Source organism: Amblyomma maculatum, chromosome 1 (genome assembly GCF_055883805.1).
Source record: "Amblyomma maculatum isolate TAMU_Amacu chromosome 1, ASM5588380v1, whole genome shotgun sequence".
NCBI lineage: Eukaryota > Metazoa > Arthropoda > Arachnida > Ixodida > Ixodidae > Amblyomma > Amblyomma maculatum.
The window spans coordinates 3,052,005-3,175,946 of record NC_139344.1 but is presented as its reverse complement, the minus strand read 5'-3'; the positions used below and the strand labels follow the sequence as shown (position 1 = coordinate 3,175,946).

Genomic DNA, 123,942 nt, shown 5'->3' with positions numbered 1-123,942 from the left:
AGGCTGGTTGGTGCCTAAGCATTCTGTTATTTTGCACAAAATACACGACACAAAAGAAACGAGGTAGACAGGACAAGCGCTTATAACTTGCGAGTACGCTTTTGCAGGCTAGTTGGTGCCTAAGCATTCTGTTATTTTGCGCAAAAAACACGACACAAAAGAAACGAGGTAGCCAGGACAAGCGCTTATAACTTGCGAGTACGCTTTTGCAGGCTGGTTGGTGCCTAAGCATTCTGTTATTTTGCGCAAAAAACACGACACAAAAGAAACGAGGTAGACAGGACAAGCGCTTATAACTTGCGAGTACGCTTTTGCAGGCTGGTTGGTGCCTAAGTATTCTGTTATTTTGCGCAAAAAACACGACACAAAAGAAACCAGGTAGACAGGACAAGCGCTTATAACTTGCGAGTACGCTTTTGCAGGCTGGTTGGTGCCTAAGCATTCTGTTATTTTGCGCAAAAAACACGACACAAAAGAAACGAGGTAGACAGGACAAGCGCTTATAACTTGCGAGTACGCTTTTGCAGGCTAGTTGGTGCCTAAGCATTCTGTTATTTTGCGCAAAAAACACGACACAAAAGAAACGAGGTAGACAGGACAAGCGCTTATAACTTGCGAGTACGCTTTTGCAGGCTAGTTGGTGCCTAAGCATTCTGTTATTTTGCGCAAAAAACACGACACAAAAGAAACGAGGTAGACAGGACAAGCGCTTATAACTTGCGAGTACGCTTTTGCAGGCTAGTTGGTGCCTAAGCATTCTGTTATTTTGCGCAAAAAACACGACACAAAAGAAACGAGGTAGACAGGACAAGCGCTTATAACTTGCGAGTACGCTTTTGCAGGCTAGTTGGTGCCTAAGCATTCTGTTATTTTGCGCAAAAAACACGACACAAAAGAAACGAGGTAGACAGGACAAGCGCTTATAACTTGCGAGTACGCTTTTGCAGGCTAGTTGGTGCCTAAGCATTCTGTTATTTTGCGCAAAAAACACGACACAAAAGAAACGAGGTAGACAGGACAAGCGCTTATAACTTGCGAGTACGCTTTTGCAGGCTAGTTGGTGCCTAAGCATTCTGTTATTTTGCGCAAAAAAACACGACACAAAAGAAACGAGGTAGACAGGACAAGCGCTTATAACTTGCGAGTACGCTTTTGCAGGCTGGTTGGTGCCTAAGCATTCTGTTATTTTGCGCAAAAAACACGACACAAAAGAAACGAGGTAGACAGGACAAGCGCTTATAACTTGCGAGTAAGCTTTTGCAGGCTAGTTGGTGCCTAAGCATTCTGTTATTTTGCGCAAAAAACACGACACAAAAGAAACGAGGTAGACAGGACAAGCGCTTATAACTTGCGAGTACGCTTTTGCAGGCTGGTTGGTGCCTAAGCATTCTGTTATTTTGCGCAAAAAACACGACACAAAAGAAACGAGGTAGACAGGACAAGCGCTTATAACTTGCGAGTACGCTTTTGCAGGCTAGTTGGTGCCTAAGCATTCTGTTATTTTGCGCAAAAAACACGACACAAAAGAAACGAGGTAGACAGGACAAGCGCTTATAACTTGCGAGTACGCTTTTGCAGGCTAGTTGGTGCCTAAGCATTCTGTTATTTTGGGCAAAAAACACGACACTAAAGAAACGAGGTAGACAGGACAAGCGCTTATAACTTGCGAGTACGCTTTTGCAGGCTAGTTGGTGCCTAAGCATTCTGTTATTTTGCGCAAAAAACACGACACAAAAGAAACGAGGTAGACAGGACAAGCGCTTGTAACTTGCGAGTACGCTTTTGCAGGCTAGTTGGTGCCTAAGCATTCTGTTATTTTGCGCAAAAAACACGACACAAAAGAAACGAGGTAGACAGGACAAGTGCTTATAACTTGCGAGTACGCTTTTGCAGGCTGGTTGGTGCCTAAACATTCTGTTATTTTGCGCAAAAAACACGACACAAAAGAAACGAGGTAGACAGGACAAGCGCTTATAACTTGCGAGTACGCTTTTGCAGGCTAGTTGGTGCCTAAGCATTCTGTTATTTTGCGCAAAAAACACGACACAAAAGAAACGAGGTAGACAGGACAAGCGCTTATAACTTGCGAGTACGCTTTTGCGGGCTAGTTGGTGCCTAAGCATTCTGTTATATTGCGCAAAAAACACGACACAAAAGAAACGAGGTAGACAGGACAAGCGCTTAAAACTTGCGAGTACGCTTTTGCAGGCTAGTTGGTGCCTAAGCATTCTGTTATTTTGCGCAAAAAACACGACACAAAAGAAACGAGGTAGACAGGACAAGCGCTTATAACTTGCGAGTACACTTTTGCAGGCTAGTTGGTGCCTAAGCATTCTGTTATTTTGCGCAAAAAACACGACACAAAAGAAACGAGGTAGACAGGACAAGCGCTTATAACTTGCGAGTACGCTTTTGCAGGCTAGTTGGTGCCTAAGCATTCTGTTATTTTGCGCAAAAAACACGACACAAAAGAAACGAGGTAGACAGGACAAGCGCTTATAGCTTGCGAGTACGCTTTTGCAGGCTAGTTGTTGCCTAAGCATTCTGTTATTTTGCGCAAAAAAACACGACACAAAAGAAACGAGGTAGACAGGACAAGCGCTTATAACTTGCGAGTACGCTTTTGCAGGCTAGTTGGTGCCTAAGCATTCTGTTATTTTGCGCAAAAAACACGACACAAAAGAAACGAGGTAGACAGGACAAGCGCTTATAACTTGCGAGTACGCTTTTGCAGGCTGGTTGGTGCCTAAGTATTCTGTTATTTTGCGCAAAAAACACGACACAAAAGAAACCAGGTAGACAGGACAAGCGCTTATAACTTGCGAGTACGCTTTTGCAGGCTGGTTGGTGCCTAAGCATTCTGTTATTTTGCGCAAAAAACACGACACAAAAGAAACGAGGTAGACAGGACAAGCGCTTATAACTTGCGAGTACGCTTTTGCAGGCTAGTTGGTGCCTAAGCATTCTGTTATTTTGCGCAAAAAACACGACACAAAAGAAACGAGGTAGACAGGACAAGCGCTTATAACTTGCGAGTACGCTTTTGCAGGCTAGTTGGTGCCTAAGCATTCTGTTATTTTGCGCAAAAAACACGACACAAAAGAAACGAGGTAGACAGGACAAGCGCTTATAACTTGCGAGTACGCTTTTGCAGGCTAGTTGGTGCCTAAGCATTCTGTTATTTTGCGCAAAAAACACGACACAAAAGAAACGAGGTAGACAGGACAAGCGCTTATAACTTGCGAGTACGCTTTTGCAGGCTAGTTGGTGCCTAAGCATTCTGTTATTTTGCGCAAAAAACACGACACAAAAGAAACGAGGTAGACAGGACAAGCGCTTATAACTTGCGAGTACGCTTTTGCAGGCTAGTTGGTGCCTAAGCATTCTGTTATTTTGCGCAAAAAACACGACACAAAAGAAACGAGGTAGACAGGACAAGCGCTTATAACTTGCGAGTACGCTTTTGCAGGCTAGTTGGTGCCTAAGCATTCTGTTATTTTGCGCAAAAAAACACGACACAAAAGAAACGAGGTAGACAGGACAAGCGCTTATAACTTGCGAGTACGCTTTTGCAGGCTGGTTGGTGCCTAAGCATTCTGTTATTTTGCGCAAAAAACACGACACAAAAGAAACGAGGTAGACAGGACAAGCGCTTATAACTTGCGAGTAAGCTTTTGCAGGCTAGTTGGTGCCTAAGCATTCTGTTATTTTGCGCAAAAAACACGACACAAAAGAAACGAGGTAGACAGGACAAGCGCTTATAACTTGCGAGTACGCTTTTGCAGGCTGGTTGGTGCCTAAGCATTCTGTTATTTTGCGCAAAAAACACGACACAAAAGAAACGAGGTAGACAGGACAAGCGCTTATAACTTGCGAGTACGCTTTTGCAGGCTAGTTGGTGCCTAAGCATTCTGTTATTTTGCGCAAAAAACACGACACAAAAGAAACGAGGTAGACAGGACAAGCGCTTATAACTTGCGAGTACGCTTTTGCAGGCTAGTTGGTGCCTAAGCATTCTGTTATTTTGCGCAAAAAACACGACACAAAAGAAACGAGGTAGACAGGACAAGCGCTTGTAACTTGCGAGTACGCTTTTGCAGGCTAGTTGGTGCCTAAGCATTCTGTTATTTTGCGCAAAAAACACGACACAAAAGAAACGAGGTAGACAGGACAAGTGCTTATAACTTGCGAGTACGCTTTTGCAGGCTGGTTGGTGCCTAAACATTCTGTTATTTTGCGCAAAAAAACACGACACAAAAGAAACGAGGTAGACAGGACAAGCGCTTATAACTTGCGAGTACGCTTTTGCAGGCTAGTTGGTGCCTAAGCATTCTGTTATTTTGCGCAAAAAACACGACACAAAAGAAACGAGGTAGACAGGACAAGCGCTTATAACTTGCGAGTACGCTTTTGCGGGCTAGTTGGTGCCTAAGCATTCTGTTATATTGCGCAAAAAACACGACACAAAAGAAACGAGGTAGACAGGACAAGCGCTTAAAACTTGCGAGTACGCTTTTGCAGGCTAGTTGGTGCCTAAGCATTCTGTTATTTTGCGCAAAAAACACGACACAAAAGAAACGAGGTAGACAGGACAAGCGCTTATAACTTGCGAGTACGCTTTTGCAGGCTAGTTGGTGCCTAAGCATTCTGTTATTTTGCGCAAAAAACACGACACAAAAGAAACGAGGTAGACAGGACAAGCGCTTATAACTTGCGAGTACGCTTTTGCAGGCTAGTTGGTGCCTAAGCATTCTGTTATTTTGCGCAAAAAACACGACACAAAAGAAACGAGGTAGACAGGACAAGCGCTTATAGCTTGCGAGTACGCTTTTGCAGGCTAGTTGTTGCCTAAGCATTCTGTTATTTTGCGCAAAAAAACACGACACAAAAGAAACGAGGTAGACAGGACAAGCGCTTATAACTTGCGAGTACGCTTTTGCAGGCTAGTTGGTGCCTAAGCATTCTGTTATTTTGCGCAAAAAACACGACACAAAAGAAACGAGGTAGACAGGACAAGCGCTTATAACTTGCGAGTACGCTTTTGCTGGCTAGTTGGTGCCTAAGCATTCTGTTATTTTGCGCAAAAAACACGACACAAAAGAAACGAGGTAGACAGGACAAGCGCTTATAACTTGCGAGTACGCTCTTGCAGGCTAGTTGGTGCCCAAGCATTCTGTTATTTTGCGCAAAAAACACGACAGAAAAGAAACGAGGTAGGCAGGACAAGCGCTTATAACTTGCGAGTACGCTTTTGCAGGCTAGTTGGTGCCTAAGCATTCTGTTATTTTGCGCAAAAAACACGACACAAAAGAAACGAGGTAGACAGGACAAGCGCTTATAACTTGCGAGTACGCTTTTGCAGGCTAGTTGGTGCCTAAGCATTCTGTTATTTTGCGCAAAAAACACGACACAAAAGAAACGAGGTAGACAGGACAAGCGCTTATAACTTGCGAGTACGCTTTTGCGGGCTAGTTGGTGCCTAAGCATTCTGTTATTTTGCGCAAAAAACACGACACAAAAGAAACGAGGTAGACAGGACAAGCGCTTATAACTTGCGAGTACGCTTTTTCAGGCTAGTTGGTGCCTAAGCATTCTGTTATTTTGCGCAAAAAACACGACACAAAAGAAACGAGGTAGACAGGACAAGCGCTTATAACTTGCGAGTACGCTTTTGCAGGCTGGTTGGTGCCTAAACATTCTGTTATTTTGCGCAAAAAACACGACACAAAAGAAACGAGGTAGACAGGACAAGCGCTTTTAACTTGCGAGTACGCTTTTGCAGGCTAGTTGGTGCCTAAGCATTCTGTTATTTTGCGCAAAAAACACGACACAAAAGAAACGAGGTAGACAGGACAAGCGCTTATAACTTGCGAGTACGCTTTTGCAGGCTAGTTGGTGCCTAAGCATTCTGTTATTTTGCGCAAAAAACACGACACAAAAGAAACGAGGTAGACAGGACAAGCGCTTATAACTTGCGAGTACGCTTTTGCAGGCTAGTTGGTGCCTAAGCATTCTGTTATTTTGCGCAAAAAACACGACACAAAAAAAACGAGGTAGACAGGACAAGCGCTTATAACTTGCGAGTACGCTTTTGCAGGCTAGTTGGTGCCTAAGCATTCTGTTATTTTGCGCAAAAAACACGACACAAAAGAAACGAGGTAGACAGGACAAGCGCTTATAACTTGCGAGTACGCTTTTGCAGGCTGGTTGGTGCCTTAGCATTCTGTTATTTTGCGCAAAAAACACGACACAAAAGAAACGAGGTAGACAGGACAAGCGCTTATAACTTGCGAGTACGCTTTTGCAGGCTAGTTGGTGCCTAAGCATTCTGTTATTTTGCGCAAAAAACACGACACAAAAGAAACGAGGTAGACAGGACAAGCGCTTATAACTTGCGAGTACGCTTTTGCAGGCTGGTTGGTGCCTAAGCATTCTGTTATTTTGCGCAAAAAACACGACACAAAAGAAACGAGGTAGACAGGACAAGCGCTTATAACTTGCGAGTACGCTTTTGCAGGCTAGTTGGTGCCTAAGCATTCTGTTATTTTGCGCAAAAAACACGACACAAAAGAAACGAGGTAAACAGGACAAGCGCTTATAACTTGCGAGTACGCTTTTGCAGGCTGGTTGGTGCCTAAGCATTCTGTTATTTTGCGCAAAAAACACGACACAAAAGAAACGAGGTAGACAGGACAAGCGCTTATAACTTGCGAGTACGCTTTTGCAGGCTAGTTGGTGCCTAAGCATTCTGTTATTTTGCGCAAAAAACACGACACAAAAGAAACGAGGTAGACAGGACAAGCGCTTATAACTTGCGAGTACGCTTTTGCAGGCTGGTTGGTGCCTAAGCATTCTGTTATTTTGCGCAAAAAACACGACACAAAAGAAACGAGGTAGACAGGACAAGCGCTTATAACTTGCGAGTACGCTTTTGCAGGCTGGTTGGTGCCTAAGCATTCTGTTATTTTGCGCAAAAAACACGACACAAAAGAAACGAGGTAGACAGGACAAGCGCTCATAACTTGCGAGTACGCTTTTGCAGGCTGGTTGGTGCCTAAGCATTCTGTTATTTTGCGCAAAAAACACGACACAAAAGAAACGAGGTAGACAGGACAAGCGCTTATAACTTGCGAGTACGCTTTTGCAGGCTAGTTGGTGCCTAAGCATTCTGTTATTTTGCTCAAAAAACACGACACAAAAGAAACGAGGTAGACAGGACAAGCGCTTATAACTTGCGAGTACGCTTTTGCAGGCTAGTTGGTGCCTAAGCATTCTGTTATTTTGCTCAAAAAACACGACACAAAAGAAACGAGGTAGACAGGACAAGCGCTTATAACTTGCGAGTACGCTTTTGCAGGCTAGTTGGTGCCTAAGCATTCTGTTATTTTGCGCAAAAAACACGACACAAAAGAAACGAGGTAGACAGGACAAGCGCTTATAACTTGCGAGTACGCTTTTGCAGGCTGGTTGGTGCCTAAGCATTCTGTTATTTTGCGCAAAAAACACGACACAAAAGAAACGAGGTAGACAGGACAAGCGCTTATAACTTGCGAGTACGCTTTTGCAGGCTGGTTGGTGCCTAAGCATTCTGTTATTTTGCGCAAAAAACACGACACAAAAGAAACGAGGTAGACAGGACAAGCGCTTATAACTTGCGAGTACGCTTTTGCAGGCTAGTTGGTGCCTAAGCATTCTGTTATTTTGCGCAAAAAACACGACACAAAAGAAACGAGGTAGACAGGACAAGCGCTTATAACTTGCGAGTACGCTTTTGCAGGCTGGTTGGTGCCTAAGCATTCTGTTATTTTGCGCAAAAAACACGACACAAAAGAAACGAGGTAGACAGGACAAGCGCTTATAACTTGCGAGTACGCTTTTGCAGGCTAGTTGGTGCCTAAGCATTCTGTTATTTTGCGCAAAAAACACGACACAAAAGAAACGAGGTAGACAGGACAAGCGCTTATAACTTGCGAGTACGCTTTTGCAGGCTGGTTGGTGCCTAAGCATTCTGTTATTTTGCGCAAAAAACACGACACAAAAGAAACGAGGTAGACAGGACAAGCGCTTATAACTTGCGAGTACGCTTTTGCAGGCTGGTTGGTGCCTAAGCATTCTGTTATTTTGCGCAAAAAACACGACACAAAAGAAACGAGGTAGACAGGACAAGCGCTCATAACTTGCGAGTACGCTTTTGCAGGCTGGTTGGTGCCTAAGCATTCTGTTATTTTGCGCAAAAAACACGACACAAAAGAAACGAGGTAGACAGGACAAGCGCTTATAACTTGCGAGTACGCTTTTGCAGGCTAGTTGGTGCCTAAGCATTCTGTTATTTTGCTCAAAAAACACGACACAAAAGAAACGAGGTAGACAGGACAAGCGCTTATAACTTGCGAGTACGCTTTTGCAGGCTAGTTGGTGCCTAAGCATTCTGTTATTTTGCTCAAAAAACACGACACAAAAGAAACGAGGTAGACAGGACAAGCGCTTATAACTTGCGAGTACGCTTTTGCAGGCTAGTTGGTGCCTAAGCATTCTGTTATTTTGCGCAAAAAACACGACACAAAAGAAACGAGGTAGACAGGACAAGCGCTTATAACTTGCGAGTACGCTTTTGCAGGCTGGTTGGTGCCTAAGCATTCTGTTATTTTGCGCAAAAAACACGACACAAAAGAAACGAGGTAGACAGGACAAGCGCTTATAACTTGCGAGTACGCTTTTGCAGGCTAGTTGGTGCCTAAGCATTCTGTTATTTTGCGCAAAAAACACGACACAAAAGAAACGAGGTAGACAGGACAAGCGCTTATAACTTGCGAGTACGCTTTTGCAGGCTAGTTGGTGCCTAAGCATTCTGTTATTTTGCGCAAAAAACACGACTCAAAAGAAACGAGGTAGACAGGACAAGCGCTTATAACTTGCGAGTACGCTTTTGCAGGCTAGTTGGTGCCTAAGCATTCTGTTATTTTGCGCAAAAAACACGACACAAAAGAAACGAGGTAGACAGGACAAGCGCTTATAACTTGCGAGTACGCTTTTGCAGGCTGGTTGGTGCCTAAACATTCTGTTATTTTGCGCAAAAAACACGACACAAAAGAAACGAGGTAGACAGGACAAGCGCTTATAACTTGCGAGTACGCTTTTGCAGGCTAGTGTGTGCCTAAGCATTCTGTTATTTTGCGCAAAAAACACGACACAAAAGAAACGAGGTAGACAGGACAAGCGCTTATAACTTGCGAGTGCGCTTTTGCAGGCTAGTTGGTGCCCAAGCATTCTGTTATTTTGCGCAAAAAACACGACACAAAAGAAACGAGGTAGACAGGACAAGCGCTTATAACTTGCGAGTACGCTTTTGCAGGCTGGTTGGTGCCTAAGCATTCTGTTATTTTGCGCAAAAAACACGACACAAAAGAAACGAGGTAGACAGGACAAGCGCTTATAACTTGCGAGTACGCTTTTGCAGGCTAGTTGGTGCCTAAGCATTCTGTTATTTTGCGCAAAAAACACGACACAAAAGAAACGAGGTAGACAGGACAAGCGCCTATAACTTGCGAGTACGCTTTTGCAGGCTGGTTGGTGCCTAAACATTCTGTTATTTTGCGCAAAAAACACGACACAAAAGAAACGAGGTAGACAGGACAAGCGCTTATAACTTGCGAGTACGCTTTTGCAGGCTAGTTGGTGCCTAAGCATTCTGTTATTTTGCGCAAAAAACACGACACAAAAGAAACGAGGTAGACAGGACAAGCGCTTATAACTTGCGAGTACGCTTTTGCGGGCTAGTTGGTGCCTAAGCATTCTGTTATTTTGCGCAAAAAACACGACACAAAAGAAACGAGGTAGACAGGACAAGCGCTTATAACTTGCGAGTACGCTTTTGCAGGCTAGTTGGTGCCTAAGCATTCTGTTATTTTGCGCAAAAAACACGACACAAAAGAAACGAGGTAGACAGGACAAGCGCTTATAACTTGCGAGTACGCTTTTGCAGGCTAGTTGGTGCCTAAGCATTCTGTTATTTTGCGCAAAAAACACGACACAAAAGAAACGAGGTAGACAGGACAAGCGCTTATAACTTGCGAGTACGCTTTTGCAGGCTAGTTGGTGCCTAAGCATTCTGTTATTTTGCGCAAAAAACACGACACAAAAGAAACGAGGTAGACAGGACAAGCGCTTATAACTTGCGAGTACGCTTTTGCAGGCTAGTTGGTGCCTAAGCATTCTGTTATTTTGCGCAAAAAACACGACACAAAAGAAACGAGGTAGACAGGACAAGCGCTTATAACTTGCGAGTACGCTTTTGCAGGCTAGTTGGTGCCTAAGCATTCTGTTATTTTGCGCAAAAAAACACGACACAAAAGAAACGAGGTAGACAGGACAAGCGCTTATAACTTGCGAGTACGCTTTTGCAGGCTAGTTGGTGCCTAAGCATTCTGTTATTTTGCGCAAAAAACACGACACAAAAGAAACGAGGTAGACAGGACAAGCGCTTATAACTTGCGAGTACGCTTTTGCAGGCTAGTTGGTGCCTAAGCATTCTGTTATTTTGCGCAAAAAACACGACACAAAAGAAACGAGGTAGACAGGACAAGCGCTTATAACTTGCGAGTACGCTTTTGCAGGCTAGTTGGTGCCTAAGCATTCTGGTATTTTGCGCAAAAAACACGACACAAAAGAAACGAGGTAGGCAGGACAAGCGCTTATAACTTGCGAGTACGCTTTTGCAGGCTAGTTGGCGCCTAAGCATTCTGTTATTTTGCGCAAAAAACACGACACAAAAAAACGAGGTAGACAGGACAAGCGCTTATAACTTGCGAGTACGCTTTTGCAGGCTGGTTGGTGCCTAAGCATTCTGTTATTTTGCGCAAAAAACACGACACAAAAGAAACGAGGTAGACAGGACAAGCGCTTATAACTTGCGAGTACGCTTTTGCAGGCTAGTTGGTGCCTAAGCATTCTGTTATTTTGCGCAAAAAAACACGACACAAAAGAAACGAGGTAGGCAGGACAAGCGCTTATAACTTGCGAGTACGCTTTTGCAGGCTAGTTGGTGCCTAAGCATTCTGTTATTTTGCGCAAAAAACACGACACAAAAGAAACGAGGTAGACAGGACAAGCGCTTATAACTTGCGAGTACGCTTTTGCAGGCTAGTTGGTGCCTAAGCATTCTGTTATTTTGCGCAAAAAACACGACACAAAAGAAACGAGGTAGACAGGACAAGCGCTTATAACTTGCGAGTACGCTTTTGCAGGCTGGTTGGTGCCTAAGCATTCTGTTATTTTGCGCAAAAAACACGACACAAAAGAAACGAGGTAGACAGGACAAGCGCTTATAACTTGCGAGTACGCTTTTGCAGGCTAGTTGGTGCCTAAGCATTCTGTTATTTTGCGCAAAAAACACGACACAAAAGAAACGAGGTAGACAGGACAAGCGCTTATAACTTGCGAGTACGCTTTTGCAGGCTGGTTGGTGCCTAAGCATTCTGTTATTTTGCGCAAAAAACACGACACAAAAGAAACGAGGTAGACAGGACAAGCGCTTATAACTTGCGAGTACGCTTTTGCAGGCTAGTTGGTGCCTAAGCATTCTGTTATTTTGCGCAAAAAACACGACACAAAAGAAACGAGGTAGACAGGACAAGCGCTTATAACTTGCGAGTACGCTTTTGCAGGCTGGTTGGTGCCTAAGCATTCTGTTATTTTGCGCAAAAAACACGACACAAAAGAAACGAGGTAGACAGGACAAGCGCTTATAACTTGCGAGTACGCTTTTGCAGGCTAGTTGGTGCCTAAGCATTCTGTTATTTTGCGCAAAAAACACGACACAAAAGAAACGAGGTAGACAGGACAAGCGCTTATAACTTGCGAGTACGCTTTTGCAGGCTGGTTGGTGCCTAAGCATTCTGTTATTTGGCGCAAAAAACACGACACAAAAGAAACGAGGTAGACAGTACAAGCGCTTATAACTTGCGAGTACGCTTTTGCAGGCTGGTTGGTGCCTAAGCATTCTGTTATTTTGCGCAAAAAACACGACACAAAAGAAACGAGGTAGACAGGACAAGCGCTTATAACTTGCGAGTACGCTTTTGCAGGCTGGTTGGTGCCTAAGCATTCTGTTATTTTGCGCAAAAAACACGACACAAAAGAAACGAGGTAGACAGGACAAGCGCTTATAACTTGCGAGTACGCTTTTGCAGGCTAGTTGGTGCCTAAGCATTCTGTTATTTTGCGCAAAAAACACGACACAAAAGAAACGAGGTAGACAGGACAAGCGCTTATAACTTGCGAGTACGCTTTTGCAGGCTAGTTGGTGCCTAAGCATTCTGTTATTTTGCTCAAAAAACACGACACAAAAGAAACGAGGTAGACAGGACAAGCGCTTATAACTTGCGAGTACGCTTTTGCAGGCTAGTTGGTGCCTAAGCATTCTGTTATTTTGCGCAAAAAACACGACACAAAAGAAACGAGGTAGACAGGACAAGCGCTTATAACTTGCGAGTACGCTTTTGCAGGCTGGTTGGTGCCTAAGCATTCTGTTATTTTGCGCAAAAAACACGACACAAAAGAAACGAGGTAGACAGGACAAGCGCTTATAACTTGCGAGTACGCTTTTGCAGGCTAGTTGGTGCCTAAGCATTCTGTTATTTTGCGCAAAAAACACGACACAAAAGAAACGAGGTAGACAGGACAAGCGCTTATAACTTGCGAGTACGCTTTTGCAGGCTAGTTGGTGCCTAAGCTTTCTGTTATTTTGCGCAAAAAACACGACACAAAAGAAACGAGGTAGACAGGACAAGCGCTTATAACTTGCGAGTACGCTTTTGCAGGCTAGTTGGTGCCTAAGCATTCTGTTATTTTGCGCAAAAAAACACGACACAAAAGAAACGAGGTAGACAGGACAAGCGCTTATAACTTGCGAGTACGCTTTTGCAGGCTAGTTGGTGCCTAAGCATTCTGTTATTTTGCGCAAAAAACACGACACAAAAGAAACGAGGTAGACAGGACAAGCGCTTATAACTTGCGAGTACGCTTTTGCAGGCTGGTTGGTGCCTAAGCATTCTGTTATTTTGCGCAAAAAACACGACACAAAAGAAACGAGGTAGACAGGACAAGCGCTTATAACTTGCGAGTACGCTTTTGCAGGCTAGTTGGTGCCTAAGCATTCTGTTATTTTGCGCAAAAAACACGACACAAAAGAAACGAGGTAGACAGGACAAGCGCTTATAACGTGCGAGTACGCTTTTGCAGGCTAGTTGGTGCCTAAGCATTCTGTTATTTTGCGCAAAAAACACGACACAAAAGAAACGAGGTAGACAGGACAAGCGCTTATAACTTGCGAGTACGCTTTTGCAGGCTAGTTGGTGCCTAAGCTTTCTGTTATTTTGCGCAAAAAACACGACACAAAAGAAACGAGGTAGACAGGACAAGCGCTTATAACTTGCGAGTACGCTTTTGCAGGCTAGTTGGTGCCTAAGCATTCTGTTATTTTGCGCAAAAAAACACGACACAAAAGAAACGAGGTAGACAGGACAAGCGCTTATAACTTGCGAGTACGCTTTTGCAGGCTAGTTGGTGCCTAAGCATTCTGTTATTTTGCGCAAAAAACACGACACAAAAGAAACGAGGTAGACAGGACAAGCGCTTATAACTTGCGAGTACGCTTTTGCAGGCTGGTTGGTGCCTAAGCATTCTGTTATTTTGCGCAAAAAACACGACACAAAAGAAACGAGGTAGACAGGACAAGCGCTTATAACTTGCGAGTACGCTTTTGCAGGCTAGTTGGTGCCTAAGCATTCTGTTATTTTGCGCAAAAAACACGACACAAAAGAAACGAGGTAGACAGGACAAGCGCTTATAACGTGCGAGTACGCTTTTGCAGGCTAGTTGGTGCCTAAGCATTCTGTTATTTTGCGCAAAAAACACGACACAAAAGAAACGAGGTAGACAGGACAAGCGCTTGTCCTCTCTACCCCGTTTCTTTTGTGTCGTGTTTTTTGCGCAAAATAACAGAAGGCGGACTTATGGTTGTCCGATGGCGGAACGGATCACTGTCCTATCGGCGCAACCATTTGGGCCATATGACCCCTTTCCCAAGCGTTTCACCTCATGAGAGTTGAGTACAAGGCCGGGGGAACGCTTGTACCCATTGAAAAGCCGGTGGGTACCCGGTGGTGCCAGGGATAGAACCCAGTACCTCCCAAATACGAGGCGGATGCTCTACCACAATGCCACGCTTCGGCCAAGGAGAGTTACAGCTCGCCTAACAGTATCCCCCGGGCTTACATGGAGTCGCCCAGGCCGAGCCCCTTCCCAGGAGCTAAGTTCCACAAATGGCGGATACCCACGCCGGGACCGCTCCTGTACCAATTTACGTTTGGTCATTGTCGAGCTGTCAAAACGAATCCTGTCAGCTCTCACACCGCGCAATGCGGAGCTATCCACTACTACCACCGCGTTGGTCGTGTTGTGGGTCGCATCGAAGTTCTCGGACAGGCGGGGTCGCGACACCCGTGGTGCACTTCCATGACGTGCACCCCTGCCAGACGCCTTCGCGTCCCCGACTTCGGTTACTTTCTTCGTGCCGTACTCCAAGCGAGAGCCCGATTCTACCAAGTTTTGGTAAGCGTCTTGGTTTTGCTAGAACTCTGCTAGAACTCTGCAGGACTTACCGCCTACATACCGGAAGCGCGAATGGAAGCTTCATCCTCCACCCCTCTGGTCTCACAGCGGTACTAATCACAGACTTTCAAATAGTGTTTGCACCAGATCTGCTTTCGCTTCGTCTTCACTCCCTTAGCGTACTGAGACGCCCGAAGGCTTCAGCGTTTCCCAGGGCGTTCCTGCATGGTTTCCCGGAGGGGGAGTGAAGACAGTCTCTAACAGCGCCCGTCCCCATGGATCCTCGCGGGCTGGGTTACGCAGGGTTGCCCCTACCCCTGATGACTTTAGTCAGCGGGGGTTCTCCTGCGGCGTCCTTACATAGAGACTTCACCGGCACAGCCCATCTCTGGATTGCACCGGCTGGCGAACCCACTGTTATTTTCCGCTACTTTGGAGTGGTCATCTCCAACTATAGTGGCTCCCTTCCTTGGATGATAGGGAGTCGGGAGCTCCCCAGCCTTATCTCTAGTCCCGTTTCTTGATAGGGACATCTTGTACTGAGTGGAAACCGGTGGGTAACCGGCGGCACAGGGGATCGGTGTGACCATTTTTGAACCAGCATTTTTGGTCAATGGCCCCTTTTTCCAAGCATTTCACCCCAGAAGAGCTGAGCATCAGGCCGGAGGAAATGTTGTGCCCATTGGAAACCGGTGTGTAACGGGCGGTACCGGGGATCGAACCTGGTACAGCGCTTGTGTCGTGCTCTCTTCTCTTCTGTGTTTGTCCTTTTTCACTCGTTTACCGTGAATACCTACCAAGTTGCCCGACTTCTCACGTTAACACAGGTTATCGGGTTGCTAAAATCAAGGCAAGAAGAAGTGCAATATATATTAGTAATCACGGACTGGTGGCTTGCGCCATGATTGGTGGTATATGCCTATGCAACACCGCTTTCGCGGGATATTACAATTTGTGCCAAAACTACGCCTTTTTTAAATATCGCGCGAGCGTTACTGCTTCCCGTTTGCCGGCCTTCTTGCGGATCCTCGTTCGCGTCCAATAACTTTGGTATCGCTTAATCAGTAACCTTTCATTCGTACCTCCATCATTCCAAACGTAATCAATAGCGTGAGATATCATATCATGTGAAGGACCACATGACATAGGCATAAATCCCCGCTTCAACCTAGCCGTGCGGAAGTGCTTGTGTGCCCTAGGGGCAGCGTGTTATAGTATACGACATCCAACGGTCTGATCACGGTCACGCTCCCATAATTCAGAGGCGAAGCCCAAGTGGGCAGCGCCTGTCAACTCGGCCATGCCATGTGGATGCGTGACGTCACACAACGCTGCGACCAGTCAATACTTGACCATGCATATGTCACCTGCAAAATTACTACATTCCAGAGCCGTGCAGGTCCGTGATTTTTGTACATCGACGCCGGATTTTCCGGAGAACGGAGCCTTAAACGCGACAGCTTTAAAATGACAGCAGATTTTAGCGTCCTTAGGCCAAATGCGAATTAGGTACTCCGGCACTTCGGTTTCGGGTCGCACATGCTCATTAGAATACAGTCGAAATGTGTCACATTATGTACACCTAACATGAATATAAATGTACGTGCCTGCACGGCATAGAGATCGCGCGTCTGCCTCGGCATCCAAGGATACCGGTGGTGGGTTCAATTCCCATCTCAGAAGTGCTTTCCAAGTTGGCAGTTTCTGCCAGTTAATCCATGACTGGTGGTCTCGTGACGTAACACAAACCATCACCAAAGAGACGAGCACATATCGCACGAGTGGTGCTGCTGCACGAGCCTGGTAGTTTCAGGTATCATCACACAATGGCTAAATGGTGAAGCACGCATACATTGCAAACACACAAAAACAAATGCTCTCGAGACGCTGCCCGCAAAGGCAACTGGCGCCTTGCATCGGGCTTGGGAACATTGAAAGTTTGCACTAATTTGGATACACGCACTATATACAGCACTTAGCAAGCGACCTTAGAGCTCGGCCACAAAACTAAAGCATCGCGGGGTTGCTTCGCCCGAAGCAGAATAGCCAAGAAGACGATGCTCGTTTCCTCACTCAATTTCCGCCCTATTTCGCACCGGCGCCAGGCAGTCGATGCTTAGCGGCTTAGTGTATTGCCGCGAAACCTTCAAAACTGTATTTGTTGTTTTTTGACAGCCGCCGGCGTGCGGCCTTATCACTGTGATTCTGGCACGCGTATCAATTCTGTATCCCGTGTTTGTTTATGCTCGTCGCAATACGACGCGTTATCATTTTCTTTGTCGCGAAAGATGCGCCGAGATCTGCCTAGAAGATTCCGATCATTTGCGTATGTTTCCACAATGTTCCAGGGTGTACTAGTAGCAGTTTGCGACGTTATCTAGATTGTTCTGAGCAGCCTTTAAATTGAGCGTTGACGAGTGTGACGGGCATTCTTTGTTCGACGATCGACGAGCACGTTTGTTGCTATCGCGGCCGCCGAGTTGCTTAGTTCTTTTGCGGGCGCAAGTCAGCCCAATAAAAAGTTAATTTCAGTACCATCAAGCCTGTGTCTTCTTTTGGTGTCAACAGCCTTGTCACCACTACGTGGCATCTAATGGAGGTGCTGCCTTTGATCCTTCAAGCGAATACCCCAGCCTTGTTCCTGTTACCCTGGAGGAACAGCCAACACGCCACCGAACCAGTCGCCGGCTTCAAGGGCTCCAACCTGAACACGGTCTGCTGCCGGACTCCATTCGATCTCGGAAGGCATCGACGCTGACAATGGCCCAGCCTACAGTACCGGTTGTTTTCGTTCAACTCCGTGAGCTCCCCTGCTTCCATGGACGACCGGACGAAGATGCAGTAGACCGGATGGACGTTTTCGATAGTGTGGCAGAATTCAACAGCTGGAACGACGCCGCGAAACTCAGGCAAGTCTACTTTGTTCTTCAAGAACATGTCCGAGTTTGGTTCGAAAATCATTGGGAGATTTTCAAGGAAGCGTTTTTGACTGCCTTTTCAAGCGTCGTCCGAAAGGAAAGAGCCCAGGCCCGCCTTCAGTCAACACTTCAACTTCCTAACGAGCCTGTCCTGGCGTACGTTGAGGAGATGAAGCGTCTATTTCGCCGCGCCGACCCTAACATGACCGAAGGTGAGAGAGTCAAATTTTTAATGCGAGGCGTTAGAGAATCGCTTTTTGCAAGTCTTGTCAGAAATCCGCCGAAAACCGTGGCGGAATTTGAAACAGAAGCGTCTGCCATCGAGAAGACGTTGGACACCCGGATGCGCCACTACGAGCGACCACTTCAGCCGCACTACTCAAGCCACTACCCCAGCGCATCTGCAAGCGGAGAGAACCTTCGGAACCTCATTCGGGAGATCGTGCGAGAGGAGCTCCGCCAATTGATGCCATCCTCGCAACAACCCCAGGTGGCGACGTTTGCGGACGTCGTCCATGAAGTCCAGCAGACGCTGGGCGTTCCTCAAGCGACGGCTGCGACTGTTCCAGCACAAGAGGCAACATCAATGAACTACGCTGCTGTATTACGACGCCCTGCGTCCCGACGTGATGACTTTCCGAGCCCTCGCCGCTACCGTCCTGTTCCTGAAAACCGTCCCTTGGCCCCCGCCCGCCAAGCCTACCAACGACCCCCAAGCCCCAGAAAGAGCGACGCCTGGAGGGCAGCAAACAACCGACCGCTCTGCTTCCATTGTGGTGAGGCAGGACACATCCTCCGTCACTGCCCATAGAGGCGGATCGGCCTCTGTGGTTTCGCTGTCGACGCCCCACGACCCCGTCCTGGCGAGCGACCACAGGAAATCAACGACAGGAACTCGGCTCTCCAGCTGTTCTCCGTGTGACGCCACTCGCTCCTCGCGCATGCGCAATTGGGGCTCTCCGGGGCTCCGCGAAATCGCTCAGACCTAGCGTACAGTGTTGCTTTCGCAACAAAAACGTTGAGAACATGCAGCGTATCATTCCTAGCACTGTCTAAAATGAAAGCCAGATGGACGCTATTCCATTTTCAAGTCTGCAAAATCATCAGCTGCAATAAGGAACAGCTAACACGCGAAATCCTAGAAGCCAGAAAAATTAAAAAAAAAAAAGAAAAACTGAAAGATGAATGCGTAAGTGATCCATCTATTGCACTCTCGAAGAAGGAGATAGCCTTTGTAGAAAATAGGAACAGAAGTTAAGGTGCGATATGAGGTGACGTGCTTCGCGATAGAATGCTGGAATCATCTTTGTCTGTTGTTACAGTGTATAAAAACCAGTACTTTCATTGAATGAAACTGAGTTGAAAGTTGAAGCACGTGTTGTCCACTTCAATAAAACATGGTGCTGGGCTAGCTGGGGATGCATACTAGGGAAGAACACAGGCAAAAAAAGGACAACTGTGGTTGTTCTTTCGTTCCAAGTATGCTGCCCACTCTGTGTTTTGTCTTCCTCTAAAGCACCTTATTTCCATCTTGATAAACCAACTCACCCGAGCATCTACCCTGATCTTTAGTATGAAATCAGTGCACTCTTGTAAAGAAGTCAGTTCTGCCGAGAAAAGAGCTTTGATATGTCTCACATACCGTTAAAGGCAACATGATAAAGACGTCGCAGTAGACTTCCAGTAACTGCGTCCTCTCGTATCAGGTTGCCCGTCGCTTCTAGTCTTTGCAGCGCTACTCACCTGACAGAGCAAGAATCAGACTAAATCCCACGTTAAGTGCGGCTATCAAGTTGTGCAGCGGAGGCCGAGGATTTATTGATTGATTGAAAATACGTTTATTCCACCTTTTTTTTTTTTCTTCTTTTTTTTTTTGGGGGGGGGGGGGGCGCCGAAGGCGCTATGGTGGAACGGAGGCCGAGATGATCGGCGGCAGGAGGTAGCACTGGCTGTATTCTATTGGGGTGGGGTCGACAACTGCACTGCCTCGCTTTCATAAGGAATCGTTCGCAAATGACAGTAGGTGATCGAGCACTTACTGCAGGACTGCTCTCGTGTACTGCGTGATGGCGCGATTCGGGGGCGTTCAGCGCGCAGAAAACACTTAATTCCGTTGTGAAGCTACACCACTACGTAAACTGTAGCGTCCGCGGCTTTCTCTGACGCTGTACAAATCTCCAATAGAAAACATTAGTGCACCCCTAGCTGATTAATTTCTGAATAAAAAATTAAATCAATGTTTTCATCCTTATAACAACAAAGACAAAAAAAATCTGGCACTCGTTCTAAACCGAACATAAAAATTGCGTTCCAGTTTTATGTCATGTCAGCTTCGAGTATTAGTTTTCTAAACACTTGCTTGAATGTTAGATGAGGTACACTGAACACAACATCTTGCCCCATCGCAGTGCAGAACCGGTCTGCAAGCAGAAGGTGGTGGTAAGAGAAGCGGTCTCACCTGGAAGACCGTCGTGAGGCGCAGACCGTATTCCACTGGCACGAAAATGTGTGCCATTATAGGTGCCACCAGAGCCTTGGAGATAGCTCGCCACACGATGTGCAGGCAGTACACGTAGAAGTGCGCTGAGAAGTTCACCACCGATGTGGACGTTACAGCTGACGCGAACATGGACACGGCCAAGGGGATCGCGTATACAGACGGCGGCTGCCCAGAAACGCTTCTTCCTGGTCATCGTCCTGGATGGACGTTCCTTCAACCTTCGCCTGTCGCCGAAAGAAAGTGGCACCGAGACCGACCCCTATCCCCAAAGCGCTGATGAAGGCCAGGGTGAGATGGTCGGCAGCGTACAGTGGAGGAGCCGCCATTCCTTTCCAGGGAAGGCAATTCGTGCGAAGAGTTCCGAACAGCAAAAAGCTGTCGTTTGTCGCTGTGTTCTGACACGAGGAGACTCTTCCAAAGCCCCTCTTAAGAAAAAAAAGAAAAACTTAATGCAGTGAACAGCGCGACGACTAAAGGAGATAAAAATATAAGTCCGAAAAGCAACGTTTTCCTCTTTTACGGGACGATATGTATTACTCAGGTCGATTTTTCATGCTCAAAAGAAAAAAAGCTGTCATAAGTTTCAAAGTGAAGATCCAGCGTGGCTGGCATACCGAACTCACTCTCGAATTCAACTGGCGAGCATATGCGGTATTTGGGACGTTGTCGAGTGCTGCTCCCTCTCAGCAAGTGCGCCAAACACAGCAATTTAGGCTGTCGGAAATTCAACCTCCCGCGGAGCTTTTCGTAGTCCTGTCTCTTCCTTTGGGCTGCGTGTAAATTGAAGGGGATCATGTGCTGTGTGTGCGCACCTCTCTGCTGCTGTGAACAGAGGGTCCCGACGGGCGGGGATTCCCCGCAGATGGATGAGCGTGCGATTGACAGCTGCTTGTTCAGCGGAATCACCCACGATGCGCAGAGTTCGTGTCCTCCGCGTATAGGAACGTTTGTAGCACTGCAGGTGGCGTAGAGAGATCTCTCCACGCCGCCTTTAGTCACTCCTATTAATACTGCGCCTCCTTATAAAGACACAGCATTGAAACCACCACATGGTATGGAACATAAAGATTCTGTCAAAAGTAAAGTGAAGGCGCGACAGCGTGGCAAGTCGTGTCGCGATGCTCTTGTCGCTCTTGGTTAGCTCTTCTTCTAGCACGAGCATTATTTTTCTCTTGCGTCCGACACTCATTTTCGGTGGCTCGAATGGTTGCTCCCTTCATTTCAAACGTAACAACACGGACTTCTCTAGAGACATCTGCGATGCAGTTGAAGAGCGGTTCGTGCCGTTTGAAGCTGTCAGTGTGGTCAGCAGCGGGGGTGCATAGTTTAGTCATGATTTTGACACAAGCGGCGTGTGGCCGGGCACCGTCTTCTTGTGCTCAGAGTAGGTCGACATGCCATAGCTTCGCAGTTTTTTTGTAAAAACATTAACTGCGTTTCTCCTAAGTTAGGAATGCGATCATCTACTTCGTGTAAGCAGTTGCCATTTCTCGCAATGGACTGGAATTTTATGAGTTGTGAAAACGGAGGAAGAGTAACGGAACGTCCGTAGTGCCTACACTGCGTATAGTACGAACAGAAAATTTAGGTTTTCTAAAAGCCACGAGACAATAAGTTGGTTGTGAAAATATGCCTCGCGAGAGTGAATAATCTCAGCGACTGTTGAGGGCGTTGTTTGTTCCGCAGTCCCCGGGTCGTTGTGGGAAGCGTCTTCTAGCGCGACAGACGGAGCACGAGAGAAGGCCGCAGCGCAGCTTTCTTGTCCGGCCACTTTTCGATCTGAAGGTTGTCACCAGCTCCCTCATGGAAAACGTGTTCCTCTCTGTCGATAAATCGCTTCTTGTGAAAGTGTGGTTATGTTGAGTTGGTTTGGGATACTTAAGGATGCCGTCAAGGTTGGCTGTACATTTGTTTCGGCCTCTTGATGTTGATCAGCCCTTACTGGCTCTGTACAGCTCACGAGGGTTTTGGCATTAAGCCAGCATCAAATTTTGACGACTTCCATCAGCAGGTATGGGAGCTAGTCATCAAAATCGAATGGACTAGAATGGAACGGAATTCCAATGACACGAATGGACTTGGGCTCAACAAAGATCGAGGGGAGACACATGACTCGCTTTTGTAGGATAATGGAACGGTATAAAACAAGACCACCAATTTGTTCAGTCTTTACGATTCCCTGGTTTTAGGTGAGAAGCAATTCACGTTGACGGTGATTTTACGTGACCCTGAAACACAATTCGTTTCGAAACTGTTTCCGTAGTGAAACCGACTAGCAGGACTACCATGACACCTTGGGCTTCTTCCCGAAGCAAACAAAGCAGCCTCTTATGCATTGGCCATTTCGCGATATAGGAATCTCCAATATTTTGTAGCGAAAACTGCACTACGCTAAGTTTTCAAGCCGTTTGCGTGGCACCGTGTGCCGTATGCTCCGCGGCGCGTCGCGCCGTTGCCTAGCAACTATCACGTGGTATACACCGAGAGCTGGGCCAGGAGTTAGAGGAGGAAATAAGAAGAAGAAGAAGGAAAGAAGACGAAGAAGACAGATAACTCGGTAGTTGGTATAGATAACGACAACAGCGAGTTGCTAGGACAGAAGGTTTGTTCGAGCGTTGTGACTGACGGTGGCACATAAATCCAGGCGTCCGCAGAAAAATTCGCTGCAACACTCACAGCTTTCGCTCTATCGCTAGGTTAAATCCATGCTTAAACCCTCATAATTTTCGCCCACGAGGCACGGCGAGCCCAAGACAGCCCACACAAAGACACAGAGAACAGGCACGAGCTCTAGTGAGTGACCTTTTTGTTTGCACGCTTCCTTGGCGGTCGCCGTGCCGTTACATTCAACAGAAACATTAATCCAGTATCATGTTCTTTTGAGCGCTTTTTTTTTTGCGCAGTTTTTTGTCACATGCGCGACGGTGTATGTACAACTTGCAACGGATGACATGAATGTTTGAACGAAAGTTGCGAGACCTGGTTATAGCGAGACCTCATTTCCTGGGCGCACGCAGGGAGAACCCATGAGAAAACATTTTGGCATGAGTAAAACAAAGAAATTAACGCAGTACCGTGGGACACGTCGCTCTTGACAGCATCATGACTAAAATCAGAGCTTGTGCTTTTATTGCTTAGTCACGACTCCGTCGGTGCAGCAGTGATGCTGATTACGCAGGTAATCAGCATCACCGCAGAGGTTCCGTTCATGGACATGCAGAAGGTTGCTCATCAAAGTCTTTTTTTTTTTTCAGAAAAAGATGAGAGCTGCTTATGGGAGAGGAATATTACGAAGTGGAGCGATGTTATAAACTGGAACCGTGGTGTGTAAGGATTCCTTTCGTCTTTATATAATTTGCCCTGTGCCATTGGTCGTTGATCTCGAAGACATAGCCAGTTGGGGCTGTCACACCGCGCCACTTCGGGACAGAACCTTTCCCATGGTCCACGTTCTTGCACAAAACGTATCACATTCCCCTGCCACTATGGCGGGCCGGAGCTGACAAATGACAGATCATGAGGACGCGTCTTTCACACCTAACGAGCTTCATTGACTCTAATTGATTCTAGGGAAAGAAATCATGCGGTGACACCACCATGGGACGAATTGGCGGATCATGCATTTTCCTGTGGCTTGATTGCGGTTAGGGTGCCTCGATGCGCGCGCCCTCTCCGCCGCTCCGTGCAGGATGGAGCCATCCTTTGACAGGGTCAGTGCCGCCGCCGCGGAAGAGGGCAGCCATATTTGAGCCCACTCCTCGCTTCCCCACGGGCCGGTTGCACGTGCGTGGTCGCGCGTCCGCCCGGTCGCAGTTTTCTTCGGTTTCATAACTCGCAAGATGCCTGGCTGTTGCGTGCCACTGTGCTCAAACCACTCCAGAAATGGCTGGAGAATGTTTTCATTCCCAAGAGACCCTAAAAGAAGGCTCCTCTGGACGGTGAAGATAAAGCGGGACAAATGGCAGCCTGCAAACTCTTCGCGCATATGCAATGTAAGTACAGTGATTATTTGGACGGTTGCGATTTTTTGTAGTTATGTCTGTCGCTGCAGGTTTACATTTAATATGTGCGCTGGAAGTTGTGTTAGTGTTCCTGGAAAGGCTGTAACTACGCACGCTACGTGACTACATCTTTTATGAAACATATATAAGGAGGAATTATACAGCAGATGAGTGGCGGAAAATCATTTCCATAACTCGCAGGTGTGGACATGGATTTTGTATTTCTGTGCACAGGCTAATAAACACAACTAACGGTAATATTACTTATATACAGTGAAGCGTTGCAGAAGCACTCGGCATTTATGCAATAACAGACTGCTTGCTTGTAGTCGGTTAGCTTAGAGCCGACAGGTTCTTGATTAATTTTTCAAATGGCCCTAAAAGCAAACGCATCAAGAGACATGCGTCAGAAGCGTCAGAAACTTTGACAATAGTTTTGTAGAGTTTTTATTTGTTCCAAGGCTGTTTGACGAAGCCAGGAATTAGTTACTTTTGGTAAAATGCATATCTCACAAGGCTGAAGGAGTACCTCGAAAATGGCGACAACCTGCATTACCCCAGTCCTGAAGTGATGAAAGTGCTGAAGTCGTGCGAGGAGCATTTTAAGGGCATCACAGAATGGGCGGAAAGCCTTCTATGAAATCTCCAGTGCAGGCTGTGATAACATACCTAAGACAAATGGTTCCGTTTAATGTTGAAACATGCCAGGTTCACAACGAAATCATTCAGAAGTTGTTATACTCGACCTACGCTCGAACGAGGCTGCGAATTCACCTGCGACAACTGGAAGAAAAAAAAGTTAATGGACATGCAAGCTGTTACGTTTCTCCCCCGAGAAGTGGGACAGCTGACGCGGCCACCGCATAGCAACAGGCAGGACCGCGAGCGGGTCGGCCATTTCGGCGCCGTTCATCGGCCGCGCAACGCTTCCTCCCGCCGACAAGTCTCAGCGTGTTCCTGCCACGCGCCAAATGTGTGTGCGTGCGTGTGTGTGCAAAAGCTGGCCAAGCCTGGAGCTCGAGGGAAAGTGCGTCGCCCTCTCCTGTCTGCAGGAGGTGGAGGAGATGAGGTCGGAACACCTGCGATTGAGTCATTCGTCGTGAACCAACATGTTTGGCTCTCCCTTTCCTGTGAGGGTTTACCCTTTCCCCGTGAACAGGAAAACCTATAAAAAGCAGCGGCCGACTCCGCTGGGACAGAGACTACTTTGACGCGCCGTTGGCACGACGCTAGACACCAGCTGTGTGAGAGTGTCTGTAATCTCTCCGGGTCAGCTTCTCTGCCCGTATCTTCCCGATGTTGTAGTAAAGGTTGTTTCGTTAAAAGACGCCTCGTCTTTGCTGGCACCTTTGATGCCGTCCGCCGTCCACGGAGCCGCCAGGCCAACGCTACCGAGAGGCCGCGCGCCGCAGCGGTACGCTACCCCGGCACTCGCGACCCAAACGTAACAATTGGTGAACAGCGGTGGGATGACGATGACCAAGCCGTAACCGTGGTCGGAGGAGCCAGGCGATACCATCGTCCAACGTGAACAGCGGAGGTACGTGGACGACCAAGCAGTGACCGTGGTCGGTGAAACGAGCCAGGCATGACTGAGGTGCAACATCTGGTGGGAAGAGCGGAGATGTCACAGGCTTGACCCGTGAATCAAAGCAGCTCAGCGGAAAGGCGGGAGCAGTGCAACGAGCCCTGTGTGATGACTGGTTGCCTGCAGCGGAACGACTGCGTTGGATTCTTGGCTGCGAGGTTTGGTGAGTGCGGGACTTTCTTCTACTGAGTTTTGCCAGGCTTTTGTTAAGTAGAGAACAGAGCTGGTAATTGTGTTGTCGTTGTTGCTGGGTTAATTGCAGCAAGGCAATAGTGGGCAGTAGAGAAGGCAGCACTCGGAACAGCCATGGGTTTGGATTTGAAGTCGTTGCGCAAACCGAAATTGCTGGAGCTTGCGGAGGAGTTGGGTCTGGATTTGTCAGACAAACTCAGAAAACCAGAAGTGTTAAAGGCTATTCTTGCGTTGGAAGCTGAAGATGACGAGCTTTTGGAATGCCTTGAGATCATTGACGAACGTCAAGAGGAACGTGAACGTAGAAAACGTCACGAGAAAGATGAACGTGAACGTCAGGAGAAAGAGGAACGTGAACGTAACGAGAAAGAGGATCGTGAACGTAGGGAACGTTACGAGAAAGAGGATCGTGAACGTAGGGAACGTTACGAGAAAGAGGACGCCCGCGTAAGCAAACTGATACAGCTGGAGATTTCAGCACATGGAATGAGCGTGGAAAAGATTAAAGCTTTGCAATGCCATTAACAATGTCATGCGGTGTAACGGTTCAATACCGCGAGATGGTCTACCACCGTTCCTCATCGCCGAGGATATGGCAGATTATTTGGCAGACTTTGAGAATGTCTGCAGAAGTAAACGCTTCGAGCGAGATAGTTGGGCGCAGAAGTTGGTAGCTCTTCTTTCCGCTGAAGCGTCGGAAGAAATAAAGCGATTGGTTGGCGACCGCTTGAAAAATTACGATGCACTAAAAGAGTCATTGCTGATACGATATCAGATAACGCCTCAGGATCTTCGGAAAAGATATGAGAGCGAGAAACATTGTAACACGGCTTACTTTGATTTGGCCTATCAGTTGAAAGCCGCTGTAAGCGAATGGCTAGACAGTGCGGAAGTTCCGGAGCAAATCGAACTTGCACCGGAGTGTGAGAAACAGCTTGGGGAAGCGGCCGAGCAATGTGACCGCAGTAGCGAGCCGACCGAGCCTGGAACAGAAGGGTATCCTGTTACCTTGGTCGAGCCACTAGCTGAGACGGTTAGCACAGGCTTAATCGGCGAGAAGTCCGAAGTGACGCCGTTAAGCGAGGTGAACTGCATGCCGACCCAAGTAGCTGTAGGAGATACAGTTCCATCAAATGAGTGTGGGGAACTGGTAGTAACTGAACCGCCTCTCGAGTTAAAAGCAGAAGCTTATGTAGAGCGTGGCGGAGAAGCAAACCAGCTAGAAAATGACAAAATTGCTGTTTCCGAAATCAGCTGTGTCGTAGAGCAGGGCACGCAGAAAAACGAAGTGCCGATCAGGGAAACTGCGCAGCCCGCGAGTTGTGATCAGCCAGGGCAGACCGACGAGGAGTGCGCGTCCGCTGTAGAGAGCGAGACTTGCGAAGGCGACAACGAGCGACCAGAGCAGAGTCAGAATCGTTCGAGCCCCAATTCCATGCTAGGTTGTATTCGCGAAAGCAACCCCTGTGCGAACGCGGACGTGGCACACATGACCTTCGCGCAATCCGAAGCGCCCCAGCTGTCGAAAGAGCTTGATCATGCGCCGGTTAGCTCCGAGCGAGGCGACGCACTGAGTGGCGAGCCGCCAGAGCAAATGCCTAGGAGGAGGACTGATGTGACTGACGTCAGTCGTTGTTGTTCGGATTTAACTGAAAGTGAGTCATGCGCTGCTGGCCGCGATGCAGACGCGGCGCCGCACTTTGACTGCTTTGACCACTCAGACGACACCGGTGTCCTACTAGCTCCGGTTACCGCTAGAACGTTGACCGCTAGCTTGTCAGAGATGGCCCAGAAAGAAAGTAGAAGGCTAGTATTCCAGTGCGGCCGACGAAAAAAACGGAAGGGCAGGCGCGAGAAAGAATGCTGCCATCGTAAGGAGAGCAAACTCATACGGTTGCGAAAAGAAAGCAGAAGGCTAGTATTCCAGCGCTGCCGACGAAAATCGCGAAAGGGCAGGCGCGAGAAAGAATGCTGCCATCGTAAGGAGAGCAAACTCCAAAGATTGCGAAAAGAAAGCGCAAAGCATGTGTTTCAGTGCTGCCGTAGAAAAAAACGGAAAGGCAGGCGCGAGAAAGAATGGAGCAAGTGGAAGCTATCGCTGAAAAGAAAGCGACTATCCCAAAGGCAGAAATGCGCCCGTGCCCAGAAAATGCGTGACTGGTGCGCCAAGCGTAAGGAGAGGGATAGGTTGTTTAGTAAAGCTAGTGACTTATGCTCATGCATTTCTTTGCACAGAAACAGGAAGGTACGGTTGTTCCGTGAAACGGACAGCCGAAGCTTTAGTGAAAAGGGTGATCTCAACGGTAACGCCGATGGCTTAAGTCGAAGCTCCTAACGTGAGAAGAAGCCTGTATTCACTTGTTAGTGTTTTTCTTCCTGGCATAGGATTTTGAACATTTATATTGTATTATTTTTGTTTGGGAATGCTGTTTTGAAAATGCGTTTTTCAAATTTGTGGACGCGTTCCAAGTGCTGCTGAGCTGCCCTTTAATATTGATGGGAGCATAAGAGGGAAATAGTCTGGCAAAACTTAGTGAAGTTTGTGCCGTGCTTGCTGGCTGACCGGTTGAGTCTTTAGCGTGGTTGTGATGCTGTAGGTTGTCAGAAATCTCTCCTGAAGACAAGTTGCAGAGTGCCTTGGAAACCCGGACTTGCCAAGGAATTCTTCAGGCTGACTGGCTCAAGAGAAGCTGAGTCGGACGATCCCGGCTAGCAGCAACATCCCGATCCCTCCGGACAGCGGATGCAGTCCCCTGCCCTTCGGGATCTCCCTCCCCCGGCGGGGCAGTCTGTTACGTTTCTCCCCCGAGAAGTGGGACAGCTGACGCGGCCACCGCATAGCAACAGGCAGGACCGCGAGCGGGTCGGCCATTTCGGCGCCGTTCATCGGCCGCGCAACGCTTCCTCCCGCCGACAAGTCTCAGCGTGTTCCTGCCACGCGCCAAATGTGTGTGCGTGCGTGTGTGTGCAAAAGCTGGCCAAGCCTGGAGCTCGAGGGAAAGTGCGTCGCCCTCTCCTGTCTGCAGGAGGTGGAGGAGATGAGGTCGGAACACCTGCGATTGAGTCATTCGTCGTGAACCAACATGTTTGGCTCTCCCTTTCCTGTGAGGGTTTACCCTTTCCCCGTGAACAGGAAAACCTATAAAAAGCAGCGGCCGACTCCGCTGGGACAGAGACTACTTTGACGCGCCGTTGGCACGACGCTAGACACCAGCTGTGTGAGAGTGTCTGTAATCTCTCCGGGTCAGCTTCTCTGCCCGTATCTTCCCGATGTTGTAGTAAAGGTTGTTTCGTTAAAAGACGCCTCGTCTTTGCTGGCACCTTTGATGCCGTCCGCCGTCCACGGAGCCGCCAGGCCAACGCTACCGAGGGGCCGCGCGCCGCAGCGGTACGCTACTCAGGCACACGCGACCCCCAAATGCAACAAAGCAAAACGTGTGCTGGCGTCAGCTTGCCGTGAAGAGATTTGTAAATATTGTGTATAAATGTCAAATTCACCATAGTTCGCTTGTCTCCTATTTTTTGACAGTAGCTTTAATAATTTACAACATAAATAAACTGCATTATTACAACTCCTAAGTAAGTGAAATTTATGCACTTACGTTTCTCATTAACTCTTCACACTATATAAGAAAAACTTCCTCAGTCGATGAGACACGCGCATTTTCCCAACATAGGCTCTGTTGATACATGTTATTTTTTTGCCTTTTCATGAGAGTATTTTTCACAGTCAAGTTTGCGTTCACTTAATGTTTTCGGTGAAGGTATGAAGGCGCCGAAATTATCCCATGCTTTGTTAAAGTGGTTACTTTACATGAAAAAAAGCTGCACGAATTATGCAGCTGCATTGTATATTACAGCTACAGTGCAAACTCCTGTACCACAGCATTGTTTCTTTTTTTTTACCTGCACAAATTAACAAACAAAAACAAGCGATGCCAAGGATCAAACGACTACGAATGTCCAAGGGCCTACAGATTGCGTCCATTTGATTCTGAGGGGGTAAAATGTTTCATTAATAAGCCTTATCATTCTCAGCATTTAATATTGACTAATACGTTGCGGCGAACGAGATAAACTCTGTTTTTGCGAGTCAGCGCACTGAGTCCCAGACAATTTACAAAACTCCGTAAGTCAGCTTTTCTGCATAAAAAAAAAACACCTTTACGATTGCGACGCGAACTGTCCGAGGGAGAAGAGTTGGGTGCAGCGCAAACGACTTTTATTCCTTTATGTTATGGTGTGCACGGCCAGGCGAGCACCTTGGCACAGCTGCGTTTCAAATTTCCTTCAGGAATGCAGCCCGGGGAGGGTGCATTGTAACCGCAGCAATGGCTTGGGAGAGCGGCCCCTAATCTCTTTATTGTGAAAGCAACACAGGGCAGAAGCCTGTAGGAAAGGGTTCGGCAACAATAGATGTCCCCAGCGCTGCACCCTATTTCTGCCTCCAAAACCTGTTTCGCCGCGATGGTGAAGGGGCCTTCGCTGCGCAGAGAAGCTTACCTCCAGTGTTCTGAAACGAGTGGGCTCAAATATGGCGGACACTGCAGCAGACGACGCGGTTGTCCCCACCCTGCACGGAACAGCGGGAGAGGGCGCACATCGAGACACCCTAGGTGCGGCGCGACAGCAGTGCGCCTGGCGGTGGCTACCGCAACCACACCGGTCGTGCTTGTGATTCGCGTCGGAGTCTGGCGCCCTCAACCTCACCTAACCCACCCCTCTCCCCTCTAGGCCTCAGGTCATCTTTGTGAATGAAGATTTATGAATGAATGAATAAATGAATGAATAAATGAATGAATGAATGAATGAATTAATTAATTAATCGTAGTAGTCTTCTGTGTCTCATTTGCTTTTGTCGAGATTGACCTCACGGATAAAAGAAGTAAGGACTAAATGAGTTGTAACATAGCGCGGCCCCTATTGTGGTTATTTACAATAGCGTCAGGCCTGTGCAAGTAGCGGTAGCGCCGATATGAAAAGGAAGAGTCAGTATGCTCACAAGAACGAATTACATCTTTACTTCTGCAGTGTGGTTTAAAATGTCTCATGGGCGTTGTCCACCTAGAGGGAACTATACGCAATACATATTATAGATTGCAAGTGTGCTTTATATAGAAAATCATTGGTGAAATGCGGATAACGTGTTCCCTTTCACACTGGAGCAGATTGTATATAGAACTTAAGGTAAATAAAAATTAAAAAAAAATTGATGCGGTTGCGTCCGATCGACCGCTACGACATTTGCATCCAGAATGTCCATTCGACATTGAAGTGCCCATTTAATTCTCACCGATAACTAAGAGGGAAGATAAGATGTAGAGGTGTCCGTCGTTCTGGTGTTCCGTCCTGGCGTCCGTGCTGTTCACTGCCGCACTCGCGGTGGTACGTGGTGTCGCTTTACTTATTCACTGCGGTCACCTGGAACGGGAAATACCGGTCGCAGGCCTTGTCGAGTCGCTGAAGCCTCTATCACTCGCAGACGGATCTGAGTAGCATGTTTTGTCTACACCCGGCCTACTTTCGAAGCGGTCGTTGAAGAAATCTTTGCGGCAAGACTGATTCGAACTTAGTGTCAAGTAATGGGGAACATGATTGCATAATCAATCATTTTCAGATATCGTTGAGCACGCACTATCTGATTCGTTCTGTGGTTCGAATATTTTTCACTATACTATAAATTTCCGTGTATTCGTACATCCTTAAGCTAGGGTTGGTAAATGAAGGGGAAATGAGGGTGCTCGTTATAATACATGAAGGAAAAAAGCCAACAGCCAGCGAGGCCAAGGAAAGCATTGGGGACTGTACTTTGTCTTTTTTTTTATTTTTGATTCGGTAATCACATAAATTAGTAATGTAATCTGTTTTTAGGGGAATTAAAATTAAAAAAAAAAGACAAAGTACAATCCCCAATGCCTTCCTTGGCCTCGCCGACCGTTGGCTTTTTTTCCTTCATTAAGCTAGGGTTGTAGCACGTACCACTAACCTCCAAATGATGGTACTGCTTTGGCACAACCATGCCGGCAAGAAGGAAACAAAGGAATGATCAAGAAACGTTTCTTAATTAGCTGCGGGCGGAAACTTAGCACTGCATTTCCATAGTTAACTGCTCCGCTCCGTGAACAAGGAAGCGGCAGAAGAGTTCTACACTCAGGTTCATCATTGGAGAAGCGCCGCATTACCGCTGCGTTACCTCGCACTCAGAAAAAGAAAGAAAAAAAAAACGCTTTACTTCTATAATGTCGTAAGATTTGCTTTGATCGCGTAAAACAGATGATAATGTGCAATAATAAACTGCTTTAATATATCCGCTCTCTTGTGTGGCCTAGTTTTCCTCCACAGGCTCGTCAGAGTGTCGTGGACAAAGAATTACGAAACGCGGCACTTATCCACTCATGATTCTGCACGGCTGTGCTGCATGCGACTGTTGTCGGCATGATAGCAGGCCCATGCTCGTGTTGGAATCGATGCCACTCGACCGTGGCGCCCCCAGGTGCGCTGACGCACGGCGCACATGCCCCTGCGTCAGCAATGCAGTGGTGAGTCGCAGGGCGCGCACTTGACCTTCAACTCGCCGCTGCCAACTCGCATGTCCCTCAGCGTTTCCTCCGGAAAGCGTTCAGCGAGTGGGCCGGTGGTCCGTGCAAGTACGAAGCGCGCATGCCGATGCGCGGAGCCCAGACCCCCCCCCCCCCCCCGGCCCCCGCTCGGCCACGGGCCGGCTACCGCGCGGCGTGTTACGCTCCGACGACGACTTGCATGGCTGCTGCCGTTGTCGCGGCTGGTTAGGTGCACTGCAGGGTGCCGGAGTGGCGGTGCAGCTTTCAGCTGACGTGTGGCAATCGCAGGAGCACCCTCCTCCTCTTGAGAGAAATGAAAGCTTGTAATTTGAGTAAGTTAAACCATTGCAATAAAAATTGTCTTTTCGCTCCCGTAGAATCAGCAAATTCTTCAAGCTATATACCGCTTCCTTCGGAGTGGGAGATGAGATTTTAATCCCCCTGGATATTGGCCTTATTAATTTATTTCTTTAATATGGAAGCTTCCTATACCTACAGGCGAAACACGCGAGGGGTATTCATTTATTCCTGTGGTAAATTATTATTTTTCTTTAGTAATTTATTTACTTTTCAAATTAATACAAAACATTTGAAGCATTCTGCTGGGCCAATAGCCGAAGCTATAGAGGCTCATTTTACACGTTGTTATTCAAGCAACAGGATATACACAAAATTCGGTTATACATGATCAGCTCTCAAGGTCACACATAAAATATCATCAAACGTACCCCTCAATCTGCAACAAGTAGAAACATTTAACGGAGAAGACGAAGTTCCTAACCATTTTAATTTAAAGTGGTGCGTATTCCATACTTTCAGCCCATTACACTCAATTACCGCTGTCCATGGGGGTTTCGGAATACAGGGCAATTAAAATTAATATTGCTTGCATGCCTAGTATTCCTGCTAGGCAGCACGGAAATGTTATTTGAAAGAGAGTAATTATTTCTTACAATGTTATTTGTAACCATCGCGACTTTCATTTCATATAACAAATGAAACTAATTTTTTTCTGAGTATGAATACAAGCTCAACTCTCTTCACTGCTCAGAGTGCTGATAAACGAGACAATAAACGTTACTACACTTAGAGCGAAAGCTCTACTCAGGTCAAAAGTTGATCTCTTTGTGACACGCATAGAAACGCTATGCATAGCGACACTGCGGCACTTCCATCACCGCAGAGCAGCGAGGAGGACGAGGACGTAGTGCATGTGAGATGGACGATCATCGTCAAACGGAGCTTACCTAAAGATGTGGCCCAAAACAACAACAGCTGAAGAGAAAATATGAGGCAGAAGATGATACTATAACTTCTGAAGGAAACTGGAGAACAGGCTGCGAGGTTGTAGGGTGGCCACAATTGAAAGCGTGTTAAATGCGCTGTCGAACCGGAACGTCATAGCGCTTTCGCTCGGCCATTAGCCATGCTTAAACCTGCCTTACTTTTCTACCTAACTTTCCTGCCTAACCTAGCCTGTCTAACTTTCTTAATTAAAATTATAACTGAGTGATTGGCGATTCGGCACATCGCATCGGAGTGGGACAGACTGGCACGACGGACAGAAAAAATTCGAGGAGGCGCTTTGGACCACTAAAGATGTGATGAGGCGAAAGCCTTCATAGCGCGGCGTGGTTGTTGAGTCTTGCGCGATCTTTACTCAATTGTGGCTGACTGCTTACGGACTATTTAATGCCTGTTAAATGATTTGACAAAGTCTGACATTAGAGGTTTATAACGTTGATTCATGTATGTGGCACATTCTGCGGACGGACGCATGCACGGACGCACACTCACGAGCCTATAAAGGCAGAGAGAACAGGAAGGACAATGAGCGCCGTTTTTAGATGGTTCGTTACCAACTATCCCCAACTTTCTACTTTATTGCAGTGCTCACTCAAGTGTGGGATTGGCGGTACGGCGTCGCTCCTATCGCGCGGCGTTCTCATAGCCGTGTACGTGACATTCTGACACAAGCAGGAAACGCCTGAACCGGATTCGACGCGCACGAACTTTCTAGGTTTTTTTTCATCGCGCCACCGCTCTCTCTCCACGACTCATCGCGCCGCCGCCATCTCCCATGATGTCACGTTGTTGCTAGGATGCACCATGACGTCAGCGGCGGCAGTCTCCATGGCAACTGCGTTGGCATGACGCTTGACAAAGAGAACTAAGACATGTCTGTCACGTGTCCGGCATCGCTTATTCTGTTAACGCGCGCGGCTAGTGATCTGAGGGGGAGGAGTTCGATTCCCAGTGGAGGTTGAATTTTTTTGTTCTTAAGGGTTAAACAGAACCCCACCGTCATTTGATTGACAGGTTGAGTGTGACACTTTCTGTGGTCGGACGCACGCACGGACGCATAATCATGTGCCTTAATAGACAGGGATCCGGAAGTCCAGCGCCGCTCTCTCCCAGCATGGTGGGGGTGCACGTCTGTAGGATCTATGTTACTGTCCGCTTGCCTGCCTGTGCCTCCAGCGTCCTTTGCAATACAACAATATCATTCTCTTATTTTTATTGTAATACACTCTGATTTTTTTTTTTTTTTATGACGGGGCGGGGGCAAAGCCTACACCCGTTTATGAAGCAAGACCTGCAGGTAAAAAGATACAGATTATCTCTTTGTTAGACATTTAGGCACATGCGTTGCACATCGTTCTCCTTATTCAAGGGCTCGTAAAAGGCACTGATAAGCAGGAATCTCACTAATTGTGTTGTGCCATCTATATAGAGGTCCAGCTACTTTATTTTAAGGGTTTCAGTCATATCCGTTAGATGTAGCGTCTAGTGCAAAGCTTAAAACTTCGTCCTTTTATGGTGGATTTGCATATTTTGACCACAAGCGAGATGGCAGAACAGAAAATCTAGAAGCCCAGAAAGTTACTTCTTTTCTTTGTATAAAGGAAAACAACTCTATATGGTATTGAGCTCACGATTATGGGATCTAAGGCATTAAGTAATACGAGCCTAAGCAATCTTTTTTTGTTTGCCATGCTGAAAATAAGCTACCATTTCACTAAGCCTGCCTACTAATTTTGCGAGGCAACTAAAAAATCTTATATTATGGTTATAACCTTAACCTTCATCATCATCATCATCATCATCACCATCATCAGCCTGACTATACCTACTGCAGGGCGAAGGCCTCTCCCATATTTCTCCAATTAGCCCGGTTCTGTGCTAGCTGCCTCCACTTGACCCCTGCGAACTTCTTAGCCTCATCCGCCCACCTAACTTTCTGCCGCCCTCTGCTACGCTTTCCTTCCCTTGGAATTCAGTTTGTTACCCTAAACGACGTTGAGGTAATTTATATGAAGTTATGAATATAAATGGTTAAGAACGACGAAGGTAAAAAGAATGGCCAAAATGGTTGGCGTGCCCGACGCAGTTCGGTTGACTGGAAACAAACCATTGAGGATAAAGAATTGTGAATAATATTTTTTTTTATGCAAGGAATGCTCAGTACCGCTTTGGGCATATGTTTCGAACCATTTCCTGGCGCGGCTTGTGGAAAATGACCGAGTGCAAAAACCCCCGACGGTGAACGGGACATACACGTCCCACTTTCTTCTTTGCCACTTAGAGGCAATGGGACAACTACAGCCCTCATTTTTACACTAAAGTATTCCGAATAAAATTGTGAAATTTGTTTATAATCATTTCTGCGTGCCTCATTTGCAAGGACAATCAAATAATTTCAGCATTTTTGCAGAACATATAGCGTGTCTTACAAAGGGCGATTTTCCACCACGTTAGGTGCTTTCACGTGTGCCATAACTTCGTTGCGCCGTGTAAGTTATTTGCGTGCAGGAGCCGGAGCAGGCTCCTGCTCACTGTCCGTCTGCCCCTTGGAGAAATTTTCCTCCCTTGTGGCGCAGGCGTTTTGCCAATTAACTTCTTACAAAATGCGGCCATTGTGGGCTAAGAATCAAACCCCCGAGCTCGTGTTCAGCAGCAAGCGCAGTAATCGTCTATTGCCTCGAGGGTTTTTTACAGCTGCAGCTGTTAGTTTCAATGTTCCTTGCAAAGCATGTTTGTCGTCGTCGTCTTCGAGAAGCGTCCGTGCATCCGAGCACGACCGGAAGGAGAAAGGGCACCATGCATCCTTCACAGGGTGCCACGCCACGAAGGTTGCGATCACGTGATCACCGCTTGCACATAGACTTTGTCTTGCGCGAGCATTCTCAGAACAATAGAGGGAGTGTTCTAGGGAAAGACATTAATATGCTCGCAATCATTTCCCCATCCGTGCATAGGTGAGCCTGACCAAGAGAGGAGGTGTAAAAATCCCGCACGGACATCACGCAAGGGCTTGATCCTTACTTGTGTGCGTAATTATCGCATACTGCAGCTGGTGCTGATTGTCGGCATTGCCCGTAGTGTAATCATCGTTCATTATTTTTATTGTTGCGGTAATTAACGTAGATCCTACTATAAAATATTCAAAAATCAGCTTAATCCCCCCCCCCCTTTTTTTTTTTTTTTACGAAGCTATTCCACAGTGCCTCAGCCAAACATTATATCTGTAACGCCATTCTACTAGTCACACCGCCATCCATGAAGCGAGGTCTACCGTATAACCACTTGGGGATTATACAGCTGATCTCGATCGTTCCTCGTTGGCAAAGATAACCAAACAAACATGAGACTTCACCCTCACTAAAGGAAATCGGGGGCTTTATGCCTTCGCACAAAGCATGAGAGCGGCATATATGCAGTGTGCGTTCGAGCTATGCACGTATGGCGTAAGGAAGCAATGCATACCACGACGTATGCGCTTTCTTACTAATCACGGTTAACTTCTCGTGCCTTGAAAAGCTATACAAAGCCAGGAGACAGCGACATATATCACCAACTCACACCGGAGTGCTGAATCCGAGAAATGTACAACGAACTCGGCCTTCATAGGGTTTCGTTCGCTCTATCCGAAGTTCATAGTAAGTGGACTTACCCTTTTCCAGCCAGGAAAAGGCAACGTTCCAGAAATGGACTCTATTTTCTTTTTCATTAAATCGCTTGCGGATATTGTTTCTTCAAAGCAGACACTATCGAGTCGCTTTCTAAGCTCTCCAGCATGATCACATGCTCCTGGCCGAGACACTTTTCGGAGACCACTTGCTTTGGGGGCCCGTCGTTTCGAGCTTATCTTTTTTGAGGTAATTACTAGATACGCCGAGAGACGATCGGGCAACGAGGTTACATCCCCGTATTTGACATGCAGCCAATGATCGCTCGTGGATAGGAGCAGTATTGCTCATCTATGAGTGAGCGATTGTTGGATGCATGTCAATATATGTGCGATGCCGCTCGGCGATGGTCTACTAGGACCAACGCGAAGACGTGTAAAGGCTGAGAGATTATATACAGCCTTTTGTCGAATAGATTATCTACCTGTTTAGTAGAAATAAAATCTGCTCTATGCCAACCGTCAATGATTGAGGCGAGCCGTTCTTGCGAAACCTATTGCTTCGGGCTCAAGAGTCGCCGTTACGTACTTTCAAAGACTTTAGCTGCTGCTAGCAGGGGCTCACGCCGTCCCCATCCGATGTTTTCTATGATACAAAGCTCCTCTAATACCGGCACAGTCTACGGTGCTCCGCGTGAACATTGCTAGACGAGAAGCCCAGAAGACGCTTCCATGGAGCTAATGCTCAAGGCTGTTGGAGATTTAGCGCATGTAGTGCTTACGCAATTTGGGTATTGCAAATTGGCATCGCCAGATCTAAAATGATTTTAAAGTTCTTCACTGCCGCCCATTTGTATTGGCGAGGAGCCCGTCGTGTAGGTAGAATCCACACATACAGAACATTGTAAGTTTTACACCTCAAAAGTGTTCCATTGGAATCAGAGTCTACACTCGATTTCCAACAAAAAATTCCCTCCTTATATGTATTTTTCAACTAAGGAAGACGAAAAATTAATTGTGCTAAGACTAGCTGGAACCCTATAATCATGTTAGAAAGGCACGCAGAGTTAATTATTGGTCATGTAACTCCTTTTATCCTCCTTCCAACCTCCTTTAGTCCGTGTCTCTCAATGCAAAGGCTTCACTCCCGCATGGGGTCTCATAGGCCCCAGCGAAAGTTAAAGACCGCAGAAAAGCTTGTGAAATGTTTTGTGTGAAATTTGTTCGAAATTATATCTGTTGATTGTGTGCGCTGTCCTAAATTCTGTATGATTGCGCGTAATTGACGGCTATGAAGTTGAAAAACTGTTTTTGAAGGTCCTATTTAAGTTAAGCCACCAAAAAAAAGTTAGCACGAATGCAACAAACGCTATCCTTTCTTTGTCACGTCATTCTAAAGCTATTTTTATTGTGCGTGATGGCAGCTGCGGCGCTCACAAAATTGTTTGCACTTCCCCATAAAAAGCTGCACCACAGAACCGCCGCTTTCCTATACGCAACTCTAAAGCTGCCGTGTTTTTGCGAAATGACAGCTATGATACAGAAGAGTTGCCCTTTTGCAATGAGAGTGTACAAAGAGGTTCTGCAAGTCTACAACGGGAGCATAAATTCTAGAAATGTAGATGATAATAAAAGCGCAGTATGTATTGTTCCCTAAAGAGAAAGAGAGCTGAAATGGACCAGGATGATTTTGCGAAGCTTCTGAAAAACATTATGGCTTGCTGCTCTTGTATGGATGCTAATGGGTAAATATTACGTCCGTAATGTCGCTTCTGGCCCTTATAATGCTCCACGATGATGTGATGAATTTCTACTATACGGGGCAATATTTTTTAATCGTTTGCGAACTAGTAAATCAAAACATACGAGAGATACGTCTGTACGGTTTGTGCTGGTTTTTTTTTATACTAGGCGAACATCCCGTACATAGTAGAGTTTGATGATTAGACAGTTAAGTATAACTGAATACTTATAATATTTTTTTTTTTTTTTACTTTCGATTTTAAGGGCCAATATTATCTTGCAAAGTAGAACGCCGTCAAAATCAGAGGCAAAGATGTGCCCCGTTTTTAAACTTTCTGAATGGGCTGTGCGGATCGAAATATCGAATGTCGAAAAAGAAAAAGAAAGCATTGCAAAGCTTCTTGAGTTGACTTTTTGGCATTCTACATTCATAAAATCACGTCTATCGCATTTTTTTTTTGTTTTGTGCATTACCGCGCGTAACGACGTCGTTGCGCAGTTGTGCAATGCGGGAAAGCCAACTAGACAAGCTTTCAAATGCGCCTTTTAGACATTCGATATTTCGAACCCCATACTCGACTGAGTCTTGACAATCTTCACTTTCGCAATATCATATTTTGCCTAGAATCAAAAATATAAAATTGATTATATACCTTTAGCTAATTGATTGTGTAATCTTCAAGCTATATCCCGTAAATGGTGTCCGCCTTGCTGCTATATACCGACCTGCACAGAGACCGCACAGGCGTATCCCTCGTAGCTTTTAAAATACAAGCGTTAAAAAAAATAATAGGTCTTGCTTTTCAAGGGCAAGGTTTGAATGCGTTAGCAAGCAACTTAGCACACTAATGACGGCTTTGTTTTTTTGTTTTTTTTCAAACTACTGCGAACGTCCTTTTGTCGGCCACTGTAATTACCCTCATTTATTAACTCTTAAGTACTTCTCAACCACCCCTGCCACCACCGTCTTGTTCCCATAACACAACTTCATATCACATATGATAGCGCCTTTCTCTACTTCTGATCTCGGAGTAACATTGTGACACCGCTATGTGGTTGGTTGGCTGGTTGGTTGGTTGGTTCATAGGAAGGGAAAGGCGCAGTATCTGTCACACTTGCGCTGTGGACACCTGAACCGCGCCGTAAGGGAAGGGATGAAGGTGGGATTGAAAGTGGATAGAGAGAAAGGGGGGCCGTAGTGGAGGGCTACGGAGTAATTTCGACCACCTGGGGATCTTTAACGTGCGCTGACATCGCACAGCACACGGACGCCACTTCGTTTCGCCTCCATCGAAACGCAGCCGCCGAGGCCGGGATTCGATCCCGGGAACTCCGGCACAGTGATCGGGCGTCTTACCACTGCACCACCCCGGCGGGGCCCGCTATGTGGCTCCCTTATACTATCTTTTCTCAAGGAATTATCGAGTTCGAATCTGCTCCAACGAAGCTTTTTTTTTTTTTTTTTTTCCCGTGATTTTTTTTTCTCCTTCTTTAACACGCGAGGATCACAATTCTCGCCGAAATCGTTCACCGCGGCCAGTAATGTTATAGCGCATTACTTATCACCCGGTACACCTGGTAATGCGCTGCCAGTATGTTTTCAGAGTATTGAAACGGGCTGTACTGCGTGTACTCGGTACACCCACAAATGCATACAATAGAAAAACGTTCATCTGATTTCACACCGTAAAAATCGATATTTGCTAGTAGCAAGGTGTCGGCTAGATCAAAAACGCTGCTATTTGTGTTCTTCACGAAGTGCGATCTCACGGTTCGCTTTCACTGAGAAGAAGCACCGGTGACAGCGTCCGCGAGTGTCTGGAGAGGGCAGACTTCCTGCGCTAGGCCTCATTAGCTTTTCAAGCACTACCCCGCCGAGGTGGTGCAGTGGTAATGGCGCTCGACTGCTGTACCCAAGAATGCAGGATCAGATGCCGGCCGCAGCGGCGGCGGCTTTTCAATGGAGGCGAAAAATAAGGCACCCGTGTGCTTGTGCGATATCATCAGTGCACGTAAGAGAACCCCGGGTGGTGGAAATTTCCGGAGCCCTCCTCTACAGCGTCTCTCGTAGCCTGAATTGCTTTGGTACGTTAAACTCCATAGACCAAACCAAACAAACTAAACCTTTCAAGCACCATCTCACGTAATAGCGCGTATGCACTGCAGCATGCAGAAAAGGCTTACAGTAGTTTACAAAGCTCACTTCGCTGAATGCTGCACTTCGTGCGCGTATGTTTGCCTTGAATGTGGCGTCAGGTGTTCTGCGGCGTCGAGATGCACTGTTCTTTTACAAGGCTGAAGACCGGGCAACAGCCGTTTAAGTTATCTCTTGCGTCGTTTGGGCACGTGCTATTTTGTTTTTTTTTTTTTTGCCAAATTTCGATTAATTTTTCTCTGGAGTTTAGGTGAAAGTTCGAACAACTATCCTAAATCAGGTGCGGAACTGTATATAAAATACATCACACTACTCTGCACACATATATCTGCGCACGCTTAGCATTTTTTTGTTAGCAGGTTCCAGTAGTACTGGCCAAAGAAGCTCATTGTGATGCCTGAAACTACTGGTTTCAGTTTTACATAGTATGTGAAGTGTCATCTTAAGATCACTTGAACGTTTGCAAACGTAAATACAGCAAAAAAAGAAAAAAAGAACGAAATACAGCAGTAATGGTTGTCTGACCAACCACCATTCTGGCTGTTCATGTGCGAATTGCCGGACGTCCGCTCCAGATACCGTACTTCGCGGCCAGTCAGCAGGACCTCATGGCCAGCCCGATTCCTAAGCGCCAAGGGTAGGCGGATCCAAATAACAGGTAAATGATTCCCTTGTACCGGCAAGCGAAAACCACCTTTTCCCTCCCCTTTTCATTCTAGCAACTGGGACGGCGCTGTTGCACTTTTTGTGGATTTCTATGCGCCAGCGTTGACGCAGTTTTTCCATGGACTTCACGTCGGCCGCAATCGCGCCTAATCTACTCCTGGCCACGGACTCACGGTCGACTCGCGCGCGCTGCTTGGCTTGCCACGCACCCTGGGTCGATCCATTAGTGGAAATGGTACAACCAACGGACCCTGCGGCGCCTGCTTCGCGGGGACCGACTGTTAGTTTGCCGCACTCGTTGTCTCTCAGGTGGAACGGTCACCTTGGTGCCGCTGGTGTTGCTGCTACGGTGGCCGCGTGGCAGCGGCCCTTGGCTGCTTCGACCGTGTTGCGTTTCGGCGATGCGCTCGCTCTCTCGACCGCAGTCCACCCCTCGCCCCACGATGACTGGCCCCCTCCTCCCGTCCTGCCCCCCTCAACGCCCCAGCCTGGCTTCCATCCCTTGGTTCGAGTGTACACGGTGATCGTACGTGCGTCTATACACCTCATTTCACGCGCACTTAAAATGGAAAACAAAAATGTACGCGAGGCAAACGTACGCGTTACTGGACCTAAACGGAATTGTACATATTTAATTTTTTTTTCCGCGAATTTTGTGCACGTCTGATCTCTTCGTGGGAGAGGGCGCTTAATACTTTGTTTTAAGCTTGCGAGCTTGAAATATTGTTCCCAGACTTACAGCCCCGTCGCGCTTCTCCGCATAGCGCTTCACGTCCTACTAAATGAGGCGCTGCCGCCACGATCATTGCAGGGGAAACTCAACATTCTTCCCGTGAATGTTTTCCTGTTTCAGCGACAGTATCTAACAGGAGCAAGAGAATGGTTGCATCATTCTCAGTACTTCAACAGATGCCACTAAGATCATAATTCCCATCTCATTAGGCGTATTATAACGACAGAGACTAGGACGATCAAGTTGTGTACGTTTGTTGCATACTGGGGTGCACAACGCAGTGTATGGTTGCTTGTAAACACGAACGATACGGAGCTGAGAAGACTATATATATCACAAAACCTCACTAAGAAAACGAGGGCAAAGCGAGACACAAGTACTTCGTCAAAAATAAACTGCCCGGGGGATTTGCTTTCTAAACCCTGTAACGGGCTCCATGGAAGCACTGGGGGAGGACGAGATTTCTCCTCACCCGCGTGATTGCGCACGCTTGAGATGAGCAACAAACATCGTTACAGGGCTTAGAAGCGAACCCAAAGACTGCACACGCATGGTGGCGCAGTGTGATTGTGTCTCCGTTTGTCTTGGTTTTCTCAAAGCAACTTTATTATTATATAATCCGCCAAACATTTTACCTGCGAAGGCAACCTCAGTGAAGTCGTATCATCCGTGTGGAGATTAAAAAAACGAACTGACACCATACTCTGTAGAATGTCTTTCGCAAAACGTTGCTTTCTGTTATACACAACAGTGCATTTATTGCATTTATTGTCAAGTTTCACGTGCAATTTCTGCTGATACTACCGCATCTGTTCAATTTTGTTCAGTAATACCTCTTGAAAGAACTTTTATTTGAAGATTTGACATATTTCTCTCTTTTTGTTTTTAGTTTCCAACAATAAACATCTATCGAAGTATAGCGTAATGTCACTTAGTTATAGTCATCGTCGTTTCATAATTATCAGCCTGACTATACCCACTGCAGGGCGAATGCTTCTCCCATATCACTCCAAATAACCTGACCCCCGCAAACGTCTTAACCTCATCCACCCACCCATTTTTTGCGCTTGCCAAAAGAGCTCGGTACGGCACTAATAAATAAGACACAAGATATGTTGTCTCAATCTCGTACCCGTTCGACATCATGTACGCACAGTACAGCTGGTAAAAATAGCTGACAAACTTGAAATTTTCTATTATTGTAGAGAAAGCTTTGGTATAGAGCTGAAGGTACAGCCCATTTATTCCACACTGCCGAGTCGCGCTACTTTCCATGTGCGGTCTGTGATGCTCTGATGAAAATACTAAAATATCCATCGCCTAAATGGGGCGCAAATGTTCTAGGCACTGTGATAGCATTGCTCCTATATATGTCCTTCGCCCTTTCCAATGATGGTACATTACCAAGACATGAGTTGGTCGGTTTTATTTCGTACCAGAACTTACAGAAAGCAAAATGCTAAAGGGTTTTGATATTCTAAAGCATCTGTAAGATTCTGCTACTGCTTTCCATACCATTTGCTGAAGTGTGCAATACGTTTCCTTAAGGCAGACTCTATTGCATTTTGTAAAAGCTACGCACCCTCTGTTTTTTCATATTTCTCCGCACTGAAAGCACGAAGACTATACTGAAAATGACGAATGGTGTTATTTAATCACGCATAAAACAGTCATGATTTCACCATGCGTCTACACTGTCGTTAAGTGTTTCTTTATTGAAGCTAGAAAGTAGTTATGACGTGAAATATTATTCGCGTTTTCTGATAGCAGCTGTGCCGTTTCATAATTTTTCGTTAACTTATAAAATTCGGTGGAGAGAGGATTGCAATTCAGCAAGGGGAAGAAAGGCTTACAACTTGGTGATTGCAGCGCAACAGTCGACGTGGTCGGTAAGGTGGAAGACCCTCTGGCTGATCTACAGGAATCTTTATTTGCCAGAAGCAATGTTGGGGGTTTTAAAATGCGTTAAAAATTACTTCTTTCGAATCCTACATTTTACGTAATTCCCCACTGATTTTTTTTTCATGAATAAAAGCCTAAATAAAGGCAGGGTTGACGGTGCACATGAATCGACTGGAATGCAGGAATATTAAATTGCTAGACCTAAATTCATTTTGCATGGCACAACGATTATCATATGTTCTGTAGTTTTCTCGGAAAGACAACTCGCCTTTTTCAAGCAGTTTGGCGTACAAGACGTAAATAGAGCCCGCGATCATCAATACAGAATTTATTCTCGTGTCTCAGTACTATAGTATATCACTAGGTCAAAAATATTTGACACTTGAAAAAAAAAAAAAAAAAATCATCGTGGTAGTCCGTGAAATAAATGCGTTGTTTTGGCTCAATACTCCTGTTTCAACAAAGCGAACAAGAGAAGTTGAAAACAGAAGAGCGTTATTAGCGCGCGGTGTATACAGGCAACGTGCTCTGGTGCGACGCAGCATGAATTTTATACTCTCCAGTCGAAATAGTTCAATTTCTTCTTATGGAATGTATTTGCTCTTTCTGCGTAAAACCCGAAAAGTGCGAACTGCTTTTTGGAATCAGATAATAATGTGGTTTAAAGAGTTAAGTACATACTGCACCGCCAACTACAGCGCCTTCCAAACTTGACCTGGGTTGCGAAATTCGAGCCACCGACAACTGGAAATACTAGGCAGGCTGCTCTGCGCCGCTCAGGCACGCCGGAGGACGCGCCGAATGCATTCCGTTTTCAAAGCGCTCATAAAAGATGTTGCGCCTGCGTCCCTGACTGAGATTAGTACTACATGCTGACGGTGCTAGCCTTGCGTTGCAGTGCCGTAACTCGCTTTGACATTGCGACGCTTCTGGTAATTTTTTGGAGAAAAAGCGTCCACCATTCGTGGTACTATAGTTTCGTGTCCTAAAGGTACCGTATTATACAGCTATTGCAAGATACTGGAGCCGTTAATAGCAGCCACCTCTTAATGTCTCAGTTCAGTGCCGCAAGAGCGCACTGTGCTGGAACTGCGCATTCGATGAGTATCTTCCACATCGAGGCAGTTAGTTGACCCGCGCATTCTCCAAATCCTTTTCACTCCGCTCCTACGCGGCTCTCTCCATCAGCATCTGTTCCTCCGGTTTAGGTTTTAAAACAGAAGCACAGCCTTCATCACTCGCGAGCTCCTTGTAAAACCTACATATACGGCTATGGGGAACGGCCAAAGACGACTGTCGCAATCGTGATTTTTATGTAATGAACGGTACCTTGGGGAAACATTTATAGAGCTTGTATTTCCGTGCCAAAAGTCGATACTAGGGTGAGAGATCACCTTCCGTCGGTTCAGATATTCCAACACTCTTGCTTTGTTGGCATATTGTTCTGGCCTCGAGCATTTAGTAACGGTAGTAACCCCAGCATGGCTGTGGACTCCTTATGCGAACACGGCCAGCGGTAGTGGCATAGAAGATCCAGTTGCCCCTAACATTGTGTTGCTTGCCATGCACATAGCGCAGCTCGGTTCTGTCATTCGAAGGAAATATTTTGCAGTCATGTACAGAAGTGTTGAGGAGCCAAGGGCGAAGAAAATTACGAACTTCGGGCACCATGTTGGACAGTAATGTGTAGTGCGTAAATAGACGAGACAAAAAGGAGAAGTGGACAACGACAGCGCAGAACTGACAACTGATTTTATTCGAAGAACGGAAGAGTACATATAAGTACACAGACTTGTTGTACCCACATGGGCATAGTCAAAAATGTATAAAACTCTATGTGACGGCCAGGCGCCATGTGTCTGGCCGTCACACGCATGGGAAGATATATATGAGGATTCTGAGTGTACTATAACGAGCTTACATCTTCACGGGGAACGATGAAAATGAAATGCAGGAAAATAATTAAAATTTGAGTTCTGTGTTTTGTATATCAGCTCCCGCAAGTTTGCCACACAGAAGAACAAGGCAACTGAGGACTTGTGTCAGGGCTGAAAAATGCCGAGCCTTAAGAGTGATTTAAAAACAAAATCAAGGAAGACTCCAAATAATAATGGATGGCCTATATTTCTATAAAAAAGAATGCTGCAAGCAAGTGCGTGTGTGTGTGTGTGTGTGTGTGTGTGTGTGTGTGTGTGTGTGTGTGTGTGTGTGTGTGTGTGTGTGTGTGTGTGTGTGTGTGTGTGTGTGTGTGTGTGTGTGTGTGTGTGTGTGTGTGTGTGTGTGTGTGTGTGTGTGTGTGTGTGTGTTTGATATTCCCCTCCCTTTCACTCGTAGTTCACTTCAAAACGGCCTGCCACCGGTAATTGGGACTCGCAGCTGGGTGACTTGCCACTTGAAACGCTCCTGGGTCATAAAACTCTCTCATTCAAGCAAGCCTGGTCAACAGTATCTCTTGCTGGGCTAGTTGGTGTGACATTGTGTTTAACCAAAGGAAAATAAACAAATACAATAAACTTAGTTGGAGTCAGCGCCTGTCCCATTCGTCTTTCTGTGTGTTCTGTCTAACATTTAGCGCTGTTTTTCCTTTGGTTAAACTCAGGCAAGCCCGTCACAGCAATTGTGGCTGCACGCACGAAAACTATGTGGCAGTTATATTCCCGTCGTGTGCAGCTACGCTGCTTCATGAGGCAGGAAAGATTACCAGAGAGAAAGGGGAACAGTGGAAGGAAAAATGTTGTGCTTCTTGTTATTTTCTGAACAGAATAATTACGTGCTGACTTCACCCTCAGGCCGATTGGGCGAAGCCGGCATCATTGCACTTCAAATATTGGACAGCTGCGGAACACAAGTTATGCTACCTGCACTGGCTGTAATGCAGCTCGAAATTCCGCCTTTGCTGGCGACTCTGATGAAAAGATTGAATCGAGGTTGGTAGGTAGGGGTTATTTTGTTCGTTGGTAATCACTCCTAAAACAAGGAAACATGGTTCGAGGTTTAATAACTGAAATATTTTAGCATGGGACAGAATAAATGTTGCTTCGCTTTCATGTGATAGCCGTCTAATACTTTCTTTCGCGATTAAGTCCTGGCTTTTTTGTGTGCGTGGTACGTCAGCTGCTGAACGCCGAGGTGGTCATCACTGTGCACAGTGATGGTGGACGGTCAACGGTCGATGGTCAACGCTCATCACAACGCCACCACGGCGAATATTATATAGCTTTGTGCGCAAGTAACGAAAATTCCGCACCTTTATTTGTCGTTTTCTTTTTCGAGCACTAACTTGAGACTTTTGTTTTAATCATTGCAGTGAACAACTATAGCTGATAACCCTATTTGTTGGCTTAATGTTTAAGACCAATAATACGCAACAAAACTTAGAGAACACAATGATATGCTATTTCAGTTCTTCGAAGTTAACTTTTTTTTTTTTTTTACCGCATTTTTATCCGCTTTTTCTATCCACTTGCGCATGAGCTCGATGGAAAGACAGTTTCAGAATTTTCGTAAAATAGTAGACAATATTTACCCCCATAATAAGTGATTTGTCCTTCCAGCAATTTTATCGATCAACTAATTTATGCCACGGCCACTCGGTGTAAGCACGCTATAGGCCGTATTTGTGCACTTCCTGGCGGTATCGACTATAATATATGTTTTTATTACAAATTGAGGCACTAATTCCAAAAGCGACTTTTCACAATGGGCATGTGCCGTCAGTACCTCCCGCGAAAGCCTTTTCCGTCGATCACTGCTTATCATACAAACGCCGAAGCATGGCGTTCAGGAAGCTGTCAATGAGCGTCTATGTATGTTTTCCCATTCCTACAGCAGCTGGTAAAAGTTTTCCTCGGGGCTGCTGGCTGTTTCGTCCCTCGCAAGGCGCGTAAAGCTTATACGAATATTCTTGACTCAGTTAATATTAGCACTATGGCTGGGCCACTAACTACAACCCCTCTTCTTCAACCAATTTTTAACGAGCGGGAAAGTTTCTGGTCGTAGTTGTGAAACGCATATACAGGCGCAGATTCTTGTGTGAGTGCGCAAACATAATATTTCCAACAAATTTCCTGATAAAGCTGGTACGTTGAACTCGTTGATGGAGATCAACTTCACGAGCGGAGAATCAAGCGCATGCCGGTTCGTGCTTCGGTGGTTTAACGTAGACAATTGATAACGAAGTATTTAAATCACGTTATGGATAATGTATACGAAGAGTGCCATCATTCCAATACGTTAAGAACTTCTCACTATAGAACAAAATCACTGTTTTCCATCGGTAGTTATCCACACCATTTATTCGTTTGCGAGTGATTTTTTACCCGTTTACAAATTTGTGCATTAAAACCTACGAGAGATACATTTGTGCGGTCTGCGAAGGGGAGCTTTACAGTAAGGCGGACATCACGTACGTGATAGATATTGATGATTAGACGACAAACTAAATTACATTAGCTAACCAGATTTTTTTTTTTTTTACTTTCGATATTAAGGAGCAATAATATATGTTGAAATTGAAATCATGCCGCCAACATTATAGCTAGGAGAGCACCGTTTTAAAATTTCCTTAATCGACCTGCACTGCAGTCGGAAATACTGAATGTCAAAAATGCGCATTTCAAAGCTCGTTGAGCTGGATTTCCTGCATTCCATAACAATACAATGTTGTCATGGCACATGGTAATGCTACCAAAATCATTTAACTTCTCCAACATTACTCAACGCACAAACGGCGTCTGCGTTTAATGCTTAAGAAATGCTACAGATGCTATTCAATGAATGCGCAGTTCCAGAAAGCCAGCTACAGAAAGCCGGAAACATGAATGAGTCGAGATGACGAGTATTCTTGCCGACAGAGCTACCCCAGAAAAAAAGGCGGGCCAGCACGAAGCGAACCCACCGTCCTGCAGAGCGTAACCTGCAGGTTAGGAGAAGCGCAGGTTCGCTTCGTGTTGGCTTGCGTTTTCTCTGAGCTAGGTAGCGCTATCAGCAATACTCGCCATCTTGGCTCATTCATGCTGCAGCCATAAATAAATATAAAATTCCACCGAAACTATCATGCTGCAAAGCGCTTTGCTTACCATTGTACGTTTGTGCACATTGAAAACTGGTCTTCAAAAATAGAGTGCTGTTAATTTTTTTCATAACTGAGAAATGAAATAATATATTTAAGAACTAGATTGACGGGCCATTACACCTCTTATTTAAAAAAAATATACAGGATATAGTAAAAGCTCAACCATCACTTGCATTCTTCCATGAGATTGCCAGAAAGAGCGAATTTATTCTATTTTAAGCTATCTTCAACACTGCTAACAATCATAAAACAACTTTATAATCATTGAAAAGGCTTTTGATATTGCACAAGATAAAATATAGCTAAATCCAGCTAATCATATATCGAAGTTTTGACGACTACTTATGGGAAGCCATAAGGACCTGTTATATAATAAAACATGCGTCCAATTTTATATATTTTTACATTTTTAGCCTACCTAATGCAATACCTTTTAGTGCCTGATATTTATGAATTACTTAGGATTGTTTTTAGGTGATCTCAATAAAAATCGTAGTAGGAGTAGTTTTAAAATTCGAATCAATTTCGTCATTTTTTTATATTTTTGAATTTTGTCCGATTTAAAAAAAAAAATGTGGGGAAAGAATAGGCAACTTTAGAGCTTACAATTCTTCCAGAAAAAAAAAAAAAAAAACAAGGCCTGGATAATATGAACAAAACGTTTCAGTGGCAACATCTAATTGAGTCGTGCCGGAATATAGGGCTGAATTTTGGCAATCCTCAAGACAAGCTGTCAATTAATATTTATTTTTATACTTTAAAAAATATAACGCAATACTTTATAGTCCGTAATGTTTATGAGATACTGAAGGTTCTTGAGAGGGACTTAAATAAAGATCAGAGGTGATGTCTTTTTTTTTAAACTGGAATCAAAGTTGCCCCTTTGCTGTTTTTGAATTTCGGGGGAATTAGAATACACATAGCCTTCTAGGGCTCCAAAGTTTGTGTAAAATTAAGAACATAACCCGTATAATAAAGAGGAAAAGTATTAGTGCAAAAAACTTAAGGCATCATGCCAGTATGTAAGGTTGAAAATTAACGTCTTTGCAGCGTGCTGCTCTTTAAGCAAAATTTGCGATTGTTTACTAAATCAACTGCTGAAACAAAACAAGTTTCTAATAGTTTTTATAAACGTAAAGGCTGCATAAATTTAATGAGTAAAAAATAGTAGATGACAGCATCTTAGTGCAGAAGCAGCAGGTCTCCATACTTGCAACCTTTTGAAATGGAAAAAACGGCGTTTTCCGCCTCTAGGGATATGATTTTCCTGTTTTTCAGAGGAGAAAACGTCTCGCCGTACCTTGAAAAATTAAGGTTCAATACTGTCATGGGACTTCGATCACCGTTCTTATTTGAACACACACACACACACACACACACACACACACACACACACACACACACACACACACACACACACACACACACACACACACACACACACACACACACACACACACACACACACACACACACACACACACACACACACACACACACACACACACACACACACACGCGCGCGCGCGCGCGCGCGCACACACACGCACGCGCACACACACGCACGCACACACACGCACACACACACACGCACACACACGCACGCACACACACACACAGACACACACACACACACACACACACACACACACACACACACACACACACACATAGGGTGTTTAACAGACACCGATGTCTTTCACATCAACAGTTCCAGAGAGGTCCTTATAAATATTTTAATGGTGTTTATAATTTCATAAATGGTCCTTTTTATACATAAAAGGCCTTCTTGTGCATACTAAATTTCAGAATGATGACTCTGCTTGCATTAATTACAGTGTCTAGAATTTTCTGCCAGTATATTTGGGTACTATGCATTAACCACAAGGATGTTATTGTAGCCTTTAACAGAAACGAACTTCAGACAAAAGAAGACTGTGTCATGGACGGCATTAATTTTTTTTTTCGTATGTGCTTAAAGGCAGTTTCCTAGTGTACCTTAAAATAAAAACTTTTTTGCCTTTTGTTTTCTCTGCCTTGTTAGGCACAGTGCAATTTCGTTCGTGGAGATCGACGCTCGGGGTACTTTGTTTGCTCCACAGAAATCTGGTTGCTAGTGGTAGGCAGCTGATGCCAGTGTATTTTCAGCGAAACAAACTACGAAGCGCAAGTTGACCTTCCCTCTCACTCAGCCGTGGAAGCAGCAGAAACAAGCTAGAACGTGCGGCAATCCCTCGCACTCTGGCTAAATGGTCCTCGGCCGTGATCACACTCCTGACAAATGCCGTCAACCGCCCTCTCGGATGACGTCACCGTGGTCCGAGCCAATCGCTTGGCGAGGTCAGCCAACCTCGAAGACGCGGCTTTTGGATCGCTTCTACCCGCTACGCTTCGTTTTTCTGCCGCAGTACTCTGCTGCTCTTCGGACTCGACACGAGTTGCGCGCCGAGAGTTGCAGTTGCTACGTCCGAAACGCTAATCGGCTTCCATTCAACCACTGAGTATTCCAAAATTATTGGAGCACCCTCAGCTGTCAGCAGCGATTTGAACGGGGTATGAGCAATCCAGCAAGTAACTTAACTGACACATCTCGGCCGAACAGCGGACGGAGACCACGCAGCTCGGTCCGCCCTACTAGTGCTGGCCGTCCTGCCTGGAACACGGCGCAGCTTACTCGCGAAGAGTCGCGAGACCTGGAAGCCTTCGGAGCGAACGACCAGTTCGAAATCGTCGACGACAGCGAAGTCGTTACCGTTCCCGAACAGAAAGGATGCCTCGCGAGCTGCCTGAGAGGGCTTCGAGGTGAGTAAATTACGTTCCGTTCCTTTTCTGTTGGTGTCCGCATGCGCGGTCAAGAAGCAAATGATCGTTCGCTTCTTGGCCCCAGTGCGATGCTGAGAAGCTAAACACCGTGACAGCCGCGGAACGGCTGCACGGCTGTCTGTCGCACTTAGAAGAGGCGCGTCGAACGTGGGACACACCCGCAGTCGCTGATTGGCCTGAAAAAATGTCTGCGCCAATGGCGCCGCGCGATGTCATCTGCCGCGAGTTTTGAACTTCCGGAAATAGGATTCGCTGTGATAAGTCGTAAATGTACGCGTCGAAGCTCGTGTGAGGGGTTCTGATCAAGAAGAGTGCTGTGCCCGTACAACTGCGTCTAACACTACCTTGTCTATGTATGTTAGTTAGCGGGCGTTTGTGGCGTCAACGCGTTGAAATCGAACAAGAGAAGCTAAGGGGTAACATCGGAAATAATACGGTCATCTAGATTGTACTGATTGCGATCACGGGGGGGGGGGGGGGGGGGGGATCATATCTTTGTCTGTTAAGCTTGCATTTATTGGAAAAAGTTCCTTGAAAAGCAGCTCTTGTTTCGTCCCACGTGTGAGAGGAAGAAGAGATGACGTGTAAAATCGGATACAATGTGGGAGGAGAGCAATGTTTCACGTTTCTTGGCTTACGCGCTTCATAGGAGGTAGGATGCTTACACCGTAGGACGCATCGTTTTTTTGTTGTTGTTTTTTATAACTGCCTCTGTTCGTGTATGTACTAAATCAAGACGGCTGGAATCAGTAGAAAAGCAAACTGCTATACGCGGGCGCTCAGGTCAGTTGTGTTGGACATTGTCAGTTTCCCTTTAGGCCGTACGAACTATTCAGAAGTACACGATGAAAGGAGTCGCTCTTCGGTGGAAGAAAACATTATGGATTTTTGCGGGCAAAACCCGAGAGAGTGGAAACGGGAGGCACACTGTAGTGTAGGCCTCTAAATCCACCATCGACATGTGTCCACCACCGCTATATGTTTACCTTGTGGCTCTGCTACCTGCCGCGGCGGGTAGGATGAGAAGCGACTTCTTTTGATGCAAGATGCCGAAGAAAATAAAAATAAAGCTTGGTCTCTGGTGTGAGCCTGTACTAGAAATCGAGCTTTATTTTGCCTATGGCTGTGATTTAAGCGACGTGACGTTAGTGGTCGGATCATTAGATGTTGCAGTATATGTAGAGACGAAGAAAAGGAAGGAAATAGGTAATAAGTGAAGCATTTTAGAACCGGTGACTGCCACCGCTCGAGACCTCGGGAGCGAGCTGTCTTGATATCATTGACTTCCTCGGTGGACAATGTAGAGCGAGTGAGCTTTCCTCACAAATGGGGTGAACGCTTTGCTGACAGTGGGGCTTCCCTTATAAATATCGTTACTTTTACCCTGACCTTCCGTGTCATAGGTTGCTTTAGGGCTGTCCTGTGCGAGCGTCTTAACTCCACCGCACATGAAAATTATCAGCTCGTCCACTAGGCACCTTAATAGACCAACTGACGAGTTTCAAAATATCAGTGCTTGTTTCAGGGGAGAAAGTGCGATGATTTTAAACCTGGCACTTCGACACTTCGCGATATTCTCCGAAAAACGCTGTTACTTGGCCCAAGACGAAGAAAATGCAAGAACGATCCAGGCACGGCGCATAGGCCAAAATACAAAACCTGCGCATAAGACGAGATCACGCGCACACCTGCACATCTCGTTCACCTCGTCACTGTTCGTATAATTATCAACTGCGCGCCCCCGCCGCGACAACACCGTCTCAGTGTCGATTGGGACGTTGCAGGAGACGATAGAGCTTGAGTCAACAGACGTGTACCACGTCGCGGTGGGCTTGATGGGAAGTGGTTTCTTAGAAGGTCGGAGCCATTTCGTCAATGACTGCGGTGACCTGGCGCAGCATATGGTATGGGCCAAAAAATTGCGTAATTCGTGTTATTCGTTGCAATACCATGAATGAAACTATGGAATAACACTCAAAATCTCGGCTCTTTTCGTAACTACAGGCGCACTTCCTTGATTAAATTCCGGGAATTTCTCAAACGCAGTAAGTGTCTGCGCTGCCTTATGCGTCTGTTTACAAACTGTGTACAACGCCTGAAGCTGTATTCTAGGCTTCTAGAGAAGAAGCTGTATAACCGCTACCCATTTCCTAAAGAAACGTGCACACACCTTAATCGTGTTTTCTGTTATAACATTCGCTGCAGGTGGGCCGTTCCAGAACTACAAGCTAGCTTTGTCAGGGTCATATACCGCTCTTGTGTTTCGTTTCATTTTTCTTAACGGTGTTTACCTTCTAATAAAATGAAGGTGGGTACATGGGTGAAAAAGGGTTCGGAGATATAAAGAAGTCAAAAGATACCGATGATTCGATCCCAGCGTCCAAGCAGCTTAGAAACTCGCTGCAGCCAGATACCGGATTATCGTTCGTTAAAGGGTGCAGGGCAGCGCTGGGATGTACGAGTCGTGAAACCGCATGCGATAAGCTGATGTAGTCATTCTTGCCTCCTCTTTGATTCACGTTCCAGCTCGGATGTGACTACCAACCCTAAACGATCTTTCGGAAGGCACGTCGAAGACAAACTCTCTTGCAGGATTCTTTTTTTCAGCTCGCAGCCTGGCCTACAGAACCACGTCCCAGCGTTCGTCAGTGCTACTGGTAGTTACCAATACAGCGTCTGATTGAGACAAAATGGACGAAGGCTGTGCCGCACACGACGCTAGCATTAGTTGAGTGTGATGTACCGTCTGCAATGATATAATATTTAAAGTGCTTAAAGTGGTAAAAATTACATGCAGGTAAACAGGGTACAGTGTTTGTAAAAAGTATTCGAGTCACGTGGATTTCTGTTGAGCCGTGTAGAGGAAGGGCAGGCTCCCCCCATATGTGGCAGAGATGTAGAGCTTGATCTGTGCTAAATATGGGCTGAAAAATTAAACCATGCGGCCCGAGGTCGTTTGACCACCGAAATTACATTTGCATGAAAGTAAATCAAGACAAAACATTAGAGGCCGTCATTGCTCTGAGAGTATACTAAAGTGGAAATTGAATGCTCACGCATACCAAGGAATCACGAGCAAACAAGGCACCGTCCATCAGCAATTTAGCATGATGTCTGCGCTATCGTGTTTCTGTTTCCGCGCTATCTCGTGTACTGTATCGAAGGGTGGTGTAATCAAATGTAATGTTGCGATCACCTTATGTGCCACCTAGCGAAAGCCGGTGAGCTGTCCTGGTTTCGCCTGTAAAAGTGCGTGGCTCTTTGGGATCCCGCGAGAATTTGGGGACACTTCAGCTCCTCCCTTAATGATATCACGGAAAATTGAGCTAGTTGGTACATATTTTTAAGGAATAACAGCGCGGAGACGAAGGACAAGGAAGAAAACAACACCTGCGCTGACTATCAACTGCAGTTTATTAGAAAGAAACACGCAAAATATACTCTTTTCACAACCAATAACGCATGTGCGACACCAATCGCCAAACAGATACCTCAGTCTTTTGAATCAAGATAGATTAGTTCACAGTATATTTTGCGTGTTTCTTTCTAATAAACTGCAGTTGATAGTCAGCGCAGGTGTTGTCTTCTTCCTTGTCCTTCGTCTCCGCGCTGTTATTCCTTAATGATATGAGGAGACAGAATTACCGGTTTCCGTTTGCCGGTTCTCCTGGTGCATCCTCGTTCACGTACAGGTGCGGACATAAGTAAACAGAGCACGCTTTTTCAGTCAAATGAAAATAACGCCTTTCGCACCGGAGGTAACAAAACAATATCTGTCCAAGCAAAAAGGGCACTTGCGTCTACTACCGGTTCACACATACCACGACAACAGTTTCAGATATGCATGGCGGGAAAAATAGTAGAAAAAAAAAAAAGCGTGCTCCGTTTACTTTTTTCCGGTCGATGTGCGCGAAAGCAACGCATGCAGCAATATTCCAGGAATAGTTCGACACAAGAAGTTCCCATTTGAGTCTTTAAAGAGACGAGCTTCAGACGATGTTCCCAAGGAAGTGGAGTGGGAAGGATTTTCGCTCACAATTTCTTTTGTAAGAAAAAATAAGACTGGTCTAATCCAGTCTCTCCGTAATGCATCGGACGGTACACTCATTCACTCACGGCCGAAGTTTGCACGGACTTTGCACGTTATGTGAGCTGGTCAGATTACTAACTTCTGTGGATGTGTACAAATTTAGAAACTGTTTACAGGATGTCGCGAGAACAACGACGTATCTAAATGCGCCGGTTGCTCAGTGGGCCCTACTTTAGGGCACTTTGTTCGGTGGAAACGATAAATCTATCAGTGGAAGGGCCCGCCCCATTGTTTAATTTCGCTCAGAAGCGAAGCGTGGCAGCCGTTGAGATCCTTCGACGCGGTTCCATAACAAGCATAAAAGAAATAAAAAACATGTTTTCTCAATCATCAAGCGGTTCAAGTGGAGGAGGTATTTTTTATTGGTTTTCTATGCGTAAAATAAAAAAAAATTATCTAGAAATATGGAAAACGATACGCGAGACTGATCTGCTGAAGTGTAGTCAGGTGCGATCGAATATGATGCTCAGTGAAAACACGATGATACGAATTTTCTCTGCATAGTAAAAATCGATCTCATCGCCCGAAATTCATTCCATACAGTGCACGGAAACCGAAATAGAAATATGAATGCAAATAAACTTCACATCCTTGCTTACTTCGTGGTAAAAAAAAAAAAAAAAAAAAGTATGCTCACCCGTAAAACATTTTTTTCTTCTGGTCACGTCGCTTACCTTACCAGACCTGACAACACACTGCAAAAAGTCGAGGCCACGCGGTCACGCTTTGTTCTGGCGATCAATAGCAACTGCTCTCGAACTCTGCAACCATTTTTGTCTTCGATGCCGGCGTAATTCTCATGCTCGTTTAATTAATTTAAGCCACTTCAATATAAATTGAACATCATTGTCGTTTTGTAAGGAGCAAATTGTTTCCTCCACCCAACTAAAGAACGCTAAATGTTCATGGAAGAAGATGTTATCATAATTTAAAATTGTGTAGCGGAAGGTAAATGAAGGCGCCATCGTTATAAACTCCCGTGGGCGTTAGCGGGACATTGCGTCTGATTGCGTGGCCTGCGATAGAACTTCCGCTTAACCGCCGCGGTATATCCAGAAAATATATCAAGACAGTTTTCATGACTGCTAATTCTGCATGGTTTCGCGTCAGTGCGCATCCTCTCAAGCGGTCGAGTGACCTAAATAGCAACACAACGCGGGTGATGATTGTGAACAGCGCTACGTCTTCAGATATTTAGCGGGCAGTTGAGACGTTGTGCAGAAGCACCTAATAAGTAGAACAAAACACAAAACCTCAAAACATTCGACAGCGCCAGTTAACACAAGGTATCGCAGTCCCACCACGTGTCTTGCGTAGTTTGTTAATTTTCTTATCTGACTGAGAACGTTTTAGGTTAAAACTGCATGCAGTTTGAAAAGTGAATTCGACGTCCTTTTTTTTAGGCTTCTTTCTGTCCAAACCAAGAGTGAAATTTGTATGACGCCAATACCCATACTAGCTCAGTGGCATCGCTTACAATGTGACAAGTAGCGCGTGTAATGCGCCGTCGGAGAATTTCGCGGTTACAGTGCCGCCTTTTCGCATACGCTGTCGCGTGAAAGAAAGGAAAATAATAGAAGCGCAAACCCAAAAGAGAGGCAGCGAAAGTCACGCACGCAAGCGATAAGCTACGGACATGCAAGGGTGCAGGAAATAAGTGCATGTTTTCAATGCGGCGTCATAGCAGAGTTCAGTTAATTAAGAAATGGGAGAACGTGATGGCGCATCCCATTTTGGCAATTTGATGTATGCAAAGCTGTGTGCTCCATGGAGCATGCGAAGGCGCACGTACAAGTCCTAGGGCACATAGTTATATCGCGTGGATTTAGAAGATACTGTGCCTCTTTCGAGCAGGAAAAAATTGTTGGCTTGATGAAAACTGCTCGAACGTGCAAGCGGATTAGCGCATGCGGTTAATTACGGTCCTTCCGGGTAGTAGGACCTGAGGCACTGTAGAGAATTACTGCTTTTGGCATGGTGAAGTAGAGAGGTGCGCAATGTTTGGGATTAGACTTTTAGAATATATTTTGAAAACAAATGATTGGTAGTACCCAAAGGTCCTCCCGCCCCCTCCCCCTTTTTTTTTACGTAGGCTATATAGCCATAGAGGATACAATGCGAGTGGGTAATTGTCTTGAATCGCGTAATTATCTAAAATCAGTAAAAACAAACAAACAAACAAACAAACTTAGAGATCACTTCAGAAACTGCATTGGGAGAATATCGTTGGCGCGACGTTGGTGGTTCTTAGTCTAGGCTTTTCTAAATCTACTTACCCTCATGGCATGACTCAGCAATTTTTGTCTCTCCATGACGCCTGACTTGCTACTCACATGGCTCAAATTACATGACTCTGCACTTTCATGTCACGTGACTAATAACTAATGACTACATGATACAGCACTTCTTTATAACATGATGGACTTACAACTTCCGTCCGGTCATTAATTAATGATAGGGCCATTTTTTTTTTTTTACCCTTACACCAGCTATACCGGTGTAGCAAATCTCCAATACCTCCAATGGTGTTTGGCTACACTAGTGTAGCTGGTGTAGGTTAAAAGAAATGGCCCTGATGTCAGTGATGATGACGTCACAAGGAGACCAACTTCCGGGGTCAACATAGCTAATAAAAATTAAAGAGCACCGCGGAATCTACATTGGAGTAATGCGAAAGCACAGATGCTGCTATTGGTTGCTTCTAGTAGCTTAATTCACTTCTTGTTGGCCCATTTTATTCTTTGGTACTTTCAATTTGCGCACCGATCCCTTCCTACAACTTTTTTCGGCTTTACTTCCGGTTGCGTGACGTCACATCCTCTACCTCACATTAATTCACCTCTTGTTTACTCCTTTTAGTCTTTGGTACTTTCAAATTGCGCGCCAATCCCTTTCTACGCTTTTTTTTTTTTTTTTTGCTATACTTCCGGTTGCGTGACCTCAAATCCTTGACGTCTCGGCTATGGCACCCGTTTCTCTCTTTCCGCTTTCACTCCCACCTTCCTCCCTTCCCTTACGGCGCGGTTCAGGTGTCCACAGAACAAGTGTGGCAGATACTGTGCCTTTCCTGTCCTGTGAACCAGTTATTCTAATTAATTACCTAATTAACTTATTGGCCTAATTATTTTTTCTGCAGCAACATTACGTCAGTTTCTATCGATTGACAGCACTCATTAACCTCTACCACTTCTCAATTACCCGCAACTGCTGCGGACACGATTTTGCGGACACGGTCTGCGGACAGGGTCTGTGGACAGAAACTGTGAACATAGCGAAGTAACGCTTTCGCGTTAATAAACTTTTTAGTCACCGCATTTTTTGAACGTGTATGTTTGTTTGTATCTGAGACTTAGCTCAGATCCTACACAGACGTACTCGTGCGTTACGTAGAATCCTCGGAGCACACCCACGTTTCAAGATATCCGCCTTGAGGTTACCGGTTCAATATGCATGATTACGCATAGTAGGCGGGATTAGCATGCGTTTCTTTAGTTCACCCTGAAAAATAGAAGAGGAATAGTTATCAGCTACACGTGTTGCTCTGCGCCATTTACCGATCGACGTGCGCTATATGCAAATGCTGCGTATGCCAGCCGGGCGTATGCCAGGGCATGCCGCATACGCCCGGCTTACTTCACGTGTGGAGGGGAATAAATCAAGTGAAAACAAAGGGAGCTATAGAGAAGAAAAGTTCAGTCCATTGTGTCCATGTGAACTGGACATGGTCAGTAGAGTTTCGAAATTATTCCGCAGCCCTAGTGAGTGAGTGAGGAGACTTTATTGTAGGACGATCTTTTGTTCATCCACATTTGGGCAGCGGTGTTATTTATTTTTCTTCTATTTATATTTATTTGCCACTACAGAAGAATCACCATGAAAAAAAAAAAAAAGATTATGGGAGAAGGAAAAGCGCAATAACTGTCTATATATACGCGAAACCTCACCAGCGCCGTGAATCTATATTTCATTCTGGCGCCGCTTTCAAAAACTCGCGACTAGAGAAAGTCTAGGGCTGCAGATAAAGAAACTGATCCGCAGCTGAGTGAGTGAGAAGACTTTATTTACACCGACATGGACCTCGGGGCAGGGGCTCAGCCAGGGGGAGGGTCTCCTTGCCGGCTTTCCTGCGCCGTGGCAACACCTCCGTTGGCCGTGGCCGCAGAGAAGGTACTGTCTCTAGTCGCGAGTTTTTGAAAGCGGCGCCAGAATGAAATATAGGTTCACGGCGCTGGAGAGGTTTCGCATGGGTTTCGTGTATATATAGACAGTTATTGCGCTTTTCCTTCTCCCATAATTATTTTTTTTTTCATGGTGATTCTTCTGTAGTGGCAAATAAATATGAATAGCAGAAAAAATAAATAACACCCTCAGGTCTTTTACAGGCAGCCACTCAAGACTGGCTTTTGAAAATCGCAACTCTTCTCAGTTTGTCTGACTTGTAAGGTAGACACAGACGATTAAAAGCTTGTTACCTTGTCCTAGTTAATAAGGAATTATAATATCCATACAGGACCCTCTCATAATGTCCTCTCATCATGCGGCATCATGCCTCTTGGTTGCATAAATGTCAAATCTTGTAACCTATGCAAAAATGGCTTTCATGTACAGCTCTTCGTTTGTTAAATAATGAGTTTGTTTTTATAGTGAACTATAAATCTTGTATTTATGTCGACCCTGCAAGCGCATCTCCTGAGCGATCGCCGAACATCCGATTTCGGTTTTAGCTCGCATACTGACCACATCACTATCGAGAGCGCAGTGTTGTTAGGAAGCAGGAAGTCACGTGAGCAATTATGAGCGCTCGCATGGCGGAAGCGGAAGTGCTCTCGTACGAACGAATGCCCGCGTAGCCCGCGGAAGGATCGAAACGGTTTCATATCTTTGTGCGGAGATGTACTGCTTGAATTTAACCAATAAGTTAGTTATGACGTTCCGCGAAAGTCTGTGGCTATGGGAACCGGGCGGCGGAAACGAAAGCACCGAAAGCCATCGGTTGAGATTGTACACCTTGTGTTTTGAGATGATCACATACACAAGAAGTGGCCGTGAGAGAGTATCTGCTTGTTTTGGAGTTTGATGCCTTGGCGATATCCTTTGAACTGAAGATCTGGTAAGGCACTCAATCGCAGTTTTTTTTTTTTTTTTTTATTTTGCGCAAATACAGTTTTACTGAGCTAAAGCTGGCGGTGTGGGAATGAAGAAAAACGGGGCGATTAGAGCCTGCCTTGCGCCTTGCTTTTACATTCTGGTTTTCCTGTACGTCTGGTACTTTATTGTGAACAGGATGGTAACCAACCGACTATTTCTGATTGAACATGTCTCATCGATGAATATTAGGGAGCAGTTATTACATGCCTAAATGTGTTATGAGTTTTTTAAGCAAGTGTTAAGCGAGACGCAAATTTGGCAGCTAGCCCTCTGTCTGGCACTTAGTGACTGTGTGCGTGAATATGCTGCGAGGAAAATGGGGAGGCAGCAGTGTATTTTTGATGACAGGACTTCGGAACTAAGAAAACGAGAGTAGCCCTGCAATGGCACCAGATCACTACTTGCTGTAATATCTTTAGCGAATGCATAGTCCCTTTCTTAAGGCGAAATCCTTTCTAGGCTCATGGAACGAAATCCCTTGCGCAAGATCTGTCATATTCCGCGAGATGTGTTCCTGTCTAGCGTTCCTGCTATCTGCAATCCCACATTTGAATGGGCGCCAAGGAGCGCCATGCGACAGGAACGATGGTCCAAACTCACACTTGCCGGAGAAAGTGTGATAGATACTGCGCCTTTCCTCGCCTGTAAACCAATTATACTTATATGTAGCACTGCAACAAACGCTGGTAAGAGGCAATGATAGGAGAGGAAGGGTAGGCTTTCGCCATTATCCTCTTAAACGACATCTAAGAGACCCCCTAAGTTTTTTTTAGACAAACTCTTTCAACTTTTCTCAATGTGTTTTTCAGGACTGTGGTCCACCCGTCAACTGGGCGGGGCCAAAGCAGATCGAGAGTGGTATATTCGAACGACCTTGCGAGAACTCTTGATTTATGTGGTCTTCCTGGTAATACTCTGCATTCGTAAGTTGTCAAATTCCTTTGCTCTTGATCAATGTGAATGTAAGATTGAAAAACAAGAAGTGCTCAGGATCTTATCAGGCCATATATGTGACACAAACAGTCTTTCATGAAACTATTTAGAAATATGCTGGATACCTTGTGCTAGGTTAATTTAATATTATGGCACTCATTTGTATCAGTGGGAGACAGAACACCTACTAAAGATGTATTTGACAATGCAAGCTTAATATACACATTTTTAAATGCATGCTTATTTGTTTTTGCGAAAAATTGGAAAATCTTTAAGCAGTGCTTGCTCACAGAAAACAGGCGTTTTTTAATGCAGCCTTTGTTATTTTATCTGACATTTCTGTATTGTCACAGAGGCTGCTAAATGAATAAGTAATTATGTTGAGTGCTCAGGTGCTTATTTTTTGTCTGAAATATGTTGAAACATGCTTAGTGCTATTAGTTGGCAGAGACTAATAGTACTATACATGTACTTTATCCCACTGGTGCCATGTGGTTTGCTTTTTCTTCTCCTTTCTAATCACTTGTCTTCATGATTACATTATTGTCCCCTATGCTTTCCTTTGTGTCAGGGGCTGTTTGCTCCCTTAGAATGTATCTTCACAGACAAGTGTTACTCAGGTTACACTGTATAATTTTGGCTGCTTTCGAAGTATAAACCAAAAAATACAGAAGTGAGATAGAATGTAAAGTGAGAAATGCTGTTCTAAAATAGAGATGGAAGCAGGCTCTAAAGGAGCCCATTTGTTTCATCCAGCTTATGCTAAAAAAAAAACAAAAAAAAAATCAAGCCAGTTCATGATAGTTAAAATCAGGGACCACAGTATTTTATACCTAGGAGAAATTGGTTCCTATTTTATTTTTGCTTGGGTGTGGTTCTAGCATTACATCATGCTTAGGTATTAACGCTTTTTGTTCTCAAGTTGTCAGGTGCCAACATCAGAGATGTGTGTTTGAATTGTAGGGTTAGCAGTTCCAAGTAATAGTGGCTCAAATATATTGATTTTGCAAGGCCATATACATGTAGACACTGGATAGTATGCTTCATTGTAAGAGCTTGACAAAACTAAATGTGAATTGGAGCCCAGTAACAAGATTTATCTGTTGTCTAAGCATTCTGGTTTCTAGCTTTCCCTGACACAGATAGCAGCCACAACCTCTATGCTGTTGTTGAACCTCTTTTGGATCATTGTTGTGTGCAGTGACCTTTGGAATGATGAGCCCAACCATGTACTACCAAACCAAAGTTATGAGTGACCTCTTTTTGGACTCCACCTTCAAGGACAATACCAGCAACTTGAGAGGCTCTACTAGCCTTGACAATTTTTGGTCGGTATGTATACTTGCTTGCCAGTTAATTTTTATTCCTTTGTATGTAAGTCGAATTCTGGTTCCTCTCTATGCAAGTCAGCTGATTTGTAGTTCGTGCCAAAAGTAAGGACCACTGTGTGCATAACTTAATGTGGCATATCCTCGTCACGGTGGTGCAGTGGTTAGGGCGGTCGACTTCTGTGCCTAAGGATGTGGAAAATCCCGGTTGCAGCAGCCGTTTTTTGATGGAGGCAAAAAGCAAGGTGCCCGTGTGCTGTGTGATGTCAGTGCACATGAAGGAACCCCAGATGGTCAAAGTTCTGGAGCCCTCCGTAGTGGAGGGCTCCAGAAATAGGCGGAGTTGCTTTGGTATGTTAAACACACTAAACCAAGCCAACCAATCAATGTGGTATATTGTGGCTATGTTGTAGGGCTTATACAATTTTGTCTTCTAAGGCTCCAAAAATAGTGCAAATCCACCTTTTTCACAAAGTCTGGCACTCTCTGGGAGTGATTGCAAATTCTTCCACTACTGGTTGAAAACGTCCTTGGCGCCAGCGAAATGACGGTGTGTGTTCTTGACAGCTACCGCCATCTGTCGCATGCGCCTGTCACGAATATGAACTACACATGGCCTCCGAGATCAGCTCCGGCTGCGCCGATTGCTGAGGCCAAGAATTGCGCAGGTGCAGCTGGGGTTGGTGGTTTGTTTTCAACCAAGGAAAAAGCGTGCATGCGCAGAGCGGCCTTGTGAAAAAGGCGGATTGCTTTAAATCTATAGAACTTTGAAGCACCAAGGCTGCTACAAGAAAATCATTACATTACGTGATGTCTGCTCCTGTTGTGTGTACTGAGCTGTTCAGTTTTGGTTTTGATTGTATAAAAAGAATAACCAAATTTTCTCCATCACACAAAGACGAAGGAATGGGGAAAGGCTAATGTATGCGGGAGACTTCAGTGTACATAATGCTGTGGTGCCCCTCTAAGGCTTGTAATGTTGATGGAATGCATTTTGAACTCGATTGCCCAGTGCACTTGGGAAACTAGTGGTGCAGGGAGAATTTTAGTTATGAAAACAACAACACTGGCTGCAAGGGATACCATAGAAGAGGATCCAGTGATCTAGGTATAGAGCATTGTTTCTATGTGTGGCTTGAAGCCATTTACTATCAGACCCTAGCAGTTATCACATTTTCTTGTGCCTGGCTTGCTTCTTGTTTCTCCCATGAGATAAATGTTTGAAAAAGGGGCCACCTAGTTATCCAGACCAAGCTATTGGCAGGTACAAAGCACATTGTGGAACCTTTGTTGAGAATTCCTTATTGTGCACATATCATGGATACATTATCATCAAGCTTTGCATCACAGCTTGACGCTACTGACACAGGGGCTTTGTGTAACGTTAACTTTACCATTTTGAAGACACTGTCATTTTCTGTTGGCCTTCTTTTGAACGCAGTTTGTCGAGGATGTGATGCTGGGTTCCCTCTACTGGGAGAACTGGTACAACAACCAAAGCACCCTAGCAGACGATCGCAACATCCTCTACGAGAATCGCTTGCTGGGGAGTCCCCGCATTCGTCAGTTGCGTGTTCGCAACGACTCGTGCAATGTTCACTCAGACTTCAAGAAAGCCATCACCCAGTGCTTTGACAGCTACTCCCCACACTTCGAGGAGAAGGGCCCCTTTGGACTCATGAACGGCACTGCGTATGTCTTTCTGTGCTAGCTCTGCCACTCTTTTGCATTGTGCTATGCGTAGTTCTTTATCTCTTCTGTCATGTGCATGGAAGATCAGGGAGCCATGGGTGGCTGCAGCTACCTTATACAGGTTCCAGCATCCTTGGGATTACTTTTAGGTCAAAAAGCACCAAGAATGTTTTTTTTTTTTTCAATCTTTCAAACACATAATGTGAGTTATTGAAAGGTTTGTGGAAAGAAGAGCCTTATTCTTTTTGTCTGCAATTTTTTTCTTGTGATACCTATGAGCCTTCTCTGCAACCATACTGAATGGCACATAATAAAATGTATTCTCTGCAATCTGCCGTAGACTAACAGATTTAGCTCCTAGGTTATTCTACTGTACTGTGGTGACTTCCCCAAGGGGGAGGAGGTTTCAGTCAAGGCAGTGTTGCTCATTAGTTGTATGATTGTGCTCAGGGAGGTTCTAGTTGGTGTTTACTGCCCTAATTGAGGACCCTAGAATAATTTGAAACAAACAGCCTTATTACCATCTTCCAAAACTTTTGAGGTAACATTTAAGAAGTTCTGTTATTAGGAATGTTACGCACTGTCATATGAAATTTCACTGAAATACTGCACATAGTGAAAAGATGTCTTGTAGATTGCATTGACGATCTGCCTTGCATTTTTTACACGTCTTGAAGCTTACTGAAGGCTTGTTCGCAACATTATTTGATGTTAGATTTGTTGACAAATTTTTTTGATGTCTCAGGTCACGCTTATGTATTACAATGTGTGTCAAAGCATGAAATGCCTTAAAATGCTGTGTCGCCCCTTTAATGATATTTGTAACTGGACTGAGCAATTGCAGAGCCTATATAAAATAGTCATAAACAAGTGCACTCGTGTTGGCTATAAAAGTGCTTTGGAACTGTTTGTCATATAACTTGTGACGTTTGTGTGTGCTGCGACCACTTAATAGTCAGATATTGCTCCTTTATGATGCAGAGGCCGCCTTTTTGCACAAAAAGTAAAGCAGCTGCTTGCACTTTGATTGCTTGAGAAACTTGCAAAGCTCTCCTTCCAAGTTCATTGGTGGTGGAAAAATGTACAACAAAAAGAATAACTTAAGAAAGCACCCAATTCTGTAATTTTAGTTTCATCATTAGTTTTACGTTTTGTAGTAGTTGATCTGTGCCAAAGGGCAAGCACTTTCAACTAAATACCCTGTACTGCTAGTTATGTGAGCTCTGCTGTTAGGAGTATTGTACCCTTGTACATTTTCTGGATGAAAATGAGTGCAGTGGTGCTTGTTATATTGTTTCTGCCTATAGCAAGAGACCAAAAGGTGCAAATTTTCATTGTATGAAAATGTAGTAATAGTATGAAAATTTCATTTTCATACTATTACTACATTATTGCCAGCTAGTGTGATAGCCTCTGTATTGTGTTTTCTTGATCAGTATTTTGTTTTGTTACTAGTCATGTAATTTTCGCTATTGTCTTCAATCCGTGTGCATGAATCATCTATTTTAGCTTGCTTCCCTTTCTCATGTGCTTAGTCTTAGTAGCTGTCTGAATGATCGCTAATCCAGCTAGCCTGAGGTTTTTTCTCGTAATTCCTTTCTCTCTGTTGGGGATTAAAAAGGAAAGGTTATTCAGAATTGCAATTAGCAGTGCTGTAGAAGGATTAAAACAGGATGAAAAATGGCGTAAAACAGGATGAGCACTTCCTTGTGCATTGCCTCTTCACGCCATTTATATGTACCACGAACTTGCTCGTTCAGCTATTCTATACACCTAAGGCTCTACGTATGCCTGGAGCTGTAGTCTCTGCAGAACGTAACCAAGTTTGGGTGAGGCTGCCTAGTCTTTATGGCCTCTGTTTTTCTTCTCAGCTGGACTTACCACACTGAAAAGGAGCTCCATGGTGCAGACCATTGGGGCCTGCTGTCATCTTACAGTGGAGCAGGCTACTATGCTGACCTGGGCATCACAAAGGAAGCAGCGACGCAAGTTATGGCTGACCTCAAGGAAAACCTCTGGATTGGCCGTGCCACACGGGCTGTCTTTCTTGACTTTACTGTCTACAATGCAAATGTCAATCTCTTCTGTGTTATCAAGTAGGTGGCTCTGATTTTGTTTGCTGTGCATATGAAATTCTGCATTTTTTTCATGTTTGCATTTAGGGCCTTGGGCTGATTTTAGGGGATGCATTTCACTTTTGCATTGTGGATTCTCTTAAAGCTCATTGGGTTAGTAAGTATGTGCAACATACTTGTAGCCCTATAGCGATACCCCCATGGCGCTACATGGGGATGTGTTCAATTAGATGCGTAACAACAGATTAAGTGCTTTCCAAAGTGATACACAAAGAACAATTGGCAAGATATTTGTAGAATTGCCTAGGGTCAGTACAGTCACCGACCGATTTTTTTGGACCCTCAAGGGGCCGAAAAACCATCCAGAAAAACCAGGCAGTCTGAAAAAAGCTAATTCACAATAATCTCACTTCATTTACTGAGTGGCTTGAAAACTAGTCGATCTGTTTCTCTGTCAACCTCCTCATTCCCACAGCCGGTCTCCTCCGATAGCGAGGAAAATGTGCAACGGTCGGAGTGGTGCGATGTTCAAATAGAAAGAGGCGTAGGGCACTGGGCAGAGCCTCGCTGCTCCCACATGACTCAACATCGGTGCCTTTCTTTTTCTTCTGCATGGAAAAAAAAAACAAAAAAAAGCTTGTGGTAGATGTTATCTTTGCCTAAGTGGTGGAAGTTGCTTGCTGCATGCATTGGCAAAAAAAAAAAAAAAAATCGGTGCTGTCTCACGAGTTCCAGCAACCGTTGAGTTGGAGCGCGTTTCATGCAAAGCTTAGCATATTTCACGCCACAGCCAGACTTGAGTGGCGGCACTCGAGTCCGGCCTTGTTCACACAAAGCTCTCTCGGAGGTAGTGTTTAGTTAGGACACGCTGTGTATTGCAGAATAAATTAAAACCGGCATCTGTTGTCGGCTGGCAGCAGGCGCTTTTCAGGCACTAGACAGGCGCACAATTTTTTTTTTCCTCTATGCTCCTGCATTGCCACCTGCAAGTGGATTCGTGCCGCCGCGACTCTGCTTGTAGCCATCGGGGCTACCTACGCCACTGGCTCTCGCTCGCAGCGATACGCAAGCCTTGACGTGGGGTCAGGTGACAGAATAATGCTCATGCTTGCTGTCCCATCTTTCGTGGGGCGGAGCTCTGTCGGCACCGGTTGACGGAACTGTGGAGCAGGGGTGCATGGCGCAGACTGCCCGATTTCTTGGAATAACGGTGATCTAGAATATAGCGGATATGCAGGATGCATGCTGCGCTGATGCGAGGTTGCAGGAAAAAAAAATTGCAGTGATGTTGCGGCAATTTTTTGTTGTTTTTGACTTGCAGTCGAAAGTAAAAGTCTGGAAAATCAAATGAGAAAAGTTTCAAAAGTCCAAATTTTTGGTTGGTGTTATACATTGACTCTGTGGAGCATGTGACAATGCCTTGGCAGAATGCAAATAGTCAGGCAGGTTCGGAAAACTGGCCGTTCGAAAAATCGGTCGGTAACAGTATTGAATGAACAAAATGCATCTCTGTTGTCTGTGCCTTTTCCCAAATGTAAGGTAGTGGTTACTAAAGTTTGGGCGAGGACAGTTTTGTTGATGCTTAACATAAAAGGAGCACAGTAAAGACATGCATGAAGACACAAAAGTAGATGAATGCCCGTCCCCTCTACTTCTGTGTCCGTTTGCTTTTTTATTGGGCGCTGCCTGTGCTAATCACTAGTTATTGCTTGTGATGTATTGAAATCATAATTGATTGCCATATTTTCCAAACAGCTTGCTTGCCAAGTAGTATTTAGTTGCTTTCCCAGCAGTGGCAACAAGCGTGGAGCAACCTCACTCTGTGTGTGGATGAAGGTTTTTATTTGAAAGCATTTGCTGTTAACACTTGCATATATAGTAAACGGCACATCAAGATGTAAATTAGTATTATCTTTATGGTTTTTTCCAACAGTCACTACCTCAAATTTAGTTCGGATTCATTAGTCTTTGCTAATGCTGGCGTCTTATACAGGGTCCAAAAAACAGCGCGAACAAACGGGGACGAAAGGAAGAAACCGCAGAAAGTTTTTGGAGAATGTATCACCAACTCGCCCGCTTAACTATTCTGTTATACAGGGTGGTCCGTATTTATCTGTCCGAGTTGTGCGAAATTCTCTTGTGCAAACTGCTGGACTGTTCGGGCTCAAATGCTGACCACAAAGTAACTTGTGATAGTCTAAATTTTTTGATAATGCATTTAACGTCTGAACTTGCCTTTGCCTGCATTTTCCGCAATCAGCGAAAAACTGCCGTAGTCCGTGGCAGAACGTTTCGTCGTGGTAAACAGAACAGCCGATTCGACAGATCATGCCATCTAGCTACCTGCTAGGTAACAAATATCCTGCATAGGGCGTGGCGGGTCTCGCAGTTCGCCAGATGGCGTGACCTGTTGATTCAGTGGCCATTGAAACCACCCATGTAGCATCGCTCGAATGCCTTTGAGTCAATAGACTATCAGTTCGAGGGCTATTGAAATGCCCTTGTGACAGGGGTATTGTTCTATATCAGATTCTCTTAATTAAAATTATTTTTAGCATCAGTTTAAAAAGTAACACAATGCATCTGCTGTTTTGCATTAGAAAAGTGCCATTAAAAAATTTCTTACGCATCTGGCAGCACACTCAAAATGTTCAGCGCATTATAGTTGATTACAACTCAAGGATGCAGCAGCAAACACTCCTCAAAGGAAGCCCTCCAGCCAGTCCCGTTGATCACACTTGTAGCGGCTAATCTTATAGACAGCTCTCTGTGTGGCTCAGCAGCGGAAGCTAGGCAGGAAAGGGAAGGAGGCACACCTTTGTTACCGTGCTGTGGCTTGTAGTGTTTGAAGTAGGGGTGCGGCGGGTTGAATGGGGAGTTGAATGAAATAGCCCATTCTCTATGGGACAGGGGCAAAAGCCCGTCACTTTCGCTTTCTTGCCTGGCCTTCTCAGTAGAGCCACAGATTGTTGTCCATGGGTATAGCATTCACTCTGATTTCATGCTAAAGTGTTGTTAACTGCCACGTCATGAGAACCGGTCGGCGACATTGGCTGGCGGTCCTTCTTTGAGGGGTATTTGCTGCAGCATTTTTGAGCTGCGTCCGAGTGTAATTTGTCATGATAGTGACCACCTGCTTGACAGCTGGCATGAGCGCAAGAGGATTACTGCAAAGCAGTAACCATATTACAGCCGTGTTGTAGGGAAAACAGTATGTCAAAGTGTAATCTGTCGCCATATGACTTTCGCTTTGACATATTGGTTTTAATGCGACACGGTTGCAACTCAACGAAGCCAGCCCAGCTGGCACTTAACCTACCTTTGTTGTACGATTGTGGTACTGCATAGGGATGCCAACCTAACGATCGGTTTTTTGTGGCCTTTAAGATCACCGTGACTGCTTTTGGAACATAATCAAAACCCGTTGAAAGGCCTCTGTTTCTATAATAAGGATCTTCTGAGATGCCGTGCCTTTACTGACTACGGTAAATTTCGGTAAATTGTGCTGCTCTTGCTCATGTTTCTGACAAATTGTTATGTGAAGCATTTTGATATATTGAACTTTTTTTGCGATATCTTACCTGCTTGCTATGATGAAGTTTGATTGTATGTATATGTGTGCAGGTTGGTGTTTGAGTTTCCTGCCACAGGGGGCATGATTCCATCTTGGAGTTTCCGCACAGTCAAGCTGCTGCGATATGTTTCAGTTGGTGACTACTTCATCATGGCTTGCGAGTTCTTCTTCACCCTTTTCATTCTTTACTACATTGTTGAAGAAGTGCTTGAGGTGAGTATTTTAGGAATACATCTTCAAATTAGCTTTTGAAAGCAGACTTTCTTCTTTTTGGCAAAGTTTGAATTATGCCTTAGGATCTTCTGGCATTAAGAAATCTGTTACAGAAATAATAAATGCTTTGTTTGAAAGGTGTTTTTTTTTTTTTTCAACTGCCTTCATGGCTGCTCGACCGATGAAACTATAAACACTATAAAGTTGACGGGTGTTCAACCGAACGAAACTACTAGATACAAAATGAAAAGGGGAAGGTTTCCAAATGACCTCCTTGAAGCCAGTATATGATGATCTCGGTTTTAACCAAGTGCCTGTAGCAGAAACACCAAAATTCCAAAAGATGCTTTAATGGGATTATTTGGATCTATTTTAGCTTGCCCCATTCTTCTGATCATACTCTGTGATGCTGTACGTCACTTCAGTGATGAAAGGTGGCGCACAGCATCTTGAGGCAAGTTGGAGCTAAACCTGGGTACCACACCCAGTAGCTTGTGTCAACAGAGCGTCAACATGTGACGAGGGCAGAGTATCAGTTGAGAAACAAATTTAAGGAAAAGGACAGGCTGCAAGATGAGCAAAAAGCAAACTCGTAAAAGTTATGGAGGGACCCAGCTATGAGCCTAGTGCATTTTAGCCTCATATGACTTTGCAAGAGGGCCAGTAGGACATTTGTAAAACAGTTTGTTTTTCTCAAAACTTCATTTTTCACTTCTCCTTGTTTGAGAAACTTTTATGTATAGGAAAATGTTTCAATGAAAGTTGCTATGTTTTCTCTTACACATTAAACAGGAGTGGAAGTGCTGCTCCATTTGCTCCATTCTTCTCCGAACTGCTTTTCCTGTTCCATCCTGCTCCAAAACACAATATTGCTCCAAAACTGCTCCAAACTGGCTGCCTCGATGTTTACCACCAAATTTAGCAGAACATGGGAACAATGTCACAGCACCGAGGGCAAAGATATCCGCACATCTTGCACAGGGCTTAATACAATTTAAATTTTTGTAAGGGACGGAAGCATGGAGCATAATAAATATTTGTTTGCAAGTAAGTTTAGTATGGGCCACAGACAATTATAGGGAATTAACTGTGAAAAAAAAATGCACTTGGCATGTGACATAGCACCTCCTCCCAGCCTTTTAAATAGCTGGTGGAGAGAAGTGAGAGCAGCAAGCAAAGCATATAGTGCGAACTACTGTGAGCCGTTAGCAAACTTGTCCTACTGCAGAACTGCATGAGTTATTCTAATGGTTTTGCTGTGAAAACAAGGCCGTCGAGCCTCTTTGTCAATGACAAGCTTGTCAGGCCTACGGCAGACAAAATCATACTTGAAGCGTTATGGGTTGGTACGCTAAAGGTGTCAATCGCTAGGAAGCTTCTCAAGAGTGTTGGAAAGCCATACTGGGCCTATTGCCAAGATGTTAAACATGAGCCCCAGCATTGCTCAAGCAAAGAACGAACTATTTACAGGAGGCAGTGAAGTAAAAAAGCTGAAGGATGAAAAGGATACCCTTCAGCGCCATCTATCTTTTCTGAAGGCACTACTGACCAGTGCTCAGGAATTTATTAGCGCAGACATAGGATCAAAAAGGATATGCACAAGATAGAGAGTGCAAATGTCAAGCCCATTAATCTTAATTCTAAATTAGTGGCTCTGCAAATCAAAGGGGTAGACCTCAACATTTGAATCTATCAAGTCAAAATAGGCAAACGCTTTAGATGTTCAGTTATGCAGTGCGCCAGCAAGCATTCCATTTGCTGCTAATCTGTTCCAAGTTGTTGCTAAGATCAGCCTGTGTTATATTATATACCTTTACATGCTTTGGTTGCTTGTCTTGTCAGAGATGAGTGCGAAGTTGAAAGGCATTGAGCTGGCATAAAAAGGAATCAGATTGGAGATTTTGTATTTCAGAAATAGAAAACTGCAATTATCAAAGGCGTTTCACCTTAGAAACTTCCTCCAGAACATACAGTCGAACCCGGATATATCAAACCTGGATATATCGAAATTTTGCTTATATCGAACTCACGGAATATCCCCTTGAAAATCCCATGTAAAAGTATAAAAAAGCCGCGTCATATATCGAACTCAATTTCACCGGTCGTTCGATATATCGAACTCCGCACCACGCACTGGAAAGTGTGCCTTCCCCAAAGACGATCGCATCACCCTCGGCCGTTTGCCGCGTGACGTTTTCAAGCCACGCGCGGAAGGAATGAGAGGGTACAGTTCGGCTAGGGCAGCGCCGCGCCCATTCCCCAAAGGCACGTGCATCTACGGTTATCGTTTCCCGCTCGCCAGCACGTGACGTTTGCAAGCCATGTGCGTGAATGAACCAGGGAGAACCGTTGGGAACGAGAGAGGAAAAACGCGATAGAGTGAAGCGCAAGGGTGTGCTCATTCTTTTGCCGAGCTATCCTTCGTTCGCAGTAGCACGCGCTACGCATGCGCCAAGGCCCGTTTTCAGACAGAACGTTGGACGCTTTCTCCAGCGTGTGTTGTGAACCCTGTGTGCGGGGCGGCTGACGTGGCTATGGCGCTGTGGAAGTTAAGAAGCGGCAGATCTATCTATCTTTTTTTTTTTTTTTTTTTTTTTGCGAGTCATTTGTTCTTATCGTTGTGCTGTACGCGCGGCGTAGCGTAAGACGGTAAGATATGGCGTTACGAAGCAGCTTTTTTTTTTTTTTGAGGGAGTTGTTTATCGTTGCATGTATGAATCAACGAAAGCACGTGGTCAGCTGCGATTATGACACCGGCTTTTAGCATTTTTCGCTTCAAACAGCATTTGCAGCTACTTTATCACGCTTTCCAATGATTTTAAGGCAGTAGACTACGCCCGCCCCAAGCGCGGCGTGATAAATCGAACCAGGCTTGTGCAGTCAAGCCATCACGGGCAGTCTGCCAAGTTCGCTCCCCGCCGCAGCAGGAGCTATCAAAAGATAAACACGCCGTGACGTTATCGCTGCGCAGCATCTTGGCACGCTGCCAAGAAATGAGCTGTGGATGAGACAACCGAAACAGAGTGCGACATGCAAGCGATAACGCACAGAAACCTTGTTTTGAGCTGCCACGGTGGCTGGTACCGCAGAGGGAAGCAGTTCCAACAAGTTGGAAATTTCTTGCTCTGTCGCTGCCGCTCGTCGCTGAGATCGCTTAATCGCTTGCATGTGAGCGAGCTGGCCTTAACGCTTTTTTTTTTTTTCCGAATTCTCGAGTGCAAAAGTGGAGGGTGGGTTCATTATGCGAGTGAGTTGATTACGCGATAAATACTGTATCGTTGTTTCGCATCGTAAGCGCCGTCCCAAGCCGATTTCTGTATATCGAATTATCGATATATCGAACTATTTCGTGATCCCCTTCGAGTTCGATATATCCGGGTTCGACTGTAATTCAAATGCTCCAAAATTCTCGTTTCATTGCTCCAAAGCTGCTCCAAAATGACTTTATTACTACTCCCAAAGCTGCTCCAAAATGCTTGAGCCTGCTTCCGCCCCTGATTAGAGCATGCAATGAATTTGGTAATTTTTAAACCATGGATAAGTTTTGACATTATGATGGTTGTACTGAAATGCGTCCACCCTAAATTGACACAATTTTTGGTTTCTTCACTGTAGCTCTCTTTAAGCTCACATTAATGTGAAGGTCCCAGTTCATTGCACAGGCTGTTCATGCACCTATATTCCTATCAGGTCATTTTCAGTTTGCATGCTACAGGTTAGAGTTATGACTTTTGTCTTTACACACATTTTTGGGGTTATTTCATTGCTTAGCAGAACTTCTAAAATTATTTTTTCGAACAATATTTTATACGGTCCTCGAAAAGTATGAAAAAAAAGCTTGAAGCTCAAAATAATTTTTTAAAAATCTGAAAGGTGCCCACAACATACCTTAAGGGAATATTTACGAGAGTTCAATTATCTTTGTGCACTTACTTTGAAAGTTGTCTCTATACAAAGTAGTCTCAATGACAAAGTCACAAGAGAGGCCAACATGAGAAGTGAAAAGAAGGAAGGAAAACACTTAAGTGAATATATCTGACTACTGCATACATGTTGTGTCGGACGTTCTCTGTCCTAACTGTGACCTTGTAGTACTTGGCATCAGCTTGCCACTTGCGCCCTGGGGCTTGAAAAAGGTGACAACATGTAAGAACTCGTGCTGTTGTTGAGAGTAAAAGGCACATTTTGTTGAATGCAGTTAGGGCTTGTTAACAGAGCAATTCCATGTTTCTTTGTCTGCAGACAAAGCATAGTCAGAAATGAACCTTTTTGTTATGCACTGATAAGTTTTTATTGTAAGCGTCATTCAATACTTTTCTTTCTCTTTATGATTGCATTTTGCATTCTTTTTTTCATGTCCTCAGATCAAGAGCAACAGGACTAGCTACTTCAAGTCTGTGTGGAACATCCTTGACATTCTTGTCATTTTGGTGAGCATTAGCTGGATGCTTTATTTTTCCAACAGTGTTGTGTAATTTAAAGCTTGCATGTTCATTCACTAAAAGTACTTTAAGACAAAAAGGAGAATTTGTTAAAAGAATGTAATTATGCATGTCAATTGCATTGTTTTGCCATATTTTTTTTTTACTTGCCTCTCACAGTAGCCTGCATTGTGAAGCGTATATATGTATTTTGCAAAAGGTTAAGCACTTACATTTTCCTACCTCGTGTATTGTTGCCTAGAGCAAACATTGAGTGCATCACATTGAAATGAGCTTACATTGCATCATTTGCCTTGTGCACTGTCAGCAGGGGTGTAACTATGTTGTTATGTTGATTAACTATTGTGCGGTAGATTCTTTTCAGTCAGATCATGTGATTTTATTCTATTACAAACGCATTTGCTTGGTGTCATGCCAGTATGAAGAGCCTGTAAAACCCTTGTGGTATTGTTAATATTTATTGTCACAAATTGGAATGCAAGTGACTCATTTGGCACATTTATTTACGTGTCCTTTTTAGATCTCTCTAGTGTGCATTGGATTCAGCATATATCGCACCGTTATGGTAAACAAACTCTTGGCGGGCCTGCTGGACAAGCCGGATGAGTTTGCTGACTTTGGTCGCCTGGGCTTCTACCAGACACAATTCAACAATGCCGTAGCATTGGCAGTTTTCTTCGCTTGGATTAAGGTCTTCAAGTACATCAGCTTTAACAAGACCATGACGCAGCTGTCCTCCACACTCTCTAGGGTAGGTGCTTTTTCCCCTTAAGTTTCTTTTAGCAGGTATACTTCAACTTGAAGCATGCTGTGTACTGAACTGAAACTCTTGTTTCTCATCTGCTGATCATATTAAATACCTGAACTTCAACTTTCGCTTCGTAACACTGAATGCTCTTGCTAAAATACCTGTTTTCTCTGAGAAAAAAAAAATATCAGAAAAATTTAGACAAATTTAGCCAAAATAAACAAAACCTAGACTAACTTGCCAAACACGCAAAAAGTGCATGACTTGCACAGAAATGTATAAAAGGGGAAGGGGTGCGGGTAGTGGAGGGCTAGGAAGTAATTTCGACCACCTAGGGATCTTTAACACACACTGACATTGCACAGCACACGGACACCACTTCGTTTCGCTTCCACTGAAACGCACAGCACACGGATGCCACTTCGCTTCGCCTCCATTGTGTTTCGTTGGAGGCGAAACGAAGTGGCGTCCGTGGGCTGTGCGATGTCAGTGCACACTAAAGATCCCCAGGTAATCGAAATTACTCTGTAGCCCTCCACTGCGGCTCCTCTTTCTCTCTTTCCGCTTTCACTCCCACGTTCCTCCCTTCCCTTATGGCGCGGTTCAGGTGTCCACAGAAACAAGTGTGACAATACTGGGCCTTTCCTTTCCTGTGAATCAATTATTATTATTATTTAGAGAAAGTAACCGCATGCAAGCTGTAATGTGATGGCATAGAATTACCTACAAAGTGAAATCCACGCATGGCGCTTGACCGGTGACCAAAAACAAATTCACAGGGATGCCTAATTATATTGTTTTAGCAAGTGCGATGGCAGTAGAGGCTGTTGATCCCATTACATTGAGTTTTGCATTATTCTTTCGTGGTTGTGCTTGCAGACCCCCTACGTGTTTGTTCGTACACAACTAAACTTTCAGGTTATCTACCTACTGATCATATTTTTCCCAAATGTGTATAGCCAGAGAGGCCAGCACAGACACAATGAAGATACAGTGAAACTTCATTGATACGTTTTAAAGGAAAAATGGGAGAAAAAAACATATTATTCGGGAAAATGTATAATCCAAAGTGTGTTATTTTGAAAATTCTAACTGTTGACTGAGTTACGAAGGCGATTAGAATTGAGACTTTCACTGCTAAATGTGTTGATTAGCATTTATAGACATCAAGTATGAATGGCTGTTTTCTTTAGCTCTCGCAGAATTCAGTCCTTATTTGCATTGTGCTAAGCGTGTCAGAAATTTAGTAAAAAATCTGGTTCATAGAAGGCAATAATGAGCCAGGATCGCATCCTTGGGTGCTTTGCCCCCTTACACCATTGGCTTGTGGAGAAGCCATCACGATGGCTTACAGCAACCGCATTTTTGCTCATGCTGCGTCCCCTACACCCGGCCTGCTCTTAAGATAGTTTTAGCTATCACATGGCTCACCCCTATGCCCCTAAGGCACTGCAAAGAAGCCACCGCATTTCTCCTCATGAAGTCGCATTTCCACGGGAACGGGCGTCTTTTATGTTGGCTAGTTCACTTTCTTTGAACTTCGCCCCTTTGCACTTAGTACTTCAGGAAAGCTACTGTGGCGGGCGAGCACCAATTTGTTTTTCATGTTGTGAGCACTTGTTAGCACATGTCCAGTTGACCATAATTTGTCAAAATTTCGAATACAGTAACTGGGAAATTGTGCTATCCAAGGGCACATTAACTGGGAGAAAAATAGTGTAACTTGATGGGAGATTTTTTACTGCCCGTGATTTTGAGCGTATTAAACGGGAAGTCAAATAAACCGGGAACGTTTCAACGAGGTTCTACTGTATATCAAAACGTGTAGTAGTTGTCACTTCAGGTTTGCTAACCTCACTTCACTCCAGCCAATGGCAGAATTTTATCACCAACGCTACATTTTTTCCTCATGAGGCATCTAATGGTGTCACTTTAATATAACATAATGAGCAGGGAAACCTTATTAAGCTTGATTTTTGAGGGACCAGAAAAAGCATCCAGTTATCTGAAGGTTGAGTTATTACAGTGGTATGACATTTGTAGGGTTAATAGATATTGTTAGTTCAAGCCCTATTTATGGCTTGAAAACTACTGCATATTTCAGTTTGAATTTTCTGTTTTGTTTTTTAGTTTTGCTTGTGGCCTTGAAGTGATGCAATTTGTTTATTCCTGAATTATTTTCTCTTTTGGTGTTCAAGTGCCAAAAATGATGCTAAATTATGCAATTAAGTGTACCTTTCCTCAGTTATAGAAAACAGTATGCCCATTAAACTTTGCAAGCGAATTTCACATGTCAGCAGCCTTAAATGGACTTTTAAAAAAATTGGTCTTTACTGATATCATGTAGGCAAAAAATACTTGTCATCACTGTAAATGAGAACTTGAAGCCTATTAATTTTTGTAGCACCTACAACACAGTTGTTTTGCTGAAGTGTTGAGTTCAGACTATTGACAACAAACAGGAATATGATCTGGGAAAATTTCAGCATCATCAGATGAGAAGCTTCTAATGAAAGACATATTAAAAGATAAAATTTCAAAATTGTCATATTTGAGGAAATTGCAGTTTTATGTTTTCACAATTCTGCAAGGGTTCAGTGGGCGTGAAGAGTACAAAAACTTTTTCTTGCTTTCTTAGCATCTTTCCCAAACATTTCTTAAGGTTTCTCTTCTTTCTTCATTGTTATTATGTTGCCTGAGGAACTGCAGAGCTGTGCCTTCTGTGTAGGCACCCCCTAAATGTCTCAAAAAAAAAAAAAGTGCCAAAAATTTGAAAATGCAGTCGAGCCTTGTGAGGAGGCTTCATTGCATAAACATAGAGAAACTCGTGATGGGTGTGCAGTGTCGGCATGCTGGAAGAACAATGCAGACATTAAAGATATAAACACCAGTGGCGTGCCAGTCAGTGTTCAAGAGTGGGGCACAGCTAGTTGAAATGAATGCGCTGCCGATAGGCACCGTCAATCCAGGCTGGCAATGAAACTCAAAAGCCAAAACTATACAGTAAGACTATCTTTTGACCTAGCGACAGTTACCTTCCTGTCGCCATCACGCCGGCCATTAACGTCATCTCGTAGGTGCTCATGTTGCAATGCATTATGTAATAGGCGGGAGTTTTGCATTGCCAGTGATCATAGGCTTGGCCCTCTTTTGGGAGCTTTGCAAAACTCAAGTGGCCTTTCCATAATCATAGTGAACCAAAACAATATGGTGGAGCTCGCGCTGGAAGTGGCGTGAAGGTGATAGGATGAGTGCTATATGGTGTGGCCTTTAGGCGTGTAACATTTTATGGAAAGTCTTGGTCGTGGCGACCACTTTTCGATGGAGGCGAAAAGCAACGTGCCTGTGTGCTGTGCGATGTCAGTGCACATTACAGAACTCCAAGTGGTTGAAATTTTCGGAGCCCTCCTCTACGATTTCTCTCATAGCCCAAGTTGCTTTGGGACGTTGAACTCTACAAACCAAACCAAACATTATGAAAGGCATGAACGAATGAGCATAAAAAAAAACACTCACATGTTATCAATGCATGAAGGGGAGTGCATTATCTTGCAGGTTTCGATTTGGTTACCAGTGAACTAAATTCATTCATTAACATCAAGAATTGGGCTACTAGTTGGTAGCAATTTAGTAATGACAGGGACAGTTTTATTACCTTTAACATTATAAGTTTGACTATAGGAGAAGCAGCTACGAGGATGGTAGCATTCCATGCTTTGCTGCTCATTTGTGAGTCACGTATCACTGTTTGGCCAAAGATTTCAGACAATATCTGCCTGCATTGTTTAGACCCTGTGTGACAGCTAGGCTGTTTTTAACTTTGTTGACCTTGTTCAACTCACGATTTTGTAATTTATAATGTTTTTTTCTCGCTGTCACATTTTGACCAATGCAACTTTTCTTTACCATTTTCTGCTTTACAGTGTTCAAAGGATGTAGCTGGCTTCAGCATCATGTTCTTCATTGTGTTTTTTGCCTTTGCCCAATTGGGGTACCTTCTTTTTGGCACCCAAATCCAAGGCTTCAGCTCTTTCGTGAACGCTGTGTGAGTAGTTTTGCCTCTGTTTGCATTGCTTAAGTTAGTCTGCCTGGCTCTCACAATTAATTCCTTGTATTTTGCTTAGCAAGCCAGCAGAATTGTTCTGAAGAGCTGGAAACAAATTTATTTTTATGCTAATGTATGATTATATCATTTTGGAAGACAAGAACACAGTGTTTTGTGCTCAACATTGTGCTCTGCACTAAGTGTAATATTGTTCCCATTTCAGAAACAGATTTTTGAAATTTGCGTTGTAGCAAAGTTTGCCAAGGTTTCCTAATATTCCCTAATAACTTGCACGCATACTTTGTTGTTGCAGTGCACAGCCTTAATCCATAGTTCTCATGCTGCAGTGTTTATTGATACATGTAATAATGAACATAAAGTACATCTAAAGCTCAATACTTCTGGAAAACAAGACCTTTCTCCCATGTTCTTCTTAGATTTTGAAGTTTCAATCATAAAATTAAGCCCTGTGGCTTAAAGTCTTTGGAGCGACACTGTGCATACTGGGTGGAATTATTAGTTTTTAAGTTATGCAGTTGCTTTGTCACTACTATATAAAACCACACTTTGAGTTGAAGTAGCATCAGTCAGTGTAAGTTAGCCTTAGTTGTAAATTTAACAGGTTCTCACCAAGCATTTCTCTGCTTAAATGTGACACTGAATGAGGCAACATGATGATGTCTGTCACACTTTAGTGGTGTTTGCATTTAATGTTGTATTATCTCACCCCATCATTTTGTGTTATTGAACCTTTACTACACTGTGGTAATAGGTAATCTAGAGAAAGAAGACAACTTTTGTAACATCTAGTAATTAGCTTGCGTGGAACTCGGGGAGTGCTTGAAAGCTGTTCATTTAGGAAAGTAGACAACACCGGGAAAGGACTTGAATTCATATTGGTTTAGGTTATGCACACTTTCATCAGCATTTCATTGATGGCAGGTTAAAAATTGCTTTTGTTATGCAATATCTTTTCATTAACTCTTTTGAAAGCCTCTATCGAACAAATATCTTGATCTGTTTGGTGCTTTAGGTTAAGTGAAGGCCATAATTTTTTTCTCAGCATAACTTTTGTATCTCATTGAGCTTATAACTTCTGGCTCTACATGGCTGAAGTATGTGTGAACTGCAGCTTAATGAACTTGGCTGAAATTTTTGTGTTTTTGAATTGGTTGGACAGATTCACGCTGCTACGTCTTATCCTGGGTGATTTTGACTTTGAAGAGATGGAAGCTGCCAACAGGGTTTTGGGTCCCATTTATTTCCTCAGCTATGTCTTCTTTGTCTTCTTCGTGCTCTTGGTACGTATCTTCTCATTTTGGAGCTTGAATTTGTCTGCTGTGACTTCCAATAAGAGCTGCTAAGTTTTCATTTGCGTATGCTTTACTTAGTGAAGTTGAAACCTGGCAAAATAGTGAGTGCCTCTTAGGGTGGAGTTTCTCAAATTGTGCTCTGTGGAACTCTTGGATTCCTCAGAGTGCTTTGTGGGTTCCCTTAAACCCTAAATGCATACTTCAACTCCCCCTCCCTTCCTTTTCTTTCTTAGCCGCTTTCTTTTGCAACCGTTCATGCTGCATTCACTTATAACAGAGTCTTTCATTCTATTTGCAGTAACTAATTTTGTCCATTTTTGTGAAGGTCGTGCATCTGCATGCTTTTTTGCATGCATATTAGTCGGGAAGAAATGAAAACCAAAGCATGTTTGCTTCCTCAGCATCTTTTTAAAGCTGTTGGGATTCTCCTTGGGCGTAAAGATAGAGAACCACTCTCTTAGGGCTTTATTACCAAGGCCTGAGGTTAATCAAGATTTTAACTGTGTTAGCTACGAGAAAAGCTTGACAGATTGCAGAATGTCGCAAGAAGCTCCCTGAAGGGTATTTTTTTTTTCTTAGTGAGAGCTTTAGTTAAAGTGAAAAAAAGGCATTCATCTAATGGGGATGAAAATTAAAGCCCATGCCATGGACCACTGAATTTAAAGACTGCTTGCCTTGTGGGGCAGCCTTGAATTCCCTAACTGCATTGTTGGCATGCACACTTTGTGATGTACTCATGGGGAGTGGCTCTTGTGGCTCTACAGCAGAGGCTAGAACAGGACGGGGAAGGAGAAAGGCCTTTGCCTGTGGGGTTAGCACCTGCCTCTGCACTGGTGACTACACACCATTATTCCCTTCACACACTCATTACAAACAACTTACTCTCCACAGCTTGAGTATAGAGGCTCATGTCTTTCTCTTTCCTGTCTAACATTTGCTGCTGTGCCACAGATAGTTGTCCACAGGTATAGAGTGTGTATTTTTATTAGTGGTTGAAAAATCATTGTTTTAATACGGGCTGCTACAGGAAACAAAGTGATGATGTCAGCATAGAATACAGAGTCTATATGAGCATCGTTTCTTGCAGTTTCTGTGCTTGGACCAGATATTTGGATTACTTTGTTTAGTGCATTCATAATAGCCTTGTTTCTTTCTCAGTTCATAAGGCATAGTTATGCTGTTTATCTTAATTGGAGCCGGTGCATAGTAGTTGTGATTTTGTGTAAGGTTAAGTTTGTTTGCTACACACTTAGTTGTAACCTGGGTTTCTCACTGGATGCAGGATATAGATTTCTTCATTGAAAGAGCATGTCATTGCTTTAATGAGGCTAGACTATGTGTCTGTTTGTAGTGTTCAGCTTTGCTTCATTGTTTCATTGCTGCATATCTTTTTGCGTACAGAATATGTTCTTGGCCATCATTAACGACACCTATGCAGAAGTGAAATCGGAGATTTCCCAACAGAAGAATGAGTTTGAGCTTGTGGACTACTTCAAAAAGGTAAGTGCCCTAGGCTTTTTTGTTCTCTCTTTTCTTTCTTGTCGGCCATTTTAGCCTGAATCCTCTTATCCAGCCATAGTTCCTTTGTTGCCATATCTTTCTGCCACAACTGAATTGGAGTAGGCTACACGTTCAGGTTTTTGAAGATTGAGGACATATGGGCTGTTTGGCAGTTCTGAGCAAGCCATTTTCCAAGACTAAGAGCTGAAGCTTTTTCCAGTTGCTAAATGCGTTACTCGTTAACACTTTTGCCACGACTGCTTGTGAAAGCTTGTTGACAATTATGAGTCTACTCTCTGCTGCGACGGCTCAGGAGTTAGGTCGTTCAACTGCTAAACCTAAGGATGTGGGTTCTTTGCAGGCCATGACAGCTGCTTTTTTATGGAGGCGAAAACCAAGGCACCTGTGTACTGTGTGATGTTGGCGCACAGATTGCGGGGTAGTCAAAACTTTCGGAGCCCTCCACTATGGCATCACTCATAGCCAGTTCCTTTGGGATGATAAGCACGTAAACCAAACCAAACCAGTTATGAGCAAACTTTTTCTAAGTCTAAGAGCTGAAGCTTTTTCTCATTTCTATATGTGGCACTCGCTAACACTGTTACAGGTGCATGTGACTTATGCTGTTGCGTTGTATTCCGATTTCATACTTGTGTTTGTCAATGGTACCTTATACAAGGGAACCTCATAAATTTGAAGCCCATCACACCACGAACCGAAAATCTAGAGTATCTGAAATTGAGCAGAATAAAAAGAGCAAGTTCGAAATGTACTGCTTGAAGCATTTCACAGTTCATTGCTATTGCACTGAACGAAGCTGTAGTCAACGTTTATTAATTCCTTCCACATACAGCGGGTGGTTGCTGCGATGCATGGTTTGGTTTCAACATACACAGACCATGCATCTCTTGATATAACTCAATTACCAGCAAAGTTTTTCATCGTTTGTCAGCGCTTTTCAACTCTGACGTTCTTGCCGTGCCAGAGGGTGGTGGCCGGGTCACTGCTGTGAGGTGTGTGCACAGAAGGGCAGCTATCAATGGAATAGTGACAATGGGTCTGTGCCCTGGTCCAGGTGGGGTGAAGTGGCATTTTGTATTGAAGAGTCTGGCATGTTGGGGGTGTGCACCAAGTTGAAACTGTGTTGTACCTGATGTGGCTACCCATCCAAATTAGCTGGTGTGAGCCCGCCCATGTCCAAGTTAACGAACGTCTAATGCCATAGAATTACATGGCTATGACGGGGACCATGCTCCTAGTTCAAATTATTTGAATTTGCAAATTATGCTCCTAGTTCAAATGATTTGAATTTGCAAATTAATTAGAGATTTTGCTGTATAATGCTTGAAGCGTTGGGGAGTTTGATTAATCATCGCACTGCTTAACAGTTTACATTGTGTTTAACATGGAGTGTCGTCTCTGCTACTGCCATAGTCGTCTCGCTCTAATGCAGGCTGTTATAAATGCACGACACGGCTGTGCCAGTTGAACCTGGTTGTTTTCTATTTGAGGTGAACTCGAAATTTCAAAGAACTGCTAATATCGTAAGACCTTATTCATTCAAATTCTCAGCCATGGTGGCCATATTTCGGTGGAGGTCAAATACAAATATGTCTATGTGCTTAGTGACGTCAGTGCACGTAAAAAAGCTCCAGGAGGTCTAAATGAATCCAGAGCCACTTACTACGGCACCCCTCAAAGTCCATGTGCCGCTTTGTGGTGTTATACCCCAAGATTTACAATTTATTTCAAATCTTTGAGGAACTGAGCACTAGATCCCTTTGAGAAGGCATCAGTAAACTTATTGGAAGAAAGCGACATGTTCTTCCTTCGGAAATGCAAATCGATGGAGTTCTTTATAGCGGTGCCTCACTCGCTAATAAATTTAATGCCTATTTTTTAAATGTAGGAAATTCCACTTCATATACTCTTCCCTCAGCTGTAACATCTGTCGTTTCCTTTTTGTTTCCAGCGTGTCAGAGTCAATATTCTTATCTCCGACATCAGAAGATGAAATTCTCTCAATTATAAACTCAATACGCAATACATGCTCTCCTGGCCCAGAAGGCATTACTGCACTAGCCGTAAAAGCTGCTGCTACATTTATTACTTTTCCTCTCGTACATATCTGTAATCTAATGCTTCTTACAGGTGAATTCCCAGAAAAAATGAAATTCGCCCGTGTTACAGTAATTTTCAAAGGAGGCAATAAAAATGACCCCAGTAACTATTGTCCTATTTCCGTACTGCTTTTGTTTTCGAAAGTTGCAGAGCGAGTTATCTTCGTGAGGGTATACAAATTCCTTACAAATTATATTTTAATAATATAATTTGTAAGGAGCAGTATGGATTTCAGGCTGGAAAATCCACGCAGGCAGCTTTGCTCAAAATCAAAAATAGTTTGATTAATAATATTGATCATAAGCTTTTCACTGTTGGTGTATTTCTTGACTTTTCCAAAGCCTTCGATTCGGTTAAGTACGACATTCTCACAGGTCACTCACAGGTTACACCTCACAGGTTACACCTCACAGGTTACACCTCACAGGTTACACCTCACAGGTTACTGCAAAGCTACTTGCCCAATTGCACTCAGTACACACGACTAAACAATGCCGTATCTGAATCAGAAATAATAAACTTTGGTGTTCCTCAGGGATCCATACTGGGGCCCCTTCTTTTTATATTATATATCAATGACATAGTAAATATTTCAACTTAATCTAACATTGTTTTATACGCAGATGACGCGAACATTTTTTTTTTTCTGGTTTGGATCTTCGCGAACTAGAGCGTCGCTCCAACTCCTGTCTACATGAACTGATGCTTTGGCTTGCTGTGAATAAATTGAAATTGAATGTTAAAAAAACTAAATTCATATTGTTCCGTCCTAAAAATAAGCCTATAGATTATCCCATTCAACTCCAGTTTAACGATACCCTGATTGAATCTGTAACCTCCTGTAAATTCTTGGGCGTATTTTTCCGTAGTGACCTGGGCTGGAGTGACCATGTAAACCATGTTCGTCTGCAGGTAGCTCAATCAATTGGTGTGATCATTCGTATCAGACACCTGCTGCTCTTGCAAAAAATAGTTGTATTTTGCCTTAATCCTTTCTCAACTGGTATACTGTAATCTAATCTGGGGGACTTGCAACAAAACTTGTTCCGACAGACTATTTTCTTTGCAAAAAAGAGCTTTACGCGCTTGTTCCACAAACCCTTCAAACGGCGACCACTCATTTCACGTCCTACATATTCCTCCATTCCCTGTGTGCCATAAGTATTCTGTTGCCGTACTTATCTTTCATAAAATTAAGCAAGACATCACATCATTTAGAAATACATATGTGAACAGAAATACTGGGTACAGTCTGCGTGTTACCTCTCTTGTTTCCACTCGCGCCCGGACTAATTACGGCACCCAACATACAGATAACCAAATTAGTGTAGTATGTAAAGCCTATCCTTCAATAATTGATCATGCTATAAACAGTAAAACAATTTTTCAATTTAAAAAGAAAATGAAGTTCCTTTTTTTCACTTCTTAGAAATGCACCAAATCTGTGACTTTTAGTGCTTGTCTTATATTATTTTGTTTACATTTTGCGTCGCAAATTGTAGAATTACTGATGTATTGTCCTTGTTTACGATGTCATGGTTCTTATCTGATTTCTTAGAATGCCAAATATAATCTATGAGATTTTTTTCTTTTCTTTTATTGGTAATGTTTTGCTTTGTCTTGGTGAAACTGACCTTGACCTTGTCCATCCTTCTGCCATTGATGTGTGGCCCGGGGTAAGGCCTCGTCAGGAAGTATGCCACCAGCTTCTTCCTTTTGCCGCTTCCCGTGGGCATGTTCTGTGTACATGATTCATGTCCGAATATTATTATTATTATTATTAATATTATTATTATTATTATTATTATTATTATTATTATTATTACAATCTGGCCAAGTTGCAGATCACTTTATTTGAAAAGAAAAACCTACTAATTCTTAAGCAGATTGGTGTTGCTACTGCCAGTTAGAACTGTGGGGTACCTATTAGCTTGCAAGACGGCTGGTGGTCATTATCCCAGCTCAGTGAAAACAAAACATGCAGCAATACTACATAAATGCGGCTAGAGGCTTCTAAACGTTTACTGGCTTGCAAGAGCTTGTTTGGAGAAGTGTGTATGTATGGTGCTGCTTCCTTTTCAGGGTTACAACAACATTCTGGGCAAACTGGGAAAACGGGATCAGATTGTGGACATCCAGAATGCACTCAAAATGGCCGACACCAACCATGATAACAAGCTCACCTTTGATGAAGTTCGAAAGACCCTCAAAGCGTGAGTCTTGGATCACTCACTCGATAAAGTGACTGGCAGTTAATCCTTGGCTTCTCCGGTTTTCAATAGTGTATATTAGGATCTATGCGAATTGGTGGGGAAGTAAGAGGAGTTAACAAAAAAAAGTAACATTACTTGGCTTCTTCAGTTTTCAGTAGAGTATATATTAGAATCTATGCGAACTAGTAGGGAAGTAAGATGTAGTTATAAAAAAGAACATTAACAGTGCAAAGCAACAAGTGCAGTAACAGCTGCAAATTTTGCATGCTGTACATAGCGAGGAGTAAGGCTAGGCTTCTGTGAGGGCAAAAGGTGGTAGAGGCGCTCGTACAGTGCACTGTGCATGTTGTATGACAAAAAGTTGTGCTGATGCAGCGTATTGGCATTGTTGTGTTACTTGGTAAGCAACGGCTTAAATAGATGCCTCCACACTATGCAAGTGTATGAATGCGTAAAAATAGCAGAATAGGGTGACATTTCTTAGATAATGTGAACAAGCACCTCAAGGACATCTGGAAGGTCTGGCTAGAAGGTCCGGGAAGCCTGTGCAAATTAAAAAGAAAAAAAAAATATAGCACTTGTCCACTAGTTGCCATAGTGTGTACCTTTCTGAATTTCTTTGGGCTTGATAAGTAGGAAAGCCAAATAATAAGTTTCCAGTTGACTCATCGAGTATGATAAGGTGAAGAGATGGGAGCTTGCAAACATCTTTGTGAAGCAAATGGTGTGCACAAAAGAAAAGTTGCTTGAGCAAAAGTTCCGCATTTCTGTAGTGTCGTCCGGTAATTTCTCTTTTGTGCATGTGTGACAGGCTTCGCAGGTGTGTAGTAGCAAAGGGATTCTTCTCTATACTAGTGGCCTTCATTATCGCAGAATGCGGCATGCCCGATTTTACGTGACAGCTTAAGGCCCTCGTATCGCAGAAAACCTGGTGTCGTTGCCAGCAAATGCATCATTTGTGACCGAATAATCTGAGGGACCTTAAAAAGCAGTCAAAACAGTTCAGGGAAAGGTCTGAAAGAAGCCAGAGTTAGTGAGCAGGTTCCTGTAACATAGACAAACAACAATGTTGAAGAATAAATTGGGGTGGGTATTGAGGGTCAAACCCGCACCCTTTGGTTGCGAGACAAACAAGCTACTCATAGGCCACAAAGGCTCATTGGTTCAGACATTTTAGCAGGGGACCTAGTGAATATGTTTAGGTCTTTGAACTACTGGCATGTCTTGCAGACAAATACTGATGCTTATTGTAATTAGGAGTATGTTAAATGGCAGTTAGTAGCTATGTACAGAGTGGCATTGCCATCGAAAGCAAATGCTGTTGGGAATAAAAAAAAGAAAAAGGAAGGATTGTACAGGTCGAAGCAAGTCGTAGCCTGTTTCAGTTGCATGATAAGCAGGTGGTAGTGAACAACAAGCAGGAAAGGCGATCACGAGGTCAATTAATGTCATTCTGTTCCACTCTTAAAGGTACAGAACACTGGAATTTAAGTCTCAAATTTTTTCGCCACAATGGAAAGATTGATGTCTAAAATGTTCAATTCCATAGCGGTTTTGGTAGAAACGCTGCAGAAAATTTTTACCAAGACTTTTTTTAATAGTGCATGCGCCTGTTTTTATGTAGTCCGATGCTGGACTGGAAACCATGAGCAGCGACCGCGATGGCGACTGGTGATCAACAAAAAAGACGTACCGAAAACAAATGTAAATTTCACTCACCAGACAGTAATTAGACATTTTTTGCTTAGAGTGACGTCCTTTTCAGTTTCACACTCAAGGTTGTTACGGCACGATAATGCACGCCTCGTCGACGCAAGTTTTAGTGGACACTATCATCGCTTCATTTACGGAATTCCAAACACTGTGGCGCCATCTAGTGACAAAACCTGAAAGCATACCTCTCGCGGTGTGAAAGGAGGGTCAGTTTTTATTTAAGGATGCAGTGAAGAGAGTGCAAAATATTATAAATTATGACAAGCACTCCTAGAAGAAAAAAGAAAAGTGTGCACATGTGAAAATCAGCGATATTTTGCTGACATGTAATCACTTGGGGTACTACAGTGAAAGTAATAGGGTTTCTCTGCTAGATAGCGCCTCAGTTGTTTTTATGCGATTTGCAGTGGCAAATTAAAAGTGTAAAGCCTCTTTTCTTTGATATTGCAGTACTCATCCTGTACTATATGAGGTAAAATCTTTTCATCTCCACCATAATCTCATGACACATTTTGGCCAATGTTCTGTCCCTTTAAGGTGGAGCTTATGTGTCCTCTTAATTCTGAACCAGCCAATGTGAAAGGCAGCCACTCCTCATTATGCTAACCAACCTTTTTAAAACTTTGACATTTTGGAATGGGCAACCTGCTTAGTTTGTTATAACTACTTTATTTTCTTTTTTTGAAATGCACACAGGTTTGTTATGTGTGGGCGTGATTATTAAAGAGGACTAAAAACATCAAGTTCCCTTTTCTTGCTACTGTCAATGTTTTGTGTAACAGTAGTCGCTTTTTGGTATAGTAGTCCAGAATTCGGCTACTTTGGAGGGAATGACTTCCTTTTATGCATTATCAGGGAAAGAAAATGTACTAGTGCTAATAGATTTTTATTGATGTCGGTGAAAATTCTTATTAACCTGCATGTTTTACTTCATCTATGCCCCGCTTGCATACATATTATTGAGCACTTTTTACTCATCCTGCACTGGTGGGCTGATTTATTGGCCAAAGCAGATTCATTTTGATTGGAATGAAACATGAAAATTCTGCATGTAGGTAGTTTTTTAAGAACATAACATGGGGGTGGGGTACTACTTTGTATCAGAGTCGTGCACTGTGTGAAAATGCAGCATCAATCCCCACTTGCAGGCAGAACTTCAGCGACATGGAGATTGAGATGCTCTTCTCCAAGTACGATGTGGATGGCAACCGTGAGCTGAACGAGCAGGAAACGAAGGAGATGATGGCACACCTCGAGGGACAGAAGGTTTTACTCGACGAGGAGATACAACGCGAGAAGACCTCGGGCAATGACAGTGCTGGTGGTGGAGGCGGCAATGGTGGCGGTGGTGAGGGAGGTGTCTCTCCTGACGAATTCAACATGTGAGTTTTGTCGGTTTTTGTTTGCCAGCCGGCATGTCAAGCTACCTTTGTGTCTTAGCTGTTCTGACTCCATTCTTTCCTTAATGGGTCCCAAGTTTAGTCATCCCTGAAGGTCTGTTAAAGCCATGTGCTTGTCATTCCATCTTATGTTGCTTGCAAATGCATTGCTTGAGAAAGTAATCCTTGAAGAGCAAAGTATTGAGAGCCAGTGTTAAAGTGGGCTAAAATGTATGATAAGATGGTTTTATGGCAGTTCGAAGAACAAAAAGCTGGTGTGGTCAAAGGGCAGTTGAGGTAACGAGGCCATCTAGCATCACGTATGGTGCAGAAAAGTACTGCCCTTTAATGACATTTTCTTCTTTATAAACTCTGTTTCAGGCTTTATATATCTTTTTGTTTTTGAAATTTCTGAATTAATTTGGTCATTGAGTGCTGATTAGTGCTGGCAGAGATTTTTAAGTTTTTTTTGTGTGTGTGTGTGTTTATTTTTGTTTTGTAAATTATTTTTTTTCACCCAAAGTTTCAGTGCGAATTACTGACCACGAATTTGGCTTCCCTACCCCTCATCCTTTCAAATTCCTTAATGAGTTGCGCTGTTCTTAGGTGCCGATGTGGAGGCACGTTTGAAGTAGTGGCACTAACTGGAATCCCCAAGCTTTTTCCTATTCTTGACATAGGAATTGTACCGTGGTTATGTGGGACGTGCTGTGGAAGCATGGATTTAGGAATTGTACTGTGGTTATGTGGGACATGCTGTGGAAGCATGGATTTCGGCAGGTTGCTTAATTATTCACAGAATTGGGTACTTTCAGTCATATTGTTGCACGCATTTCATTGGTTTTAAAAACCAGTATTTTTCTTTCTTTTCACAACTGATATAAGTTCGCACTATTCAATTGGAGACTCTGACATCTCACAGTGATATAGTACACGTCTACAGGAACACATGTGTAAAGTAACAACCTTTTCAGGCCTTTTGAAATCAGGAAATTTTGTGTAACAGCTGATTGATAGGTTGCTTTTTGTTATGGAGGGAACATACGAAACTGTGTATTGACACCGCCGCAGTGGTGCAGTGGTAAGGGCACTCGACTACTGTGTCCAAGGATGCAGGATCGAATCCAGGCCGCAGCGGCCGTTTTTCGGTGGAGGCGAAAAGCCAGGCGCACGTGTGCCGTGCGATGTCAGTACACATTTAAGAACCCCAGGTGGTCGAAATTTCCGGAGTCCTCCACTATGGCGTCTCTCATAGTCTGAGTCGCTTTCGGACGTTAAACCCCACAAACCGACTAAACCGGGTATTGAATGCGGTCGTAGTCAAGTGGTTTACTGTATTGTTTAAGGTTAGAATATTTTGAGTTAAGCTGGTTAGGTTTCTGACCGATGTGACCCATTATTTAATGTCCTCTGCATGGCATCCTGATGTAATCACTTATCTTTCTACATGATTGAATGCTATACAGTCGAACCTCGCTATAACGAACACGGATATAGCGAATTATCGGATAAAACGAACTAAAAGCCTTTGCGGAAGCCTTTGTCAGGCTCTGTAGCCTTTAGCTTTCGCTCCGGCTTTCTGTAATAGAAAGGAACAAATAAAGAAAGAAAGAAAGAAAGAAAGAAAGAAAGAAAGAAAGAAAGAAAGAAAGAAAGAAAGAAAGAAAATCAAAGTTTGGTTGGTCTATGGGTAATTTCTATGGGAGTTCTTTCTGTATAACGAAAGAAAAATTTCAAAATTTGACGCTAGATCGGTTATAACAAAGCAGTTTTTTGCATTAAAATGGCAAAACATGCTCAAAGGAGCCGGAAAAAACATCAAGAAACACAATTTTTTAATCAGTCGAGTCGCCTGCCGAAGCGTTTTAAATCGCTCGCACGTTCGCGTGCCGCGTCATTTAGCGGTGGCAACAAAAACTACCGCCAACGGTTTATGGCCTCTGAGATCACACACCCACGTGCGGTGATCGTGGAGGTTATGAACGGCCATGGCCGGATTCGAGCGCCACCGCCGAAGTTTGTTTAAATCGCCCGCGCGTTTGCGTGCCGTGGCATCTAGCGGCGGCGGCAAACTGACGGCCCATAGTCTTCGAGATGACACCTCCGTGCGCGGTGATCTCGGGGTGAACGGCCATGGCCAGGCTCGAGCGTCGCCACCGCCTCCGCCGCTGCTCCTCGAGTTCGGCCATGCAACGGCTGGCAGGCATGTGGCTGGCATGCCATCACCATTGCCTCATCATAGCGTGAGCCCCTGCCATGCCTCTGCCACTGTGACCTACCCGTGCACGTGCGCTACACTCCCCGAGTCCGTTGGCTGTGTCACGCAAATTGTGTGCAGAGTTCACATCCCTTCTTAGTATTCATTTTTGCTCTCCAACGCAGAATGAAAGGCGAGATTTCATGCTTATACCAAGCTTTTAATTTTTAAAAAATTGTGCGTTTTCGCACCTTTGTGTTGTCCATATTAGTGCGCATTTTGTTTCGTTTTATTAGCAAATTTACAGGAATTTGGACGTGCACTTTTATATCGAGTATCGGATATAACTAACTAATTTTCGCACCTCATACTAATTTGTTATAACGAGGTTCGACTGTCGTGTGATACTCAACTTGAAGTTGGTTGGTACACTTGCAGTATACATGTGCAGTTAAACTTTGGTTGCTCAAAATAAGTTTGGATATGAAATTTTGTTGGATTTCTTGGATTTCTTGCTGGGCAAAAATTTGCAATATATTATAAATTGTAGTGGTTAATTGAGACTGTCAGGCTGCTGTTGGCTGAAGGATTTGTTAACCTTACCTTCACATCTAAACCTGGATGTGCACCTAACTCCTAACCAACCAAACCAAACCTAACCTAGCCTAACCAATATTCTGGTAATCAGCAATGATGCCATATATGAAAAACTCATGCAGGCTTCCTCTGATAGGAGAATGTTGATCAAGCAGAGTAGTAGTTGTTCACTAATAAAATGGTTAAACATTGGCCACACATTGCTGAACACTGTTGCTTAGTTGAGTGTAATGATGGAAGGTTCAAAGGGCTGCGTTCTATTGATTTAGTTACATGAAAGACATTAGGTGCTGTTAGAGTATAATATTGGAAAACGCCATGTTAATGACTGCTTAATCGTGTGGCATATAACTAAAGCTGAAGTTTATAGTGTGAGCCATGTTTTATGCCTAGTACTTATTTCTTTTCTATTCTTTTTTATAATTCATGAACCTATTTCACTTGAACATTGCTCACAGACTGAAATACTAGTGCAAAATACTAGTAAGTTTTACTATATTATCTGGGCTTTCCCACTTAGGGGCCAAAAATTAAACCAGAAATTGGCGCTCAAGTTTGAACTAGTATTTCGTTGGTAGTGTTTTTTTAGTTAGCAGTGATAGCCCTGGTTCAAAGTATTGACCTGTATATATCTCTCATTGATCCAGTGCTCACCTGTAATATGAAAACTTTGAGGCTATTATCAAAAGATTTGAAATGAGGGCAGAAAAGCAAGTAGAGGTGAGAGTTAAGAGGTTGAAAGCGAGCAGAATGGATTAGAGAGCACTCCAGCACACCTTGTTTAGACAAACACACTTAGATTGGGCTTGTAATATGGAACAGCTAGCGAATGGTCTGCTGGGATAACAGATTGGATTTCAAGGTAAGAAAACCTCTGGGAGGGGATATCTGCAGCTGGCGGAGGAAATGGATGGCTGGAGGCCAGTGGGGGAGGCCTTTGTCCAGCAGTGCATACAACCTGGCTGATGATGTCAATGGTGATGGCAACAGTGGTTCTGGCTGAGGTCATGTCAGAATGTGCCCCCTAGTAGTCCAACCACTCCTTATAAAAGCAGAGCCAGTCTCTGCCGCAGACACCATATTGCTGGAATCTGCCTTTTTTACAAGACGTGGTGCCCTCTGAGAGTGGTTGAAAATTCGTCTGCTACTGGTTGAAAACATCCTTGGGAGACGCAGTGGCCTGCGAAATGGCGATGTGGGTTCTCGATAGCTACCGCCATCTGTCGCATACGGCTGCCACGAATATGAACTGCGCATGGCCCCCGAGATCAGCTTCAGCTGCGCCGATCGCGGAGGCCAAGTACTGCGCATGCGTAGCTGGGGCTGGTGGTTCGTTTTCAACCAGAGGGAGAGACGCGCATGCGCATAGCGGCCTTGTGAAAAAGGTGGATTGCAGGGTGCCCAGAAGACTCTTGACTGGACCCAACTGAAAATATAATTTAAGAGTACGCTTTATTGGGCGAGTTGGAAGTAGTTTATATTGTGGAATACAGTGAAAGCTCGTTAATTTGAACCTCGATAATTCGAATTTTCGGATAATTTGAACTACACTGCTTGGTCCGGCCAAGTTCTATAGAGGTCTGTATAGAAAAAAGCCCGTTAATTCAAACGCGAGTCACTTCTGCTACGAATAATTTGAACTGCACGGCGCCACACCTGGGTGGCCTGGCACCCAGCACATGGGCAAATAAACGTCCCCATTATAGGGCGGCAGAGTTAAGATGTGCGCGTCCAAAACGAGGACAAACATAAAAAAAGGTAAAATATTTGAAGAGCGGGTAAAGCCTAACTCATGACCGGCGCAGCGGCCGGCGGCACCAGAGGGTAGGGGTGGCGGCTGTGGTGGCTGCTTGCTATCTGTTCCGCGTGATCTCCGAGACTTGACCCTTGTTAATTCAGAAATACGCATAAGTATTTCTGTCAGCGCGGCTCCAGCCAATGCCCGTGTAAGTGGATGAGCGCTACGGTTCTTACACCGGTTAGACTGCATCCGGTTATGATTGCGTGGTACTGTAAGCGATCATCAAAATGGCACTCCTCAAAACTTGACTGCGCACATGTGACACGTTGGCAGTTGACCGCACACCTCTGACGTGCGTGCAACGGCAAGTGTAACGAAACACAAATGGCCTCAGCCAACAGTATACCTTAATAAGCCGACTACGTTTCAGTTTTGCTTTTTTGAGGTTCGCGCCGTCCGTGCCAGCGGCACTCATTGGCCGCGCAGCACCCAGCTAACCGGTTGCAGTTGTGCTGTGTTTCGGATAGTGGGTTTTTTACGCACTTTCATCACAGTTCTGCTGCTTCTCCCAAAATGCGCGCTCGAAACACGCTCGAAATGCACATTGCGCAGTGAAGCCTCACATGCAATGCAGGCTGCTTGTGAAGGGGCACTCCCGCAACCTGGTCGCACCCTAAAGGATGAGTGCCGGCGAGGAGTCAGGGCCGCTGGAACTGTGCCAATTCCCTCTCTCCCCCTGCCCCCAATCACTAGAGCTAACCTCATAATTACACGCACCGGTTATCGCTAGGCAACAAGGAATGAGCTGTGAACTGCGACACAGGGGACGCGAAACAGAGGGAAGCACTAATGGCTTGCGCTTTTTTTTTTTAAACTTCTCAGCGGCAAAACTGGAGGTTGAGTTCACTATGCGTTTGGGTTCATTACGCGAGTGAATATGGTAAATTTACCATAATGCAAATGGTTCTTGTCAAGTTTTTTGAGGCAGTTCAATAATTCGAGCATTGGATAATTCAAACTTTTTTTCGGTCCCCTGAATTTCAAATTAACAGGCTCTTACTGTAGCACAAAAGAGACAAAAAGGCGCATCAATATCGAGCTGAAAGGGTACGAAAATTCCTTTGCTGGGAAAAAAATCCCCTTCTAACCTTGTGCTGCACTGCCGTGAATGCAAAGATCTTAATTGTGACCCTTGCCTGCCTGACTTGCATAATACAACACTCCATTGCTACAGCAACAGCTAGACAGGCAGGGAAATTTTCAAAACTTACTGCATAGCTAAGAACCCGGACACGTGTGTGGCGAAACCGTCCGTTGCGTTACAGGCAAATGAGATAGCCTTCATAGATAAGGGCCTTTCATTGCAGCATAATCTTTGATGTTTTGTCTTTGGTTTCACGCGGTTTCACCATATATAGTTCCTGTGTTTTCAAATAAACCTTCAGTTGTTGTACAGCGCCCGTGTCATCTTCTCTTTCCTCGGTCCTTTGTCTCTTTTGCGCTATTCCACAGTACCAACTGGAAATACAAGCTGGCCGTTTTTGGACCAACTGGTAGCTTTGTCTGAATTTGCTCGGCACTTGTTTCCTGAAGCTTTATAATGCTCTGTTAACCTGCACCTCGTCCTGAGTGAAATCATTTTACCTCTAACTTTTCTTCATTGGAAAGTACTAACCACTTCTGCTGCCAACTCATGTGGGTGTCGACGCCACTTGTATCCCATGATGTGATGAACTGCTTTCTAGTAGCGCTAGGTACAAACTTAACGGCTGTCTTCTGGTCATGCAGCTGGAACTTGACAGTTTCCAAATAGCATGTATTGACACCTCTTGAACTACTTCAGTTAGACATTTACCTGCGTTAGGTATGTTCAGTATGAGGTACCGTAGATTTAAGTTGTAAATTTCACTTGTTTCCTGTTGAAGCCATTTAATTTTCCAGCTGAACATTATCATCCGGGTATCATTTGACAGTGGCACTTGCTAAGTTGCATGCGCAATAGTGTTGACTTGATGTAACTGAGGATGAGGACTCATTTGGTGAATCTCTGCAGTCTGACCCGGCGTGTGGACCGTATGGAGCATTCCATTGGCAGCATTGTGTCCAAGATTGATGCGGTGCTGGTCAAAATGGAAGCCATGGAGAAAGCAAAAGCCAGTCGGCGGGACAACATGAGCAAGATCCTTGACACCATTTCAGAGGTTAGTTGGACAAATGTACTTGTATTCAGTCATCACTTGAGACATTGTTTTGTATAGAAAACAATTACATCTTGCCTTCTGATAGAGGAGAGGTTTATTGATTGGTTTTTGTACTGACATTGAGCAGAAAGGCGGAAGTCTTCAGTGCTTTATTTGTGTTGTCTTGTTTTGGGAAAAGAAATTATTTTTATTTTTGGGAACCTTCTGATAGACAATTCCTTCAGCTTTCAGAAAATATGTTACACTTTGATATTCGTGACTTCAAAATTGCTTTTTTTTTTTTACTCCTTTTTTTGTTGGAACGTTGAGTGGTAAGACTGGAGTTTTCAGAGGCTTTATCTTTATTTTTCTCAAGACAGCATTTTTTTTAGGTTAGTGCACCTTTTGTTATGGAATTATAGAGCATAAGCAAACAAATTTTTCTGCAGTTTTCAGTCAATGCATTTTACATGAGCAGGACAGAAATAAATAGTAACTGTCTGGCGACTTTATCACCTAAGAAAGAAATAAAGAAAGCATAATAAATCTATTTTTTGCCTAATATAAGTAATCCTGGTCATGGGTTTTTAACATACCTGTTTGTACTCTCATACAGAATTTCAGGACTTTGCGTTTAGTAGATTTTAAGAAAAAGTATATGAGTGGGAAAAACAAGAATTTAGGGAACACCTAATTGAATTACATGCTGAGAGTGCGCAGCTGCTGACACCAAGCCTGCTGTCGCACTCAGCTGTGTCATGTGATCAGTGCACTTGGCCATGTCACGTGGTCTCATGATGTCACACACCCCAGTGACTATTCAGCTCTCACCCACATCATTTTGACCCTGTGGCGTTGTTACATTCTTGACCAATCAGCTAACTTTATGTGTAACCATGCCAGGTTTTTTCTGTGACAACGTTTTTTTAGTGCTGACACATTTAGTGTAAACAATACCTACTCGATATTATAATCAAGTTTTGAGCTCTGATGCAAGCTGCATCTGTTGGGAACATTTTTTTGGCTTTAGCTTTTAGCACAACTGCTTTACAGCCAGTCTTTGAAAGTCAATTTCAAAGCCTCACTCCACCTGAAAGCAAGTTTTCAAAGCTCCGTCTTTTGCTGGAGCCTGATAAGGATGATTTTGTTAGTGCTTTTTACTACTGGCGCATTTTAAAAGATTGTACTGAAGCATTTGCGCACTGCCAGCCAACTAGCTTCTAGATGGACTACTTTTTGATACTTTCATTTCTGTACGGGATGATACTGTGGCCATTATATTCTGCTTGCTTTGCCTTTTACATATTTTTGGGCTTGCCACTGGTGGAAGTGCTGACCTGCTGTGTGGACTGTGGTGTCATATTGGTGACTATAGTCTATGGCTTCATTACTTGACAATGCAGAATGAAGGATTGGATGAGAAGGGAAAGCGTCAGCAGATGGAGAAACTGGTCCGCGAAGAGCTCCAGCATTGGGACTCCGATGCCTCACTGCACACCCCGCGAAGGGTGAATATTGCTTCTACTCGTCTTTTGGGAGTATGCTAATGTTACCTTAGTGGATGAGAAAGAGGATGTCAACAACTTGAAAAATCACTAGCCTTGTCGCTGCATCCTTCAGACTTTGTAAAAGGCCGAAGATGAGGATGCTGTCCTTCCATCAACTGCTGTGCACAGCTCAGACTTCCATGAAACACTCAAACTTCCATGTGCTGCATAGATACCAGTTCTAAAACCTGTCAAAATCACTTTCCATGGGGCTGTCAGTATGAAACAAGTTAAGCATATTAGGTTCACTGAACAGCTTGTCAGCGTTTTCATTGCCTTAGAATTTGTTGCAGAAGTTTGTAGTCCGGTTTTGATGATGCTGTTGACAACTTCCTGCATACCTTCTTCAGAAGCCATAGCGTGAGGCAGTATTTCGCTGCCTGTTAGGTTTGCATTGAGGTTTTGCACGTGTGCTCTCAAATCCAAGCACTGATAAGCAGCTACCGTGAGTGGCATTTGCTTGCATATCGAAGCTGATTGCACGTAGGAACTGATTGCGCTGGATTAGCATGGCAGAAATGTCGCTCGGGGTTTTGGTTCTCGTGTTCTTTATTCTTTGAGAGCCACATTAGACCTGCTGGGTTCTAACAGCTGATCTTGAAAAATAATATAGAATCCACGTCCATAGATTTGTGCAGAATTTCAGCTTTCAGACTATAGCCCAGGAATTATCGTAATAAAATCCCACTAAGGAAGGGCAGTAGGCAAGAAGACACAATCTTTACAGTGCTATTCAGCTGTTTATAGTAGGCTTTCAGAAACCTAGATTGGGAACAGTTGGGGAAAAGAGTTGATGGAAAATACCTTAGTAATCTGTCGTTTTTCGATGAAATTGCCTTGCCTTGCTGAGTAACCCGGGGGAAGAATTGCAGAGCATAATTGAAACCCAGACAAGCAAATCAGAACGGTGGGTCTAATGTGCAGAAAACTATATACCATTGTTCAAGAACCTTGGAAGGAAACAGCAATTTACGATAGGCAGTGAGGCACTGGAAGTGGTAAAGGAATCTACTTAGGGCAAATAGTGATAGGGACGACATCAGTGAAATAATGACAAGAATAAAAATGGGTGTAGCACATTAGACACATACTTTCAGATCATGAATGGCGGTTTATCTGTTTTCCTCAAGAGAAAAGTATATACTAACTGTGTCTTACCAGTGCTCCCCCATGGGCAGAAATGGGGAAGCTAACGGAAAGGGTTCTACCTAAATTGAGGACACCACAATGAGCTACGGCAAAGAAAATTGATAGGTATAATGTTAAGAGGCACGAATATAGCAGGGTGGGTCAGGACACGAAGGCTAATGATAGTCTAGCCAAAATTAACATTAAGAGCAAACATAGGCAGGACATGTATGTGAAGGCAAGATAGCTGACAGTCGTTGAGGGTAACGAACTGGATTTCGAGAGAAGGTGAGCGTAGCAGGCGATGGCTGAAAATTAGGGTGGCGGATGAAATTTAGATTAGAAATGTGTAGGGATAAGGTGGTAGCAGCTGGCACAGGACAAGGCTAATTGAAGAGATAACAGAGAGATCTTTGTCCTGCAGTGGATGTAGTCAAGCTAAAGATGATTATTATTTCTAGTAATCCTGCAATTCACTGCCTTCCATGCATTAACTTTGAGTCTCTGTAAACAAATTTTATTTCTGTGGCACTTTGAGCTGTGTGTAGGTGAGCCTGAAGGAATCTGTTTATTTGGCTCACATATTGGCTGATTTGGCTACCAGTTTTAAGGGTCATACAGGTCACATAGTGGACATGATGTTGAACAGTGGCACATAGTGTGAGCAGTGAACATAGAGCACTCTACTTGCAACTGCATGAAGGGCCATGTAGGTTAGCTGTTTAAGATGGTGATGTATCCAAAGCCTAACATTTGAGTAGTGTTTGTGGCATTCTACTTAAAACACTGTAGGTGCCTTATTTCAGTTGGTGTTTTCTTCTTTAAAATTGTGCGTTAGATATTTAGAATAACATGAATCAGTGCATGGTATTTACCTACAACTGTTGAATAATTTATAATTTAATTTCCTTCTCTGATCTTGTTTCAGTTTCATCATCTGAGAGATGACTGTGATGTGCATATGATGTTTAGGTCATATGAGGCACGAAAAAACTGTGACGTAATCGCTGATGCGTTAAACCTGCTTATAACGAAATCACAAAATGTCCGCGATATTTAATTACATCGTAGTTTTCGTTATTTACAGTTGTCGCATGAAGACTCAGAATTATAATGCACAACAAAAATCAGATTAAGAATTGATTGTAAGGAAAATTGCCTTAAAAGTGTTTTACAGTAAATCAGAATTATTCGAAGTTATAAAAGCGACAAAACATTTTGCGATCGTGCTGAGTGCGTGGCGTGACTGTGGCAGCAGCCTCTGCCTCAACTTACACGACGCGTCTACGACGGGGTGGAGGAGAAATCAGACTTATGGAGAATGCGAACGGGTTCGCGCCACCACTACAGTGGCTAGAATACTGAAGTGTGACTACCACCAAGCGGTGCCTATGGGGAGCGTTGAAGCCATCTGGTGATGCCTTCTCTAAATGGCACGCTCTCCTGCTTACACGTCAGGTTGGCGCATGAAAAGCATGCTTTAACCCTGGACTGCGTTCATGATGCAGGCGTCTTGCATTGTTTTTTTGGTACAAATTCTGCCTGAGGGTGCATGATGAGCCGGTGACGAAGTCATTGTTTTATATACACTGTTACAAAAGTGAGTACAAATCGTGCTAGGAAGAGTTGTTCCGTGTGCTGAAAATATTGAAAGGTACAACGCTGCCGTCTGCGAGCTGTTTCAGAAAAAACATAGTCCAAAGTCACCTTTGGCATATTATTTACGGCGACACTGTGAATGCTGAGAGAACAATCGAGGGCGGTCCTTCTGCATGGCGCGTTCTGGGCCATTTTTCTGATTGTGCCTTGTAATACATGTGTCAAAGGCCATTCCAAGGAAAATAATCATAAGGTGAGGCTGTGTCCATCGCGCCAGCACGGCCAGAAAAGCGACGACATATAACGATAAAGGTGCTGCGGCTGCTGCCATGTGAGGATTCTGATGACGCGACGGCCAGTTCTGAGCATTGACTTGCTTTTATCAGGCATGCATGCATGAACTTTTCCATCTCGTCATAAAGGTGGGCAATTCGTGAAATCAGTGGGATGACACTGAACATGGCATGCAGTACGTGCCTACATGCGGATCTGAATCTCCTGTACACCGATTGGGAAATGTGTTGTTCACAATCTAACAGCTTAACATGGCAAATGTTTCGCGTGGTCGAGTTAAACTATTGAAGAAACCTGGCGATGGCCTTGCATTCTGAAGTAGTTAATATATATGCACCTGTGTTCAGAGGCAGGCTTTGTTGAAGTGTTCACATGAAATCTTGCTTGACAGCATCGAACGTGAACACGAAATGAGTGCAGCTATAGAATTTCATTTAAGCATGGCCTAAAAGCTTCTCGATTCCCGGAATTTCCCTTGTTAATTATAATTGATGCTTCTGAAGAAATGAAACAAAATAAAAACAAGTGACTTTAATTTAAAAATTTGTTCTATGCTTCAGTTGATGCTAATCAATTATGGAATGAAATTTACTTCTGCAGCAGAGGTGTTTTTTTTTTTTTTCTTGGCTCACAGGAAAAAAACAGCCAAATTAAACAGCTTAGACAAAACTGACAGAGAAGCAAGACAATAATTCCACAAACAAAATTACAACTATATTCTCAAATTGTAATTCTTAAGCTGCTCACCTAGCAATTCGGAAAAAAACAAAATTCACAGTGAAAAAACAAAAATTCAGCGGCATTTTACGTCTGCTAGGCACGCATACATGCAATGCTTATAGCCCATGTTTATGAAAGTATTGCTTCCTTTAGCTTTATTCTACCATGCCTTGTCACATTTAGCTAAGTACTTAAAGGGCTCCTTGAGTTCTCATTAAGGTTAAGGAGGCCTGATTAAGGTCTTTAGCGCAGCTGTGTCGTAGAAGATGAAGCCAACAACATTGAAAGTGCAGCTTAAAAGACTGGCAGCTTAGCTCGAGAAAGAAACTGGGTATTGAGATTACGCAGTGGTCTAGCGCTGTGCCAGCAAAGCTAACCCCTTTTTTCTTCAGCCTGTGTCCACAACTTACTGGCGGCAAGTTTTTCTTGTAGTGATTACTGGAAGGAGGTTTCACAGCCACACCGACAAATTCCCGCTTATAATGTGAGTGGTAATTCTTCCTCTTAAAGAAGACCATTTTACAGAATTATAAACTTACATCGGCATGACACAGATAGTTAGCAAATAAATAATAATGCCGTGTAAAAGTGGAAGTCACAGTAAGAGCAGAAAGTATCCATCGGATCTCGAAGGGATGCCTCAAACGCAGCCGATTAACTGCTCGGTGAACAGACGACACGCAGTGAGTGGACATGTAAGCGGGTGTCAATGCCCCCTGGATCTCCCCGTTCAGCGCATCGCGCAATGGCTTCAGAGCTGGTAGCGCGGTCAACACACTTCTATTCTAGCCACTGTACCGCCACCGAGCGAGGAGGCGCCTGCGTCTTCCCACATGTTTCCGCTCGCCCATTGCCGTTTCCCCGGGAAACCGACTCTGCCTCAAGTCGCTGGCATGCCATGGTCGTGCTCTGTTGTTCCCACTACTGACGTGCAGGAGCCGCGAGCAACTGCGTGGCAGCGATGGACGCATGCTGTTTGCGGGCCTGTGTTTTTTTCTTTGTTCTGTTAATTTTTGCTGCTTTTAAGCATGAACTATTGTAGTGCTGCATTCTAAAAGCAAAACCAGCAGAGACTGCAGCTTTTGCCATGTAGATACACTGTCGGCGCTGAAGTGTGGCGCGTTAATTGTGTCAACTGCGGTCATTCGTTGCTATCGTAGACATTCCTCTCATGTTGGTTCATGTTTTATCACCCTGAAACTTGTGAGGTTCTGCCAAACTTCCAGTATCAGCACTAGCTAAGAGATAGTCGGTGCTTCAAGTTCATTATATCAAGGTCAACCGCCACAACATGTTCGCTACATGGAGTTTTCAAATGCATGCACTTCAAGAAAGGCAACTTCATAATATCGAAGAATTTGCTACATGGAGGTTCATTATATAGAGGCTTGATTTAAGGGCTGCAGTGACAATAAACACTGTACTAGCAATTGTATTACCATTTTTCGCATGCTACATTTGACCTAAACACCGACGGCTGTGCATCACAACCACCTTTTGGTTGATGAAAGTGAAATCGAAACTGCATTAAGAAGTTCAAATATAAATTATTTAGGGTCATAGGTGAATACCTCTGTGCGATCCATGCATATTAATGTTTGATGCATCATTTTAAAGAAGAAAACATGAAGGCAAAGATTTGATGTCTATGCCTTTAAGGCAAGTTTATACATTGCTATATTAGGGTTTTTCACCACTCTCTGGCTGTGTAGGCATAGAAGCACTTATGTGAGGCATGTTTACTATTTGCATTGGAATCCATATGGCCTACAGTGTGTAGTGTCCATACACCACGAATGCAAACTACTGTGTCCAGTTCTGAATTCCATCACAAAGTTTCGTTGTTTGCAGTCAACGTTCTTATACCGGTTTCCATTGGGCAAACAGGAGCACTTTTAGCTGCACTAAAAGTGCTCTCGCGAGTTTCGGCGCCTACCAGTGGTCGAACAGGAGCAATAGCGTTGTGTTCTGTTGGCAGAGGAGGCGCGCTTTTGGGGTCCCGAGAGCAGCCGGGAGCAGTCCTCAGTGCTCCGTCGCCAGCAGCAGAGTACAGGGAGAACGGAGGAAGTCACATGACCTTTTTGACATCACTTCTGGTTGTTCGCCCGGAGCCACGGTCAGGACGGTTGAGAAAAATGGCGGACGATGGCAGCGGTGGCGTTCGGCTAGTTCGGCCGGCGGATACGGGCAACGCGAGTGCGGGAAAAGTTTGATCACATGACGCCTGACGTCACGTACTCCCTCTCGCTACGCTGCTCTCCGAGCAGCGTGAATGTTCCGTTGGGGAGACGAGAACTCGCGTCCCCAGTGTTCTCGTGCGCTGCTCTGGCTGCTCGTTGCTCTTGCTCCTGTTCGCCCAATGGAAACCGGTATTAGATAGAGACAGTTGAAAAACTGCGTGATGCAGAGTGGGCCCAAACAATCGCCTATATGACGTCCGCCAATCTCAAAATGACCGTAGCAGCCCTCCACCCCCACTGCGGTGTATGATTAAAGCGGGAATTTTAAATGCTACTAACCCTCTTCTTTCAGCAACGCAACGGAAAATAAAACTGCGTTTGCATTTTTAAACACACTTTTTGAAAGCCATCGTGTTTGCAGACGTATCTCGAGTAGGCAGGCTGCAGACGACACGCTTGAACTGCGCCTGCAACCTCCTTGCTTCAGACGCGTCAGTAGATGGGGTAGCTTTCATATGCTACAAAAGTGTTTAAAAACGCAAACATAGTTTTATTTTTCATTGCGTTGCTGAAAGAAGAGGGTAAGTAGCATTTAAAATTTCCGCCATCTACCACAGCAAGGGTGGAGGGGCGCTGCGGTCGTTTTGAGATTGGCTGACGTCATATAGGCAATTATTTGGGCCCACTCAGCAGCATTAAGTGCCAGCGCAGTTTCCCAACTGTCTAAAAACGTTGGTTGCAGTTAAGCAGCAGAAAATGGTTGCTATACCCCTGTCACACGAGCAAATTTAATGTCATTCGAATCGAATGATATTAGCATCTAATGTCATTATTCACCTGCTACACGAGAAAATTTAATGTCATTAGGTTCGAATGACATTCTTCATCGAATGAGTTTGGGGAACTCATTTGCATTCGATCGCGAACCGAATGTGTACTCTTGACGCCAGATACGCAGCAGAAACAAGTAACGCAACAACATATTCTGCGCACATTGAAATTTAAAAATTATATTTCTAAAGTTTTTTTTTAAAACCTGTTAATTTAGGTGTAAAATTATTAGCACTGCAGGCTCTCGCGGAACGGCATTACTCTCGGTCACAGCAGTGGTCCAGTAATGGCAGCGACTTACGATCATTTTGGGCTCTGTGTTCCTTGGTAACCGCATCTCCCCGTATGTTTATCTCGGAAGTATTTAAAGTTTTGACTGAGCGCATCACAGTTTGGACGCCAATTGAATGCTCTACGTGTCTCCGTGCGTCTCCGCACTGTGTATCCGCGCTCCGCTGTGTTCAGCCATATTGTTTGTTTACATTTATCGAATTTGTGGGTGACTTGATACTTGTCTTGGATTTTTATGGCTAAAGTGCTACAGCACAGTCAGAAGTAATGTTTTTCACTTGAATTATCGTACAGAAATGTTTTAATCAGCTTTAAAATGCTACACAGTGATTTCAAACGCCTTTTATGCGCACTGATGTTCCTTAAGTGCAGTATTCTTTTATAGCTGATCGTAATTGTCACCATTTGCGAATGACATTATATTTTACTGTGTAGCACTGAATGCAACCGAATGACATTTGATTCGAATGACATCAAATCTGCTGGTGTGACAGAGGTAGTAGTTGTAATCAACTGTGAGCAGGGATGATTTTTTTTGTCTGGGAGCCTTCTGTTCATGCAGCATAATGCTGAAGTTTTGTGTTGTTTTTTGAAAAGCTTGCTCACCAGTAGTATTGACGGTACACCCTCTGTGTCGTTTCTTAGGAGAGGAGCAACACACCTTGAGGCTGCACTGCTGACTGTGGGCCGAGCAGCCGTGAGAGATGACTGAGGGATCTGCCTTTCGCCGGGTGATGTGCATGCACTTTACACAAAGCATCCACCTTGCAGGATTTGTTGAGACAGATTCTCATATGCTGCTGAAACAACAGCATTGCCCCCTTTCACACACAGCCAGCAACTGAAAAATTTCAATGCCTTGCTCTGTTGCTACTGCACCGCCTCAAGAGGCAACAGTGCTGTTGTTACATGCCTGCTAACCCTCCCTTTTTGTCTGAAAAACTCCTGATTTTTACTGAACTTTCCGATTGTACGACGACTGCTCTAAATCTCTCAGTAAGTGACCTCTGCTTGCGCAAGAATGGTTTTTGCAAAACCAGCATCAAGAAGTCTGCAGCTGCATCGTAATATCTGGCGGCATTATCAATGGCCACACTAGCACTGTCAGCATCATTGTCTAAGCAACTGATGAGGCCAATTCAAGCCAAAGCCAAAGTAGCTGTGGCTGGCCGCATAAAAAAAAATAGAAGTGTGCACCGTGTCCGTTCTGACCGGCGGCAGCATGGTGGCTGTTTCTAGTTGGCGGCGGTGGGGTCTGTGGCACAGTGGCGGATATTCGGTGCCGGCAGTGTGCAGTCCCCTTCCTTGGAACAAACATTTAAACCTTAAATGTAAAAAGTCTCCCGATTTTGGGTTTCGCCAGGTTAGCAGGTATGTTGTTACTATTATTTGTTGACTATTTGTTGTTTACATGCTGGTTCTGACTCGCGTTCACTTTTTTGATGGGCGTGTGCAGTGGGCTCGGTTGGCACGCTAACAAAGCTCGCAGTTTGATGCGTCGCGCAAATGGACTTTTATCTTTGTGTATCGTCTGCTAACATTATTTGCCTGCTTGTGGCTCGTCTATGTCCCATGTAACCGAGGCCTGGAAAGGTAGCACTCCTCTCTGCGTGGTTTCAGCCTGCATTGTGAATTGTCTCGACTGTAGTGCACCTGCCATGTGATGCAGGCGATTGATGAAGGTGCATCACATGGCATCTTGAGTGCCCTTTGTGCTGGAGGCTTTTGCCTTCATGTGCAGTAGATAAGTATAGTGTACTTTTTCGAGCACCATTCCATTGACAATTCTAGAATATGGTGGTTGGTAGTAGTGCAGAGGCTTACATGCTCACTTAGATGCCACAGTTGCAAACTCAGGAGATTGTGTGCCGTTTTATCGCTTTGTTTGGCAATTGCCAGCAGATGACATCCTTAGATGTATTGTGTGTAGGAGGAGGCCGAAAGATAAGATGAGGCTGCCTCCTATTTGCTCACAAGCGCTGTGTACAAGCGCTTTGTCCAGTACTGAAGTAAACAAAGCTGAAAGGCGTAATTACAGACAAAGTCTGTATACTGGAAATTTAACTGCAATACATGTGGGAAGGGAGTCTGACTGACAGATAGCTTTTCAAAGATGTAAAATAGAGTAGCTTTCTTTTCTAGGAACTCCATATTCACGGCCGATACCTTCGCAGTTCGAGAATATTTCCTTCCTTTGAGTCCTAATTCATGCATGTTAGTGACACTGCAGTGTCATATTGTGAGAATCCCTGGACCTAGCACCTCTTTCAGTGAAATAAGAAGGGAAGTGTGACACTTGGGTATTCATATTTTGTTTGTGTAACAGACTTTGGAGGGCCATATCAAAATTAAGACATTTGAATACAAAACATGAATACATATATTGTAAAAACAGAGCCTTCTTGATTTTTTATGATTAGGAACGTTTAACCCATCTTCCGGTTGTTGTGGTTCGGGCACATTTTGAAAATTGCAGATGTTCGATTTTAACTTGCTGCCATGTTCAAATGCTTAGGGAAAAGCTTGAGTGACTCTCCCATGTCCCTCGGTCCTTCAAAAGGAGTTTTACTCTAGTATTTGGAAGTGCTTAGTGCATATTCTTGGGCTGTACATGGGTTGCTCGCTACTGAATGTTTTACAGTGAAACATATTTTTCTGATGCATCAAGCTTTGCTTAAGCTAGTGTGTGAACTTTGAAAGTGCCTTGCCCCAGGAAAATAATTGTCCTTATCACAAAAGTCTTTAATGTCACTGAAATCATGCAAGTTAGTGCAGGTAAAATGTGGTGTTGAAGATGGTACCACTAATTCCCATAGCACTAAGTTTGCTGGCCAGATTAGTGCTCCTCACTTCGAGCATAAAAATGAAACCCAAGCCAAGACAAAAAAAAAATTTTGCCTTGGAAGAGCCCTGAAGAGGTGTTCCGTTGTGGAGCAACAAAGGCAAAAGCAGGCAGTGAATTGAGAGGTTTAGTTGTCACGAAAGAACTTGGAATCTGCTCCCTTGCCTGTTTTTCGGTATTAGATGGGGCCCAACTATTATATGACCACAAAAGGCAAAGAAAGAATGCATTGTGAGTAGCCCGGGGGATGACAAAGGATACTTTGCAGCTTGCAGGGACTTTGCAGCTGTGTGTGATTATTTGAATGCAAAGCATAAAAAAAAAGAGCAGCTAAAAAGAAACCTAGTCATGCCACCACATGTAGCCACCAATCCTGTCTTGGTATCTGAAAGCAAGATGTCATGGTCAGTGTTGCAGTTCATTGGCTATGGGGAAGTAGCACAAATTTTTTCATTCAGTTTTGAGTTTGTTGGCTAGAAAACAAATTTCCGTGTCAAACAATTGTTGAGATAATTGTGAGATGCCCGCCTGGTTCGATTGCACTTAAGGAGTGAAATATTCTTCGGTCGGGTTTTTAGTTCCCTCGAATCACCTTTCTTAAGTCATTTCCATTGAAGGCTTTGAAAGCTCTCTGTGAAAACACTTCACGTGGATTTCTGTGCATGCTTTCTGAGGTCAAATTCAGCGGAGGATTCTTCACTGAGTAGCAGTATGGAGCTACCAGTTTTCTCAGTGTATAAAATGGTGCAGACAGGGAGCTAAGATGAAATGGGTTTATGCATCTCTAGACCCCGGGGGATGCCTGAGGGACTGTGGCATGGAAAGCTGTCTTGGTTTGAGAAACCCCAGTAGCTCTTATTCCATGATTCCATGTGGTAGTGTTAAAGTGCCTGCATTCCCCCTCCTTCTCTTCTCATTTTGTTAAAGCCATTCTCACATGGAGTAGCCTCTACTTCCTTCTTTTTCTCTCCTCTTTTTTTCAGTAGCATTGTAGGCACATGTCATGTGGCCCTTCTACTCAAACACTGATGCAGGCCCCTTCAGTAAACATACCTTAGTGGAAGTGTGTCTCAAATGCTTTATTGCATAAACCTTTTTATGCACATAATGTTCATAGAGCACCAGGATGCTGAAGCTAAGCTGGGTAGATTGATGATGACCGACATGGCTTGCCATTGCACGTTACACTGGCTGGATTGGCAGTGTGACATTGTTAGTGGCGTAAGCACCGGCTGCTTGTGCACATTGTATCAGCATTGTCAGGAAACGATGCTGTAGATAGCAGCCTTAATGTTCCCCGCTGACTTGAGTTTCATTTTTGAGCTCTGTGTCTAAGGCGTCTTGTTGGGCAAACAGTGTGGAGGATTGGATTGGCTATTTGTCATTATGCCTGCATTGGTTGTTGAATTGTGCATGTCAGCGCTGGTGTGCTGCTAGATGGGACTGTAGAGCTGCTGAGCATGATTGGCAGCCAAGAAACTCTGTAATTGATGTTGGTGTTCTATTTCATATTTGTACTTTTTTTGTGTGTGTGTGACTGGTATAGTTTCTAGCTTAGGTGACTTTTTTCATGGTTTAATTTTTTGTGAAGCTGCCTATGCAAACTAAAGGTTACTCATTGCGGGCAGTCTTTCATTTGCAGGATTTAAGACGGTTGTGTATGAGCTTGTGTTCCTAACTTTTAGTTTGTGAGGTTGATCCTAGCTACAGCTATGTTTTGACAGAAGCATAAAGGCAAAATGCCTTCATATCTATTATTTGTTTAATGTTGACATTCACATGGTTTACATGATATGACTGCATGATACTATTCTGACATGATATTTACACAGTATTTACATATATGTTAATTATTTTTGCTAAAAATGACAGAATAATACACTGAAAGAGGTCATTATGAGAAGCTGTGAGTGCCTGACTGCTATTTTTTGCAAATCTATTTTAGGTGTTTTGTAAAAGTTGTTGCTGTTGTATATTTCACTCTCATGGAGTATACATACCTTGTTTGCCAGTGAAGGCCTGCCAGTGCTATACTGCATGCTTGCCACCTGAGCTGTGGAGTATAATTATCCTTACTCTCCTGTGCAAGTAAACCAAGGTAGGAAGTTTGGGTTCTGTGAGTTTGGCAGAGCTAGTTTTCTGGCCAGCACAAGTGGTTTAACAAGGCATGTATTTTTATTAGAGAGAATTATTCATCTCACAGAACCTCTGAAAGAAAAAGAAGTTTCCTGGTGCTTGCAAGGGTAGTAGTATGGATACTCTGCCTAATTAGATACTATTGTGAAAATGAGATAATTTGGTGCATAGTGCCTGCATGGATGATTATAGCCATCTTTGATGGAGTGACCATTTTAGATATCTCATGTTATGCTGAAAGTGTTTGAAATCATTTAGATGGAATGTTACCATGTATTTTTCATAGGCTTTTTTTGTTGGTACACTGGTACAGGTGTGGACAGAAGTAGATACATATATACACAGTGCACTGAGGGGATCTAGCTTCTATTACACATTGCTTGAAAGAAATGTGTTAGTGGGGAGAATTCTTGTTGTGCTAGTGTAGCCCACATGGACTTGCTCGTGGACATCACAGTTCATGATAATTGCTTGGACAGGTTGGACTGAAGTTTGAGCAGTTGAATCATGCTGCTTTTAATGCTGTCCACGCTCATATGCTTTGCAGGGTTTCATGTGCCTTTAAATTAAAAGGCATATTACCAGACAGCAGAAAGGCTAATGTGGAGTGGAGGCATGAACTGAAATAGATGCCTGCAAGTTAACTATTATGCTGTGTGAGAAATCATTGTATCAGGAAGTCGCACTCAGTTTTATGGGAATTTAAATTAATTAGCCCTTTAGTGATGCACATGTTAATCTTTCTGTTTGTTTAATGCCAAGGAGTAAGAGTGGAGATGCATTGTGATAATGCTGGCAACAAATCATCCAAAGTGAAAATGGTCGTTCTAGTTGGACTGGTATAACCAAACAAAGCTTATGATACAAAATACCTCTTTAGACCCGGATAAACACTTAAAGTAAAAATGGAGCAGCTCAGTGCATTTTGCAGTGAAATTCGCTGAATGATGTATTCATGGAAGCCCCTCAACTTTTGATAAATTATGCATGGAGCACGCACAGTCCTTGACTGAGGCAATCAGCTGGATTTTCTTAGATTGTTTTCCTTTAATAAGCGAGCAGCATGAATTGTCTCAATAGAGGTTATTTCAATATGCCCTGATTGTCTGCCATTCGCTAATTGTCTGGCTCTGTCACATTATGTGGTTATACCTTTCTGTCCTGATTGTTATATTTAACAATGGCTGCTTCTAGCTGCAAATTTGTTGCTGTTGTTGGGATGGAATGCAGCATTTTTTTTTTTTTTGCATTGTTACAAATTTATTACCGGGGACATTTACAATGCTGTGATCATTGTTATTGAAGGACTGTTGTAGCTGCATTGCAGTTGTTTAAAAGTGCAGGATGCTTTAATGTACTATTGTTGCAGCAATATGCACCGAAAAATGCTTGTTCACTATGCACAAATGCTGTTGGCTGAAATTGTAGCGCAAACTTGCATCCCTGTACATACTTAGAGCTAATTTGATAGTCATATATGTAAACATTTTACACCAGCTGTACTTGTAGATATGTCGCATCACTGACAATAAAGTGGCTCTTCACTGCAATCTTTCTCTCTGTTTTTCTTTCTTTTTTCCTTTTATTTTTCGTTTGGCTTACAAGAGTCAGTGATTTTAGGACACTTCAACATGTGCTTACCCAAAATATTTGTCCTGCCATTTTTGAATGTTAGCACTCTGGAGACTAGACAAATTTACAAACACAAACTTCACATCACCCCGACACGCTGACTTAGTGGTTACGTTGCCTGACTGCTGAGCCCAAGTATGAGAGTTCAGTACCAGCCGTGGTGCCCTCATTTCGATGCAGGCAAAATGCGAGGCACTTGTGTACTGTGCAATGTCAGTGTATGATAGATAACCACACATGGTTGAAATCAATCAAGAGCCCCCTCTTACCATATCCCTCATGGTTCATGTCATTTTGGGGCGTAAAACCCAATATATTGTTACCTACGAGTTGGACTTTTCGGTTTAAACTGATTAAGGAATGTTGAATTGAGCGTTTTAAATTTTATTTTAATTGGAAAAGGTCAGTATTCTTGGCATGCAATACATAGCTAGATGTCTTTTAAGTGCGAGATACAATTAGTTAAGTTGAAATGAAAATGAACTAAGCAGGAAGTCATGGGCATGATTTCAGGTTGCTATTGTTGGATATGCAGTGCAGTTGTGTGATTTGTGTAATGCTCTGCTAGCTTACTTGTCTCTGCAGACCCGGAAGCACCACATCCTCACCGCTTGCTAGCTAAGCACAGTTTTTTCACCATTATCTCTAGCTTAGAGGAGTTAGTCGGTTGAGTAGGCTTATAAAGCTACGTGTAGGGCAGTGACACTAAGCCATGCTTGTGTCCCAGTTAATTGCTCAAAAAAGCGATAAATAATTTTACAATAAATTTTTTCTGTCATGTTTTGATTTCAGCCACTGAGTAACGTCTGGGATATCGCAGGTGATTAGAGGTCATGTGAGTTATATGAAAACTTCAGTGTGGCAGCTGCTTTGTTCAAATTCAAGAAATGCTAGAGAAACACAAAGGAAGAAATTGTCTGGAAGTGCTTTTAGGCACATGTATGAAAGGAGTTGATTCATAACTGGGGAAAAGAAGTATCAATTACATTATTGATTAAAAGGAAACCTCGGCAATGTATGGGCACACTCAACTGCTAGAAGAATGACCTACACAGCAAACCTTTTTCAGATTTCTCTTCACATGTAATGCCTGCGGGGAAACATTATTTTATTTATTTTGTGAGTTGTTTACTTATTTATATATTTGTAATACTTCAAAGGCCCCATTGAAAGCGTTTTACGTGAAGGGTTTGTTCAAACGAATGTGGTCACTTAATTTTGCATAAATTTGTTCTTGAATGCTTGCGTGAGGTTTCATGTTCAGACACAGTTACGGAAAAGAACACCAAGCAGTCTGAGTCGTATACAAAGCATTGTTAAAATGGCACAGGAATGCAATTGTCCCTCACTGCAGCACTTCTTTCGTGCATAATGCGAATGTGACAGCCTGCGAAGCAAGCCGCCCTCTAGCGCATGTATTAGATCAGTAGATTCATTAGCGCCAGTGAACACTTTTGAAGCTTAGGCAAAACACATGTTGCGCGCAGGGGTTGCCTTAGCCAGCGCTGCTGTGTCGGACATGTATGACAGTCATCTCCTGGCGCCAGTGACAACTTCTCGCACTAATTCAGCACCATTCAGGTATCACTGTAAAACTTCATTGCAACGGACGTTAAAGTGAGTGAAAGATGCACAGGCAGCTTACTGCAAAAATGTGGTGAAAGGAACTAACAAAGGATGAAGAAGAATTGGAATGGAAGCATTTTATAATTCAACGATAACTATAATGACCTGCTACATGCTTGAAGTCGGGTCAGGCTTTCCTAAATCGCGAGAGTGCATGTGGAAACTCTTCCAAGGTATTTCATGCATAGCATGTGACAAAACTAAACATGATGCCGCAGTGAACAGCTTCCCAAGCTTGTTATTTATAAACACATCCACGGCATGGCAGCTGCTCTTAACTTAAATTTATTTTACAGGTACATAGTGAATTGTTTTATGCTTAGTTACCCTGAAACACAAGTTGGTTCCAAGAATATTTGTCAGAGAAAAAAACAAAAACAAATGGCGATCTTGATGGCATCCTCCAGTGCACCGCTTTTTCTATTCATCCATCTGTTCATCACGCGCTCCTGCCGGATCTCTTCTCCTGAGTGGCGGTGACGGTGAGAAAAACCTGCCAAAACCGCTCTAGGCCGATTCACACGAGGGACTGTCGGTCCGCGAGCCGCGCATTACGTGTTCGCACGTCACTATATATGAGGCACGTACACTGTCAGCCCACGAACCGGTCAGGCGAGAAATGTCAAGTGCCTTTTCTGCAGGGGTTTAGCGGCGGGCCGCGAAGCTATGTGCGCTAGGTGTGGCAACCAGCCCATTGTTCTCAATGTTTCGGCTGCCGGAAGTGAAATCCCTCACTGCAGGCGCGCAGCTTACGACTCGCACAGCCGTGGGCATGGAAGAAGGGGCATAGCCGTGGGAGACGGGCATTTGCACTCGTGCGTGTGGTGATTGCTCGGGATAGGGGAGCGGAGGGGTGATGGAGGGACACGACGGGTCGGTAGGCCTGAGGTGTGGCAAAAGCTCGTGTCCTTCCTTTTTCTGCTTCCCAGCGCCACGGCCGCTCGATGGAAGCGCACCGTGCCATTGCGTAGTCTGATTTCTTGGTCTGCCCAATCCGCTTGACGGCATCTGAGCGCAGACCAGTTTACAGTGACGTGTGAACACGTACGGTACGGTACATCGTGACGGAGCGGAGCGGTGCGACTTCCAAACCGAAAGAGGCACCAGACATTGGCAAACCAATTCGGACGGAGCCTCGCTGCTTTCACGTTATGCACGTAAAAAAAAAAAAAAAAAGAAAAAAAAAGAAAAGCAAGCAGATGGTGATGGCTGACTAGTTGACAGCGGTGGAAATCGTCTGCATGCATTGGTTGAAAAAAAAAAAAAAGTTCCGAGAGCACTGCAGAATCTGCAGTGGAGAAATGCGAAAGCCTATAGCGTTGCTGCTGAAATAGTAATGAATGAATCTATTAATTTGTCATTAATTAGTAACTGCTCATTGATTGGCATATGGCCATATAAGGCACGCATTCGTGCATACTGTGGTGGTGTTCTGTGATTGGTCGAGACCTCTATGACGTCATCCCGCCTCGGCCAATCAGAGCCGCCGCAAAAGCGAGACACATTTTAGGTCTCTTCGATTTGGCTTGCACTGGCTGCACTAGTTCTGAAAAGTGCTGCAGCGGTGCTAGGCGGTCACGTGAGCGTGCAAGTGCCAGTTCCGACACTGGCGTGCGGCAGCAGCTGCCAAAACGAGTACGCAAGTGTAGGACTCTGCAACCTAGCAGACGCGTGCGCGCATCATGCATCGCGTGCTGTAACATGATCACGTCCAGTTTCGAAGCCAGCTGCCGTAGGCCTACAGCTCTCGATCAGAAAGTGACGACGACTAACAGTGACACCAATTGACCAAATACGTGCGACTGCGCACGATCGTTATATCGGACGGCCTGCGAAGGTGCCATCCATATATGCCTGGGTACGAGAGAATTAACGTTGTAAGCAGTTGCCACGAGGACTAGTTTAAATAATTGAGACTGCCTAACAATTGATTGGTTTCCACGAACTTACTTCTGTCCAAAAGCACTAGCTGACGCACGTATGTTTGTACCTCATTGCGCTCTCAGACATTCTATGTGCTTCGTGGGCGACAAGTTTGATGTCGCATAGTCTCTGCGCAAGATGTTGTGGCACACACACTTGGCACGACAAAAACTCGATCGATCGCAACTGATTTCTGTTCACATCCACCCGTCTTCCGAGGTCACAACGCGATAAAAAAAAAAAATACTACATAGGACAACGCTCGCGAAGGTGCCGTATCGCGGCCACGTACCACTACATATGTGGCCACAACTACATATAATACCGCTCCTCCATCAACAAAATGCCAATCACCAGCATGCAGCCCAACTACCTTGTATGCGCAACCATTTTTGGATCCGTTAGCAGCGAACCGTCCGGGTTCTGGAGGAGACGGACTTTACAAAAGCTATGCAGAACGATGCGCAGCGTCGTCTGCTCTTGGCCAAGCGGAGCGTACGCCATGCTGCACTTTTTTCTGCACCTCTTCTGGAGTGAGTGCAGAGTAAGCGAGAACTCGTGCAGAACTAGGCCTGCACCTTGACAAAACGAGGAGAGAAGTGCCGACGGCGCGCGCGGCACTGGCAAAACGAGGACGACGGTGCTGCACTACTTGAACTAGTGCAGCTGGTGCAGGCAAATCGAAGAGACCATTTGTCCACGACAGCATGAGCCATTAAAGGCTTTCGCCTTAATAAACCTTGTCTCCACCGGGAATCGAACCTTAGATCCCAAGCCCAGCACTTTACCATCTGCGCCACGCCCCGGATCGTGAAATGCTCTTCATAATTCCCCTTGTCTACCACGAGGATGATAGCGGAATTCCGCGAGTGACAGATAGTACGCCTTTCCTATCCTGTAAACGAATAATAGAATGCCGGTCAACTTTGATGCGTTCAATGAAATACTGAGTGTTCGACAAGGGGCACGCGATGTACCGTCACGACAGGTTGTGACGTCACCAGGGGATTCATGCATATGCGAAGCTGACCCCGCCGGGCTTCCGATCCAGGCGTCCGTGTGGCGCCTTTCATAGGCGCTTCCTCGAACGCCGCACCACACAGCAAACAGAAGCAGACCCAGACGTCTAGGAGGCGTTAGTACAGCAGTCATCAAAGGCGTTTGAAATTGATTTACAGGATAGAAAAGGCGCCGTATCTGTCGCAATTCTCCGCGGGCACATGCACCACGCCGTAAAGGAAGGGAGGAAGGTGGGAGGGAAAGAAGAGAGGGAGATAGAGGTGCCTTAGTGGAGGGCTACGATCCACCGCGCTATAGTGGCTTTCGCCTCATCGCACTTTAGTGGTCCAAAGTGTCCTCTAGAATCGAGTAAAACAGCGCTAGGGGAGACGAAACACGTGAACGACAGGCACATGCGTTCACGTGTTTCGTCTCCCCTAGCGCTGTTTTATTCAATTCTTAAGCATGTACCAACCAGCACGTATTTACCCTCTTCTGTCCTCTAGAATTTTATCGATAAAGCAATGCTTGGCTAGAATTTGCGAGACAGCTTTTGATACGATACAACCATTAAAAAATAACAAGTTAACAAACCAACTGAAACAAAATTTCATGCTTTGTCGGAAGTCGGGCTTAGCTGGGACAGCCGAATTAAATAAAACCGGCATCTACCGCGAGTCGCTTGGCAGCGGGCCCTTTTACCTCCGTGCTGGTGCATCTCCGTCTGGAACCGCAGCGACACGTGCCGCCGGCTATTTCGCTCGCTAGCAGCTACACGCAAACTGTGACGTAGATTATGTGAGGGAAATGTAGGCGCGACGGAGACGACGGGGCAGGGCAAACTCGGCTCTGAGCGCGCTCGATCCTGGCGGGATATTAAATACATGCAACCTCTGTTAAAAATTCTGGGGCACTTAAGCTTAACGCGATAGTGTTTCTGAGTGTGTGGTATGGGACGGTCGCATAATGCCCCTGAACTATAGAGCTGAACAATGGGATTAGACTGGAAAACTTTATTATCAGCGCTTAGTCGATGGTGAGCTTATTTATACACCTTGCTAGGTGGCCATCCCTTGGGCTCTGGCTACAGCCTCGAGTTGTATTTGCAGGTCGTAGCTTAGCAGCAAAGTCTCCCATGGGCCCGGTTGCGCGAGTCTCTGGAGATCTTCAAGTTGGGGATCTGCCAGACAGACCCAGTATATGTGATCCACGGGGGCGTTGCCACCGCATTTGCTGCACTCTGGACTGAATCTGCCCGGATGTACGGATAGAGCGTTACTGAGTTGGGGAGGGTTTTATTTAGTTTGGAGCTGTCTCCATACTACATTTTGCTCTTTAGGGAGATCTTTGTGAGGTGTGGGCAAATTAGTCTTTCGAGTCGGGTATCTGGAGCCGGCGTTCGATTCGGTGCACGCCTACAGCTCGGCCTATAGTTCCTCGAGATATGTGGGCTGCTTCGTCCGCCGGGATTGACAGGTGAGCCGGCAGCCCGGCACCCAGACGAATTTTACGTCAATTCTTTCTCCCTTTAGGGTAATTCTTTAGAATTTCCATGGAGATTGACCGAAGGTAGCACGCTCGGCTCACGATTAAGGGGACTGCGGTTTAAGTCCTGGTCGGCCGTCTTCAGCGGCGAACGGTGGCGGCAGGAGCGCGTGCAGCAACCAGAGAACACGCGCTGTCGCCGCCAAGGAGGAAGAAGTAGGGGTCTATTTTTTAAAGGTAGCGACAACTAAACGAGTGCCTTCTCAAGGGGTCCAAGGGGCAGCGCCAGCAGCAGGGATGTAAAATTTCCGGAAATTTTGAAGGTTGAAAAAAAAAAAGAAAAAAAAACAAGGAACAAAACCAGTTTTTTTCCCTGAAATATTGGAAAATTTTGGAAAATATCAATTATTTGTATTTATCAGGAAGCGTAGCTGCAATAAAACACCAAACAGACTTTTTTTCGAGCAGAGTGCTGCTCGTTGTGCAAATATCACGCCGCTTTTAGACGGTTATAAAAAGACAAATGACACATTTGTTGGTTCTAAAAGATTGCTGCCATGTGCATTGCAGCCTTCACTATTGCGTGTCAGAAGAAGTGGTCAAATTTGGTCTGTGTGCACATCTAGTGCAGGCATAGGCCCAGGGGACATAGATTGCAGAAGCTGTGTTCAGTCGTTCCAACATACAGCTTAAAGTGTCTAGATGATGAGTGGCGCTGGAAATAAGAGGAGCAGAAATTCGCAGTATTGCTGGTAGGCAAAGTTTCATGTTTGTTTCCGTGCCTCATTTTCCTTAGCGCGCTCTTTTTGTTTCATATATATTGTACTTGTGATTTGTTTTTTCTGGCAAAATCTTATGCGGAGTTCAATCTATATCTGAAATTTTCTGTGCAACCAATCATGTGGCAGTAAGGTCTGACCACGTTTCCGTGTTTTGTCCTTCCTGGTACTAACCTAGTCTTTCTACATGGGTCTTAGCTCGGTAGAACTTTTGGGGGGCATGCTTCTTTGCGCCGATTGCGAAAGAAAAACAAAAAAGAAGAAATACATGGTCTATTCATCATCATCATCATCATCAGCCTGATTATACCCACTGCAGGGCGAAGGCCTCTCCCATATTTCTCCACTTAACCCGGTTCTGTGCTAGCTGCATCCACTTGACCCCTGCGAACTTCTTAATCTCATCCGCCCACCTAACTTTCTGCCGCCCCCTGCTACGCTTTCCTTCCCTTGGAATCCAGTTTGTTACCCTCAGCGACCATCGGTTATCCTCTCTTCGCACTACATGTCCTGCCCATGTCCATTTCTTCTTCTTAATTTCTACTAGAATGTCGGTAACTTGAGTTATTTCTCTGACCCACTCTGCACGCTTTCTATCTCTTAATGTTACCCCTACCATTTTTCGTTCCATAGCCCTCTGGGTTGTCCTCAACTTAAGTAGAACTCTCTTGGTTAGCCTCCACGTTTCAGCCCCATAGGTGAGTACAGGCAAGATGCAACTGTTGTATACTTTCCTCTTGAGCGATACCGGTAAGCTGCTAGTCATAATCTGCGAGTGCTTGCCAAATGCGCTCCATCCCAATCGTATTCTTTTTGTTATTTCCTTTTCGTGGTCCGGATCTGCGGTTACTACCTGTCCTAAGTAGACATATTCGCCTACTACTTCCAGTATTTCGCTACCTAATGTAAACTGCTGTTCCTTCCCGAGGCTGTTGAACATTACCTTAGTCTTCTGCATATTGATTTTCAAACCTACCTTTCTACTTTTCTTGTCTAGGTCATCAATCATTATTTGCAGTTCATCCCCCGAGTTGCTTAGCAAGGCAATGTCATCAGCAAATCGCAGATTACTGAGGTATTCTCCATCTACCCTTATCCCTAACTGCTCCCATTCCAAGTCTCTGAATACTTCCTCTAAACAAGCTGTGAATAGTACTGGGGAGATTGTGTCTCCTTGCCTAACACCTTTCTTTATGGGAATTTTGTTACTTTCTTTATGCAGAACTATGGTTGCTGTGCAGCCACTATATGTATCTTCCAGCACTTTCACGTACGGCTCGTCTACCCCCTGATTTCGCAATGCCTGCATCACCGCCGAGGTTTCAACTGAGGCAAATGCTTTTTCGTAATCAATGAATGCTATGTATAAGGGCTGGTTATATTCCGAGCATTTTTCTATCACCTGATTGATGGTATGGGTATGATCGATAGTAGAGTACCGTTTCCGAAACCCTGTTTGATCCTTTGCTTGATTGCAGTCTAAGGTTGTCCTGATTCTATTAGCGATTACCTTAGTAAATACCTTATACGTAACAGACAGTAAGCTGATTGGTCTGTAATTTTTAAGGTCCTTAGAGTCCCCTTTCTTGTGAATGAGGATAATGTTTGCATTCTTCCATGGTTCAGGTACCGTCGATGACACCAGGCACTGCGTATACAGGGTGGCCAGTTTTTCTAGCACGATATCCCCCCCCCCCCCCCCCCGTCCTTCAGCAAATCTGTAGTTATCTGATCCTCTCCAGCTGATTTCCCCCTTTTCATAGTTTCTAGTGCTTTCTTGACCTCATCCTTCGTCACTGGTGGAACGTCTGATTGTTTTTCCCTACCGCCAATCTCATTACGGTCCTGACTACTTTGGCTACTGTAGAGAGCTGTATAGAACTCCTCGGCTACTTTGACTATCTTTTCCATATTAGTGAAGACGTTGCCCGCCTTGTCCCTTATCGCATACATCTGGTTTTTGCCTATGCCAAATTTCTTCTTTACCGCTTTAAGGCTTCCCCCGTTCTTTACAGCATGCTCAATTTTCTCCATGTTATACTTCCTTATATCGGCCACCTTGCGCTTATTGATTAGCTTTGATATCTCGGCCAATTCGATCTGGTCTGTTGGATTGGAAGCTTTCATACTCTGGCGTTTCTTAATCAAATCTTTCGTCTCCTTAGACAGCTTGCCGGTATCCTCTCTAACTATCCTACCGCCTACTTCTACCGCGCACTCAGTAATGACATCTCTGAAATTATTGTTCCTTGCCTCTAGGGTAATGTCGCCATCCTCAGTTAGAGCTGAAAACCTATTCTGTAGCGAGATCCTGAACTCTTCTGCCATCCCCCTCACCGCTAATTCGTTGATGGGTTTCTTTCTTACTAATCTGTTGCGTTCCTTCTTCAGATTTAGGCTAATTCGGGACCTCACCATCCTGTGGTCACTGCATTACACTTTCCCGATTACCTCTACATCTTGCATAATGGCGGGGGTTGAACACATTATGAAGTCGATTTCATTTTTAGTCTCTCCGTTAGGACTTTTCCATGTCCATTTCCGGTTCTTCCGTTTGCTGAAGAAGGTATTCATGATTCGTAAGTTATTGCGCTCTGCAAACTCAACTAGTAACTCCCCCCTGCTATTCCTAGAACCAATGCCATAGTCACCTACTACCTTGTCTCCTGCCTGTTTTTTCCCTACCTTGGCATTGAAATCGCCCATTAGTACAGTATACTGCGTCTTTACTTTTCGCATTGCCGATTCCACATCTTCATAGAAGCTCTCAACTGCCTGGTCATCATAACTACATGTAGGTGCATAGGCCTTCAGTTTATACCGCTTATTAAGCCTAATTACGATGCCTGCAACCCTCTCATTAATACTATAGAATTCATCTATATTACCCGCTATATACTTATTCACAAGGAAACCTACTCCTAGTTGCCGCCTCTCTGGTAAGCCTCGATAACACAGCACATGCCCATCCTTCAGTACAGTATATGCCTCATTCGGCCTCCTAACCTCACTAAGCCCTATGACATCCCATTTCATGCCCTCTAGTTCCTCTAACAGCACTGCTAAGCTAGCTTCACTAGCTAGGGTTCTAGCATTAAACGTTGCCAGGGTCAGTTTCCAATGGCGGCCTGTCCAGCGGAGCCAGGCTTTCTTAGCACCCCCTGCTGCGTCACAGGTCTGACCGCCGCCGTGGTCAGTTGTTCCGCAGCCGCTGGTGACTGAGGGCAGGGGTTTTATGGAGCTTATATCATAGGAGGTTGTGGCCAATTACTGCACCAGGGTGGCCAACTCCTGTTCTGGTGAGGGAGTGCGTTGCCGGAGGTGTTCACCGGCATCAGGTCGCACCCCAAACCTGTTTATGCAATTCCATCGACACGCGGATCTTATTATTATTTTTTTTCATCCGGTGGAGAATTGCGCGGCACCGGGATTTGAGCCCCGGTCCTCGGATGTTCTACCGCTACGCCACCGCTGCACCCTCTATCTATTACCAATTCAACATTCCAATGTGCTTTTTATATTCCTGTGAGTTATTTTGTACTGTTTGAGATTTATCTCATGTTTTCCTACATCACGGAACTATATATCTACATGCAACATTTCTGTATGTTCATCGTGTGTTTTTCTATATGCTTACTCTTGTTCGTGCTTTTATTTTTCTCGTGCTAATGTTAACATGCAGTTCAAAGTTTAACATATTTATCTTAAGTCATGCGTAAATAAGTATCGGACATTTCTGCATTTTAAGCTATACTCTAATCCTTTAACGTTTGCCGCATTTCCCAGTAGTACAGTAAGCCATCTGACAAAAAAAAAAAAAAAAATGCTGTTCTGCTTGTGTTCTCAGTTTGTTATAGTGAATAAAATACACGCACGTGAACTGCCAGTTCTGTTCATTTGTTATAATGTTTGGTAGACAGATTAAAGTTCATCGCATTTTTAATTAGATCATTGACATACCAAGGCGCTTTAACACTGGCGATGTGTTTGTGCTCGCTTCTTCCTAGATTGTTCTAATAATAATAATTGGCTCACAGGAAGGGAAAATCGCAGTATCTGTCACACTGTGGACACCTGAACCGCGCAGTAAGGGAAGGGAACAAGGTGGGAGTGAAAGTGGAAAGAGGGGAGACGCGTAGTGGAGGGCTACGGCGTAATTTCGACCACCTGGAGATCTTTAACGTGCACTGACATCGCACAGCACACGGACGCCTCTTCGTTTCGCCTCCATCGAAACGCAGCCGCCGTGGTCGGGTTCGAACCCGGGAACTCCGGCACAGTGGTCGGGCGTCTAGCTACCACTGCACCACCACG

General features: G+C 44.5%; 1 protein-coding gene across 1 annotated transcript; it reads left to right on the top strand.

Moving 5' to 3' along the window:
- Positions 1-61,307: 61,307 nt before the first annotated feature.
- LOC146201489 (polycystin-2-like) lies at positions 61,308-112,726 on the top strand. The gene is made up of 16 exons (XM_084587611.1): positions 61,308-61,574; positions 62,422-62,535; positions 63,747-63,877; positions 65,315-65,565; positions 67,437-67,661; positions 71,265-71,427; positions 75,792-75,857; positions 76,390-76,620; positions 80,541-80,662; positions 81,843-81,963; positions 83,377-83,475; positions 87,679-87,809; positions 90,671-90,904; positions 97,490-97,637; positions 99,020-99,124; positions 106,852-112,726. Exons 3-16 carry the CDS (start codon positions 63,758-63,760, stop codon positions 106,870-106,872), a joined length of 2,037 nt encoding a protein of 678 aa, XP_084443737.1. The 5' UTR covers positions 61,308-61,574; positions 62,422-62,535; positions 63,747-63,757; the 3' UTR covers positions 106,873-112,726.
- Positions 112,727-123,942: the final 11,216 nt, after the last annotated feature.

Excerpts from the sequence above, each read along its gene's own strand:
- LOC146201489 (XM_084587611.1), top strand. The coding sequence starts at position 63,758 with ATGATGAGCCCAACCATGTACTACCAAACCAAAGTTATGAGTGACCTC. Across the intron at positions 81,964-83,376 it reads TTGTCTTCTTCGTGCTCTTG|AATATGTTCTTGGCCATCAT; the intron begins GTACGTATCTTC and ends TTTTGCGTACAG. Across the intron at positions 90,905-97,489 it reads TCTCCTGACGAATTCAACAT|TCTGACCCGGCGTGTGGACC; the intron begins GTGAGTTTTGTC and ends GAATCTCTGCAG.